Below are 127,952 nucleotides of genomic sequence, written 5' to 3' on the forward strand. Positions count from 1 at the left end.
TTGTGGTTACTACAGTATATATAGATGCAGACTGTCCCACATAGCGGGATGCAGGTATATATTATGGAGGAGACCATAGGAATCCTACTGAATGGCTGACTTTCACCCTTTATCACTAACACATCACACAGCTATATGTCCCCGTATCATCCTACATGGACATATTTACTGACTAGTAGCTTCTGTTTTACCCATTACTGCTTCTTCTTCTCTCCTGCTGTTGATGAATAGATAACGGGGACTCTCAGGACACAAGGGCAGGGTCACAATCTGCACAAGACCAGGAACTGCTGACATGCTGAGCATTAAAGGCCACCATTTATCTGTGCCCAAAACGCTTTCCAGACTTGTCACCTGCAGGAGAAAGGAGAGTTCTCAGCCAATCAGACAACAAGGCACATAACACAAGATATGTGATGATCAGGAGATAATTATACATTGCATACAAAGATCAGTACAGAATGACAAACCCTCCATCGGGGTCACAGTATGTACATGATGTCAGTATTTCCATTATATCACACCAGTCATATACACAGACTACACAGTGTGACAAAGTATTTTCCTCAGTTATTATAGAAGGTGCATTACCTGCCCAATGCAGATGCCAATGGTGAAGGCCAATGGATGGATGGTGGAGAAGGCCCCTCGGAGGTTAGTGGGTGACAGCTCCTGAATGTATAGAGGTGTCAGGGTCATTGTTAGGCCACAGAAGAGGCCCATTAAGAAGCGACCCAGAATGAGCATCTCAATGGAGTTTGCTGCTTTGCAGGATCCCATCAGCAGCGCAGACGTCAGCGAGAATGCGTTGGTGACCACAATGGACGTCCGTCTAAATTCAGCCATAAAAGAAAGAATATAAGGAGAAATGAGAAGAGGCCGCTGCACCAGAAACAGGCCCCAGGACAAGGTATTACCTCACATTTACATATATACTACACAATTTACATATGTACTATATATAGAGCACTCATTGTGCATCAGACAGCATTGTATAAGGTCACACAGACAGCACTGAGTAACGTCACACAGACAGCACTGAGTAACATCACACAGGCAGCACTGAGTAACGTCACACAGATAGCACTGAGTAACATCACACAGACAGCACTGAGTAATATCCTATTAACATAAAATATTAATGACTTAAAAGAGAGTAGAACTTACCTCCCATATTTATTTGCCATCCGAGAAGCAAAGTGAGCTGATATAAAGGCCCCAAAGTATAAAATGCTGACCGTCACGGACCACAGTATAGTCAGGGTTTGTGGTAAAATATGCTTCCCATAACGTGTCCAGCATGAGCCAATAAAGAATTGCTCAAATAGCTGGGGAGAAAGATTCTATTATTCTGAGGAACTAAACAGCAATACATGCACTTATTCCTTTTATTACAGCTTGGTATCAATTCTATGTGGATCTCAACTACCTAGTAACAGATACCACCCAATGTGCCCTGCAGACAGTTGGAACACGTCTGTCTATGGCAAAGGTTCTCCTGTGTGAGATTAGAGGCTAGAGGCCCAGAAAGGCTCTAATAGTAACCCAGGAGCTGGCATCCCCTACTCATCTACACTAGTATCTTAGGGCCTGATTCAGACCCACTCGCGAGCGGCTGTCCGCTCGCAAGTGGGTCGATGTTATGCACTGAGCATGCGCACGATGGAGGGAGCTCCGTCGTGCGCATGCGCCAGACGCGACGAGCGAAGGAAAGTCCTTCGCTCGTTGTGTCCGATCAAAGGGGGCGTGCTGTCAATGTTGATTGACAGCATGCCCCCTTTTGTGGGCGTGCCGGGGGCGTGCCTCCCTGACGGGGGCGTTCCCACGGGAACGCCTCCCGTCAGAAGCCGGCCCACTGACATCACTAGTGATCTCAGTGGGAGTGATTTTGGCTCTGATAGAGCCAAAATCACTCCGGAGCTTGCGGTTGAAAACCTCAACCGCAGGCTCCGGCTCGCAATTTCGATGGTCACGATGGTCTCGACCATCGCGCCCATCACAAAGCACGCTCGTATAGCCTGTGGGTGGTGACCCACAGCTATACGAGCGTCCAGGAGGACGCTCCATGAAAATGGAGCCCGGCCCTCATTCAGAGCGTGCGCTCTGCTCAGAGCGTACGGCTCTGAATGAGGGCCTTAGTAATTAGTATTTCATATCAAAAAGTTTTGTAATGTACTAACCATTCACGTCTGATACCCAGGGTCGTAGACGGGTATAATCCACCCTGTGCAGCGAAACCATTAATAGTTTTTCCCACCGATGGTTATCCCTGCTTTATTACTCATGGGCAATGGGCTAATTAGAGGTGGGGCTGAGGATTTCCGAGTTGTGTGAGGGGGCAAAGCTACAGCAGGTTCTGGGTCTTGGCGCAAAGCAGAAAGAAAAACACCCATTGAGGGCTCTGAGCATCAATGGTGAAGAACCATTGGTTCTCCGTCATCGATGGCAAAACCATCCACCATCGGTGGCTAACCATCGATGTTGGTTAACCCTCAATGATTGATGGCTATCTCTATCCTAAGGACGTATGAAACAGCTCTGCCGCAGTCTACAGGCTGCAGGGTGCTATTCCAGGCCACATGCAGGTGCCATGAGTCAGCGATGTTGCTTCCCCAAGACTGGAGGCACTGCTCACACACCCCTAATTATGGCCTTGCTGATACCTACCCACAATCTTAACCCACATATAATAATAATAATTTGTACACATGAACCCCATATGATTTTCTACGTATTATTTCTTCCATATCCTGACTCCAATTACATTTATCATAATTCCTGCTGAAAATGATTAACACAAGAAAAACAGAAAGAGCCAGTGATTGTGCTGTTTTCTCACCGAATGTGGGGAGTTGAGGTTTCCTGAGTGGTATCCAACCTGCAACGATCCCAATACTGCACAGACCACGGAACTGACCAGCATCCACGTGACTCTATGCTAAGGAGGAAAAGGACAATCGTCACAGCAGCCATGACAGGAGATATAACACAGGGAAAAAATCTGGTGCAACTATTCCACATTCATTTGCATTTTGCAGCAATAATGCAATAAAATAAGATGCGTTTCCTGATGCCACCATTAGGGAAAGCTACACTGGGAAATTTCATAAAATAATATAAAGTTGGATTATGAAGATGAGATGAACTAGGCGCAACCATTAATCTGACTCTATATATATTGTGACTCATACAGAGAAAGCACCTAAGGAAGGAAAACTCAAATACAGTTATTACACTGATATTGGTGGAAATCTGCATGATGCCTCCCTCCCTACATGGGCCCCGGGAGAGAGGGGGACTGGGTACTAATTACCAGTGTGCTGTCTCTTTATTTTCCCGATGGGGAGTGTGACCACACCTCCTGAATTTGGCCACTCCCCCTTCTGTACCCAGGCCCTGTGGCTGTCTCAGTGGCCCTGCCCCTACATTCATATATATGGGCACTGGCTAGTATTACTGTTACACATCCTATTGGCTCTCCCTAAGTCCTACTTCTGTCTGGTTGCTGAGAGTGAGAGGTGACTAACACATTGCAGAACACAGGTACCTGTAAGCCTGGAGATTTCTCCTCCATATCTCCGGGTAATTAGTGTCTCCTCCGCTCTTCTCCCTGTTACACAATGGAAATTTGTAGTCACATAAAGTCATTAGTTGTTACACTTAGAGCAAAGCTGCTTTACTGACACTTCCTACAGTGATCATATGTCTGGCTAGCATGAGAGAAAAGCTATGAGGGACATCACAGTAGGAGACACAATGAATAGGAAATCTACCTGTGTAAAAAGAAGAATGGAAGGCGGACTGTGCTGTCCTTAGTGATATTTGGAATTATAGATACAAGTTCTTATCAGCATAACAACATGGGTGACATTGATCAATAAATATTGTGTCAGACAGGTTCTTCTCTAATATAGAAGGATCCCAGCTGTATATGTCCCCTGTAATATGCATACATGCCATTACCAATAAATAAATCTTATATAGATAGATGGATAGGACGCTGGATCAGTCAAATGCAGAATACAAATGTCAGTCAGGGAGAGATGGGAAATTAGGTTACTGACCGACCGGATCCATTTAGCAACAAGTTTATCTTCTACAAAAGGCTGAAAAAGCTCCATCAGTCCTCATTACATATTGTAATAAATAAAATGATCTTTATCACAAGAGACATTGTGATTTGGGAGCAAAGCAAAAAAAATAAATAAAAAACAAGTAATTTTGTATCTGGAACAAATCATTTTGCAATACAAGGGGAGCAAATACACTTATTATTATTGCATGCAGGATGAATACAGTACTCGCTGCTTTTGCATGTAGCCCACAAATGCTGGACAGCTTTATTTTTTCCCTACAATTTAGATTTGAGCTTGGTGGCCAGTCTGGGAGATTTGCCCTCTCGTGCGGGCGGCCGGGAGCACCACCTGATTTTCGGAGCCTCCCGGCCATTCCAGTAAAAGTAGTCAAATATGGTATAATAATGTAACAACATATAGACAGCAATTTACTATAATAAGTTTATACATTATAAATTCCAATCACAGAACTTCAGTGTCCTAACTATGTGATAAACAGCCAATCTTCTGAGAGTTACTGGCTGAAGCCAATGGCATCACTATGCAAATAAGGACCATATGGATTGCAGCGTTCTCTATTAGTGTAAGTATGGCCACTGCCACTGCTGACTCTGGGGAACAGATAGGAAATAATATTACACTCATTTATTCCTTTTCACACACTTGCACAGATAAATCTGCATATAATATATTGTAAGGAGATCAGTCTGCTACACAGAATGGAGGTGACTAATATTCATGCGTTACTGGTATAAAGGTCTCAGGGAACATTTGCCGATGAACAGCTGCATCTAAGCGCCTTCACGTGCAATTCTGTCTCTAAGGAGAGTGGCGCACTGCAATCGCCATCATGATGTCACTGAATATTGCATGCTCTAGGCCTTGTATACTGCTCTTCAATATTCACTTACTAATCCTAGTGAATAATACACGGTTAGGATCACTTACAACATGCAGAGAAATGGGATTATATTGCGCTGTTAGTCATTACTGAGAATGAGAACTAGGAGAATTTCCAGGGACAAAATGTTCTTTGACAATCCTTTAAATGTTGGGACTATCCCTGGAAATTAGGAACAGTTAGAAACAATACAGACACCAAGTGCAATGCTCGGTCACAATCTGAAAGATACTGGCATTGCCCCTATTCCATGCAACAAGTGCACCTAATGACACCACTGATGATCTTTAAATAACCAGATTCTTCCAAGTTTACCACATACAGACAGATATATATAAGAGCTGGTGATAGATGAAATAATGACGGATTGGTTATAGCAGGAAATATAACATGACAATTTCTCAGGCTCTAACCAAGACCCGTCCTCCCCTCCCCCCCTCAGCTACCACTCACCTTACTGAGCGCAGCAGCGATGCTGGATGTTGAGCTGATGCTGCCTGGATCAGTTTCTCGCACTGGAGGATATAAAAGGTCACCTTTACCTTCTATATAATAATAGAGGACAAAGCTAAATGCCAATAATAACGAATCTGGTGAGAGACAAATTAATGCCTCTAAACAGTCTGAGCAACTAGATCACCAGTGACTCTGGGTAATGTCAGACAATGCCTATGTTACAGCCAGAGCCACTGTGATGTCATGCACATGACATCACAGGCCCTCACCTAAGCAGGGCTCCTGCATCCTGTATAGAGAAGAGAAATATACAGAGCTTATAGGACTGGCTTGGTTTGGGTTTATATCTCTATACGATTTATATAATACATGTAGGAATAATTATATTCTGCAGAGAACCTCATCTCCTATACCCGTGCTTATTGCTGGGGGGACGCCCATCACAGCAATTGTTACATTTAAAAGAAGTATGTTTCATAGATTTCCAGCTAGAAAATAGGGACAAATGAGGCCACATATCCGTTATTATGTAGCAATAATATTTTAATCAAGTAAGTTTATTGATTTTCCACATTTCACAATAAAAAAAAAAAGTAAAATAAAACCACATAAACAAGAAACAACAAAAGAAACAATAGCATATAAGGGAGCACATGTGCATATAAACATCACAGAATGGCATATGAGCAGTACATACATAAATCAGACACTGAAATCAGACAGAAAGAAATGACAGCATCAAACAATATCACTAAAAGTATATATAATATAATGTAGCAATAATTTTTAAGTAATATATTAAGGGGATACATTGATGAGTAATTAGATTAATAAGCCAATATTATGTATTAATTGTATTACGTTGCCAATATGAAATGATTGCTATTAGAGCCAGTAAGAATGTAGTTATGATGGGGGAGACAATTAATACTTTATGGGCCTGGTTCTGAGTCACACGTAATTCGGTCGCCATTACAGGCTCGTCCAATGATCTGACATCTATGAGAACATGTGACTGTATGCTGAGTCAGCGCTGCGGTATCTATCATAGTGACTTATCACACTGTCCATCCAGCATGGAATACCCCTCACCTAGCAGTCCTTGTGTGCACTGTGAGGAAGCCTGTTAGAGATTGTCTAGCTTGAATGTGATTAGCCCGGGACACGTGTGAATAGAATGAGTAAGTGCACTGCTGGGGCCCTTTTATATATCATTTGTAGTGAGAACAATCTACTCAATATTGGCCTTATCTGACCAAATCTGCCGACCACATGATAGGATACACCGCTCACTCAGATGCAATTCAGAGTACACTGTGCTGTGCTAGTGGGACTACAGGTACCAGATGAACCTGCAGGACCAGAAATCAGCCTCTGCTCACTCTCTGTAGTCAGCAAGGTGGACTCTTCTCCAATTGCCTGGGTGTTTTTCTATCGACTGTCTGCTTAGAGTCCCAAGACAGACCCCAGAGCAGTCTCGCACTGACATCCCCATCATTTATATGTGTGAAGTAGGAGGAGCTAAGCTAATATTATGTAATTAATCGCCACTCAGAGCTTTTAAATATTAATAACAGATAGGGACCTAATGGTGCATACACACGGTCAGATCTGTCAGAAGAACGATGAACTGTGAACGATAAACGACGAATCATTTGAACAATTTTACCAACGATTTCATGAACTACGAACTATGAACGATTTTTTACTGTATTAAAATGAATGAAAATCGACCAAATCTGACTGCAAACACATCAGATGTCAGATGTCGTTATCTGACAAACGGGAACGTGCATCGTTCATCGTTGCAGGGACACATGTCAGATTTTCTTTCAGATAAGAACGATTAAATTATTTTTCAAATCGTTATTGTAAAAATCTGAAGGAAAATCTGACCGTGTGTATGCACCATAACTTCTGTGGCATCATCAGTCCATGCAGCGGCTTTGGGGCCTGCAGTGAGCGGGGAGCCCGAGGATATGTGTCATTTCACCCTGTTAGGTCTGTCCATCGCAGAGAGTGCCCAAACTAGCAGATCAGGGGCCTTTAACTCACTGTCAGGCCCCAGAAGAGCCAGAGTAAGACCCCAAAAGGCACTTAGGGATTAATAATGGGGCAGATGGAGTTCCAAATCCCCCATTGAAACTAGGCCCACAGGAGACTGACAGGATTAACAGTAAAAAAAAATTTTTCCTGTCACAGGCTGCCAGCAGCCGTCCTCCCAGGCCCCACCTCCTCCGACCCCTGCTCCGCACTCTCACCTGTCAGTGAGATCAGTCACAGTGAGACAGAAAGGCAGTGTGGTGGCCACGCCCCTTCCCCGGGTCCTGAGCCTGTCAGTCACAAGCTCCGCCCCCAGACTACAGGAGGAGATGCTGCTGGATGGAGCCTGGTCAGTTATTTCTACATAATGGCTTCATGGTGAGGAGAATCGATTAATGATTTGTGTGTGTGTGTGTGTGTGTGTATGTATGAGTGTGTATGCATACCTATGTGTATTCATGGGCGTTGGGATGGCCATCAGTGGGGTGTCCATCAGTAATAACCATTGATGGTTTGCACCCCCTCGATGGTCACCACTGCCGGGGCATGTTGGGCCAAGGGCCAATCAAAAATGGGGCGGAGCTTAGTGACTGCCAGGGATAGGGCTAAGCTTAATCCTATGCTGAGAAATAGAAAACCATCGTCTCACATTCACCAATAGTTCTCTGCCATCGATGGCAAAACTAGTCGACATCGGTCAGGATCCATCGATGTTTCAAAAACATCGATGTTCATCCCTACATGGGAGTAACTACCATAGCTGCAAGGGGTGCATATGCTATGGGGCCCAGAGCTTAAGGGGGGCCTATCTTCCTTATCAAAGTTACATGTGTTATATACATTTTTCACCATTTGGTGATACAGTACATAGGGGTCCTCACAAACTTTTGCTCTGGGGCCTTCAAATGCCTAATTACACCCCTGTGTGTATGTATACGTATGAGTGAGTATGTATACGTATGTGTACGTGTATACTTGTGTGTGTTTGTGTATGTGTGTGTGTTTCCAGCGCCAGGTCTGCTAACCATGCATATGCAAGCAGAGAGTGCTGAGGAGGGATCATAGGACCCCTCTCCTGGATACTTTTGTGCAGTGTACCCTACAGTATAGGCTACAATGTCTGATACTATATGTAGCTGGCTTTAGTTACCAGGGCCAAGCAACGGGATGCTTCACATACTGGGGGTTTGGTAAATTTGACAATTAAGCAGTCCCCATTGAAAACTATTGGGGCTGCTTTTTCAATAAAAAATGGGTTCCCCCATAGATACAGTCAGGGGATCCTTAATATTTGAGGGTACACCTCCAAACATTCTTCAATAAATAGGCCCCTGAGTGAGCTCAGTGCCAATGATTAGGTCATGTCAAGTTTGTGTAAATCTGTCCTGGTACCCATATTTATAAATGGGGGTGGAGCTTAGTGACTGCCAGGGATTGCACATTACAGCGACAGTCTGCTGTCTGGTTCCATTGCTAACACTTCACACAATGTATATTATGTGGGGAGACAAAGGCAATATGATCAGAGCTGCCTCAGAGGATTTCATCAACGCCGTCTTACAGAGCTATGAAGTGTCACATAAGGGAGACGTGTTCTTCATCACTATTTTGTTTGCTGTAAGTTAACAATTGTGGAAGCTCATACGGAAGGGTTTCATGGCATATAAGGGGAATGCGGCATTTGTATGTGTGTGTGTGTGTATATATATATATATATTTATATATATATATAGGGGTGTGCGGCTGCACAGAGCACAGCATTCTGTAAGATGCACCACCGCGCACCCAGAGCGCCTGCATCTGGCTATCAGGGTGTCTGCAGCAGTTCCTCCTGGAGTGTCCTTAGCATGCTCCAGATGGTCACAATGCTGCCTTCCAGGGCCGGATTAAGGATTGTGGGGGCCCCGGGGCAACTAAATTGTGGGGGCCCCATAGAGAAAAAAAAGTAAAATGCAGGATTTAGAGTGAGGGAGATTATATATATATATATATATATATATATATACACACAGTATATATATTATATAGATAGATAAATAAATTGAGATATATAAATATATATATTAGTAGACGAAGATAGAGATATAGATACAGTAAAGAGAGAGTGGGGGGAGGGGGAGAAAGGGACAAGGAGGGAGAGAGAGAGAGAGGTGGGGTGGGAGTGTGACAGTGAGGGATGGGGAGGGAGACAAAGAGGGAAATAGAGGAAGGGAGAGAGAGGGAGGAGGGGACAGAGGGGGAGAGAGAGATGGAGGAAGGGAGCTCGCACACTAACCTCTTTCAGCTGCAGCAGGCAACCCAGCAACCGTTCTGATGGGGCAGGCATTTCACTGCATTAAGCCCCGCCCCCTACCCGTGCACCCGCGAATCGCTGCATTGTCAACAAGGGGGCGGGACTTCCTTACAGCCACTGACGGGTGAAACAGTGGCAGTGAGGCTGTGATGCTGCCGGGACCGGAAGCTGGCCAGGGTGAGTGGCCAGTTTCCAATCATTATTGTCGTCAGTGTGGGGGCCCCAAAGGTGTGGGGGTCCCTGGACGATCGCTCCGCTCGCCCCTCCTATAATCTGGCCCTGCTGCCTTCACAGCAATGCCCGGAGCGCATTGCTACGGCACTGTATATATATATATATATATACACACACACACCACACCCCCGGTGCAGACCACACCTCCACAGCACTGGTCATGCCTCCCTACATCATTAGTAACACCCACTGAGGCAGCACCTCAATTACACTATAAAATTGTTTTAGGGGCCTATTCATCATTGAAGGCCGTATGGCATCCGATGATGAAGTTTAGAACTCGCTGCGAGGGATACTTTAGTATCCAACTCGCAGCAGGGGAAGCCTGACACCGGAGAAATTCATCATTGTTCCGGTGAGGGGACAATTGCTCCGAAAAAAGTTGTCCCTGTGGAAAGTATTGCAGCTACTTCTTTACCTACCTGCTCCCTGTCGTCCCAGCAACGCATGCGTTACCTAGGATTATGCATGCACATAGCCACAGGGGAGCTAGTGAGGAGGTGGCGGAGGGATCCACTCGGATCCATCTTCGCATCCCCGGAACTCCTTCCCATAGGAAGGAGCGAGGATCCGAGAACAAGTGCCGTCTGAAGATGGCGCTTGTTCTCGGCAGCAAACCCTGAAAACTTTCAGTTTTCAGAGTTTGCTGAATACCGGGGGGGGGTCCGATAGGACCCCTAATGATGAATGGCCCGGCAACTTAAAAATGCGGAAACTACTGTTTCCGCATCGTTACCGGGCCATTTATTGTTTGGTGAATAGGCCCCCTAGTCTCTCTCTGAGGGCGTGATGTACTAAGCTCAAACATGTGGTAAAACCCCCATAAATGCAGTTTTCATATATCAGCTTCCTTACCTGTTAATTTTTGTTTGCTTACTAGTAATGATTTGTATTATATTGTAAATACACTTTTGCATCACAGTATGTAGCAGGTCTGCTACAATCAGGAAGAGTACCGTACAAAATCCTGCCTTTAGATGTATTACAATTAGAGATCAAAAATGTATATTGTCCTTATTGCAGACGACATGATGCTCTTTATTTCGGATCCTCTACATTCCATTCCTGCTATTTTAGGCACAATCTCTCTGTTTAGCTCTTTTGCGGGACATCGCATTAACATAGACAAATCTGAACTGCTACCTATTAATGTGTCCTCCTTTCTATCCTCCCATCCTTATATAGCTTCTCTATTTACTGTCACACCTCATAAGCTCAAATATTTAGGCATTTACATACCAGAGCAGTTATCGTCACTTTATAGTGTTACCTTTACTGAATAAACTACAATCTCAACTTTTAACTTGGAAAGACCATAAGCTTTCCCTTCTTGGCCGAATCACAGTGATCAAGAGTATAATATTTGCGAAGTTAGTGTATCTTTTGCAAAAATGACCTATTACATTGACGAAAGCTGACACTCTCCATTATACGCAAATCTTTTTTCAAATCTATCTGGCATTATCAGAAACCTAGGATGAATCGCTCTCGAGCTTATCTACCAAAAACTAAGGAAGGGCTTAGTGTAGTGCCCCTCATGGTGCTGCATATGTGAAATCTGCCTTGTTTCGTTACGTGGCTGACTGGTTACTACGTACTGACCATTACACTAATCCTGCCTTAGAGGAGGCCTTATTTTACCCATACGCTCCGCAGCCTTGTTACATACTCCAAAAGCAAAACTTACTTTGATCTTCCATTCTAATATTTTATTTTTGGGATACCTATAAGGCATGGTAGAGCCTTATAGGTATCCCAAAAGAAATATCCTCTTTCAACCCCTTATGTACCTTTATGGAGCAACCTGACCTTTCCTCCCTCTCTTAGTAATCCTTCTTACAGACTCTGGGGTCAAAAGGGTATCATGTCCATAAAAGACGTGTTTGACCCGGGTAACACTATTCTTTCATTTACACAGTTACAAGGCAAATATGGACTCCCTGGCTCTCAATTCTTTATGTTTTTGCAGGCACGTAACTATGCACAATCAATAGACAACCCTCTGTGTATCTCAGGCACTCTGGATGTTTTATCTCAAATACTCTTTATGCTGTTTGACTAAACTTAGAATACACCACCTTTATTCTCATTTAATTGATTTGACCTCACAAGCGTGGTCCAGCATTTCTCAGGCATGGCACACAGAAATACCCGAATTACCTGATTTTAAGTTGATTCTTACAAATTTGGTTTTGTATTACCTAACCTTAAATCAGCACGGCTGCAGGAGATACATCTTAAGGTGCGTATCCACTAATAGACACAGAAATGAGAGCATGATTACGACATTGTAATCGTGCTGTAGTTTCTCTGTGATGTGCCTACACTGAACATTCAGTCGTTCAGTTTAGGTAACATCCATCATCACCATACATGCTGAACCTGACGTGATCGTCAGGTTGACCAGCAGGTACGGGTGATGATAGATGTCAAAAACGCAGGTCGTTTTTTACTTTAAAATGCCAGATTTGCGGGCGATTAACAAGCGATTGAACTATAACGACGTCGCTATCGTTCAATTGGCCTGTTTAATCGCTTAGTGGATACGCACCTTTAGAGTACTGAATCGCACTTATATATGCAAATAGGAAACACTTTGTACCATCTGCCACTGGAAATTGTAGTAAATGTAACCATTCAAATGCCTCTCTCTACTATAACCTATGGTATTGTGGAAAGGTCAGTAGGTTTTAGAATAAACTCTTATATTACCTAATTCCTCACTAAAACTTAAATTATCTAAGGATGCTGCTGCTTTCCTCTTTGCTGACTTCTCATCGTGGGAGACAGAATCCTCTTTAGATCCGTGGAAGCCCTCCTTGAGGGTTATGGTAACAGTAGCCAAGCAATTAATCCTCAAACATTGGATTTTACGGCCTTCACCCACATTGAATGAATGGAAAATTTCTGTGCCAGAAGTGCTTTATTGTGAAAGATGCATGACTATATTTAACATTGAAAAGGGAGTCTTGGCTTTTTCCAAAAAGTGGAAAGCTTATATAGAGTGTCTACCGACCCAAACCCAGATTAATATTTGGAGGGTCTTTGAACACACAGAGTGGTTCCTTTTAAGACAGGTCACTTAAGATGGTCCCTCATCTCATTCATTATGTTTTATCTGACCTGTTTTAATTATTATTTTTATTTGGATATGCTTTCTCTTTTAGGTGTAGTCTGATGTATTTTATTTTCATACTTTTCAGGCTACCAGTGCTACTCCTCATCTTAGTAGGTTCCCATCACGACATGGGTATTATGTTATGCTATGTTATGATATAATATGATATGTGATGTTTAATATATACTGTATCTTTATACATATTGCGTACTATTATTATTATTATAATTTATTTATATGGCGCCACAAGTGTTCCGCAGCGCCTTACAAAGTACATAGACAAAAAAGTAACCATTGACTTACTATACAATACAGGACATGGATAAACACTGCTATATTAGTGACATTAATGCCCGCATAAGCAGCCAAGTGTTAGTTGCCCTAGTGGGGAGTAAGAGATAAATTAAATTACAGTAGGGAGAAGCACAAGAGGGTAGAGGGCCCTGTTTGAAAGAGCTTACATTCTTTAAGGGAGGGGAAGACAAACAGGAGTTACACAGAATGGGGTGAGCGGGGAGAAAGGAAGATGTAGCAGCAAGTTAGGATGAGAGCTGGAAGGCTTTAATGAAGTAGTGGGTCTTAAGAGCTCGTTTGAAAGATGGTAGAGAGGTGCAGAGTCTATTATTGTTTCGATATTCCAATTTATCTATCTGCACTTATTGTGTGTGTATTTCAATGTTTTCAATTTATACCTGTTCTGTGGGATTTATTGCATCTATCTTCTAGATGTTGTCAAGGGATTTTCTTCAACTTCCCACACCTTAGAAATGTATAGTTACAGTCAGGGCTGTAGCTAGGGTAGTGCGGCCGGTGCCATGGCTAAGGGCACCACAGGTCAAGGGGCGCTGTTTGGGCCTGTCAAATTTCTGTTTATTATCATTCCTGCTTGTAGTTTCCTCTTATTTCATCCCCAGCATCTCCTGGCCTCTCCTATCTCTTCCCTGGCCCTTCCCCATGAAGCCAAGGCCCTTTTTTGGGTGCATTATGTCCCTTTTAAAAATGAGGGGGGTGCCAATGCTGTTTCCGGCACAGGGTACCAAAAAGTCTAGTTATGGCTCTGGTTACAGTTGTACAGATTTTAACTCTGATGTGACTTATTTTATATAATAGTGAGTCAGTGTTTCCTCATACACAGCTGCAGTGAAGCAGCTTTTAGGACTGCACAGTCTGCAGCCCCTCGAAGCACATTATGGCCAGCACAGTGTGGGCTTCCTGCTGGAAGCTATTGCTGCTAACTAGGGATGGACATCAGAAGACGATGGTTAGCAGCCATCAATGTGTCCTTTTTGATGGAAGTACCTTTTAATAATGAATAACGGGAATTTGATGGTTGCCAGTCAGCAGATGCAGCTTTCTGTCCTGCGGTGGTAGGACAGATGCCGTGCACATACACAATTTAGGGTGAGCCGATGGGCAGCCCAGCATCTCTGAGAGTGCTGGCCACGCCCCCACTGTGATGTGTACGGGGGTGCAGTGAGTTGCTGGATTTGATGTCGGAAGCCCTGCAACCATTCGATGCCAGACTTCCAATGTCCATCCCTACTGCTAATCACACTCTGGACTGTCAGCCCACAGGGGGAGGAGTTTTCTCCTTCTGAGACTCAGCCCTGTGTGAGATGATGAGCAGGAAAAGTTTCCAATCGGAAGCCACCCTAGAGACATCTGTCTGCTGCTCCCTGCCTGATCATACTAATGGGGGGGCAGAGCCAAGTGTTGGGGACGGGGCCAAGTGCTGAGTGTCGGAATGGAGCTCACTGGGGCTGGCTGTGGCAGCACATTGGTGGATTTCTATTGGGGGGGGCTGCAGTCCCACAGCCCCTAGATAAAATCTGCCACTGCACAAATGTCAATGTGTCAATAAACTATGGGCCGCACACCCTCCTCTAGGGGCAGTAACTTGGTGGAGGCGTATCAATTATGAACTTGGTTGTATGCAGTGGCATATTATGGGCGGAGAAGGCCCTTGTGCAGTCTCCGCCCACCCACCCCCCTCGCCGGCAGCGAAGAAGTCTCTGAGCACTAGGAGCACAGTGCCTATTGCGCATGCGCAGGTCCGCAGGGAAATAGCATAGTGGCCATTTTCCCAATGATTTCCCTACTACGCATGTACAAAACATATAACAACAAATAGCCGCCGCACCATTGTTTCGGTGATTTGTGAAGCGTTGCTGCTGCTAACAGGGTACTCCTGAGAGGTGAGTATTGAAGAAATGGATGCAGCTTGTGCAGTGTGGGCCATCCTGGACTCAGGGGCCCATGTGCACTGCACACCATGCAGCCATTATAGATACGTCCGTGGTTGTATGGTTTGTTGCTATGAAGAAACATCAAGATTAGCCCTCCTGATAATCAAAGTGGATGGTCCAGACTTGCCCCTGTCCCCTCCTCAGGGGTGCCAAGAGGGGGGGAGCAGGTACTAATTACCCGGGCTACATGGAGGGGCCCGGCGCTGCCCCCCCACTGGCTATCCGCAGGACTGAGGGGGCTCACAGCACCCCCCTCCTGGCGCAATTTTTTTTTTACCCTAAGGGGCGTGACCATGCCTCCTGCTATTAGGCCACGCCCCTTCACCCGGTCCCACCGTGGCTCTTGGCGCACCTGTCCCTCCTTTATAAAGGAGCCCTGTTATTTGCATGTTCTCTCTAATGGTTGTCCAAGGTCCTTAGCTGGTGTCTGGCCACACCCTCCATGGTTGCTGACGACACCCCTTAAGCTTGAGCCCATACGACTGCATTCTCTGGTGGGCCCTTAATGCCCCAGTCTAACACTGTAGGATGCAGCCACTAGTAACGTGCTTTCACTGTTTATAGCATTGTTCACTGAAGCAACAGAGGCAGCCAGAGGGGTAGACAGTGACACTAGCAACCAATAGTGCATGCTACTGACATGAGCCTACTGACTTATAAAGTATATCTATTGCACCAAGGTGGACTGCAAGTAATATTATTAAGACATGCAGTGAAGTTCGGTATACTATGGGCATGCGTACTGTAGGTGCTGTATGGTATACTGGAGCTGGTTTAATGGAGTGCTGGTTTAATGGGAGCAGCACTGTATACCGGAAGTATGCATGCAGAGCTGTAACTAGAGCAGAGTGATATGTGCCCTCACCCTGAGTGCAAAACCAAATGGTGCCAGTGTGAGATTGCCTTGCCAAGTAGGTATCCTGTCAAAGAGTACCCTGGCTGCTATGTTGCTTCACTTATACCCCTGCAAACCCGTGCTGAGACCCCTTTCAGACAGGCGGCATAACCAGTCTTATTGCCGGGTCCATGACGTCACCGCTATCACGTGCCGAGCCGGTGCTTGAAGATGAGACCTTCTCCAAGTGCCGGCTCTTCTTATACTGTGAACGAGTCCTGGGTTGCATCGACCCGGGTTACTCCTTTACACTGCTTTTAACCCTGCTCGTTACCCGAGTTGCTCAATCAACCTGGCCCTTTCACACTGAGCAATAACCTAGACACACTTCACTCAGTGCAGGTTATTAGTATTTCCTCTCTGCCGTGCCCTTTTCCTGGTGCCTTCTCCCTGCACTCTTGTTTTTTTGACTACCAGGCCCAAATGTGCCAACCCTGCCTTGGCATAGCCATAATTTAGTGTCTCGCTGGCTGTAAATCAGTGATATACTGTACTTTAATTTAGTACATTACATAATTATTGCATACATAACAGTGGAACAGGAACTTCAATTCCTCAGCGAAGAGAACAGGCCACATTGTTGGCACAGTCTTGCACTAGTACAGATGTGTCACCCAGTCTATTATTCATCTTTCCTGTCATTAATGCTGTTGAAAACTCCAGTAATTTGCTTTTAATAACTATAGTGTCGAGCTTGGTCTACAATATGTGTTTACAACATAATGTAATGCAGAGGTACCGTAGGCAGCTGGTATCCCTGCAGGCCCTGGGAAAATCCTAGGCTAGACTGGTCTCACCTGGACAGAGGTTGCCTACCTTTGGCAGAACAACAATGGAGCTGCAAATCCTGGGTCATGACTGTATAGAATGACGGTACTTACATAACTTTCTCCATAGGATCACAATGGAAGCATTCTAGAGATGTGACATAAGAGAAACTCAGCAGCTGCCTGAGGCTGTAGAACATGAGGAAGAGACAGTAAGTACTGATATAGCAGATGTATACATGCTATTACATTGCTGTATGTGCATATTATGTAGCACTGTTACATTGTACAGTTATGTTCAAATGCTAATGCAGTGACTGAGTTATTAGGACATCATATGCTATTACACCGGCTGTGTCAGGTGTGTATATTATTTATGTTATACGAGCGGAAGTCCAGATGTTCAAAGCGGGTACAGCATTACTGAAATAGTCTCACCGCAGTAAATTGCAGATAAATGTGCTTCTACCAGGCATTAGAAAGGAGAGTGAATACATATGTGCGTGACATGCGGTCACGCCATCAAAACTTGCATCAGCCCTATGGCAGGTACCAGGGGCGTATTAAGAGAGGAGGGGTCCCATGAGCAGTCTCCGTCAGGGGCCCCTCCTCTCTCTCTGGAGGCCGGCAGCACACAGGACCTCATTCAGAGTCAGTCGTAAGCGGCCGCTCTGTCGTGCGCATCCGATGTTTCCAAACCACGCATGCGTACGGTTAGTTGTGCGCATGTGCGTACGAGACCTTATGATCCAAAATGCTGTAGATCGTACGACTTACGAGCAGGAAGTGACTTCCGAGAGTTGATTGACATGAAAGGCCATTTGTGGGTGTTGACTGGGGTGGTGGTCTGAAAACGCAGGCGTTCCTCACCGTTTTCAGGGCGTTTTAGGGGCGTACATAAATTACCTGCTACGACCGACATAGAAGGCTGGAAGTAGTAAAACGTCACTCTGCGAGCAGGTTAGAGACCTGGCTGATCATACAGCTTGAGGTTGGGTATGTGCTCTCTCAAGCCCCAGAGTACAATCGATACTATCAAATGTTACTGATGTTAGGAGTGATGTTTCTATTTTGAGCCACACAATGCAAGCAGCTAATAATCGTTTGTTATAGCTAATAACACTGCTAATTGGCTTGTAATTGATTCAGCTGCGTTTGCATTAGCGAATAATAAGAATAAATACATTTCATGGGGATGGCTTATTCTATGCGTTTTTTTGTTAATTTTTGGTGTAATTTGCACACAACAGAAGCGGCCGCAACCATCAGAAGAAAATTAACATACAGCGACTGACAACGACTGACAACGATTGACTCGATCGCTAGCTGCTATCACTCGCTAGCTAGAGGAGGTGCATTGTTCATGTATGGGCGTCACTTTGGTTGCGACCGACCAGCCGTGCGATCGCTTCCTTTTTCAGTTTTGCTGTCGTTAGGTGTACGACCGAGCGCCCGCTTACGACCGACTCTAAATGAGGTCCACAGAGTGCAGCCTCACAGCAGTAGATTCTGGGCACTAGTCTCAGGTATTAGTGATGGCGTATGCAATTGCGAACGGCATTGGATTCTTTGTTTGCGCGTGCGCAGTAGCAATACGTCCCTCAACTGTGTAATCATTGGCAATGCATCCCTCTGAATCAGGTACACAGTACGTACAAAATCAGGATGCATGTGCGGTGCCACTCAGATACATGTGCAGACAAAAATAATCTCTTCTGCATCCGACTCAGAATCAGCACCGCTAATATTGTTTCTGCTGTATTGTGCCTGGCGCTCTGACAGCTGAAGGGGATATCTACTTTATTGCTCCCTGTGACAGCAGAAAACAACCAATCAGACTGGCATTGATGTGATGTCAGAGGTTCAATGTTCACTTTTATACCCCTATTGTAATAACACCTCCTAATAGCTCATCTCCAATACATCACATACCTTATTTCCCAACACTTCCTCCACCACCCAAGCTCACTCCTGTTTCTCACTTCCAACACTGGGCCTGATTCAGAGCCGGACGCTCTGACCAGAGCGCTCGCTCTGAATCAGGGCCCTCCTACCTAAACTTGGAGCGGCCTCTTGGACGCTCGCATAGCTGTGGGTTACCACCCACAGCTTATGCGAGCGTCCATGATGATGGTCGCGATGGTCAAGACCATCGCGACCATCGGGCTTGCGACGAGACCCTGCGGTAGGATCTCTCTGCCGCAAGCCCTGGAGTGATTTTGGCTCTATCAGAGCCAAAATCACTCCCACTGACATCACATCGGTCTGGGCAGCCACGCCCCGGCACGCCCACCAAAGGGGGCGTGCTGTCACTCACCATCGACAGCACGCCCCCTTTGGTGCGAGACCCCGAGCGACGGCTGCCCCGTCGCTCGCTGGGTCTCGCGCAGGCGCGCGACGGAGCAGACTCTGTCATGCGCATGCGCATTCGGGTACCATCGACCCGCTTGCGAGCGTCCTGCGGATCTCACGGCTGCGTTCGAACGCACCAGCTAGCTGTGAAAATATGCTAATGCATGCAATCGCACGGTAACCGCAGCACTATACCAAGATGTCCATGACTGTATAAAGCCTGCCCACTTCCCATTACATGAATCCGCACGTCAGCAAAAACATCAGTAACATCGAGTAACATCGGAAGCATTAGCACAGTTGTGGTTGACCTGACCCTACCTCACAAACTGCTAAACTTCCTGTCGCCATCTAGTGTGTGTCAGCGTATACAATCGCAGAGGCTTAATTATGCACGCCCCTGTAACGGGGTTCAAACGAACAGGCACACCTGCGTTCCACTGACCACCACCTCCTTCCACCCCTAAATGGTCACTTCATGTCAATCACTCTGTGAAGACTCTACGTGCTCACTGTGATCGCTTCCCGATCGCAGAGGCCGGTTCGCCCACGCACATTGCGATGCATGCGTAGAATGCAAATATCGTCTGGCTGCATACGAACGCAGCCGTGCGATCCATGCTGAATCAGGCCCTCATTTTGGGCATCCCGTACTAAGGGCAAAAATGTGGCCAAAACTCCGAAAATGCTGTTTTCGGAATTGTGGCTGTATTTCTATATGTACCAAGATCGCTTGGATCTTGTGAGCCTATGGGCTTCTTTCTGCATTTTCCTCTGAGATGGATCCCATCACCCAGGACCCCCGGCGGCACGAGCATCAAACTGCGCATATGCAGAGGGACTACTGAGGCATAAACCCGGAACTCCCTCTATCACAAAGGACAGCTCTTATCAGGAGAGCTGTCCTTTGTGATTAGAATCGCAATTCTCTGTACATACCGGCGTAATTAATAATATATGTTCTATAGCCTCTTTTACTGTATCCTGTCCATCTCTCTCGCCCAAATACTTAATCCATCTACTTTCATTTAGTTAACGTACTACAGCAATTTCTCAGTTTGATCATATTTTGGTTGTCTCTTTTTGTATTTTCCAGTATTAACAAACTGGCATGTAACATATAATTTATGGTAAATATTATTAGCATTTAAAGTCAGCTGTGGGTAATAGAATTGGATCATACAGTAAGTGGTAAAACAGGAGCAGAATATGATTACACAGTGAATTGGCTCATCTAGGCAGGTGCAGCATGCAGCTCGTGTATTTCCTCTCCCAGGAAACACCCTCCACCTTTGTCATAGCTATATTACCCTGGCATCCCCGCCCTCTTCCCTGACTCACCTGCCACCCATCGCCTGTCAACTTTGCTCATCTGTCATGTCTTTTCTCACCTGTATTCTCCTTTCCCTGCGGGGAAAATGTCGCTAAACTGTGGTAATATGATAACCAGGTATGTCAGAAATGGCCAGGGTGGCTCCTCTGAGCATATCAGACATCTAGTTTATAACCTAGAACAAGCAGGAGTGATTTCCAACTTTGGGCCCGATTCAGCAGCGTACACAATTGCAACTACCGTACGCAGATCGTCCGATTATTCAGCAATGCGATCGCACTGCAATTACGCACGCACATAGGAACCCATCGCAGAGTGAGTGACAGGCCGTGAGTGTTTGGGGGTGGTGACAGTGGAGTGGTTGGAGGAGCGCAGGCGTGCCTGTGCGTTTGAACACCGTTGCATAAATTAGCCAATGCTATTGCCTACGCAGCCTGAGTACTGACTGTGTGCGACAAGACTTGCAGTACTGTGACTGGTCAAACCTGCTGTAATTATGTGTGCCGGGCCGGTGTGCTTCGATGGTGCCAATGTATACAGAGGACAGCGAAGTATTACGAATGGGAGAAAGCAATAGTGGGCGTCTCTATGCTGGCAGAGCTGTGGCAGGCATTAGTGTATTTACGCAGCTGCGATCTCAATAACGATCCATACTGAATCAGGCCCTTTCTGAAGTAGAAAAATAATGCTGAGTTGTTCTCCCTGGGCCCACCCACTACTTAACATCGGTCATGGTCAGATCTGTTTAGAACTTCTGTGAAATATTATTTGCAATACAATCGTATATCACAGCTGGCCTCTTGAGACCTAAATTCGACATGACATGTAAAGTTTGTGTAATTCAATACATTCAGAATGTTACATACATTGCTTGTCTTGAAAGGATTATTAGTAAAATTTGCCTCACAGCACATTCATTTATTTATTGCAAGTTATTTGCATAGCGCCCACATATTCTGCAGCATTTTTTCAGACAGTATTTAACCATTCACATCAGTCCCTGTGCCAGGGGAGCTTACAATCTATATTTCCTACTACATTTACGCAAATTCATACACACTAGGGTTAATTTTTTTGTCATATGCCAATTAACCTATTGGTATGTTTTTGGATTGTGGGAACGGGAATCGGAGTATCCAGACCAAGCCCACATAAACATGTAGAGAACATATAAACTCCACACAGATGGGCCCTGATTGGAATTGAACCCAAGACCTCAGTGTTGTGAGGCGGCCAGCTAGTCATTGCACCATTGTGCTGCCCAGTAACATGTTATTTAGCTTATTTCACTTCCCACACAGTCCATAAACTTTCTCTGTATAAATCTCACAACTACTTTGACTTAATTCATCATTTAAAACATTTAAGTTGTATATATTAAAAACTATTGACTTCATAGAGATTAATGTATACTTTTCTGCAGTCTGTATACCAGCTACTACAATTAAACCATCCACTGCCATTCCTGGGGTATATGGTGATGATGATATCACCTTTATGTCTGTATTTGCCATTTTATATAATCTAATAATCAAGCCCTGTACTTCATAGGAAGCACGCATAGTATGATAATGGAATAAATGTATCACATTGCAACAGCTACACACAAACTCTTGGTGAGGAGGTAATTCTTTACAGCCAGCTGTCCCTCCCATCCCCAGCTCCTCCCAAGCTGCAGGTTACTCAAACCAGATATACAGGTACAGGGAAGACAAGAGTATCTATTATTCTTCCAGCCATGGATCAGGAACCTTTACTGGACATTGAAACCCTTATAGATGAGTTTGAATATATCCCTGGCCATTTCCACTTGGAAATGAATCTGAACTTTGAGTCCTGCACCCCAGCACAATTTAGGAGGAGAGACATTAAGCTTAAGCAGGATGCCCTTCAGTCCCAGCTGGAGTTAGACTCTGATCTCCAGCACTCTGAGATCGGGAATTTACTGGGTGTCTTTTCCTTCTACCTGGACGAGGTGAGCAATGCCAGGGAGAGTTTTGAAAACATCACCAAGCAGGACCCCAATAATTTAAATGCCTGGGCTAACTTGGCCTATGTGTATGATAGGCTAAACATGGAGGAAGAGGCCTCGCAGTGCACGGATAAGATCTCTCATCTGATGGGCCTGGAGACTGAGGGTACGGACAGTAAGGAGCCAAGGCTGAGGGCGGCACGCTGCCTGGCAGGGCAGGGGTACGCTTACGCCTTTGATGTAGGGCTGCTGAATGAAGAGGACAACATGGAGAAACTGATTACTGGCACAAGTCTGTACGATAAGGCCCTGGGATACGGAAAACATAAGGTCAGTTTAAAAACAGGGTACATAGAATATTTGCACATGGTAACATGCTGTACACCTGTTATTACAGTATGCCTGTACACACATCTCTGAAGCAGTAGTGAGTGACTAGGGTGTGTCATGCAGTGACTAGTAGTTAGCACTACAGTGTGTGTCCTGGAGAACTGCAAATAATTGGGCAATTTAAAAAAATTTTTTTTACAATCTCCTTATTTCAATTGTACTAATTATATGGGCTGAACCAATAGGCACAAGCATGCAATTCACTAGGAACCAGTGATATCAGTAAGAGTGGATCCTGCATCAGTGACTAGTTCTTAGTGCAGTGAGGGTTTAAGATGAGACGGTGGAGTGGGCCAATTTAGAATTTTTAAGGACGACCCCTACTGTGCTGTGCGGAGGGGCACGCGACTATTTCCAGTCCACATGAGTACTTGGATTTTACACCAGCACTGAGCTGTCAGTCTTTAGGGCTCAACCAATACTTTTAACAGGGTCTGTTTAGCACGTTCTTTTTGCACTCTAGCGTAGAAGCACATTTCTAGATGCATTCAGAGCAGTGTGACACACTCCAGCAAGGTTACAGATAGGGTAGCAGTTGTATCTTTTTTTTTCTTTTTCATTTGGTGCCAATTTTACCTTTTTGCTCCTTCAACAAACAAGCTCAGGGTGAGGTCTTATACAAACTTCATGCTTTGAGAATTATATTTAGGGCATTGTTTACTAATGATTAAAGGTTTTCTCAGCATAGAGCATAGTAGCATGTTTCAGGCTCACAGTACAGGGAGTGAGCGTCCATGGTTTGAGCACTGACGCAGACTGCACCTATATTTCCAACAAGTCTAATGGGAGGAGCTGGGTAAAGTGATCCTAATAAATGGCTTCTTGGCGTTTTTGGCTAAAACCATGTGTAGAATCTGTTCTTATCAGGAGAGCCTAGTGTCTCGCTCCTGAGTGGGCAGTGCTGCCTTGGTCATTGCCAGAAGACTGGTTGCTTGTAGCTTGAGCGACCACTGTTCATGGTGACAGGGCCTAGAGGTGTTTCAAATCGAATGGTGGAGGTCCTGGAACCTGCCCTAGTAGCACAGAGTAGACACAAGAGCACTATGCGCTTGCAATCTCTACAACACTTTGTATTTCTTTGCTCTAGCCTTGAGTCTGGACAAGAAACCTTTTATACCGACAAGCCGTAAGGTTATGACCTAGAGGCTAAATTAATGTATCCTTGTATGGGGCCTTATAGCTTCGGAGGATGGGAAAAATGGTGCACTTCTCCTTTTGGAGATGGTCCAAAGACCCAAGACCACAGCACAGTCTGAGCGACTGATGCACGCATCTCAAGCTTCAAAAAAAAACAGGCATTCCTAACAAAGTATGGGGGCTAGTTTGGTGGTGGTGCAGTGCAGATGTTACTAACTTTAGATCGGGTGTGGTATAAGAGATAGACAGTAATTAGATAGACACCAGATGTTAGACAGTTAATAGTTAGACAGGGAAAAAAAGTTAGACACAAACAAAAGTCAGACACATTAAAGTTAGACATGTAAAAAGTTTGACAGGTACAAAAGGTCGACAGGGTCAAAAGTTCGACATGAAAATGGTCGACACAAAAATGGTTGACAATTATTATTTTTTGTTTTTTAGCCCTAATCTTCACCCTAACTCTAACCCTCCATCCTGGTGCCTAACCCTAACCGTCTGGGTAAGTGCTTAACCCTCCAGTAAGTGCCTAACCCTAATCCTAAAAAAACAACAAAAAAAATGTGTCGACCATTTTTGTGTTGATCGTTTCATGTCAATCTTTTGTACCTGTCGAACTTTTTATATGTTAACTTTAGAGTGTCTGACTTTTGTCTGTGTTGAATTTTTATCCTTGTCTAACTATTAACTGTCTAACATCTGGTGTTTATGTAGACATTGTCTAACTAATTACTGTCTGTCTATAGTCCGGAACCCCTTTAGATCTTATTTTGGGGAGCAAGATTACTGAAATTATACAAAGGTGTGGAGAGGGTACATTTTCTTTTGAGGACGATCCCTACAGAAAGGAGGGGAGCACAGTTATTTCCACGCCCTGCAAAGAACGGCTTCAAGGTTTTGGGTCTCATCCTATGCTTTTAATGCAATATAATTAAAACCTTAACACATAAAAAGGCCACATTTACTAAGGACATTCCTCATACATCCACACTCTCATCATTAAATTGAGACATAAATCAGTCTAGACCAGGCTTGAAAGGGATGGGCAAATATTATATAGGTAGGCGCCGCGGTTGTACTAACCCCATAGTGAGCGGTGATAAGACTTTTGACACATTCATGATTCTAATGATAAATAGACCCCTGTAATCTGATCCTCATTCATTTTATATGTATGTCAGCACAACCCAATAATATACAGCACGTCAGTAAAAACATGTATATGCCAGTACATTCTTTATGTTATCAATAAAATAGATTTACTAGGGTTGACAGTCCTGGTTGGTAGGTTTGGTGAAATGAGACTTAGCCAGCACAGAGTTCTGGTCAAAAGACTCACCCCCCTTCCTTCTTCTCTTGCCATTCTCTTTCCCTCATTGTGTAGGCCACCAGCAACTCACTGGGGACGAGGGGCAAGAGGTGAACAATACTTTCTCCTGTCCTTACTCCGCTCATGTTGTCAGATACTGCACCATAGTATCAGTGTCACCCTGTGCTCTTTCTGCTATCAATTATTACAGAGTGGCCAGTGACTGGCGCACCGGCAGAGATGAGGAGACTATACGATCCCGAAACAACTGGACACTCCCAAATTTCAGGAAAAGTAGACCACCCTCCCAGATCCCATACACTTTCTCAGTGAAATGCGTGGAGTGAGCTGAGATGATGCTGCATGATTCACTGCCCCACTGCCGAAATTCAGGCCATTATGCAGCAGCAGGGACAGGGCAGTGATGATGTAAATCGTGTCACCACAGCTCTTCCTTAGGAAAGAGTAAGGGTCTTCCTTAGGAAAGAGTAGGGGTCTTCCTTAGGAAGAGTAGGTAAGGGAGAGGAATGTCTGAAGTCAGGAGGTGAGGTAAAAACCCTGTATTTACAAAACCTAGTATGGAGATAGTAGAGGTGAGATTGGCACCTCTCCCCATGGGAGGAATATAATTGCCACAATATCTCTATTGTTCTGTCAAATTAATTTCTCAGTGTCTCTTCTTATTCTGTCATGTGCAATGGAGTGCACTATCTGTGAGTCACCTTCCTGTCATCCTTCAGCTCAATAGGAAAGGGCTGTGGTAATACCAGCAAATTCTAGTCTTATATGGGACTACTGTACATTGGTATAATACAATCCTATTGTATCTTACACAGTCACCTCAAGTAATGTATAACCTATATAACTCACGGAGTTCTAATGCAACATTCCAAGGACACTGGCAGCCATGACACAATATGGCTCTTCTGAGAATGTGTTTTTGCAATTTATCGGGAGGGGCAGATTTCTGTAGGAATAAGCAGTCATGGCATATTTACTTATATGATTATTACAGCCGTGGAATCAATGTGTGTGGTTCTTCAGCGCATTTTACATGAGCTAAAAAAAATTAAAAAATCAAACAAAATGTAGGAATATTGAACCATTGGTAGTCGGCCCTTTTATTTTCTGTTTCTCCTGATATTTATTTTAATTTGAAGAAAATATCTCATAAGGTGCAAACACACGTAAAGTTTTTCTATCCAACCATCCAACTAGTTGATTGGTTGGAATGAAAATCTGGTAAGGTATGAAAGTAAATGACAATCAGCAATTTGCTCCCAAACGCCGGAAAATGGACAAAAACTGTTGTTTGAACAAATAGTTTAGATCAAACATTTAACAAACTTGTCTGACGACCATTTTCATCTGTTTTCTGGCATTTAGAAGCAAATTGCTGATCATCAGTTACTCCCATACATTACCAGATTTTCATTCCATGCAATCATCTAGTTGGATGGTTAGACAGAAAATCTTTACGTGTGTATGCAGCTTTACATAAGTATATGTCAACAGTCTGTCACTGCTGGTATGTGCAGAGGTTAAATAAAGGAGTGTCCTTAGTCAAATAATACATGTAAGCCAGCTTGTGCGTTACACTGTATTATATAAGTCAGTATGGAACAACATGAGCAAAAGTATCTATTTTTTATTTTTGAAATTGATTTATTTGTTCTAATTTTGCAACAACAAAAAGTGATAAGGAAACGCAGTACAGGAAGGGGAGAAACAGTATTTATCATTCCATTGTTCACAGAGATTTAGGGGTCTATGTACTAAGTCTCGGAGAGAGATAAAGTGGACGGCGATAAAGTACTAGCCAATCAGCTCCTACCTGTGACTTTACAGGCTGCTTGATAGGAGCTGATTGGTTGGTACTTTATCTCCGTCCACTTTATCTCTCTCCAAGGCTTAGTACATAACCCTCAAGGTCACAGGAAGAGGAATGATAGTGCTACATAGGCTAATCTGCACAAAGGGGATGTAGTTGCAGGCAGCCACAGAAGCCTGATTTACTATGATAATGCGAGATTCCGACAGGCTAATCTGGGGGTTCATGTGTCTGCGAGCGGAAACCCGTGCCCCTCATTGACTTCATGCCATGTGCCCCAACCGTCATTAGTTTCAGCACTTGCACCAGCCACATACTAGGTGCAAGAGTTACACCAGATTCCTTTCCCACAATGGCATATTTATAATGGGTGCAGGGTGTGCAAGCATATATTGTTATACTAGATTGTACGCAGTCTCCATAGTGCTGCTGAGCAACAAAAATCACTGGGAAAATGGCGCCATTTTCCCGGTGACTTGCACATGTGCAGTAGAGATGTCTCCGGGAATAAGGTGTGACGCCATTTTCCCGGAAACCTGCCAGAGATGAGGAGGCCTGCACTGAGTCTGCACACGGGCCCTTTCCTCTCTTAAAATGCCCCTGCGTGCTCACGACACTCCCACAAGACAGAGCGGTTTTGTGCACTCGCATGGTTGCCACCCCAAAACCCCCATTTTAAACGAAGGACTGATCTGGCCAAGTTCCGCACACTCAGAATAGGACAAACATACGCAAAAATGCCTACATTCGCCTATGTGCATGTGCTGTATGCTACAAGTCACCATTTGCGTCCATGCACAAAGATCTTTCCAAACCCAGAATCAGCCCAGACATGTTTATTCACAGATGGCAAGAAATTACTTATATGTTATCCCACAGATAACTCCGGTGAGGTCTGTATAACTTCACCCAGGTGAAATAGGATTATGTATGGATTAGTCACAATGATATTCCTTTGATTCAAGTTTAGTTTAAAACTCATTGGAATTATGTACTTTATGACATGGTGTAAGGAGTAACAATGTGCTATATCCCATAGCAACCAATCAAGTATCAGTTTCTAGCAGTATAGTGTAGCCCAGAGTTTTCCAAACGCGGTCCTCAAGACACCACAACAGTTCAGGTTTTAGAGATATCCATGGTGGTTAAATCAAATTAACAGAGGTACCAATTTAAATCACCTGTTGTCAAGCATGGATATCCTTAAAACCTGGACTGTTAGGATGCCTTGAGGACCAAGTTTGGGATCCTCTGGTGCAGTGGTTCTCAAACTCGGTCCTCAGTACCCCACACAGGTTCACATTTTCCAGGTCACCCAGCAGGTGCACAGGTGTATTCATTACTCACTGACACATTTTAAAATAGCCACAGGTGGAGCTAATTATTTCCCTTGTGATTCTTTGAGGAGACCTGGAAAACATGCACTGTTTGAGGTCTTGAGGACCAAGTTTGGGAAGCTCTGGCGTAATCATTTAGCTGATATGATTGTTTGGCGTACATTACATCACTGCTCATTGCTCAAAATTAGTTAATAAGCCCCATGTGCACAACATAACAGACTACAATTAATGGAGATGATTTGTTTTCAGTACGTAAATTGAACATTTGTGTTTCCAATGTTTTGTATAGATCCCAGTGGAAGAGAAAAGAAGCTGGTTTTTCACCATGGCGTCTCTCTGTATGAGGTATGTCATTCCCAACGTTATGGCTCTAATGCAGACTGACTAGATACTCATATAGGGGTATTCCATATGAAACGTAAACCTCGTGGTCTATGCGGGTTGAAGTTTTCGCCACACATCGGAGCTTTTGCCGTCGAAAAAGTATCGGGCGCGCCCCCGATTATACCCGTATTCAATATGAAATCGTCGAAAATGGCACTCGGCGAATGTGAAATCAGCGAAAGCTTCGCTGATTTTAGGGGAATTGACCCTAACACCCCCAAAAAGATGCTCTGACATGTGGGTTCACTCTGGATACCCCCGATTACCCCTGTTGAAGGTTTTTGGGGTCTTTAAACAGGCTCAGTAGCTGCTATTTTGGAGATTTGGGAAGGTGGTGAAGAATAGCATTTAGAAGTTTTTTTTTTATGAAAATAAGTAGTCCCAGCAAATTTGGGGTACTTGAAAATGGGGGTGAGCATATTTAAAAGTTGTTAAAGTGATGTTTTAAAAAAGCGTGAAAAATCCACCTGCCGCAAACACCTGCAATGAAAAAAACACCTGGGGCATACTTGGGGACCCCCCAATTTATTTTTTTTGCCCCCAAAATTAAAGTGCTTTTTTTGGGGTCCTCTGAGGTATTTTTTTTTTACATTTTTGACACAGTTTACCTTTGGGGTACTGTGTGAAGGTTGCAGGGTGGTTTCCCAAATGTTGCACCCCAACACCCCAATTCTGCACTTTTTTTCGCCACCCATTCCTTGGTGATACTTTTCCGCAGGGTCGAATGCAATATACTTTTCGCACCGGCGAAAAGTTTTCAAATTGAATACGGTGTAAAAGTCAAACCGGCGAAAATTACGTAATCCAAGTGAAAACCTCGCAGAAACTGCGTTTTCGCTCCATATTGAATACCCCTAATAGTCTCCTAAGTTACTGGCATTTTACTATGATACTTACCTATTAGAGTAGGGGTGAGTAATAAGCGCCACCCCCCAGCTGTTGTAGAGAAGGAATGGAGGAATGTGTTAATAAAAGAGAAAAAATAGTTGATCTCTAATTTCATGTCCTTCCCTTTAAGTATTTGATTTGCAAACCTTGAACATTGACGTTTGGAAAAGTGGGACACATTAGGCCATGTCCCATCCCTGAGCCACACCTAGGACTATGACTATCACGAATGTTTGCATATGAACCTATGTTATTAGTTACTTACTAGGCCAGGCCTATAGCTGACACGTTGCAATTTACAATGCTAAACAATGATTTCAATACACACATATGAAGATGGAGAACTCTATTCATAATGTTAATTATCGCGGTTCGAACCGCGATAACTATCATACTAAATCACGCGAGCCCTGGAGCAATTCATCATTGCTCTGGCATGGAGATGGCTGAACCGAAAATCCGCTGTCTCTGCGAGCGGCTTCACTGCTCCTTTTTACTGCTCCTTTCGGAGCAGAGAGACAAGTGCGCATGTGTGACTTACAGGTCATGCATGCACACAAGAGCCCCGACGTCTGGTGGAAGGAGCCGGACATGGGCAGAGGGTTCCGAATGGTGGGTTGTGAGCCCTGATCTAGAGCAAACGCCACCTGACTTTGGTGAATACTCCCGCAGTCAAGCTCCGAAAATATTGTATTTTCAGAGCTTGATAAATTCTGTCCCCATACTCGTGTATGGGTACAGCGGGCCATACCGGGAGAGGAAGGTAAGCAGGAGATATCTGTGATACTAGTGTATTGGGACAGCGGCCATACCTTGAGAGAAAGGTAGGCAGGAGATATCTGTGATACTAGTGTATGGGGACAGCGGGGAATACCGGGAGAGGAAGGTAAGCAGGAGATATCTGTGATACTAGTGTATTGGGACAGCGGGCCATACCGGGAGAGGAAGGTAAGCAGGAGATATCTGTGATACTAGTGTATGGGGACAGCGGGGAATACCGGGAGAGGAAGGTAAGCAGGAGATATCTGTGATACTAGTGTATGGGGACAGCGGGCCATACCGGGAGAGAAAGGTAAGCAGGAGATATCTGTGATACTAGTGTATGGGGACAGCGGGTCATTCCGCCAGAGGAAGGTAAGTAGGAGATATCTGTGATACTAGTGTATGGGGACAGTGGGCCATTCCGCCAGAGGAAGGTAAGTAGGAGATATCTGTGATACTAGTGTATGGGGACAGCGGGCCATACCGGGAGAGGAAGGTAAGCAGGAGATATCTGTGATATCTCCTGCTTTACCTTCTTGATAAATGGCGAGAACATTTAATTTCTACTATTGCTGGTGATGATGAAAGACCCCTATATGAGTAAAACTGGATATTTTTATTCACCGACCATTTCTGATTGCACAAAATAGTGATTGCTTACAAAAATTTGATAATTTAGCCATTACATTTTAAAGTTAAGGTGCCCATGCACGGTGCGATATAGCAGACAAACCGACAGATTGGTACGATATCGCTGCTATATCATACAGTGTATGGGCATGATATCCGCCAGTACGCGGTCACGTGGGGTCGCACATCGCACCTCCAGATTTTACTGCATGTTCACTTGATCTGGGGATGCGATGTACGATTCCGTGCAGCGCTATGCCGGTGGGGGGTGCCGGCATATAGGGCAGTCGGCCACCCGATCGCTCCATGCGAGGACCGATTTATCAGCTGTCTGATCGCAGGTCGCGGCACAAGATACATATCGCACCGTGTATGGGCACCTTAACTTGCTTTTTTCCTTTGCTCCCAACTCAGTCAGCCCCTGGGCGTTCATAGCCTGGCACTAGCCAACTCAGAGACTATTCAGTAGACAATTTGGTGTCACCCCTTGGCAGGTGACACCCGGGTACTGCCCGCACCCCCCTTATGGCGCCACTACCACCGGTGACAGACATGTAAATGCCCGCCTAGTTGCAACGTCAGGCACGACACATCAGGCCGATGATTGGTAAGTGTGCATGCTCTTACCAATCATCATATAGGCCGCTGTCATATAGGACGACAACGTCGTCCTAATATGTACCCAGCTTTAGGAGCCGATTAGTTGGTACTTTATTACTCTCCAAGGCTTAGTGACGTATATAACACGGATTATTAGAATCATAGAGCAATATAAAATGTGCTCCATTTCATTTCAGGTTAGATGAAATATTAATGAAAAAACAAGGTGTTGAGAAGAACCGGCTGTTATTTTTTAACAAAACATTGATGCTGCTACGTGAAACTGTGAAATCCTCCACCAGTCATTACAGAGGTAGTGTACGCTTTGTCTGTATTACAATACACTGTGTGTCTGTTATTACAGTGTCTCGTTTCAGTTTACATGTCCCTTGTTATTTTGCATTATGTTCTCTGAGGTTGTTATTTTTTTTCTTTGACGGCAACGTGCTTGTTATCATCTTGTTTTTGTTTATTTTGGTAAATAGCTTATACAGGAGTTGGGTAACATGTAGCTTTCCAGCTTTTGTGGCTTTTAGCGGAAGAGACTTGCAGTCCCACATCAGCTGGAAAGCCGGAGATACACAATGTTTTTGTTATCTGTATCTATGACAGTTAGAGGAAATATATTCATGATGATAACATTTTGCAGCAAATTTCAATAGTGTGACATCTTAAAGGACAGCTAATCCTTGTACAGTGCATCCGGAAAGTATTCACAGCGCTTCACTTTTACCACATTTTGTTATGTTACAGTCTTATGCCAAAATGGAATACATTTTTGTCCTCAAAATTCTACACACAATACCCCATAATGACAATGTGTAAAAAGTTTGAGATTTTTGCAAATTTAATTAAAAAAAAAAAACCTAAGAAATCACATGTACATAAGTATTCACAGCCTTTGCTCAATACTGATGCACCTTTAGCAGCAATTACAGCCTCATGTCTTTTTGAATATGATGCCACAAGCTTGGCACACCTATCTTTGGGCAGTTTCGCCCATTCCTCTTTGCAGCACCTCTCAAACTCCATCAGGTTGGATGGGAACCTTCGAAAGAGGACAAGTTGAGATGTTGCCCATAGCAACCAGATTCTAGCTATCATTTTACAGAATGTACTAGATAAATGGAATCTGGTTGGTTACTATGGGAAACACTACCACTTGTCCTCTTCAGAAGGTTTGAGAAATCTTCCCATTAGTCTGACCACTGACACCACAAGGGATCTGATGCCTGAATGTTAGTGTAGAGAGGGCAGCGGTGGGCGGGTGTTATTTTTATAGATGTGCCATTAAATTACACTGGCCCCAACTTTACAAAGATCCTCCTGCATCTCCCAGAGAGGAGCCCTGAAAATTTAGCACAACTGATCAGCAGGAAGTGTTTGGTTAAAAAAGATATTTTAATAAATATATAAGTTAATTTATATTTTCCAACAAAGACAATGAATCAGTGCGTTAAATATAGAAATTACAAAGTACAACATTTTATATGGCACCATCCTATTATTAGGATTTATATTAAGAACAAGCTGAAGAACCCAGCGTTGCCCAGGTTTAAATCTTCAAGTTTTATTATGTGATGTCATCCAAATCCATTCAGTGGAAATCCCAGAACAGGCTCCCCAGGTCAAAGTTCTGGCCAGCATGCCCGGGTCAAAGTTCTGCTCAGCGTACACCAACTGGAGGTCCGACCGGGACTTCAACCCTCCAGTATATCTTCTGGGATCCAATGTTACCACTCTGTAATGTTTTCGTCCAATTTATGTCATGTTGTCCAAATCCATCCAGTGGAAGGGCCAGAACAAGCTCCCTGGGTCAAAGTTCTGCCTGACGCACTCCAGCGTGAGTCCAACTGGGACCCCAACCACTCCATTAGGCATCCCAGGCCAATTGACACCCCTCTGTGAAATTTTCATCTAAATCCATCCAGTGGAAGTTCCAAAACAGTCTCCCCAGGTCAAAGTTCTGGACATCGTCCCCGGGTCAAAGTTCTGCCCAGCGTACATCAACGGGAGGTTCCGACCGGGACCTCAACCCCCATAGTATGTCTTCTGGGATCCAATATTACCTCTCTGTGAAGTTTTCGTACAAATCCATTCAGTGGAAGGCTCAGAACAGGCTGCCCAGCGTACACCAACGGGAGGTCCAACTGGGACCCTAGCCCCCTTAAAACCAGGCCAGGATACGACTGGACCACCTCACATTGGTTTCATTCCAATCGGTACAGGGGTGCCCAAATGCATAACCAGACAAACAGACCACCCAATGAATCCTATATATAAAATTTATCATATTTTGGAACACATATGTATTATTTCTGACTCCTAAAGGTTAATTTCCCAAAATGCAAATCCGCTGTACAAATTCTCTATATCGAACTAATGCATTTACTTTCCATATGGTAATACAGGTGATGGTGTCATCTATAGGGCTGCAAAGTTCACAGGAGCTGGTTCAGATCGCTGGTGTTGCACTTGTAGAGAAGGCTTTAGTCACATGAGTGTTACTAAAGCAACATGAAAATTTTACTTTTTTCAGGATAAGAAAACGGGATAAAGGGATAGGGGCCTAGTAAATATTGCTCCATATTCCTCTAAAACACCCCTTTTCAGGGCATACAGACAAATATAAATTTCCCCCAGATGTATTATGGAAGGATTGCAGCAGATATACAGCATTTTGCGGTCCCTCCATTTACGACAGCAGCTGCAACTCCCATAGGATGCTGTCAGATTTACCAAGTTTGGACCATGAAACATTTGCCATCTGATGGTGTTGTACTGCTGTAGCTTATAGGCTACACTTTGCTTAAATTACCCCTCCCCGGCAATAGTCACCATGCATGCGTGGTCTGTAGGCCGCACATTCGCAGGAGTCCTGAGAGGGGAGTGAAGAGACAGCTGATGCGGTCACTTCACTCCGAGGACATTGCAGGGACGGGCTCCTTTCAGAGAGGGGGGGGAGCGTGTACCAATTTCCCGGGCCCAGGCTTGTAGGCGGGGCCCGGCAGCAGTTTACTCTCCTCTGCCTGTGGGGGAGAGCAATCAAACTGATCACGCCCCCCCCCTCCTCTAGATTTGCACTGGGCTGAGGTGCTCACAGCGCCCCCTCTCCTCTGCGTGTGTTTCCCAGATTTCCAGGAGGGTGGTTAGTGTTATTTCTCCTCTAGGGCGGGGAGATAGGTCTCACCCTACACTGAGACACAGAAAGTCTCCGCTCTAATGGTGGCTCCAGAGGTGCGGCTGCAGCACAGTCCAAATTTCAAATAGGGGAGCCACACTGACTGCGATTTCAAACTCTGCCAAACATAGATGGCTGGGACTCACTGGCAGTTGGTGTGACTCCCCTATATGAATTTTGGACTGTGCTGCAGCCCCACCTCTGGAGCTGCCACTGCTCCCCTCACTCTCACGGTTGATTTTAGACATAATTAAAGCTAAATAGGCAGCATTTAGGGAGAAAAGTGTAAACATTTAAGGGTGTTATTAAATCGGAATTTGGAACAGTTTTTCACTCTTTACAAAGTGACTATTTCCAGGTAAATCCACAACATGTAAAGCTAGGTGCAGACTGATTATCTAAGGGGCATGTCACACAACCAGGAAGTCAGCCAGGCTTGAAATGTGTTAGGCGGTTAAGTAGGCAGAAGTGTAGCTTTGCATGTTTTGTGGTTTGCAAATGATCCACCGAGATGAGAGAATAAGTCCTTGCTCTTCAGAAAAGAGAATCAGTGTTTACTTAGAAAGGAATTACATGTCATAAATGACAGGTGCAGGTAAATTAAAGGTATGAACACACCGGCAGCACAGAACTCTGTCTTCATGATGTGAACCTGCTTTATAACTTGCTAACCCTTACAGCAGGGATGGGGAACATCAGGCCCGGGGGCCGTATAAGGCCCACGGAGTCATTTGGTCTGGCCTTCTGAGCTTTTCTCTGCTAGCCTCATCTGGCTAGCAGGTTAACTAGAACGGCACCCTGCAGCCAGAATCTATGCAGCAGTACTGCCAGGAGCGTCCTTAGGACGCTTCAGATGGTCACACCGCTGCCCTTACAGCTCCCCGGAGCAGCCTCAGGATGCTCCGGGCATTGCTGTAATCACAGGCATTTGTGACCACGCCCCCGTTTGACATCACACGGAGGGGACGTGGCCGGCACCGGTCCTGCAAATAATGTTCTATATATCAAAATGGCCCTTGGCAGAAAAAAGGTTCCCCACCCCTGCCTTACAGGGACAGTTTTGCCTGTTAATACATTATTATTCCCTTTACTCCCTCAACTAGTTCTTAAGTAGACCCCCATATTTTCTGGACATCGCTGTTGGGATAATTGTACAGTTGCTGAAAACTGTCTGTAAAGATGATTGCATTCATCCGTATGGTGTACGTCATTAATATATCTATGCTATTGATTGCATAGAGCGTATTGTAATGGTGGTCCGCACACTGGGGCTGATTCAGCAGAGGACGCAGATGGTGATACTCACGCAAAGTCATGATTATCGGGAATCTGCACATGTGTAGAACTGGTCCTGCAAGATCGCACGCAGGCCCCCCTATGCCTCTGCCAGATTGACAGGCAGTGCGGGAGTGGTACCATTTAATGACTAGTCCCCTAAAACCCTTACAAAATTCACAAACCTAAAACCTTTCTATGTCCTTCTTTGTAAGGACATTCTGCTGACAATAGTATCATACAATATAAAAGAGGTATTCAAAAATAAAATTGTAGTTCATAATCTATCAGGTGGGGCATAAACAGGTGTATATAGAGATTTTACTTTTTTACATCCTTTGGGCTACCAGATTAAATGGAGGAGTGTGTGTGTGTATGAGGACGTTGCCCCACACTATGGGGTATATTTACTAAAGGTCGATTTTATTAGATTTTGATCTGGGACTTAATCACACATTTACTAATGCTAAGTGTGTGATTTAGCCCCAGAAACATTGATGTTGACCGATTTTAAATAAAACAAAATCGATTTAAAATCGAAATTTAGTAAATATACCCCTGCAAGAGAAAAGAGTGCTCTATTAATGTATTGTTACGTTGGTTGTTACTCACACACAATTGTACATATCTTTTAGCTTTGTCTTGGTGCTACATTGGGATGATGCTGGAAAAACAAAATACATTTTCTACAACACCGATGGGAATCCACGACTACGGATTTTCAGGAACAGACCCTCTGGACTGCTTTGGCAAGGTTTGGGCAATGCTGTTAAATTTTATTTTTGTAATGTTATGTATAATCATTATTAGATCATATGTGGCATGGAATGTACATGCATACTGTATATATAGCCCCTTCAGTAGCATTCTATACAAAGCAGAGATAGCAGCAGTGTAGTCCTTAGAAAGGAAGGTTGCTACTACTACCACAGCCATATCATAGGAATAATGATGAGGTAAATACAATACTGACTGACTGTTTCTAACAACCAGCTACACAAACTCTTATTCTACATGTTAAAGAGCACAATGTTCCAGTAAGTGTGCACTACTGTAATAGGCATGTGACAAATTACACAAGAAACCGGTTATACAAGTTTAGATGTCAGTGATGACTGTAATGGAATTACAGTAAGTAGGAAACAAACAACAGCAACAAAAAAAACCTTTTTAAGCATAAATGTTGCCTACATGTACTGATGGTGGCCATTTTGTGGGTTGAAAAGTGATGTCACTGACTGGTTTCCCCTGAACAGATGTGCTTTTACAAATACTTAATTCAGAACAACAAAATGTCTGACACCGCTGCGAGGGTTACACTTTAGCGATTATTGACGTCTGTCTAATTTTGTCTAAAGATATCTTCCCACGTAGTGTTATTTGACAAAACTGGCTTGAAAGTATACATACTGCCTCCCAGCCAATAGTAAAATGCAGTAATATAACCTGTCAGGCAAGTTAGTATATTAGAGAAGGAAAATGGATAACAATATATTTACTGCTCTCCCAGTTGTTAAAATAAAGTGTGTGTGTGTTGTGTGTCTCCAACAATTAATTAGGTCCCAGAACGGCCCCCCTCCTCCCACAATTATAATTATGCCCCATAACTGTCCCTCTTCCTCCATTAATTATGTCAGATAGTTGCCCCCATTCTCAAACAATTATGTCCCATAACTGTCCCCCTCTGCAGTGCCCCCAGTAGTGGTCCCCATTATGTAGTGCCCCTTTAATATACACAGACAGCAACAAAATAACAATACTTACCTGAATCCCTGCGCCTACTCCTGTGCCCGCCCTCATCTGCTCTTCTGTCCTCCCGGTCCGCTCAGCACCATGGGAGAGACATCATGACGTCTCTCTCTTCACCCACTTCGGGAGCCGGAAGGTGAGCTTATGAGTGAGCTCCAGCCTGGCTCCGGCCGTGGGTGCAGCAGCCAATGAGAACCTGTCTGACTCTCATTGGCTGCTAAAACAAACACACCGCTGCCGGGTAGTATGAGTGTACTACCCGGCGGCGGTGCGTTTGTTTTACTGTGTAGTGCAGAACGCACTCACTGCGGTCCGCACTACACTGACTGGACCGCGCCACTGGTGAGGGGGTGACATTAGGGTGTGCCTGTGAATGCCATCGGCAGGCCACAGGGAACAGCTCCACGGGTTGAAGACCCCTGGTATAAACCTTTTGAAGGAATTCCTGGGAGGGGAGGTACTGGCTAAGCTTTGTTTTTGAATATTAAATACCACAACACCCCAATTTCAGAGTAAACATAAATCTTGTGCACTCTCCAGAAGGCTGTGTAAATGATGTGCGTCTCTTCCTTTGTTACAAACAGGCTATAGAAATAGGAAAAGGTGACCCTCTCATACTGAACCGTTTGGCAAAGATCTTTCAATTCTTGGGGAAGCAAGAAATGGCCATTGGAATCTGTAACATGGCGCTCGATGTTCTTCAAGATCCCAGACTGAACTGGCAGGCTTACTGCACACGCTCCCAGGTAAAAGCAGATGACTGTATCTGAATTAAATGAGGTCCGTATTGCAATTTACAGTACATAATATACAGTTATTAGACTTTGGAACTCAGGTGTTTTATAACATTGCAGTTTTCCAACCATAAAACAGTTTCATCATCACCATAGTTTATATGTAAGTCGCCAAACTCTGCCGTGCCGGACAGTCAGACAATCACATCACATAAAGCTGTACATAAAGAGAGAACAAGTACAGACAGAGGCCGAGTAAGTGCATAACGGTGGGTTTCGTTCTGATCGGAATGAAATCGTAAACACATGTGACCAATATGAGTGAGTACAAATGAACACACTTTATTTACAAGTAACAAACAAACAACATACAAAGTATACTGTATACTCAACTTTTGTCTATGTATTCAGATGACACCGGTAAATTATCATCTTCAGCACAAGATGTACTTCATCTTATCTTCTCTCTGGGGAGCCCATTGTTTCACAACGCCCAGGTTATCAATATACATTGCAGGCACCTCTTCTGCAGACTTAAAGATCCGTGCATGAGCTAAAGGGTCCTTTGTGTACCTCTGGTTTATATACCTTAGTATGGGGTGTTGGCTTGCCGGATATTAAGCCCATATTAATTACATACAGTGCTAGGTATCAAGCACTCATTGGTCCAGCATAGCATTGACCAAACTTATCTCTCTTGCACATGCTCTGTAAGCACTAAGATATATACTACCAGACAAAGACTTACAGTAATGATGTATCTTAGTATGTATGGAGATGAACTCTTTCAAAGCTCCTTTGTGTGTAGAGTCTGGACATCACTGCGAATTACCCATAATGCTTAGCATCTCTACACATCTTACAATGGAATGTAGCTAACTGATAAGAACATAGAAGCTATGAATGGCTCATTATATTTCTACTAAAAGCAGTGACAGGTACGAGCTAGGCCTCAATATTTATGGCTTCTTTGACCCCAAAAGGTCATTTGACCATTCTATGGAAAAACAACAACTGTAATAAGACAATCTAATTTCAAACCTCAAGAGGCCAACAGGAGGAAAAGGAATATGAGTGGACACAGGAATACAGAAGATAAAACATACAGAGCGAGTAGTATCAGGTGGGGGCATCCCAGGCCCATAACTAGGAGCGTGCGAGCGGTGCCATTGCACAGGGCCCTGGGGGAGGACTGTTGCTGCTCCACGGCACTAGCATGTGGCTTGAGGCTGCCTCGAACGGTGCCTTGAAGCCATTAGCAGTGTAACAGAGCTGCATGGGTCAAAGGGATGCCCAGACAGGCACACTGCAACCCCTGAGGCCTGCCCGGAGTGCCCTTAGGACATTTCAGGCAGTCTCTACTTCCTAGATCTAGTGTCATAGGATTTAGGGGGGAGGGGAGGGGATAGTCACAGGGCGGCATAGAGACCTGTTCCAGCCCTGGGGCATCCATGCCTACATTTATGGAGAGCCTATGGTCAAGTGCAGGGAGTGGGGGCAACAAAGCGATTCACAGCATTATGGCCGGGATAAATAGCCAAATATGGGAGTGGGTTAGGGTTAGGCTGCAGTGGGGGAGGGGTGTCTTTATCCTAACCCTGCCGGGATGCCAGCGTCGGGATTCTAACTGCCATCATCCCGTACCCCACCTGTCTATTTTATATGGGAAGAATTCAGCTATAATAATGCTTCTGTGTGATAGATAACCTAGGTTCTTATCAGGGGCGTTTCTATAATGGGTGCAGGGTGTGCGTACACCGCACACAACCTGCACCCATATATTTAATACTTAACACTGCGCCACCGGAATCCCACGTCGACACCAGTATCAGCGCTGTGAAAATCGCATGGAAAATGGGCGACGCAGACATTTTCTCTGTGTTTTGCATAGGCGCAGAAGGGAAAACACCAGGAAAATTGCTGCAGCACCATTTTCCCGGTGACCTACGCATGTGCTGTAGTCTCTGGGCATACTCTAGTGCCCAGAGTTTACCGGTACGGCGCTGCACTCAGTGCGCGGTCGGCCGCCGGAGAGAGGAGGGGGCCCTGGACAGAGACTGGTTGGCAAACTGTACCATATTAAAACTCCTGTGTGCCACTGTCCTTAGAATAAGCAAAAAACAAAAACAAAAAGGGCAAAAATAGTGACGTGTTTTGTTTTCTTATTATTTGATTGGACTCATTCTCATTATGAACCTCTGTCTAACTAGGCTTTCCTTTACATATGTTTCTCAATTACAAGGAGAAATCATTTAGCCAAAAGTCAACTTTCTAATCAACAAAAAAATATGTGCCAAAAAATTGTATCCATTTGTCTACATTAATTGGGAACATAAACTGGAAAAGAAGTGATTGCATTAGTATTCACCCCCTTCCTGCAACCATACTATATTGTCATCCGAAGTAACCAACTTTCTGCACAAGTCACATAAATAGTTTATTGGGGTCCACCTGTGGCAGGTAAGATGTCACATGATTACAGTAACCATCTATGTAAGCTCCCCCAGGTAGTTAGTGCATTTCCAAGCAAGGGCTTTAATAATTCCGCACAGTAACTTACAGATGTAAAATAAGTGTGAATACTGGAAACGGGCCATTTAGGTACATGGTGATTTAGGTCATGAAAGAGCTTCCCATCAGCTTGCTGAATGATCCTACTAATAGCTGCCACATTAGATTACACTTTTTTAGCATATTATTCCTCAGTGGAAGGCGAAACCAGGCACATGTAGGTCGTTACAGCTATGAGAGCGCATGAACTGGCTATAATACTGTTAGCTGAAGGCCATATGGCACCATATGACATAACGAATGTCGTGTTTGGGCATTTTTATGTTTTAGCAAAATAATCTAATATGTATTTCAGTATGTTCTCATTATTTTTGTTCAGATATTCATCGGGATGTACATACGAGACCTGGAACGGGCAAAGATGGGGTTAGGGGGTCTGCCGGACAGAGATCACCTTGCCAAAGCTAAAGCCAACCTGGACAATGTCATTGATGTGCACCCCTGTCTGAGAACGTTCCTAGACATGGGGCAAGTAAGTATAACTATTTCTACAAATAACATGCATGCACACATATTACATTGCACTCAGGACCTGATTCATTACGGATCGCAACGGCGTACGCAGATCGGCCGATGGTGCATACTGAGTTGGTAATGCGATCACCTACGCAGATACAAAGCCATCACAGACCGAGGGATGGGACGTCAGCATTTGGGGGTGGTGACGGGGGAGTGGTTGGAGAAACGCAGGCGTGCCTGTCCGTGTGAACGCCGTTGCAGGGGCGTGCATAAATTAGCCACTGTGACGGCGTACGCAGCTTGTGTAGTCACTGCGTGCAACGAGGTTAGGGCTGATGTAATTCTTCGTGACGGGTCGATGTTCCCGATGTATACGCAGGACTGCAAGGTATTGCGGATGCGGTAATGGCCATCCCTGTGCTGTCGCAGTTTGATGGTATACTTTTGAATGTATTTTAAAAGCTAAATAAAATAAATGATACACAATTTTTTTTCTTAAAATGTTAACATCTGCAGAATGTTGACATCTGAAATGCCAACAGGATTAGGCTGTGGGATGGGAGGATCAGGGTTATGTTGTGGAATTGGAGGGTTAGTTAGTGTTAAGCCGTGTACACACTAGACCAGGGGTGGGGAACTTTTTTTTCTGCCGAGGGCCATTTTGATATATATATAACATTTATTTGCGGGCCTGGTGCAGACCACGCTCCCTCCATGTGACATCACATGGGAACGGGACCATAATTGCCGGTGCTGTAAGGGCAACGGTGTAACCCTCTGAAGCGTCCTAAAGATGTTCCAGGCGGCACTGCTGCATACATTCTGGCTGCAGTGTGCCATTCTGGGCACCCTGCTAGCGGGATGAGGCTAGCAGAAAAAAGCTACAAGGGCCAGACCAAATGATTATACGGCCACAGGGTCTGAGGTTCCCCATCCCTGCACTAGACGATATGCATATCGGGCGCATCGTCTAGTTTGTACTGGCCTTTAGGCTGCGGGAGGGTTAGGGTTAGCCACTAGGGGGTAGGATTAGGTTAAGGGGTTAGCGTTACCGCCAGAACCACCGTATGATCAGCCGGAACTCAACATCAGCTGACTGCCGGACCCGCCGAACAAGGGAAGTCACCCGTGAACTACCAGGAGCGTTTTGTCGACATTCTAAACAGGTCAACAGTTAATCAGTGTCAACAATATGAATGTCGAGAAAACATACACAACCCAAAGTGCCCTGTAATTATCCTCATAGTAACGCTGATATTTATTTCCATAAACCTGGCAGACGATATCCTATACTGAAATGCCTAAAAGACTGTGGTGTAAATTTACTAAGCTGCGGCTTTTCTTGCCGGTAGTTCTGGCCGTGGGATTTAATAATTTCTGCCCTTTTAAATCCCATGGCCAGAACGGACAAGTATCGGCTTTGCAAAGCTATTGCTTAATAAATATACCACCCCCAACATTTCTGAAACAAAAATGTACAATTTATTGACAAATAATAACTGATTAAACTTGACACGTCTTTTGGCCATTTTTGTAAGGTGCATGATCTTTTTAACAGAACTTGGCTTATTTAGAAGTAACCCTACAGTATTTTAAGCTTGACTCAAGTTTCTTTATCAAGAAATCAATAAATAAATGTATTAATTGATATAGCCCTAATCTACTGTGCTTATTTATTATATTCCTTTTTGTTTATTGTGACTTGTTAATTCATATTTCATATTGCACAGTAACTTTGGCAGAGTCCTTTTATTACACTGTGTTGATATAAGCAATGCTCTTTTATGACTATTGTATTATCACAAGACTAGAAGACTAATGCTGGCCATACACCTACACGATGAGTGCCCATGCGACTCAAAGTGTCGGAGCTCCCTGCCGTACGTTTTCGTGGTAATTTCACACACGATCCTTCGTACGATCACGCATCACTATATGACGGATCGTGATGCAATTGATCGTGTGCCGCACATAAAAACATGCGATAGATCGCACCTAAATTTAAATAGAGGACTGTGCAACACTAGGGGGCTGCTGGGATTGACTGGGGGGAATAAATAGCAGCAGCCATTTTAAGGTCTCTGCAGAAAATTGTCAAATGACGCTGCTCGCACGTTCTGACACACGATGCAGCGCATGCTGAAATAAACTGCACGATCAGCATACTAACACGACGCATAAGATGGACAGCACATATGATCACACAATACGTTTTGACTGCTGCGGGAGCGCGCATTGCATCATATCCTACCTAAAAACCAACACTATTTCCACGTATCATCGCACGGTGCATCGAAAATCGGGCCGAAATCGCGTAGGTGTATGGCCAGCATCAATCTTGTGGTAATGTTCTGCCTTTATTAACAATGTGACTTTTCTTTATTTGAGGTTTACTATTACATGGGCGTGGATTCTGTCCAGGAGTTACTACTAACGGACGAAGATGCCCTGAATAATGCCTTAGTGTGCATTGCTAAAGCCATGGAGATTGACCCTGGTGATACCCTCCCTGAACTGCAACTACTGAAGGGTAAATGTCTGAGGGCTAAAGGCGAGGAACTGAACGCTATTGAGTGCTTGAAACGGGCTGTTCAGCTAGACAACAAAGGCTCACTGGGCACAGAGACCTTCAGGTGCATCATGGAAGTGCTCCTCAGCCTACACAACCAGAACAAAATGGATAACGAGACGCTCATTAAGGAAGTGGAATTCTGGGTAAAGGATGCTCTTCAAAAATTTGATTCAGAGAATGTGAGCCTGGGGCTGCAGATCGTGTGCAGAAACAACACCGTTGACATTGTCAACCTTTCCAAAGCGATGATTACAGCTGGTAAAATGGACTTGGTGAAGCTTTTGTTTCAGTCTATGAACGTAAATGGCAGGAGACTGAAACTGAGCAGCCGGTCATCTTCCATCTAAGCCAAAATATTATATGAGACTCCTGAATTATCTCTGGTGTAGAGATCAGAGGTGATCAACTGGATAGCAATCACCCACTAGGGAGAACACTATTTTATATCCCATGTTATTGTATGAACATACTAACCATGTAAACCAAAAGCAAGGCATTTTGTGGATCTCTGTGCTGGGAGGTTTAGATGTGTAACAGGTGGCGGCCCGTGGCTTGCCTAAATCTACTGTATACGGTTTTCTAAACAACGTTAATATCTAACTTTTTTTTTGCATAATTTTTTTTTTTTTCATAGAAAATAAACAAATGAAAGCCTGAGGAGGGGTACAACAGTGTGATTTAATTAAATAAAGTGATATTTCACTCAGTGATTATCAATTTGATGGCATTGTACATGTTAGGACATGCTAGTGGCCATATCCTATTCCCAAAAAAATGGCAATAGGTAGGTTCTCACTGGTGGCGGGGGCTGCAAAAATATATAGAAAATTCTAAAGGGTCAAAACTGGCCATAGGGTCACCGGTTAGATGTCCTTGCTCTAGAGAACTCTCCAGCACGTACCTTATCATTGTACCTTTGTTTCTTACAGTGAGTATTGCAGATGTTATACATATTTTTCTTTTTGTGTGTTTTGTGCCAAAATCAAAAGGTAAATGTAGCCATTTTGTTCCAGTTTGCCAACAGTTAATGTGCCATCGCCTGCAACATATTAACTTTGTGCCTCTTCTAAGTGGGTAGATAAAGTGGATTTTGTGTCAGTCCTCAAGAAAATGGCTGATTCCAATGTATGTAAGTGACAGATACTACTTAAGTATCAGTTTGATAAATGAATCATAATTATTTTTCTGCTGCTCTGAAATGCGTAAGTTATAGGACGTTCACCTAAGTTAATTCTCACATTGAGGAATCCTATAGAGATTGGCGGTGTGGGGTCCAGTTGCACGTTGTGGCCGTGCCTAAAACTCAAAGGAGCCTGAGGGAGTAGAAATGGTGCTCTGGCATTGATTGCTCCTGCCTTGCTGCTCCACACTGTTGTGTTTTGTGTTGGTTCATTTCTCCCTACATTTAAGTTTAATCATTTTATGTATGTAAGAGAATAAAGTGCTTAATTCAAGTGTCAAAAGCATGTGTATCATTTATAAATGTGTTTTTCTGTGGCTCTCTGTGCAATGGTTTCAATGGTTGTTAACAAATACTCACAGAAAAAAGTATCTTACTGTCACCACCAGACGAGTACGAAATATAAATACCATTTCCTCTGTGTGGATTTTACAAATTGAACCTTCCACTCAAAACATTCAATGAGACTGGCATATCCGCCATATTGGCTCTTCACAGCTGTGCGATTCCGTCCTTGCAAATACAGCAGGTGTATAACACCTACTGCATTTGCGATCCCAGCACTGCGACCAAGGTCGCAGGCTGGAATAACCATCGATGGCGCCGGCCAGATGCGTAAGCCTCAGCTTACACTGGCTGGCCGGCTTGCGAGGCCAGGAAACTGCGTCTGTGGATGCAGCCCCTGGCCTTGACACTGCCAGACACACCACTGTTTCCAGGAACGCTGGCGGTCCCCGCCCCTTAAATGCCTCTGCCTGTCAATCAGACAAAGGCATAGCAGGGGCGGCGTGCCATCCCGCAGGACCCATTCTGCACATTTGTAGAACGGGTCCTGTGCACGAGCAGATTACTTGTGTGCAAAGCTGAATCAGCCCCTTGAACCAATCATATTAAAAGTACAAGGGGAGCACAGGCAATTTTTGTGGTTGGCATGAAGAGATAATATTGTCTGCTTTTAATATAGCACACAAATGATGCTTTAGTTTTACATTGCAATTCTGAGATGAGCACAAACCTTTTATCTGGATTTTGTCCTAACACTAAATGTGGCCCCTGAATGTAAGGTGCACATCTGAATATTTGGAAAATTGCTTATTTCATAAAATGACCAGTTTCTTACATAATGGTTCTGGTCATTTGCTATTCTAAAATGTTTCCCAAACTATTTTTTATTATCTGAAAGAATAAAAAAACATTTGACTCAGTATTCTGAAAACATTTGAATTGAAATAACAAGAAAAATAAGTTTGCTGTGGAAATGGTATTGCTCAATGAGTTAAGGGCATAAAAAAAAGCTGTTTATTCAATTTAACAATTGTCCCACGGAGTATACTTTGTACAATTGTTGTATATGATGCAAACACAATGATCTAGATCACCTGAATTCCTTGTGTAAAGTTTAGGACTCCTTCCCTGGAGAGGAACTGGACGGTGCCAGTTCTGTGACAGTGCACTTCAAACTGGGGGGGGTTCTCTGAGGCCTTTTTGCCGGCCACAACAACATATGGGTAACCCATCATGTGGGCTTCTTTGACCCTTTTTCCGATAGTTAAATGGTCCCGGTCATCTAAAATAGCCTCGTCTCTCATATGAGGAACTGCACATATAGCGTCATAAAGTTCTTCTGCGGCTGATAATGCCGCCATCTCCTTGCTTCCCTTTTTGGGGGGAATGAGACAAATCTGGTATGGGGCTATAAGACTTGGCCAGTGAATATCGTCTTCGGTAGAGAGTACTTCTATAGATGCTGCCAGCAGTCTTGTAATGCCAATGCCATAGCACCCCATTTCCGCTACCGATGGCTTGTTCTGAGAATCGTAACAGACGGCATTAAACACATGAGAATACTTAGTACCCAGGTAGAACGTATGCGCTATCTCAATGCCCTTGCTCTCCACCAGCTCGCCTTTACACATGGGGCAGTCCTTCTTGTCTGGCTCCAAGACCTCCACATTACCTGCAAACTCACAGCTCCCACACACAAACAACCTGTCCTCGCCTATATTTGCAGGGAGGTGAAACTCGTGTGACATTTTGCCCCCAATATTTCCCGTATCTGCCTGCACTTTGACATACTTCAGACCCAGGTCGCCGAAAAGTTTACAGTAGGCCTCACACACATTACTGTACGTTTGATAGGCTGCCTCCTCTGTTATGTCAAATGTATACATGTCTTTCATGTAAAACTCTCTGCCACGCAGGAGGCCAAAGCAGGGCCTCTTCTCGTCTCTGAACTTCCGTGTGGTCTGGTAGAGCAGCAGAGGAAGCCGCTTGTAACTGATTCCTCCTTCTGTGGCAATCAGGTGGGAAACAGACTCTTCATGGGTGGGCCCCAAGCAGTACTCCTGATCATGCCTGTCCTTCAAACACAGCAGTTCTTTTCCAACTAGATCCCAACGTCCACTCTGTCTCCACAGTTCCGCTGAGCAAAGAGTAGTCATATTGATCTTCTGTCCTCCGATCTCCTGCATTGCCTTATCTACTAGTCGAATGAGTTTCTCCATTGACCTCACAGTGTAGGGAAGGTAGTGGAAACAGCCTGGACTAGAGGGCCGGATTAAGCCTGCTTTAAACATGAGTCTTTGGCTTTTGCTGGAGGGTTCATTTGTTTTGTGTGGAAGTTCAGAGGAATTTTCCTTCCACAGGCTCCCTGGTTGGTAAACCCTGGAGAGCAGCTGGCGTCTTCCTCTGTCCGAGCCATGGTGATGTGTTCTGCTGGCCACTAGGTGGCTTAGTGGTATTCTCAGCAGTCTCACCATCACAAGCCCTCACTGTTAAGACAAGTACAAGATATGGATGAGTGAATGGTTTTAGCTCTCAAGACTATTAAAATGTTTACGTATCTTAAAGAAGATACTCTGATTACAGACAAACAGCAACAGAATAAAATGAAGCATATGAAATTTGATGATAGGAGCAATTAAATAATAATCATCCTAAAATGTATTATTTGAATTACTGAAGATACTCACCCCCTCCAACACCTTTAATCGTAACTTTCATTTGGATCATAGACAGAAGAAATTTGGAAGCACTGCATTAAATTAGACACTTTGCAACCCTGTGGAACTAGGGACATTTTAGCGTTACATGAATGTACATATTTGGGTGGAGTTTTCTTTAGCAACTTTTATGAAAAATTATAGAATGAAACTAATCTTTCCAATATAGAGAATACAAATAAAAACAGATCATGTAGAAATTGCAGAAGAATAGGTCTAAACAAAAACAAATCAGTAACACTAAAAATATCACACTGGACCCTGCAGAATACATCATACTTGACTCCTATTGTTATCCTGCAGAGTACACCATACCTAACTCCTATTGTTACCCTGCAGAATGCACCATGCCTAACTCCTATTGTTACCCTGCAGAATGCACCATGCCTAACTTCTATTGTTACCCTGCAGAATGCACCATGCCTAACTCCTATTGTTACCCTGCAGAGTACACCATGCCTAACTCCTATTGTTACCCTGCAGAATGCACCATGCCTAACTCCTATTGTTACCCTGCAGAATGCACCATGCCTGACTCCTATTGTTACCCTGCAGAATGCACCATGCCTAAATCCTATTGTTACCCTGCAGAATACACCATGCCTAATTCCTATTGTTACCCTGCAGAATAGACCATACCTAACTCCTATTGTTACCCTGCAGAATGCACCATGCCTGGCTCCTATTGTTATCGTGCAGAATAGACCATGCCTAACTACTATTGTTATCCTGCAGAATAGACCAAGCCTAACTCCTATTGTTATCCTGCAGAATACACCATACAAGGCTCCAAATGTTACCCTGCAGAATACAACATACCTGGCTCCTAATATTACCCTGCAGTATATACCATGCCTAAATCCTATTGTTACCCTGCAGAATACACCATACCTAACTCCTATTGTTACCCTGCAGAATAGACCATGCCTAACTCCTATTGTTACCCTGCAGAGTACACCATGCCTAACTCCTATTGTTACCCTGCAGAATGCACCATGCCTAACTCCTATTGTTACCCTGCAGAGTACACCATGCCTAACTCCTATTGTTACCCTGCAGAATGCACCATGCCTAACTCCTATTGTTACCCTGCAGAATGCACCATGCCTGACTCCTATTGTTACCCTGCAGAATGCACCATGCCTAAATCCTATTGTTACCCTGCAGAATACACCATGCCTAATTCCTATTGTTACCCTGCAGAATAGACCATACCTAACTCCTATTGTTACCCTGCAGAATGCACCATGCCTGGCTCCTATTGTTATCGTGCAGAATAGACCATGCCTAACTACTATTGTTATCCTGCAGAATAGACCAAGCCTAACTCCTATTGTTATCCTACAGAATACACCATACAAGGCTCCTAATGTTACCCTGCAGAATACAACATACCTGGCTCCTAATGTTACCCTGCAGTATATACCATGCCTAAATCCTATTGTTACCCTGCAGAATACACCATACCTAACTCCTATTGTTACCCTGCAGAATAGACCATGCCTAACTCCTATTGTTACCCTGCAGAGTACACCATGCCTAACTCCTATTGTTACCCTGCAGAATGCACCATGCCTAACTCCTATTGTTACCCTGCAGAATGCACCATGCCTAACTCCTATTGTTACCCTGCAGAATGCACCATGCCTGACTCCTATTGTTACCCTGCAGAATGCACCATGCCTAAATCCTATTGTTACCCTGCAGAATACACCATGCCTAATTCCTATTGTTACCCTGCAGAATAGACCATACCTAACTCCTATTGTTACCCTGCAGAATGCACCATGCCTGGCTCCTATTGTTATCGTGCAGAATAGACCATGCCTAACTACTATTGTTATCCTGCAGAATACACCATACCTAACTCCTATTGTTACCCTGCAGAATAGACCATGCCTAACTCCTATTGTTACCCTGCAGAGTACACCATGCCTAACTCCTATTGTTACCCTGCAGAATGCACCATGCCTAACTCCTATTGTTACCCTGCAGAGTACACCATGCCTAACTCCTATTGTTACCCTGCAGAATGCACCATGCCTAACTCCTATTGTTACCCTGCAGAATGCACCATGCCTGACTCCTATTGTTACCCTGCAGAATGCACCATGCCTAAATCCTATTGTTACCCTGCAGAATACACCATGCCTAATTCCTATTGTTACCCTGCAGAATAGACCATACCTAACTCCTATTGTTACCCTGCAGAATGCACCATGCCTGGCTCCTATTGTTATCGTGCAGAATAGACCATGCCTAACTACTATTGTTATCCTGCAGAATAGACCATACCTAACTCCTATTGCTACCCTGCAGAATACACCATACAAGGCTCCTAATGTTACCCTGCAGTATATACCATGCCTAAATCCCATTGTTACCCTGCAGAATACACCATGCCTAATTCCTATTGTTACCCTGCAGAATAGACCATACCTAACTCCTATTGTTACCCTGCAGAATGCACCATGCCTGGCTCCTATTGTTATCGTGCAGAATAGACCATGCCTAACTACTATTGTTATCCTGCAGAATACACCATACAAGGCTCCAAATGTTACCCTGCAGAATACAACATACCTGGCTCCTAATGTTACCCTGCAGTATATACCATGCCTAAATCCTATTGTTACCCTGCAGAATAGACCATGCCTAACTCCTATTGTTACCCTGCAGAGTACACCATGCCTAACTCCTATTGTTACCCTGCAGAATGCACCATGCCTAACTCCTATTGTTACCCTGCAGAGTACACCATGCCTAACTCCTATTGTTACCCTGCAGAATGCACCATGCCTAACTCCTATTGTTACCCTGCAGAATGCACCATGCCTGACTCCTATTGTTACCCTGCAGAATGCACCATGCCTAAATCCTATTGTTACCCTGCAGAATACACCATGCCTAATTCCTATTGTTACCCTGCAGAATAGACCATACCTAACTCCTATTGTTACCCTGCAGAATACACCATGCCTAACTCCTATTGTTATCCTGCAGAATAGACCATGCCTAACTACTATTGTTATCCTGCAGAATGCACCATATCTGGCTCCTATTGCTACCCTGCAGAATACACCATACAAGGCTCCAAATGTTACCCTGCAGAATACAACATACCTGGCTCCTAATGTTACCCTGCAGTATATACCATGCCTAAATCCTATTGTTACCCTGCAGAATACACCATACCTAACTCCTATTGTTACCCTGCAGAATAGACCATGCCTAACTCCTATTGTTACCCTGCAGAATGCACCATGCCTGGCTCCTATTGTTACCCTGCAGAGTAAATCATGTCTAAGTCCTATTGTTACCCTGCAGAGTACACCATACCTGGCTCCTATTGTTACCCTGCAGAATGCACCATGCCTAACTCCTATTCTTACCCTCCAGAATGCACCATACCTGACTCCTATTGTTACCCTACAGAGTACACCATACCTGGCTCCTATTGTTGGCAATACCCCATGCCTAACTCCTATTGTTAGCCTACAGAATACTCCATGCCTAACTCCTATTGTTATCCTGCAGAATAGACCATGCCTAACTCCTATTGTTATCCTGCAGAATAGACCATGCCTAACTACTATTGTTAGCCTACAGAATACACCATGCCTAACTCCTATTGTTATCCTGCAGAATAGACCATGCCTAACTACTATTGTTTCCCTGCAGTATGCACCATACCTGGCTCCCATTGTTACCCTGCAGAATGCACCATATCTGGCTCCTATTGGTACCCTGCAGAATGCACCATATCTGGCTCCTATTGCTACCCTGCAGAATACACCATACCTGGCTCCTAATGTTACCCTGCAGAATGCACCATACCTAACTCCTATTGTTACCCTGCAGAGTACACCATGCCTAACTCCTCTTGTTACCCTGCAGAATGCACCATACCTAACTCCTATTGTTACCCTGTAGAATGCACCAAACTCCTACTGTTACGCTGCAGAATGCACCATGCCTGACTCCTATTGTTACCCTGCAGAATGCACCATACTCCTATTGTTACCCTGCAGAATGCACCATACTCCTATTGTTACCCTGCAGAGTACACCATGCCTAACTCCTATTGTTACCCTGCAGAATGCACCAAGCCTGACTCCTATTGTTACCCTGCAGAATGCACCATGCCTAACTTTTATTGTTACCCTGCAGAATGCACCATGCCTGACTCCTATTGTTACCCTGCAGAATGCACCATGCCTAAATCCTATTGTTACCCTGCAGAATACACCATGCCTAACTCCTATTGTTACCCTGCAGAATACACCATGCCTAACTCCTATTGTTATCCTGCAGAATAGACCATGCCTAACTCCCATTGTTATCCTGCAGAATAGACCATGCCTAACTACTATTGTTAGCCTGCAGAATACACCATGCCTAACTCCTATTGTTATCCTGCAGAATAGACCATGCCTAACTACTATTGTTATCCTGCAGAATGCACCATACCTAACTCCTATTGTTACCCTGCAGAGTACACCATGCCTAACTCCTCTTGTTACCCTGCAGAATGCACCAAACTCCTACTGTTACGCTGCAGAATGCACCATGCCTAACTCCTATTGTTACCCTGCAGAATGCACCAAGCCTGACTCCTATTGTTACCCTGCAGAATGCACCATGCCTAACTTTTATTGTTACCCTGCAGAATGCACCATGCCTGACTCCTATTGTTACCCTGCAGAATGCACCATGCCTAAATCCTATTGTTACCCTGCAGAATAGACCATGCCTAACTCCTATTGTTACCCTGCAGAATACACCATGCCTAACTCCTATTGTTATCCTGCAGAATAGACCATGCCTAACTACTATTGTTAGCCTGCAGAATACACCATGCCTAACTCCTATTGTTATCCTGCAGAATAGACCATGCCTAACTCCTATTGTTATCCTGCAGAATGCACCATATCTGGCTCCCATTGTTACCCTGCAGAATGCACCATATCTGGCTCCTATTGCTACCCTGCAGAATGCACCATATCTGGCTCCTATTGCTACCCTGCAGAATACACCATACAAGGCTCCAAATGTTACCCTGCAGAATGCACCATGCCTAACTTTTATTGTTACCCTGCAGAATGCACCATGCCTAACTACTATTGTTATCCTGCAGAATAGACCATGCCTAACTACTATTGTTATCCTGCAGAAAGCACCATATCTGGCTCCCATTGTTACCCTGCAGAATGCACCATATCTGGCTCCCATTGTTACCCTGCAGAATGCACCATATCTGGCTCCCATTGTTACCCTGCAGAATGCACCATATCTGGCTCCTATTGCTACCCTGCAGTATACACCATGCCTGACTCCTCTTGTTACCCTGCAGAATGCACCATACTCCTATTGTTACCCTGCAGAGTAAACCATGCCTAACTCCTATTGTTACCCTGCAGAATAGACCATGCCTAACTCCTATTGTTATCCTGCAGAATAGACCATGCCTAACTACTATTGTTATCCTGCAGAATAGACCATGCCTAACTACTATTGTTATCCTGCAGAAAGCACCATATCTGGCTCCCATTGTTACCCTGCAGAATGCACCATATCTGGCTCCCATTGTTACCCTGCAGAATGCACCATATCTGGCTCCCATTGTTACCCTGCAGAATGCACCATATCTGGCTCCTATTGCTACCCTGCAGTATACACCATGCCTGACTCCTCTTGTTACCCTGCAGAATGCACCATACTCCTATTGTTACCCTGCAGAGTAAACCATGCCTAACTCCTATTGTTACCCTGCAGAATGCACCATGCCTAACTCCTATTGTTACCCTGCAGAATGCACCATGCCTAACTTCTATTGTTACCCTGCAGAATGCACCATGCCTGGCTCCTATTGTTACCCTGCAGAGTACATCATGCCTAAGTCCTATTGTTACCCTGCAGAGTAGACCATACCTGGCTCCTATTGTTATCCTGCAGAATACACCATGTCTAACTACTATTGTTAGCCTACAGAATACACCATATCTGGCTCCCATTGTTACCCTGCAGAATGCACCATATCTGGCTCCTATTGTTACCCTGCAGAATGCACCATACAAGGCTCCAAATGTTACCCTGCGGTATACACCATGCCTGACTCCTATTGTTACCCTGCAGAATGCACCAAGCCTGACTCCTCTTGTTACCCTGCAGAATGCACCATACTCCTATTGTTACCCTGCAGAGTACACCATGCCTAATTCCTATTGTTACCCTGTAGAATGCACCATACTCCTACTGCTACGCTGCTGAATGCACCATGCCTGACTCCTATTGTTACCCTGCAGAATGCACCATACTCCTATTGTTACCCTGCAGAATGCACCATACTCCTATTGTTACCCTGCAGAGTACACTATGCCTAACTCCTATTGTTACCCTGTAGAATGCACCATACTCCTACTGTTACGCTGCAGAATGCACCATGCCTGACTCATATTGTTACCCTGCAAAATGCACCATACTCCTATTGTTACCCTGCAGAATGCACCATACTCCTAATGTTACCCTGCAGAGTACACCATGCCTAACTCCTATTGTTACCCTGCAGAATGCACCATGCCTAACTTCAATTGTTACCCTGCAGAATGCACCATGCCTAACTTCTATTGTTACCCTGCAGAATGCACCAAGCCTGACTCCTATTGTTACCCTGCAGAATGCACAATGCCTAACTTCTATTGTTACCCTGCAGAATGCACCATGCCTGGCTCCTATTGTTACCCTGCAGAATGCACCATATCTGGCTCCTAATACTACCCTGCAGAATACACCATACCTGGCTCCTAATGTTACCATGCAGAATGCACCATACCTAACTCCTATTGTTACCCTGTAGAATGCACCATACTCCTACTGTTACGCTGCAGAATGCACCATGCCCGACTCCCATTGTTACCCTGCAGAATGCACCATACTCCTATTGTTACCCTGCAGAATGCACCATACTCCTATTGTTACCCTGCAGAGTACACCATGCCTAACTCCTATTGTTACCCTGCAGAATGTACCATACTCCTACTGTTAAGCTGGAGAATGCACCATGCCTGACTCCTATTGTTACCCTGCAGAATGCACCATACTCCTATTGTTACCCTGCAGAATGCACCATACTCCTATTGTTACCCTGCAGAGTACACTATGCCTAACTCCTATTGTTACCCTGTAGAATGCACCATACTCCTACTGTTACGCTGCAGAATGCACCATGCCTGACTCATATTGTTACCCTGCAAAATGCACCATACTCCTATAGTTACCCTGCAGAGTACACCATGCCTAACTCCTATTGTTACCCTGCAGAATGCACAATGACTGACTCCTATTGTTACCCTGCAGAATGCACAATGACTGACTCCTATTGTTACCCTGCAGAATGCACCATGCCTAACTTCTATTGTTACCCTGCAGAATGCACCAAGTCTGACTCCTATTGTTACCCTGCAGAATGCACCATGCCTAACTTCTATTGTTACCCTGCAGAATGCACCATGCCTGACTCCTATTGTTACCCTGCAGAATGCACCATGCCTAACTCCTATTGTTACCCTGCAGAATAGACCATGCCTAACTCCTATTGTTACCCTGCAGAATGCACCATGCCTGACTCCTATTGTTACCCTGCAGAGTACATCATACCTAAATCCTATTGTTAGCCTACAGAACACACCATGCCTAACTCCTATTGTTATCCTGCAGAATAGACCATGCCTAACTACTATTGTTATCCTGCAGAATAGACCATGCCTAACTCCTATTGTTAGCCTACAGTATACAACATGCCTAACTACTATTGTTACCCTGCAGAATGCACCATATCTGGCTCCTATTGTTACCCTGCAGAATACACCATACAAGGCTCCAAATGTTACCCTGCAGTATACACCATGCCTGACTCCTATTGTTACCCTGCAGAGTACACCATGCCTAACTCCTATTGTTACCGTGCAGAATGCACCAAGTCTGACTCCTATTGTTACCCTGCAGAATGCACCATGCCTAACTTCTATTGTTACCCAACAGAATGCACCATGCCTAACTTCTATTGTTACCCTGCAGAATGCACCAAGTCTGACTCCTATTGTTACCCTGCAGAATGCACCATGCCTAACTTCTATTGTTACCCTGCAGAATGCACCATGCCTGACTCCTATTGTTACCCTGCAGAGTACACCATGCCTAAATCCTATTGTTACCCTGCAGAATGCACCATGCCTAACTCCTATTGTTACCCTGCAGAATAAACCATGCCTGACTCCTATTGTTACCCTGCAGAATGCACCATAATCCTATTGTTACCCTGCAGAGTACACCATGCCTAACTCCTATTCTTACCCTGCAGAATGCACCATGCCTAACTCCTATTGTTACCCTGCAGAATGCACCATACCTGACTCCTATTGTTACTCTGCAGAATGCACCATACCTGGCTCCTATTGTTACTCTGCAGAATGCACCATACCTGGCTCCTATTGTTATCCTGCAGAATAGACCATGCCTAACTCCTATTGTTACCCTGCAGAATAGACCATGCCTAACTCCTATTGTTACCCTGCAGAGTACACCATGCCTAACTACTATTGTTACCCTGCAGAATGCACCATGCCTAACTCCTATTGTTATCCTGCAGAATACACCATGCCTAACTACTATTGTTACCCTGCAGAATGCACCATGCCTAACTACTATTGTTACCCTGCAGTATGCACCATACCTGGCTCCTAATATTACACTGCAGAGTACACCATGCCTAACTCCCATTGTTACCCTGCAGAATGCACCATATCTGGCTCCTATTGCTACCCTGCAGAATACACCATACCTGGCTCCTAACGTTACCCTGCAGAATACAACATACCTAGCTTCTAATGTTACCCTGCAGTATACACCATGCCTGGCTCCTATTGTTACCCTGCACAATACACCATATCCAGCCCTTAATCTTACCCTGCAAAATGCACCATGCCTGGTTCCTATAGTTACTCTGCAGTATACAGCATATGTCTGGCTTCCTAATGTGACTCCGTATAAGCCGGGTCCATATTAATAGTATACCATGACTGGATCCCTGCAGAATACACCATAACTGGCTCCTATTAATGTCCTGCAGAATACACTAGAACTGATTCAAATTGATCACTACATAATACACCATAACTGGTTGTGAATTGGTAAAAGTAGCACTTTTTTTCTGCAATTTTACAGCCAGATTTAAATCTACAATTTTTCTAATGGTAAAACAAGCCTGGTTTTGTGTATTAAATAAAAATAAAATCACTTTTACCAATTTGCAACATATTACATGTGGCACTATAACTGCCGGTGCGCCAGATGCAATTAGCTGGCGGCCCAGCACCAAATCTACCACCTGCTGATGGCACACAGGGGGAGGCGATAGGCTGCTGGATGGACACGGGGAGGGGAGTTACTGGGGGGGGGCAAAATGTGTGGAATAATGTGTTATATGGGGCACTACTACATATGTAAATGGCTTTACTGTGTGATATAATGTGTAAGGGGCATTACTGTGTGGCATAATGTGTAAGGGTAGTGTTCCTGCTAGGCTGTTTTAGCAGATTTTTTATGGGCAAAATGCACCCTGCCCTTTTAGTGGCACCCTGCTAAAACAGCCTGCTCTTAGCCTTCGCCATCTGCGGGCTGCAGTGTCCTGTGGGTGGGAAAAGTTGCGGTGGCAGATTACCGTCCGGTGTTCACAACATCTATTCACTGTGAGGAGAGAGCTTGGGGGAAGCCCAGCACATTTGTAAGAAGCCCAACACCTCCGCAAAAGCGCCGGCCAGCAACCCCAGCACCCTATCCGCTTTCTAGTGGGAAAACTATAACGGGCACTACTACTGTGTGGCATAATGTGTGTAAGGGGGATGTAGTTATTTTCCCAGCTGTCGGGATGCCGGCACTTAGAATGCCGATGGCACACAGGGAGAGGTGAGAGGCTGCTGGAGGGGCACGGGTAGGTGAGTTGCTGGGGGGGCATAATGTATAAGGGGCACTACTATTGTGTGGAAAAATGTGTTAAATGGGGCACTACTACTATGTGGCATAATCTGTAAAGGGCTAATTGTGTGGTAAATGTAAGGGGCATTACTGTGTGGCATAATGTGTATAAGGGGAATGTAGTTATTTTCCAAGCTGTCGGGATGCTGGCGCTCAGAATGCCAGCACCGGAATCCCGACATCAGTCAGAATCTCGGCACCAGGATCCAGACGGTAGGTAAAGGGGTTAGGGTGAGTTTTAGGGTGAGGCACAGGCACTAGAGGCAGAGGTTAGGTTTAGGATACTTACCAACAGGTGTCGGTGTCCTAACCCTGTCGAAATGCAGGCGTCAGGTTTCTGTCCGCTACCACCGGCATCCCCTACCCAACCCTACTGTGTGGCATAAGCTGAATGGGCTGTTTGTGGGATAAAATGAACAGGCTGTGGAGGGGGATGGGGATTTTAAGATCCTGCTATGTGGCCTACTAAGTTCTAGTTATGCCCTTGCATGCAAACACAGAGGGCTGACTAATATATATGGTCATTTTAAAAAGGACTAACTATGGATTTTATATGAACTTGCATGAGTCATAATGTTTTCTCAAAGGATACTTTTGCATCCATGAAACCATTGTAATTTAAGGGTGTCTCCATTTTTAGGGATTGTCTGACAATGTGTGGCCCTGACAAAGTTTAAACCCAGAGGCAAAAACCTAATCCTGGTCAAACTACACCACCCTGCCAAATTTGGTGGAGCTAGGTCCAAAACTCTGTCCGTTCATAAAAGACAGATGCTTTCTTGCTAATTACATAGATATTTCCTGTCACTATATCATAGGACAGATGTTGGAAATTGCACACAGGAAAAAACGGGTAATGTGCTGTTAAAAGAAAAAACAACTTGACATTTTATAATTATATTACTGAAATTACACTTTTCTGTGCATTCCCAGAGGCTTTGTCAGACTTTCAGATACAAATAAATTTGCATAAATCCTAATTTTCTGCCCACAGCTATAAATACCACAAAGCACTAAACTCATAATAATGAATATAGGATGAATATAGCACTTAATTCATAATGATGAATATAAGATAAATGCTGCTAGATTCCCAGAGAAGGAAAAGCAATCTAGAAGGAAAGGGCTGGGGAGAAAAGAATGACACAGGATTCCAGGGTAGGGAGCCAGGTTTCATTATGACCCATGTCTCCCTGTGAATGGTTTCCTCACTTCATTTCCAGCTGCAATGAATGGATAATACAATTATTGCAAGCTGCTAGGAAAGGTGAATGCATTTCTAATTACTGCAAGTGGAAATGACAGCAGAATGTTATGTCATTATCCCACTTGTGAATGGCCCATGTTGGCTTGTGATTGTCATCCATGTGCTCAGCTGAGAATGATGACAATGTGAGTAGTAATATATCTCATTACACTTACTTATAGTACATTTGGGAACCAGTAAGCACGTCTACCCGCTGTACCCTCTCCCAGCCCGGTTAAGCTTACCACAGACTCGGTTATATATTTCAATCACAAAAACTGCAAGGGTAAGAGGACCCGGAAGTGCTGCCGGAAGTACTCTGGGGGAAGAAAGATAGCGATGCACACTAGGACATGTGCGACAATAAGCTCTACCTGAAACGACATTCCTGGGGGGAAGCCAGGGGATCTAGCTGTAACCAAGCTGCTGACTGTGACTGTGGGGCTGCTGGGGGCACAGCGGGGCAGCAACATCAAAATACCTGAGCTGCCATAAGAAGGGAGGCATTGGAGGTAGGAGGCTATTACAGCCTGCACATCAGTGTACACAACAGGTTTGCAGTGGCTCCCCAGCTGTCCAAATCTGACAGGACATGGCATGCTGATACTTGTAGTTCCACAGCAATTGGAGTGCCACAGTTGTGTAGCTACTTCTTGCTTAGATAAGATTAGTATACTTGACCTGAACTGCATTTGTATCAGATTAATATACTTGACCTGACCTGCATTTGTATCGGATTAATAGACCACATACTTTGACTCTTCTTTTTATTTGTACACATCTCCCATCTACCAAAGCAGTTTCCCTTTCACATTAACCTCCTGTAAGTTTCAGACAGTCCCTATTCTTCCGCTTATAGAGACAGATGTGTGTTTTACTGCTGCTCTCTCTGGTCCCATGAAATAAGCAATTCTGGACACTTTTAAGTAAAAACAAATTTATTTTGTATAGTTGGATCATTTACATCTGTGTCTAAGCAGTTCTGTTAAACCTGGTCCCTGTCATTTGCACAGTATCTCATCTTTGTACAGTCCTAAGATCCTAATCGTGATGCTGTAGATCATTCACTTTTTTACTAATATGTGTGCACATCTGGACATTTGTGCTGCCTACAGACGGCACAGACATACTAACACATTTTATGTGTGTGTGTGTATATATATATATATATACACACACAAAGATGAATTACTAATAAGATCCCATTGTCCTCATTTGGCTCCAGTGTTCTGCATTAACGCTATTCACATACACTCCGATTACGTTATTGGTTGCAGTGTTATTTTGTGTGCTGGTTTTAATTCACATACTCTTCAGAACCAGACTACAAGTGTGTTTCTTATTATTCTGTTCTATTAAACAGCAAAATATGGTACTGTCACCCAGACACATTTGCTCAATGCCCCTTACAAGAAATAGGGCCATTGGATACATTTAAAATTAAGGGCCTGATTCAGAGCCGCTCGTAAGCGGCCGCTCGTTCGCTCCGAGTGATGTTTTGTTCGCTCGTTCAGACCTAGAGGCGTGAACAGACCGCAAAGAGCGAACAGTTCATTTGAATTGCCACCCCTATTTTCAGGATGAGCGAGCGCTAATTGCGTCCGGCTCTGAATCAGGCCCTAAGTCCCATTCCATGAATAAGGTTGAATAATGAATCTAGAGCTTTCTTTTGTCGTAAATTAGTTAAAGCTTAAGCTGCATACACAACTTAACGATTTTATTAACCAACGTTCAGATTTTCCCTTGAAAGAGTGAACGAAAATCGTTTACAAAAATTGTTGGTTGCTAAATTAATGAACGATTTTGGCAACGATTTTCATGAACGATTTTTTAATCATGCATACAGTGAATGCACATCGTTCATAGGTTCATTCTGTACAACACGAACGATTTTCTGAATGAAATATGTTGGACAGTCAGAATGGACGATGAACTACAAACAGGAGCGCGCTTGAACGATTATCGTTCAGCGTTCACCCCCAAAAATTAACAATTTTTTAAACGATTTAACGATATCAACGTCGTTATAGTTAAATCGTTCAAAAAATCGTTACGTGTGTACGCTCCTTTGAACTCGATTCTAGTAAAAAAAAAAGATCGTAATTGTTGCAAAACAAAAAATTACAATGTACTTGTGACGGAACAGGACTCAGACCACCTACAAAATCCAAGTCCCCTCTATCTTCGCTCAAGCCATACTTTATAGTTAGATATAATGTTGTGGTCTCCTAGTACAGCTAATAGCTCAGCGGGTGTCAGTGCTTTGTAAGCCAGTTCTCACTGTAGTATTGTACAGGACCGGGAAGGTTGGTTGCTGTCATGGATCCCAAGGCCCCAGAGGATGATGAGGTCATGGACCAGTTTATGGATAAATTCCAAACCCAGAAGTACAAAGGAGCATTTAGTGAGGACAAATGGGAGGAGGTAAGACTGAGTCACTTTTGTCATTTGTGCATTGAATGATATCAATATAATTGTCCGTGTATCGTGCAATTTACATTATTTGTCAACATGCTACTTTTTATATACGGTAATAATGTATAGAGCAATTCTGACAAAATGCTATTCAGAAGATAATACAAAGGAACATAGACATCTGCACACAATAATATTATGGATAACCCTCCAATGATTTGATAGGTGAGGGGTGCTGCCAAGAGACAAATACACGTATATATTCAAAAAGCCCCAAGAAGGGGGAAAGAAAAAGTTGTCTACAGTATGGCGCACAGAAATGTATATAGAAAATAAAAATCAATCTTTATTGGATATACATTAAAATGCCCCAACATGGGACATAGCCAACGAAATAGAGGTTAAAAATAGAAAAAATAATAATATAAAGAATGTGAAGATAACTGAAATACGTGAAAAATTAAAATTAAATAAATCCCTTGCTGTGTGACTGTATTATTATTCCTGAGTCATTATATGGGTGAAACTCAGAGTCAAGATGTCACATATACATGCAGGTGTTGATTGTAAATAATTTTAATTGGACATTAGGTAAGTGAAAAAAATCTTTATGTCTTTGTCCTGATGTACAGGCAAATTGAGAAATCTCAATTATTATATTATGGAAGATTTTATTATTCACTTACTATCTCAACATAATATTTTATCCAATTAATGCATATTATTTAACATGTGTGCTTATTGCCACTATATAGTTATTCACTGTGAATCGCTCCACTGTTGATGTAATTATATATTGTGTCTATTAATTGGTTATAGACCTCATGAGAGCAATATTAATTGGAATAAGTAGAGATTTAATGAAATTAATTCACAATATTTTTGCAGAATAGTGACATCAAATTAACCACAATGTGGGTGAAATCCCACTGTAAGCTAAGCTCATCTCAAACATAGGTATATTCATAAGGTCTCTTACGCATTGTGAGTACCCTTCAGATCTATTACTAATATATGGTGAGCTAGCATAGAAATCATACTGTGATTGTATCGTACTGTGATTGAATAAATTGCTGATATGGTAGCTGTGCTACAAATGTTTCTTCACATGGATACAATCTTGACAGGTGTGGGTTTCAATTGACAACAGAGTTTCTACATAACCGCGTGACTCATATTAACGTAGGATAACATGGTGTAAACTAATTATATCATCATACATTGGTATTATAACTTCTTTAGTTCACAACACATGTGGTACACACAGCGGGCGTGCCAAAGCGCGTTTCGCTGTGAGTCAGCTTTGTCAAGGCAAGCCGATTGCTATTACTGCCTCACACTATATTCCTAATCACAAACCAATCAAAATCTGTTATCCGGTCACGTGATTGTCCCGACCAATCAAAGACCCTTTAGTATTATTGTTAGCAGTCCTGTCTCTCATCCAATTAAACAGTTCGTTTCAAACACTCCTCATAGTGGGTGTGTAATTATCTACCAATAGGATTACAGATATATCGTGTTAATGATAAATGTTTATTATTAAGTATTATAGCCACAAATGGGCGATATGAATATAAGAAGAAGGGGGAACATCATAAATAGTTATACTAACTGGTAAGTATAGATGTATTTCTCCAAACGTTAGTACATAGAAAGCATCATAATTAAGAAGATGGTAATCCCGATATATACTATTAACAAAAGTTAAAAATAAGATGCAGTGCAATCACTCCTCATGGTGGGTGTGTATTACTCTACCAATAGGGTTACAGATATATCGTATTGATGGTAAATGTTTGTTATTAGATGTTATGGTTACAGGTAGGCAATATGAATATAAAAGGAAAGGGGAACATCATAAGTAATTATACTAATTGGTAAGTATAGGTGTATTTGTCCAGACGTTAGTACATAGACAGCATCATAATTGAAAAGATAGTAATCCCGACATATAATATTAACAAAAGTTAAAAGTAAGATTCAGTGCAAACCCAGAATATAATAATACATCAATAGAATCAATATATTGATGAAATGTAATTGAACAAAAAAGAGAATAGGAAATAAGAAATGTATCAATAAATATGGTGAATATCATGTACCTGTGAAAAAGGAGGGGGGGGGGGGGTTTGTGAATATGGTCATATATATGAAGATATAAAAATATAATATCTTAAGACTCAAAGCTTTAGCGAATCCAACAAGGTTAACCCATCTGTCAACCGTAAAGAAAAGAAAAAAAAAAGGGGAGTGGTTAATGAAAATAAATATAAGGTAGAATAAATAAAGTGATATGGTGAATAGTGCATGCATGCGAAGATCAAGTATATATAAAGAGTGATATGTGTATACATATATGTATGTGTACATATATAAATATACGTGTGAAATCTCCCGGTTATATTATATATTCATAAGTGAGAATTATGAGGAACTAAGTGAAGTGAATAATAATTGGTTGAAGTGTGAAGAAAAAGGGGGGGAAAAAAAATAAAAATAAGAAAAATTGCAGTGGGGGAACGGGGACATAAACAAAATCTAATCCCTCCCTGAGATATCTTTAAACTCAGAGCCGGACAGACCAGGTAACGTGACCCGTCCTCCAACTACAGGAAAAAAATATAAATAATGAAATAAAAAATAAAAATGTATCAGAATAAGTGAAAGAGGGGGTCGGTGATAGTCCCCCCACACAACCCGAGATATATTTAAACTCGGATTGGGGAAGGAGGGCAGCAGCACCCTCAACAGAAAAAAAGAGAGAAAGGGGGACAAAGAGATAAATATATATATTAGTAAATATATATTACTTATATTACACATAAAAATAAAATAATATAATGATGGTGATGTCAGGACAAGTAACTGCCAACCATCACCTACAACCCTCGGGAACCTTTAAAAGAAAATGGTATTAAGGAAAAATTGGCAGCGAAGGAGCAGAAATATAGACAGAGGCCCTCATTCAGAGCCGTACGCTCTGAGCAGAGCGCACGCTCTGAATGAGGGCCGGGCTCCATTTTCATGGAGCGTCCTCCTGGACGCTCGTATAGCTGTGGGTCACCACCCACAGGCTATACGAGCGTGCATTGTGATGGTCGCGACGGTGCGAGCCGGAGCCTGTGGTTGAGGTTTTCAACCGCAAGCTCCGGAGTGATTTTGGCTCTATCAGAGCCAAAATCACTCCCACTGACATCACTAGTGATGTCAGTGGGCCGGCTTTTGACGGGAGGCGTTCCCGTCAAACAATCAACATTGACAGCACGCCCCCTTTGATCGGACACAACGAGCGAAGGACTTTCCTTCGCTCGTCGCGTCTGGCGCATGCGCACGACGGAGCTCCCTCTGTCGTGCGCATGCTCAGTCCATAACATCGACCCACTTGCGAGCGGACAGCCGCTCGCGAGTGGGTCTGAATCAGACCCGAGATATGTTTAAACTCGGGGTGGGGAGGGAGAGCAGCGACACCCCCAATAAAGAAGAGGGGGAAGAAAGAAGGGGAAAAGAGGGGGGGGGGAAAGAAAAAATAAATAGATAAGAATATATTATATATTAAGTTATATTAATTCATTATATTATGAATGAAGATAAAATGATAATGAGACTGCCAGGAAAAGTAACTATCAACCGTCACACTCCAGCACCCTAGGACCCTTTATTGGGGGTGACGCTGCTCTCCCTCCCCACCCCGAGTTTAAACATATCTTGGGTTTGGGAGGGTTGTCACCGACCCCCTCCCCCATTTATTTAATTGTTATTGTTTTATCCAACTTACAATTTATTATTTATTTTTCTTATATGGCTGAGGGACGGGTTACCTTACCCGGTCCCTCTGGCTTTGAGTTCATACTATCTTAGGGAAGGAGTAGATTCTGTCTATATTTCTGCTCCTTCGCTGCCAATTTTTCCTTAATACCATTTTCTTTTAAAGGTTCCCGAGGGTTGTAGGTGATGGTTGGCAGTTACTTGTCCTGACATCACCATCATTATATTATTTAATTTTTATGTGTAATATAAGTAATATATATTTACTAATATATATATTTATCTCTTTGTCCCCCTTTCTCTCTTTTTTTCTGTTGAGGGTGCTGCTGCCCTCCTTCCCCAATCCGAGTTTAAATATATCTCGGGTTGTGTGGGGGGGACTATCACCGACCCCCTCTTTCACTTATTCTGATACATTTTTATTTTTTATTTCATTATTTATATTTTTTTCCTGTAGTTGGAGGACGGGTCACGTTACCTGGTCTGTCCGGCTCTGAGTTTAAAGATATCTCAGGGAGGGATTAGATTTTGTTTATGTCCCCGTTCCCCCACTGCAATTTTTCTTATTTTTATTTTTTTTCCCCCATTTATCTTTTTCCCCCCCTTTTTCTTCACACTTCAACCAATTATTATTCACTTCACTTAGTTCCTCATAATTCTCACTTATGAATATATAATATAACCGGGAGATTTCACACGTATATTTATATATGTACACATACATATATGTATACACATATCACTCTTTATATATACTTGATCTTCGCATGCATGCACTATTCACCATATCACTTTATTTATTCTACCTTATATTTATTTTCATTAACCACTCCCCTTTTTTTTTTCTTTTCTTTACGGTTGACAGATGGGTTAACCTTGTTGGATTCGCTAAAGCTTTGAGTCTTAAGATATTATATTTTTATATCTTCATATATATGACCATATTCACAAACCCCCCCCCCCCTCCTTTTTCACAGGTACATGATATTCACCATATTTATTGATACATTTCTTATTTCCTATTCTCTTTTTTGTTCAATTACATTTCATCAATATATTGATTCTATTGATGTATTATTATATTCTGGGTTTGCACTGTATCTTACTTTTAACTTTTGTTAATATTATATGTCGGGATTACTATCTTTTCAATTATGATGCTGTCTATGTACTAACGTTTGGACAAATACACCTATACTTACCAATTAGTATAATTACTTATGATGTTCCCCTTTCCTTTAATATTCATATTGCCTACCTGTAACCATAACATCTAATAACAAACATTTACCATCAATACGATATATCTGTAACCCTATTGGTAGAGTAATACACACCCACCATGAGGAGTGATTGCACTGCATCTTATTTTTAACTTTTGTTAATAGTATATATCGGGATTACCATCTTCTTAATTATGATGCTTTCTATGTACTAACGTTTGGAGAAATACATCTATACTTACCAGTTAGTATAACTATTTATGATGTTCCCCCTTCTTCTTATATTCATATCGCCCATTTGTGGCTATAATACTTAATAATAAACATTTATCATTAACACGATATATCTGTAATCCTATTGGTAGATAATTACACACCCACTATGAGGAGTGTTTGAAACGAACTGTTTAATTGGATGAGAGACAGGACTGCTAACAATAATACTAAAGGGTCTTTGATTGGTCGGGACAATCACGTGACCGGATAACAGATTTTGATTGGTTTGTGATTAGGAATATAGTGTGAGGCAGTAATAGCAATCGGCTTGCCTTGACAAAGCTGACTCACAGCGAAACGCGCTTTGGCACGCCCGCTGTGTGTACCACATGTGTTGTGAACTAAAGAAGTTATAATACCAATGTATGATGATATAATTAGTTTACACCATGTTATCCTACGTTAATATGAGTCACGCGGTTATGTAGAAACTCTGTTGTCAATTGAAACCCACACCTGTCAAGATTGTATCCATGTGAAGAAACATTTGTAGCACAGCTACCATATCAGCAATTTATTCAATCACAGTACGATACAATCACAGTATGATTTCTATGCTAGCTCACCATATATTAGTAATAGATCTGAAGGGTACTCACAATGCGTAAGAGACCTTATGAATATACCTATGTTTGAGATGAGCTTAGCTTACAGTGGGATTTCACCCACATTGTGGTTAATTTGATGTCACTATTCTGCAAGAATATTGTGAATTAATTTCATTAAATCTCTACTTATTCCAATTAATATTGCTCTCATGAGGTCTATAACCAATTAATAGACACAATATATAATTACATCAACAGTGGAGCGATTCACAGTGAATAACTATATAGTGGCAATAAGCACACATGTTAAATAATATGCATTAATTGGATAAAATATTATGTTGAGATAGTAAGTGAATAATAAAATCTTCCATAATATAATAATTGAGATTTCTCAATTTGCCTGTACATCAGGACAAAGACACAAAGATTTTTTTCACTTACCTAATGTCCAATTAAAATTATTTACAATCAACACCTGCATGTATATGTGACATCTTGACTCTGAGTTTCACCCATATAATGACTCAGGAATAATAATACAGTCACACAGCAAGGGATTTATTTAATTTTTATTTTTCACGTATTTCAGTTATCTTCACATTCTTTATATTATTATTTTTTCTATTTTTAACCTCTATTTCGCTGGCTATGTCCCATGTTGGGGCATTTTAATGTATATCCAATAAAGATTGATTTTTATTTTCTATATACATTTCTGTGCGCCATACTGTAGACAACTTTTTCTTTCCCCCTTCTTGGGTTTTTTTAAAAAAATGCTATTCAGAAAAGAAGGAAAGTGGGAAAAAGTAAAGTGTGATGGAAAATGTTCTCCCACTTCCATTAGACACCGCAGATCTTACAGAAGGTTTACAATGAACAAGAGGGCTGATATAGGACATAAAGCTCAGAAGACAAAGCATATCATGCCAGTGAGGCTTGCTGACATCACCAGGCATAACCCTAGTGTGAGTCCAAAAACTTGCAACCTGTACAGATCATTTCTACTTCAGGGTCCATAGGGTATCCACAGGATACCTTGGGGTATAGGCTATGGCGGCAGACATCCAGGCACCACAGAGTTAAATTTTCAGCCTCCCAGGATGCACTGGGGTCCCTCTCCTATACCCCGCCCCCGAGCCTCAGGCCACTCCGTTTTCCTAGGTGCCTGGCCGGACCAGTCGCACCGTACAGAGGGGGTCTTTTTAAGGCCCCTGAATATTTCTTCACAGCTGTGGCTGCACAACTAGAGTGCTCCAGCATAGGACAGTCAGTATTGACGTCCATGCTGTCACTCCTACACTCCGCCGGTACCAGAACGCCGGTACCGATCCGGGGATGCTGGTAGGTAGCTGGGGTCACAGCTAGCGGTGATCCCTGGCTACCTGGACTGTGGCCGGATGCACGGGGAACAAGGTAAGTGGCGGGGTCCCGCGGTGGGCACCCGCCGGTAACACAGTCCTGTTTGGTCCCCAGGCAGGGGGCTCCCTGGGGACCAGCTGCGCGTGGGGCCAGGTACTGATCCTGCGCCTTCCACTAGACCACCAGGGACAGCGGGCCGCAACATGTGCGGTACAGCGCGGCGTCCCAGGGGTTAATAGCACGCCAGGGGAGAACGCCTTCCCTGTCTCACAGCCGGCGTCTCCCCCGCTGCACAGTGCCATTCCACAGCGGTCTGAGCGGGCTGTGTCAGCGCTCCTCCCCCGGGCCCTGCCTTCTCTCTGCTCCTCGGTGGCCATTTTCTCACTACATGTGCTGGGGATGGCAAATGCTGCTGGAAGCTGATACAGATGCCATTGCGGTCCGGGTCCCCCGCATACCTCTCCTTCAATTAAGGTCAGTGTATGCAGCACTGTTTCCTACCAGGCTCTGGTCTGTGTAGTTGATCGCAGTGCTTGTAATGCAGGATGTTATCTGTGCATTGTTTGTGACTTAAATGCTAGCGCTGTTTGCCTGTACTTTCATTTCTGACTGTCAGCCTTTTCCTATCCCTGTTCTTCTGCTACAGCCCTTGCGGTGCGGTGTCACAGGGTGTTTATTACCTCACAGTAAACGTGGTTTTTCTGTGTGGGAGGTCACATACGCTCCGTTCACACTCCTCATGTCGGAAAGTGAATGAGGATATCCTCTTCCAGCTATAATGTACTGATATCATGTGCAGTTAGCGGAGGGATATGTAGACGCTGAGGGTTTAGGAGGGCATGTTGTATTATATATCACGCCCCATTTCTGTCACTGTGCCTGCACAAAAAAGGGGACCGCCCTCGGCTGGCTAAGATGCTTACAGCCTTTGTGGGCAACGCCCCCTGCGTTTCCCCATAGGGGTTATCGCAGCCTGTGGTGGTCTCATCACATGCAGGGGTTCCTGGACAGTTGATGGTACCCTAGTGTATCCTGTTTTTCGCCCCCCCAGGTCTCGCAGGAGCCTGTGTGGGTGAATTTATGGTCCAAATGGTATAGCACCTGATGGACGTTTTACAGGGGGAGTCACCATTTCGGCCTTCTAAACGGCCTTTCGGGTCTCAGACGGGTAAAGACATAACGTCTGATGACGGTGACATTATTGACTTTTTCAGACACGAGCCCCTTAGTGCAAAGGAGGCGTAGTCTGGGTCTAAAGTCTATATACCTGGCCTTCTACGGGCAGTCCGTGCGGCTTTGGTTATTACATATCCCCCGTGGCTAAATCCAAATATGCCTTCTTTAAGGATAAGGGTGTTGCCACTGTAATTCCTCTATCTGGTCAGGTGGATCATTTAGAGGAGGCGTGGAAAATCCGGGTAAGCGGTTCCAGCCTCAAAAACGGTTGACCTTTTGCATACCCCTTTTGCGGATAATTGCATTTCCAAATGGGAGTTACCTTTACGGGTAGATTCTCATGTTACACGCCTAGTGAGGAGTGCTACGTTGCCCGTGCCCTCCAGGTCCTCTTTGAAGGAGGTTCCAGATTGCAAGGTGCAAATATATCTAAAATCCAATATTCCCTTGCTGGAGGGGCTTCCAGGCCGGCTATGGCCGTGTGCTGGGGGGCCAGAGCCATGGAACACTGAGTAGGTAACTGGATCTCTGCACACTGACTCTCCAGCACAGCAGGTGGATAGTGGCAAATTCTCAGAGACTTTGCCACGCTCATAATGAGACGGTCTTACATATAGCCTACTCCTTTCCAGAATCTCCTCGGCAGCAGTAGCGGCTTGCCGCTCCCTGTGGTTGCGCTCTTGGAAAGCGGACGCAGATTCCATTTGGAATGCTTTGCCTTTTACGGGACAAGTCCTGTTCGGCCCTCGTCTGGACGCAATTGTGGCCCTGCAGGCAGCAGCTACGTCTGCGTGTCTGCCATCGGCTACAGTCCCATCAGGGTCTGGGACTTTGTCTTTCGGCCCTGTGAGGCCAGGGTAAGTCTAAAATACAGCTTTCCAAGACAGTCAGTAGCCAGGAAATCTGCTCAGCCATAAGAACAAGCTTGGAGTACAAGACATCCTACTCCCAAGTTGGACTATAAGCCTTCAGCCTCACGGGACGGGCCTCCTCTCGGGAGCCCCCAGAGTTGGAGGCCGGCTTCTCCAGTTCGCCCAGTGCTGGTGTCTGACCACCACGGACACTGGGGTAAGAGAAGTATTTTATTGAAGGTATGTCCTCTCCTCCCGGTAAAAGCCTCCCAGACGGTTTTTCGTTACAGGTCTTCTGTCAATTCAGGACAAGGCCCTGTAATTTTTGAGGGTGTTACACTCTATGCTCCAGGCAGGAGTTATAGTACCTATTCCGTTGCCCCAAAGGGGAACGAGGTATTACTCCATCCTCTTTCTGGTACAGACACTCAATGGGTCTTACCAGGACATTCTCAACCTCGAATCCTTCAACAAATTCTTAAGGGTTCCTCGGTTCGGGAGGGGGACCCTGCATTCCATCATTCAATGGAGCCTGGGAATTTTGTGGTGTCGTTGGATATCTTCAGGGTGACTACCTGAATATCCCTCTTTTCTTAGCACACCAGTGTTTTCCTCAGGTTTGCAGTGGTCGATAAGCATTTCCAGTTTCTGGCATTGCCCCTTGGTCTGGCCTCCGCGCCTCACGGTTTACCAGGGTCATGGTAGTTATGGCAGCCCACCTGCGGATGCAGGGGGTCCGCTTGTTACCCTATCCGAGTGACCTCCTGTTGTTACCACGGTCTCCAGAGATACTTCAGTGCTATATGCAACGGACAATATCTGTGTTGCTACGTTAGGGCTGACTGATAAACTGGAAATGGTCCTCTCTGATTCTTCACAGAGTATGCTCCATATCCCAACATCTGAGGATCTTTGTGATTGAGGAAAAGATCTCTGCATTACAGGCAAAGGTACGCAGTTGCCTGCAGAGTCGCCGAGTGTCTATTCACTTGGCAATGTGGTTCCTGGGTTCCAGGATGTCGCTGTTCGACATGGTGGAGAGTACCCAGCTTCACTCTAAAGAACTTGATCCTCTCCGGATGGGATGGATTGCCCCATAGGATAAAGTCAATAGGCTTTCCCCGGAGGTTTGTCTCTCTCTGGCCTGGTGGCTGCAGAAAGCTCACCTAAACAAGGGGCACCCCCTTTGGGATTGCGGACAGGGTCCTTCTGACGACGGACGCCAGTATCCGTGGCTGGGAAGCAGTGACAGGTCCACACTTGTTCCAGGGTAGGTGGACACCAGTAGTTTTTGCGCTTCCCATAAATATCTGAGAACTCTGAGCAGTATTCAGGGTTCTCCAGCATGCAGGACAGGTCCTCCACGGAAATACCGTGCAGGTACAGTCTGACAACGCCATCATGATGGCTTATGTAAACCACCTAGGAGGTTCCCGAAGTCAGGCGACACTAAGTGGTGTCCCGAATTCTGGCTTGGGTGGAAGGCTATATCCCTGCCGTCATCGGCAGTGTTCATTCAGGAATCCTCAGATGGAAAGCAGGCTTTCTCAGCCGTCAAGACGTGCATTCAGGGAAATGTCCTCTTTATCAGGAGGTGTTCAATCTTCTGGTGAACAAGTGGAGCCTTTTAGAGATGAGACTCTTCTGATAGACGTAGGTAGGTCCAGTGGACCTTCCAAGTTGTGTACCTCGTCCCTCCGTTATCCCTTCTTCCTCCAGTAATAGCAAGAAGGAGGCACGGAGCGTGCTGATAGCTCCAGCGTAGGCCAGATGGCACTATTACTCAGATCTTCGGAGCCTCTCAGTTAACACTCCGAAGCTGTTGCCTCTACGCCCGGACCTGTTGTCTCAGGATCCTGGCTGATACCCAGACCTGGGTTGTCTGTCCTTGACGGTGTGGCGGTGGAGACTGCCCTCTTAAGGTCTAGGAGTTTTTCCAGCTCTATAGTTAACAGGGGCTCTGTCCATGCTAAGAGCTCGGAAGTTTTTATCTGCAAGAATTTACCATTAGGTATGGTATACTTTCTTTCAGGTGTCGTCCTAGAGGCTAGGCTCCTCGGGTATTCCGGATATCCAGAGGTTGGCTTTCCTACAGGTGGGCTTAGATAACGGTCTTCGCCTTGCTTACCTGAAGGTGCAGGTTTCTGCCCTGTTAGTATGGTTTCAGTGTAGGATTGCTACTCTTTCTGATGTCCGCACCTTTGTGCAGGGTGTACGTTATATTCAGCATCCCTTTGTTCCACCTGTGGCTCCTTGGGATTTGGCTGTGGTCCTTAGGGCTCTCTGAGGACCGCCATTTGATCCACTGGGCTCAGTGGATTTCAAATGGCTTACGGCTAGGACTGTATTCCTTCTGGCTCTTAATTTGGCCAGTAGGATCTCAGAATGGGAGGCTCTGTCATGTAGACCTCCCTTTTTCTCATCTTTCCTAGGAACAGGGCAGTGCTTGCCTTTACTTCCCCAGTCCTGTCTGCTGGTGAGGCCTATTTGGCTGTGGTACGGGCGCTAAGAATTTAAGTTGACCGTACCAGTCCATTTAGGAAATCAGACTCTCGGTTTTGTCCTTTCTTGTTTCCATAAAAAGGGTTGGCCTGCCACTACGCTAACTTTGGCAGGATGGATTCACAGGTCTTCCTGTTCCATCTTCTATTAAAGCTCTTCCACTAGGTCTGTGGGTCCTTCGTGGGCAGTTCGACGTGGCGCCTCAGCGGTGATTGGCAGCCACGTGGTCATCTGTCCATATTTTTGTAAGGTATTATGCTTTTGATACCTTCGCCTCTCAGGATGCTTCCTTTCGGCGGCGGATTCTCCTTACAGCACAGGAGCGTCCCCACCCTTAAAGGATACTGCTTTGGGACATCCCCAAGGTATCATGTGGATACCCTATGGACCCTGAAGTAGAAAATATGAGATATGGTAAGAACTTACCCTTGTTATCTCTATTTCTACGAAGTCCATAGGGTTCCACAGGACTCCCGCCCTGTCGCACCTGTACTGCAGATGGGCTTTGATCTGGTCACCGGTTTCTCCGTCTCCTTCTGGTGAGAATGTGATTCTTGTGTGTTCCAGACTGTCTTCTCTCTCTTTTTTGCTCCTGCTCCGGCCTATGGCTTGTTACGAAACTGAGTGGCCTGAGGCTCGGGGGCGGGGTATAGGAGAGGGACCCCAGTGCATCCTGGGAGGCTGAAAATTTAACTCTGTGGTGCCTGGATGTCTGCCGCCATCGCCTATACCCCAAGGTATCCTGTGGAACCCTATGGACTTCGTAGAAATAGAGATAACAAGTGTAAGTTCTTACCATATCTCATATTTTCTATCACCTAGGACGCCTGGGAAGCCAACTGCTTGCACCTCCCTGCCTGTTCCAGATCAATGAGCAATATCTAGCAGGCGATTCAGGTGTGTCTGTGCAAGTTATAGCTGGCAATGGGGTTATGTCTCTGCAGTATGTGACCTGCATTGGGGGTTGGGTAGTTGTTTGCATTCAGGTGCCATCCTTCATTAACAGCAGTACATCAGACAACCTCCCGGCTGTTCATAAGCAGAGATGAAGTATTGAAGTAACTTTCTAGCAGTAATGTTGGGGTATACAGAGAAGTACGGCTATAGTACACACTGTACCTGAATGCATGTATATGTCCTTGTATGTGTTTTATAATATACATTTTCCCCATACATTACAGGAGTTTGAAAAGATTCCAATGTTTATGAAGAAAACACCTGATGAAATTGACCCAGAGAGAGCGCCAGAGTTAGCCTGCATTCAGTCTATGCTGTTTGATAGCGATCGCTCCCCTAAAGGTATTATAACTGCTTTATATATAACAGTGGTGGCATTATGGTGCACACGCATGCAATTGATATGAATCGTTACCATAATGTCCGTGTGCCGATCCCCCTCTACTCTGCAATCAATCCTGCTCCATGTCTGAGGGTGAAGTCAGCACTACTCCATGTTTAGAGCAGAGCTGCTATTTATGTAATAACCAGTGGTCGAAGTGGGAATTTTTAAGTGGGGGTATGTAAAATTTAAGGCTGTACCTATGTACGCACCGAAGGTGCTTGCACGCCAGAAAAGGGGATGTGGCCACTCAAAAGAGGTGAGATCTTAAGACACACCCCCATGTCATCAATGTAGTGTACCACACTGAAGTACCCCTTATACACATTATGCCACACAATTTATAGTGCCCTTATAACACATTATGCCATGCAGTAGTAGTGCCTCTTATACATTATGCCACACAGTAATTCCCATTACACATTGTCACACACAGTAATGCATCTTACACATTATGCCCTTTACAAATTATGCCATGCAGTATTAGTGCCCCTTACACATCATGCCACAGTAAAGCTCCCCTGCAGCCTCTTACCGCCCCCTGTGTCCCTCCAACATCCTATAACCTACTCCTGATAAGCAACCAGCAGTAGCCTCTTACCTCCCTCTCAGCAGCAGCAGGGTGTCTATATGGTGCTGGGCCGGTAGGCATCCATGAGAGACAGTACAAAGTGCTGCCGTCATTTCCAATTGTAGCTTGTGGATCAGGAGCCAATCAGGAGCCACCGCTGCGTTCCTGAGGTCAGAGGCTGGTGCTGGTTGGCCATGATTTTCCTGGCTGAACCAGAAATGTGGACATTTATTAAAGCTAGCACACTAGTAAATTGGATGCTGTAACCTACTGCAAGCCATCAGATATTTTCTTTATAAACTGTATAAGGAAATTTACATAATTTTTCAGGTAGCATTTTGATTTTTACCAATTTTTTTTTTGTTACTTGCGAACCTGCTTTCATAAAAATCCTGCAAAGTGCCCCAGTGATGTCACTAGTTGTTAGGGCCCTATTCATTATGATAAAATTGTATGTAGTGAAAGCGTGGAGCAGGAGTCAGAGCATACATAGAAATATACATAACCGTAAGAAGTATTGTAATGTTAGGGCATAGGCAAAGAAATAAACACATTTATACGTTTTTAATATAGTAGCGTTCCCGCTAGGCTGTTTTAGCAGGGCGCGGCGCCCTGCCCTCCTTCTGGAGGGCAAAAAGCACCCTGCCCTCCAGAAGGAGGGCAAAAAGCGCCCTGCCCTCACAGCCTGCGTGTGCCGTCTTCCCGCGGGTGGAGAAATGTGCGGTGACCCGGTCACCGCCGGAAAATAGACGCTGGGCGCATGCGCCCGGCATCTATTCTCACTGTCTGCAGCGCTTGGCGGCTGCCCGGCGTGTCTGTAAGTGCTGGGCACGCCCCCAAGTATGATGAAAAGGGGACGCGTCTTATAGACACGCCCCTTTTTCGGACGCACAAAGATGCCCTCTCTAGCTCCGGCGCCCTGCCTGCCGCCGGAGCTAGAGTGAACACTAAATATAGTATATAAAAAGAAGACCAGCAGTGAGCGGATGCCACATCACTGGTGAGTACTTAGATCAGAGCTTGCCACAGAGCACTGATTAGCACTTACCAGTATCTTTCAGTATCAGGCCGCATGAAGGCCCCTTTTTGACAGCCGGGTCCGGAATGAGGAGGAACGTGCTACCAAAAGATTGCAAGAACAAAGCAAACTGGTTTCCGTGGAAAGACAGCGCATAGCGCCACCATCATTTTTAATCTCGGTCTGTCCATGAGCTAATTAGCTTGCGGACAGGCAGCCAATCAAGAGCCGTCGCTGCAGCCGCTCCTGATTGGCTGCTGGTCCACGAGCTCATATTACCTCGCGGAGAGTCCCAGATTAGAAATTATGGCGGCGCTCTCCTTCCACGGAAACCAGTTTGTTCTTGCAATCTTTTGCAAGAACAAACATCTTCACGGCGGGCAATGGGAGGCACAGCAGGGCTCAGTATATCATACCGTTGTATACCGGCACACTTCGAGCAATAGTAATAACCACATATTACATATGGCAAACAGAACACTACAGCTCTATGTATGATTTTGTTATTTATTTTTATAAACGGCCACTTAGTAAGAGAAAAAACAAGTGTAAAGTGTTTCTAAATGTTAGACCTGCTCTATTATTATGGGTTTTATGCATTAGCTATGCTTTTTATTATATGTTTACCGCACATTAACACTTTGAATAATTGCCGTGCCGAGTCCTACAAATCCAATTCTGATTTGGGTTTTTCTAAAACGCGTTATTTGTGTGTTATGCATTAGTTAGCTTTTTGTTATAATGACTATTTCATTAAACATAGCTTCTCTTTGGCTTGCCCACTCAGTTTATCACACATGCAATAATAAAGACAAGAGGTGTTATATACAGGGACATTACATGTGTGGGGCTCAGTGAGTCACTTGGGGTGTATTTGTTTGCAGCACTTAGGTCACTTCTAAATACAGCCCTCTTACAGCAAGACTACATTACACGTAAGAGCGAGGACGACACCATGTTATTTAATAGTAAAGAAAAACAAAACCAACACGAACAATTTGACATGCTATATATAAAGCTCAATGTTCCACACAAAGCACACCTACGCTCTGTGTATAATTAAGCAACTGGTTACTATTAGAATGTGAATAATTACATTATTACAACACTAGAGGGAGCTAAACATTTAGCACTCTGGTATGTCCGTCCCTTGTGGTATCTTCGTACTAATGCGTTGGTTGAAGTGGATGCTGACTGAACAATTATTTAGTCCATCAAGTCACTAGGAGCCAGTGACTTCCCTGAGATAGAGTAAGGGGGTGTCACTGTTTTCTAGTGGATGGTTAGGCTCTTGCATATATTGATTCAGCCCATTAAAGTGGCTGTCAGACACCTTTGGCACATGGCATTTAGTTTAGTAGGGCACCCATTATGCTCCTAGCATTATATATTTGGTTTGCAGCCTTGCCGGAAGCCACTTAGCAAACCCAATGGGAGGCACGGAATTGGAATGCCCTATGTTTCCAGTACTCCTTTTATTACTGGGCATGCCTATAGCATGTGGAGGCACTAGTCCTGTACTGGGGAGAATTTGAAGCATCTGTCAGATGGACCAGCCATGATTCAATAAGAATGCCGAATACACTATACAATATTTTCTAAACCTAATGCACATATAATTGTACTGTAACATACTGTATACAGCAACCAATCAGAGGCATACTTTAATTTACTAAACTCTACTAGTTCAAATCTGATTGGTTACTGTGTGTTACATCAACTCATTATTCATATGTGTCTGTTTTATAGTTCTCATAGCTGTACCTCTTTGCCTTAAAATTACTTTGAGGAATAAAAACCCAGCGCCAATAAAGTGGAGGAATCAGACAATAATTCAGCAGTCCGATAAGGTTATGTCAACCTTATTGGAGTAAATATAGCAAAAGAAGAACTGTGCTCTAAAGTCTATGCTGGGACATCAGTAATCAACACATCAATATTGTAAAAAACAATTTAATAATATAAGGCTAGATAGCCATACTCATATAAATGGATAATAGGACATAAACATAGGTACATACAATAGAGTTGATCAGACTCTCAAAAAATCAAAAGCAATGTAAACATTAAACGCAATTAAATAAAAAATTAACAATCTAGAATGGACTAGTATTGAGTAGAAGCACTAAAAAAGGGAGTGCTAATGACCCTGGAGATCCTTGATAAAACTATAGAGTAAAAATCTCATATAGATGCAATGTGAACAAGTGATAGTATAACCGACTCTCTGTAAAGTGTCTCGTATATAAAACTCAGTACAAGGGGCAAATCAGAAGGGAAACTGACATCCCCTCTCCTAAATGTACCTTGTCAGTAACTTAAAGCTGCATGGAAATTGGCAGCTTATGTGGAACTCGCTTGCAGTCAGTCAGCCCCCTCCGGAGCGTGCAACTGTGTCCCTGCAAGCTGATCAGTAGCCGGAAAACTGTGTGGCTAGAGCCGTAGGTGACGGGAGTTACTTGCATGTAATGAGCCAGGTAATAGTCAACAGCGATGTATGATGCCGACTGTCAGCCTTCTCCGGAATAAGCAGAGACACCTCAAGCAGGCTGGTCAGTGGCCGGGGCACTGCAAGGTGGAGACTGTAAACGATGTATACCATGCGCCAGGTGATAGCCGTCTCAATGCGGTAGCGGCACAAACAATAAATGGAAAGGTGAACGTCCCTCCGGCTCTGAGTTCAGCCAGGTGATAGCCGTCTTGGTGTAATAGCGGCACAAGCAGTAAATAGGAGGTGAGCGTCCCTCCGGCTCAGAGTTTTTTACAATATTGATGTGTTGATTAGTGATGTCCCAGCATAGACTTTAGAGCGCAGTTCTTCTTTTGCTTAAAATAACTTTGAGTACTTTCACAAATTTAGATTGTTCATATGAAAATAGCTCATTACTAGGTGACCAATAATTAATGTTTTGTTGCTTGGGAGCGACCTGTTATTCCCTGTTTGCTCATTGCCTTTGGTCCTCCGACAGAGCAAGCCACGTCCTATAAAGAAGAGGGAAATGAGTACTTTAAAGAGAAGAATTACAAGAAAGCCATCGTTGCTTATACAGAGGGCATCAAGAAGAACTGCGAGGACCCGGAGCTGAACGCGGTGCTGTACACCAACAGAGCTGCAGCACAGTTTTATTTAGGTAGGTGCACATTACAGCATATCCCACAAAAACATATTATATCCTCATATTCTGATGTCACTAAATATAGCTCCGTTCTACCTGTGCAGCTTCCGCCTTTCTCCGTGCGCACTATGGGAGAGACGTCATGACGTTTCTCCCATAGTTCCGAGGAGCAGCCAGGCGGACAGGACGGCGGTGGATGCAGGAGCGAGGAATAAGGTAAGTGTTTTTGTACAAGTGGCACTACAGGGGCGTTATATGGGGGCACTACTACAGGGGCATTATATGGGGGCACTACTACAGGGGCATTATATAGTGGAACTACTACGGGGGCATAACTACGGGGGCACTACTACAGGGGCATAACTACAGGGGCACTACTACAGGGGCCTAACTATGGGGGCACTACTACAGGGGAATAACTATGGGGGCACTACTACAGGGCAATAACTACGGGGGCACTACTACAGGGCAATAACTACGGGGGCACTACTACAGGGGAATAACTACGGGGGCACTACTACAGGGGCATAACTATGGGGGCACTACTACAGGGACATAACTATGGGGGTACTACTACAGGGGCATTATATGGGGGCACTACTATATGATTTCTTTCCTTTCAAATCAGGGGGGTAACGTCAGCGTATCTAAATATATTTTGGGGTAAAAGGTAAAAAAGTTCCCTGACCCCTGGTATAGTGTGTACCCAGGTTTAGAGTCCATATAGAGAGGGTACATGGCTGCTAGGCTTCGTGTACAGCAGCGATGTCATTTCTTTAGTAATAAAGGATCTCTGCTGCTGTGGTGGATGCTGATTGTGTGCTTTGCATAGATGCTCAGGGTTAAATTTATCAAAGGTCGATTTACATTAACATCGACAGACTTTCCGACCGTAAAATCTGCATATTTAACATTCGATGAAGCTGAAATCCTAAGGATGATAAATATGTGGATTTTGCGGTTGGAAAGCCAACCGATGTATCATTGGAAACTTCTGGACACTGCTCCTTGCAGGGAATTCTATCTAGCAGTATTCTCCCGTCGCAGCCTGGAGGTGTAACCAAGAATGTGACGTCTCCCAGAATAGAATGGGATTATCATAGTGATCTATATTACTGTCAGTAAATATAATAGGACAACCATCAACCATTACCTGCAATTTGGCTGGGTACAAGAGGGAAAATCTAATATTCCTGACAAGTAGGAGTTTACACACTTCTGAGAAAGCTCTTCTTTTTGGTTATACACTTCTGACCCTCCGGCTTGGCACAAATGCTTGAAGTATTTTTTCATTTTTTTTTCCTACAATCTAAAACTTTTTCATTGGTTGGTCAAGCTATGAGCCCTCTCAATCTGTGGTGGAGAGTTATCGTCATAAACCGCTAATGTATTGGTTAAGCTGAGCTTCTGTGAGTGACTGGAATCCCTATAAAATGAAAGTTACTACGGGCCCTATACATCATCACTTATTTTTCACAAAAGCATGTGAAAATTAACATTTTCACATACTTTTGTGAAAAGTAAGTGTCGGGGCTATTCATCAAGTTCTGAAAAAGCATTTTTTTTTTCGGAACTTGATGGTGTTGCTGATCGTTACTTTCAGATGACGTTCAGCCCCGATCGCCTCCACAGGCTGCTGTTTACATGACAGGCTGTGAAGATTTACGAGGCAGCCACAGCCAGGGCCGCAGAGAGCCCGTCCGGACCCAGGTAAAGGAGGGGGCGTGGCCTAATTGCAAGAGCCGTGGCCACGCCCTCTTGATAAAAAAATAATAATAACTGCAGATATGTGGCCCGGCTCACCGAAAGAAGACAGGTGAGCCGGGCTAAGGAGAAGGAAGGTGGCAGGACACCCGCAGCGAGTTCCCATGTGATAATAATGTTTTGGTGAATAGGCCCCTACGTCTGTTATGTTTTTCCAAATCATCTAATTTTTACATGCTAGATGCCCGCTCACCGGAAGTTCCTCTCTGTATAATTCTTGAACTTTGGGATAAGCTAGTGCCAAGGAGGGTGATCTATAGCATGGGAAGTCAGATTCTGATTGGTCTGTATTTAAAACGGGAACTCACATCCTTACCAATTCAAATCTGTTCCCAAATCAATTTAAAATTGAGGTTACTACAGGTGGATGAGACAACAATATTGACCCTTTACACCAAGTAAGTAAATAAAAATTCCAAAAGAAAACAAATGTAAAACTCACATTTTGTTCTCACAGGTAACTATCGTTCATCTCTAAATGACGTAATTGCAGCAAGAAAGCACAAACCAGACCACTTAAAGGCGGTGATTCGAGGTAATCTTATACTTTGGTAGCAATTGATTAGACTGTGATCAAATATATTGCCACAATGAAAGTTACAAAAGGTTCATCGGTGGTCAGTATGGTGATTCCAGGTAATTATGTAAATTTGGGGATGTTCTATAAAAGCGGAGGAATAGAAATCCTGCCTTCTGCTCTATACTCTTTCCTAACCATCCAATCTGGGGGACACTGCTATACTGTGGGTTAGAGGGGATGACACAATGAGCAGGCACTATGGGCCATATTCAATTAGAGGCGAAAAAGGCTTTTTTGCAAAAATTTAGCCTAAAATCTTTTTGCCTAATTCAATTCCGGGACGATTTAGCCTAAGCGGATACTCAACACATTGAATTAGCCAAAAGAGATTCTCCAATCAATAGCAGGCAAAAAGAAGTGCAAAATATTTATTTTGGTGGGGGGGGAGGAAATGACTCGGAACCCTGGGGACAGCCACCCAAAAGACAAATCTGCAACAACAAAAAATCAAAAACAAAAACCTAAGAACACCCCAAAAAAGACATGTCATTTTTGGGGTGAAAATGTAAAAGGTGGGGGTACAAGCATAAAAACTAGCGAAATAAGCTTCTTGGGGGGCTACAAGGATGGGTCAGGTGTTTTTGGGATTGCAGGTGCATGCAGCAGGTGGATTTTTTACGTTTTTAAAAAGTTCACTTTAAAGACATAAAAACATGCTAGCACCCATTTTCAAGTAACCCAAATTTGACTGGTTTACTTATTTTCACCAAAAAATACAGCTTAATGCCATTCTTCACCACTTTTACAAAGATGCTAATAGCAAGCAATTTACACAACTTAAGTAAGCAAAATAGTTATATTAGGGCTATTAGTACACATCTACAGTATATTGATTTCCTATGTTAGTGTATCTCTTTCTGGGGTACAGACTGACTTCCCCAATTTTTTCAGTACCTTTCGCCTGTTCTGCATTCGCCTATTTCGTTTTTCGCCTGTTTTGCAATTGAATTAGGAGAAAAGCGGGGACGCGCGTGGAATGATTTTGCCTCTGAAACAGGCGAATGAGGCGAAAAGACGGATAGGCGAAAATTTTCTGACTTTTCGCCTCTAATTCATACCCTTCTATAGTTAACAAACTAGAACTACGCTCCAACACCTCCCATCCACCCCTCTCTAAGGTCTTCCATCTCGCCAGAGCTTAGACCTTAGCAGGGATGGCCCTCTGTGGACTAACCATCGATGGTCACCATTGATTGTGACATCAGTGATCTCTGTCGATGGTACATAACTCTGGTGAACCATCAATGGTTTTCACTTCTCAATGGCCACTGCTGCTTGGAGCCTCTGATCATCAGTTTCTCTTGGAGACAGCCAGCGTCCATATGTGTTCCAGCAAGCTGGTGTTCGTGCCATTAGGGCTCACTCTGAAGTAGTGCAGGTTATTGAGCGGCAAGACATGGAGCCTCGGTCGGATGGTGGTGCAGAGCCGTCACCTGGTCCTCGGTACACACTTTTGCCTTTATGCCTTAAATTACATTCATGGCACCTGAGCCGCCAATTGGTGTACAGTGTTTTTTTTTTTTTTTGTTTGTTTTTTTTACAGTTTTAGCCAGGTTGTACATGCCATACTCTAAAGGCGGGTATCCACTACTAGATATACAAACGAGAGCACGATTACGACATTGCAATTGTACTTTCGTTTGTATATCTAGTGATGTGCCTAGACTGAACGTTCACTCGTTCAGTCTAGGCAGATCAAGACACGGACCTCTCTGCCGCTATTGCTGCCGCTGGACCTCTCTGCAATACACGGGAAGGGAAACAAACAGTCACAGCCTGATGACGCTGGTCACTCACATGTTTTGAGTGTCCAGCGTCATCAGGCTGTGACTCTTTTTTTCCTTTCCCGTGTATTGCCGAGAGGTCCGGTGGCAGCAAGAGAACAGTAGGTGCTCTCTATTGCTCCCCGTACATGCTGAACCTGTCGGGATCGTCAGGTTGACCAGCATGTACGGGCGATGATAGATGGCAAAAACGACCAACGGGCACGCGCATTTACATGCCCGATTTGTGGGCGATTGCACGATAACGACCTCGTTATCGTGCAATCGCCTGTCAAAATCGCCTAGTGGATACCCCCCTTTAGGCCTGCTTTGGGACATTCCACAGTCTAGCAGTGTCCCCCACTTTGGACTTTTATATTCAGTGTAAAATCCATTCCTCGTAATCCATCGTGTTCCCTCCCTGTTGCTTATTCTGTATTAGATAGGCTTTTCTTCTCCTTACTTCTCCAAACGACTTTATTAGAAATAAAACTGAGGTCTGAGCTCTGGAGAGGTGGGAGGGCATAGAGGGAGTGGAACATAGTTAACTATTTAGTACCTGTTCCTTGTGTCATCACCTCTAAACCACAGTCTAGTTGTGTCCCCCAGATGGATTACGAGGAAAAGATTTTATGAGGAGTCCAAAAATCCTCTTTTTATGGTAATGTGTAAAAGTAAATTGTCCATCTTGTTGAACACATATTACATACTTTTTTTTTTCTTTTTCTCTTCCATTGTATCAGTGCTGCACATAAGTTTTTTAATGTATCTGGGCTCACTTGGATAATGACACTATTTTAAAGTGAACGAATATACTTTGCCCACTCCACCGCTGACTGCGTTGTGTGTCCATTACAGGCTGTGGTATCTACCTCCTTTAAAAATTGAATGACATCCTGCATGAGTGTCTGTTATAAATCAGCACAGAGAGAGAATAAAAATGTACAGAATTATAGCTCTGTAACGAAGTGAAAGTAACAGAAAAAAAGTGATGATAAACCACTGTGGAGATCACCTTTTTTTTTTTTTGCAAGTAAAGTTTTTATTCAGATTTTTAGTGTACAAACAAAATATTTATATATATATACATTTTTTTTTTTATTCATAAGAAAGTCTAGAAACAAATCTTGGCACATTGAGATCAGAAAAATATTGGTCAGGAAAACTGAGAAGTATACATAGTATAACCTTGCATATTTTAAACATGCCAGGATATGCAAAAAGAAGAAATATTCACCCAATATAAGAAAAGGAAAATAAAAGAATAGAAAAAGAGAGAGGAAGCAATGGAGGAGGGGGAAGGGAAAGGGATGTCCACCAGAGACCCAATGACCAAAAAACAGATGTCAGATAACTGAGGGAGTATGGTCATTGAATTATAAGGCCCCTATCAGGGATTTGTAGCGAGGAGACTCGCAAAATCAGACCAGGAAAACCAATATCATCCATTGAACGATACAGTTCAATCCTTAGGAACCAATCTACAAGAGTTGGGGGGGAGGTAGGAGGTAGCACTGGGATTACAGCTTTGGCAGCACTATTAAGATAAAAGCATGGTAAGCAAGTTCAAGAGCCAAAATTCAAGCCCATTTGGAACATCCAGGCCTTAGGGAAAACCTTTAAAACATATAAACTCTTCGAGATCATCTTTTTAGATATATATATCTCTATATCCTTCACATGTAGCAAGTGGCATCCTCTCTGAATAGTGAAGATTGCCTTTGTCCTGTTACAGGGGCTCTATGCTACATGGAAGTAAAAAGATACTCAGAAGCTTTGAATTGGTGCGATGAAGGTTTACGGATCAGTCCAAGTGAGAAGAAACTGTTGGAAACCAGGACAAAAGCGGATAAGCTCCATGTAAGAAAGTGAGATGGTTAATCTAATAGATGGGTTGTCATCGTTGTTTTAGGTTTATCCTGTACATGGAAAAGCATTTGTATATTTCATACAACAGTTTGAGCTGACATTATGCAGATAAAACACCACTCATTACTATAACATCTCTAACTGATGACCTACTGCCACTCCACACGCATTTGTCTCCAGTACTTCTCTAGAGCTGCACTGCTCTGCATGTTCCTTTAGGCTCCTCAGGTTTCTCTTTTCAGTAAAACTAGTTTTTCTACTGCAGGGTCCATAGGGTACCCACAGGATACCTTGGGGTATAGGCGATGGCAGCAGACATCCGGGCACCACAGAATTAAGTTTTCAGCCTCCCAGGATGCACTGGGGTCCCTCTCCTATACCCTGCCACTGAGCCTCAGGCACTCAGTTTTCGTCGGTACCCGGCTCGGAGTCGGAGCACCTTTACAGAGGGGGCTATTTGATGGCCCCTGAAGTTTTATTTCAAGGCAGCTGTGGCTGCACACCTAGAGTGTACAGCATGGACAGTCAGTGCTGACGTCCATGCCGTCGCTCCTACACCCCGCTGGTACCAGAACGCCGGTACTGATCCAGGGATCCTGGTAGGTAACTGGGGTCACAGCTAGCGGTTACCTGGACTGTGGGCAGATTTACGGGGGACACAGGTAAACGGCGGGGTCCCGCGCACAGTTCTGAGTCTCCAGGCAGGGGGCTCCCTGGGGACTGGCCGCAGCGTGGAGCCAGGTACTGCACCTGCGCTACCACTACCCCCCGGGACAGCGGGCCGCGGCGGTGCGGAAACGCTCTGATGTCCCGGGCATTATATATGTAGGCCAGGGGAGCGCGCCTTCCCTGCATAGCAGCCGGGGCCTCCCCCGCTGCACACTGCCTCTCCACAGCGGTCTGAGCCAGTGCAGCCACTCCTCCCCCGGATTCCGTCTCCTCCTCTGCTCCTCAGCGGCCATACGTTTTACAAGGTGTGGCAAACGTTGCTTTAGCTGAATGCTGGCTGGCATCGTGGTCCGGGTCCCCCCGCAAACCTCTCCTCCGCAGATAGCAGGTCAGAGTATGCAGCGCTGTTTCCTATCAGACTCTATGTCTGTGTAGTTGAGCTCAGCGCTGATAGGGCAGGGTTGATTTCTGCTTTGAATGTGACTTCATGCTAGCGCTGCTGCCTGTACTTTATTTCTGACTGTCAGCCATTTTACCTATCCCTGTTCTTCTCTGCTAAAGCCCTTGCGGTGCGGTGTCGCAGGGTGTTTTATTTACCTCACTACTACTGTTGTCTGTGAGTTGTGTCACATACAGTTTTAAGTGTCACTCATCATATCTGACAGTGAACATAATTTTCCCCTGCATCCAAAATGTACCGTATGTCATGTACAGTTGGTGGAGGGTGATGGGCACTCTGAGGGGTTATGTAAGGCGTGTTTTCTCCTCTCACGTCCTATGACTGTCTCTGCACCTGTGCAGGAACCCCCCTGGGCTTGTTTCGCTAAGGCGCTTACAACCCTGGTGGGTCAGCTAACGTCACCCCCTGCTTTGCCCCAGATGGGATTTTCACAGCAGTCAATGGTGTCGTCTCCCATACAGGGATTACCTAGACAGTTAGCATAAGCGACCGCTGCAATCTCAGACTGATCACTATGATCAGGATGATGTGTCATCTGATGACGGAGAGATGCTTGACCTTTCTGACTAGGAGCCTTTCCGTACTAAGGAGACGGAGTCTAAGGTCTATATACCGGGTCTTATACGTGCGGTCCGCACGGCCTTGGTAATTGAAGATGACGAACCCCCCGTGGCCAAATCAAAATCTGTTTTTTTTTTTCAAGGATATCAAAGGTGACGCTACGGTATTTCCCCTATCTGGTCAGCTAGTGGACTATCTAGAGGAAGCGTGGAAAACTCCGGGTAAAAGTTACCAGCCTCAAAGGCGTTTGGGCAGTGGCTTATTCCTTTGCGGAAAATTATTTCTCCAACAAGTGGATTCTCATGTCACACGTCTAGTGAAGAGTGCTACATTGCTTATGCCCTCCATGTCCTCCTTAAAAGATCCTACGGATCGCAAAGTTGACATATGTCTCAAATCCATGTATTCCCTTGCAGGAGGGGTGTCCAGACTGGCTATGGCCGTGTGCTGGGTGGCTAGAGCCATGGAGTGTTGAGCTGATACTTTGGAGGCATCTCTGGACCCGGATTAATCACCTGACCAGGCGGAGTTGGTGGGTAATCTCAGGGACTCAGCCACCTACATTAATGAAGCGGCCTTGGATATAGGCCTTCTTTCTTCTAGGATCTCCTCGGCAGCAGTGGCAGCTCGTCGCACCCTGTGGTTGCGTTCTTGGAAGGCGGATGCTGATTCTAAGAAGGGTTTGGAGGGTTTACCCTTTAATGGAGAAGTCCTTTTTGGCCCTTATCTGGACAAAATTGTGGCTACTCTGGCAGCTGCTAAGTCTGCATGCCTGCCATCGGCTACAGTCCCATCAGGGTCGGGCTATTCGTCCTTTCGGCCCTATAGAGTAAGTCCAGGGTACAGTCCTTTCCAAGGCTGACTGCTGCCAAGAAACCTACGAAGCCAAAGAAGCAGGCTTGGAGTCCTGCTCCCAAGTCCGACGACAAGCCTTCGGCCTGACGGGACGGGCCTCTCTTTGGGGGACCCCAAAGTGGGAGGCCGACTTCTTCAATTCGCCAACAGCTGGTGCCTGACCACTTCAGACACGTGGGTAAGAGAAGTAGTTTCTCAGGGGTACGCCCTGTCCTTCCGGTGGAGGCCATCACCACAGGTCCTAGTCCAATCAGGACAAGGCCCTGGAGTTCAAGAAGGTATTGCGCCCTATGCTCCAGGTTGGGGTCATAGTACTGGTTCCTTTGTCTCAGAGGGGATTGGGGTATTACTCCAATCTTTTTCTGGTACAGAAACCCAATGGGACCTACCGGCCAATACTCAACCACAAATCCCTCAACAAATTTTTGAGGGTTCCTCGATTCAGGATGGAGACCCTGCGTACCATCATCCTAGCGATGGAGCCTGGGTATTTCATGGTGTCGCTGGATATTCAGGATGCTTAACTGCATATACCTATTGTTTCAGCGCACCAGCGTTTCCTCAGGTTTGCAGTGGTAGACGACCATTTCCAATTTCATGCACTGCCTTTTGGTCTGGCCACAGCGCCTCGAGTGTTCACCAAAATTATGGCAGTTATGGCAGCTCATCTGCAGATGCAGGGGGTTCGCTTGTTGCCCTATCTGGATGACCTCCTGCTGTTGGCGGAGTCTCCAGAGACACTTCAGTGCCATCTGCAACTGACAGTCTCTGTATTGCAGACTCACGGCTGGCTGATAAATTGGAAGAAGTCCTCCCTGGTACCATCACAGTGGATGCTCCATCTAGGAGCTCTATTGGACTCCCAACATCAGAGGATCTTTGTGACAGACGAAAAGATCTCTGCATTACAATCGAAAGTTCGCATTTGCCTGCGGAGTCGCCGACTGTCTATTCACTCGGCGATGAGGTTACTGGGTTCCATGGTGTCGATGTTCGACATGGTGGAGTTTGCCCAGTTCCACTCCAGACCTCTGCAGAAGTTGATCCTCTCCAGATGGAATGGGTTGCCCCAGCGAATAAAGACACAGACAATAGTGCTTTCCCTGGAGGTACGTCTGTCTCTGGCCTGGCGGCTGCAGACTACTCATCTGAACAGGGGGCGCCCCTTTTGGATTGCGGACTGGGTCCTTCTGACGATGAATGCCAGTCTACGAGGCTGGGGAGCGGTGACGGGTCCTCACTTCTTCCAGGGAAATTGGACACCAGCAGAAGCTGCCCTCCCAATAAACATATTGGAGCTTCGAGCAGTGTTCAAGGCCCTCCAGCAGGCAAGACAGGTCCTGCACGGAAGATCCGTGCAGGTACAGTCGGACAACGCCACCACGGTGGCTTATATAAATCGCCAAGGAGGGACCCACAGTCAGGCGGCTCTGACAGAGGTGTCCCGCATTTTAGCCTGGGCGGAAAGGCATCTCACTGCAATATCAGCAGTGTTCATACCAGGAGTCCTCAACTGGGAAGCAGACTTTCTCAGCCGTCAAGACGTGCATCCAGGTGAGTGGTCTCTTCACCAGGAGGTGTTTCAGCTACTGGTGAACAAGTGGGGCCTACCAGAGATAGATTTCATGGCCTCCCGATACAACAACAAACTGCCGGTGTTCGGGTCAAGAACAAGAGACGCAAAAGCTTATCTGGTGGACGCTCTGTCGGTCAGTTGGACCTTCCAGTATGCGTACCTCTTCCCTCCATTCTCCGTTCTTCCTCGAGTGATACGCAAATTCAAGCAAGAAGGCGGCACGCTGCTACTGATAGCTCCAGCGTGGCCCAGACGGCACTGGTACTCAGACCTTCGGTGTCTCTAAGTGGACACTCCGGTGCTGTTGCCTCAATGTTCGGACTTGTTATCTCGGGGTCCTTGTCATCATCCGGACCTGGATCGGCTGTCTTTGACGGAGTGGCTATTGAGACTGCCCTCTTGAGGTCCAGCGGTTTTTCCAGCTCGGTGGTCAACACCATGCTACTAGCTAGGAAGCCTTCATCTGCCAGCATCTACCATCAAGTATGGCATGCTTTCTGTCAGTGGTGTCGCCCTAGAGGTTATGCTCCTCGGGTGTTCCGGTTATCCACGGTGCTGGCTTTCCTACAGGTGGGCTTAGATCAGGGTCTTCGCCTTGCCTCTCTGAAGGTGCAGGTGTCTGCCCTGTCAGTGTGGTTCCATCATAGGATTGCTATACTTCCTGATATCCGTACCTTTATGCAGGGTGTGCTAAGCATTCAGCCTCCTTGTTCGGCCTGTGGCGCCTTGGGATCTGGCTGTGGTCCTAAGTACTCTTCAAGGACCGCCATTTGAACCACTGGGCTAAGTGGAAGAAATGACTGACGATTAAGACTTTATTCCTTCTGGCCATTGCTTCAGCTAGAATGGTCTTAGAATTGGGGGCTCTCTCATGTCAGCCTCCATTTCTCATTTTTCATAGGACCAGTGCTGTGCTTCGCACTTGTCCTGGTTTTCTCCCGAAGGTGGTATCTAGTTTCCATATCAACAAGGAAATTATTGTACTGGCCTTCAATTTACTGGACCTTTCGGCTGGTGAGGCCACCTTGGATGTGGTGCGGGCTTTAAAACTTTATGTCGACCGCACTGCTTCTTTTAGAAGTCGGACTCTTTGTCCTTTTTAAGGCTTCCGGAAGAAGGGTTTGCCTGCCACTAAGCAAACGTTGACAGGATGGATTCGCTTGGCTATTTCTGAAGCTTATGTTCATGAAGGCCTTCCTGTTCCATCTTCTGTTAGGGCTCATTCCACTAGGTCTGTGGATCCTTCATGGGCAGCTCGACGTGGCGCCTCAGCGGTTCAGCTTTGCAAGGCAGCCACGTGGTCATCTGTCCATACGTTCGTACGGTATTATGCATTTGATACCTACGAATGTGATTTCTTGTGTGTTCCAGACTTTCTTTTCTCTCTTTTCTCCTCCTCCGACCTATGGCTTGTGACGTAACTGAGTGCCTGAGGCTCGGGGGCGGAGTATAGGAGAGGGATCCCAGTGCATCTTGGGAGGCTGAAAACTTAACTCTGTGGTGCCCGGTTGTCTGCCGCCATCGCCTATACCCCAAGGTATCCTGTGGAACCCTATGGACTTCGTAGAAATAGAGATAACAAGGGTAAGTTCTTACCATATCTCTTATTAGCATGCCTTTTCTTATCTCCCTCGCTAGTTCTTTTTCCATCCCCTAAAGACATAGCACTTTGTGTCTTTTAAAGTACTTGTCCTTTTAAAATACATATTACTAAATGTACTGCATTGGGGACACAGGAACAGTGGGTATTAGATTGCTACTTGTAGGTCAGACACTAAGGACCAGTTGACGTCTCCTCCTGAAGTCATAAACTCCTGACATGCCGCTAGCTATCCTGTCAGCTGTATTGTCCTTAGGGGATGGACCTAAGGTTGTTCTACTTCTGATTTGTTTATTAACTAGCACTTTCTTTGCCCCCATTTATTATGCACCCTTCTTTTCCTTGCTTTGGGTTTCCTACAGGGCTATGTATGGCTCCAGGAGACTCCTCTATTATGCAGTTGAGTGCTGCTTCTGTCTCAGTCTGTAGGACCACACTCTGGGCCTGATTCAGAGCCGGACGCTCTTTCAGAGCGCTCGCTCTGAATCAGTGCCAGCCTATTGTTTTTTTAGAGCAGCCTTCTGGCCGCTCGCATAGCTGTGGGTGACCACTCATAGCTAGTGTGAGCGACCAGGATGATGGTCGCGATGGTCAAGACCATCGGACTTGCGACGAGACCCTTGTGGTAGGGTCTCGTTGCCGCAAGTCCCAGTGGACTTCTTGCTCTTACAGAGCAAGAAGTCCACCCACTGACATCACTAGTGATGTCAGTGGGGCCGGCCCCAGACGGTAGGCGTTCCCATGGGAACGCCTCCGTCTGGGCAGCCACGCCCCCGGCCCACCCACCAAAGGGGGCGTGCTGTCACTCAACATCGACAGCACGCCCCCTTTGGTACGAGACCCGGAGTGACTGTTTGCCCATCGCTATCCGGGTCTCGTGCATGCGCACGACGGAGCCGCCTCCATCGTGCGCATGCGCACTGGGCCAACATCGACTCGCTTGCGAGCGCTCAGCGCTCGCGAGCGGGTCTGAATCAGGCCCTCTGTTCTTACAGTTCCTAGCTCCTCAGCTGTATCTGGTGTCAAACGCAATTTTTCGGGATGTGGCCATGTCCTTAGCTCTGAAGCTAGTCAGGGCCGCTACTCCACAGATGAATTGTGCCTTCCTATACACATCCTACAGCAGAGGGGGATATTGTAATTCAGTATTATAGTGCTGGAGGGGTCACTTTTCCAAACTGTGCTAAGGTTTGGCATAATATGATAATATGGAATAATGTAAGCTGGGTTTTAAGTTAGTTTAGAACAAGGGAGTGGGGGACTTCTGGTGGGCGGAACATCGTGATGGCCGCATTTTAATGTCTCTCTGTCTCAGCTCCACACAATCCCCTTACATCGGGACAGGAGTGAATTATTCCTTCCTGCCTCATATTGTACCAGCTGCACGGGGGTGAGAGCTTCCTGGTGATCCCACTTGTGAGCTGAACGGATCACCCTTTCCACCGGAGTCTGGCCTTGCTATTTGGGCCTAGACAGATTATAGCCAGGTTCTTAGATCCCCGTGATAAAGAAAATATTTTACGAGCTTATCGTAAGGTTTCATCCCTAAAAATCCGTGACTTCACGGTACTCATTTTTCAGGACTTCTCAACCACTGTCTCTCTCAAACGAAGAGAATTCAGTGCGATCTGCAAATTTCTCTGAGAAGAAAATTAAATTTTTCTTGCAGTACCCAGCTAAATTGAGAGTTATACTTTATGTCAAATCCATCACCTTTGACACCCCACACCTTTGACACCCCACAAGCAGCAAGGTCTCAGTGTAATTTGTCACCACGCCCATCGGATGGGCAAATTAATGTTTCGAAAGTTTCGCCTGCTGGGTTTAACCGTTCCCCTCCTAACGGCTGAACTAAAATATCCCTATTTGAGGTGATATCCTACACTTGCTAAGTTGCATTGAGTCTAAGACTCATAGGTTCACAATTCAATACACACAAATTGTTTTGAGCAAAATGTCTGACCCATACCACACAGGGTCTTATATGTACTTAGTATTTTTGTTTTTCTTTATTGTATTTTCTTTATCTTTCCCTTCTTTCTCTATCCCCCTTCCTTTTTTGAGCGGTGGTTCCGGGGTCCGGGGGGGTCCATACCTTCGCACAATGCCAGTCACTTTTCAAAATACTGTAATAATCAGGAGCCAATTCGTCCAGCTTACTGGGACAGGACGATGGCTTTAATTCCCAATTCATTATTTACTGCTAAACATACGAGGCGAGGTGTTGGTTGATAACCAACCCTATATAATTATTTACTTGACTTATAACTAATACTATTGCTAATTTACGTTTCCTGTCTTGGAACGTGGCGGGCGTAAATTCAGCCATAAAACGGAAAAAAGTGCTATCACACATCAAATCATTTAACCCCGATGTTGTATTGCTGCAGGAGACTCACTGGGTGGAGGGGCCATATGCTAACCTATCTTGTCCTTGGATTGGTGAATGTATTGCTGCTCCTTACACTCGAAAACAAAGAGGTGTGGCAATTCTACTTAACAAACGATTAGAATACAATATTGTTAAATCTGTCATTGACCCAGAGGGGCGCTTTATTATACTTAGTATACAAATCTTTGGCAAATTGTTCACCTTATTTAACATTTATGCCCCTAACACACCTAACTTTGACTTCTTCAAAATCTCCAATTTACTGATGAAAATGGACACCCCTAATCTAATAATTGGGGGGGACTTTAATCTCGTAATTGACACATCTATTGATAAATCACCAGCCATGCCTTCGCGGCTGACTGGGAGGAGGGATGGAATTCGTCTATTAATCTCACATCATAATTTGTTAGATCCATGGAGACTATTAAATTATAACAGCAAAGAATTTACTTTCTTTTCACATGTACATAACGTGTTTACTAGGATCGATCACATTCTCGCAGTGGACTCACTACTTCCGAGAATAAAAAAGGCGTACATCGGGAATATTCTCATTTCTGATCACGCACCCATCTATCTAGACGTCTCACTGAGATCCCCACATGACACAAATAAACATTGGCGCTTCCCATCTTACCTGTATTCAAAAGATGATTTTAAAAAATATCTTAAAAAACAATGGGATTGCTATAGTTCCACAAATGATCTACACCAAAATGATCCTGTCCTGTTTTGGTCTGCGGCTAAGGCCGTCATGCGTGGACATATAATCACCTACGTATCACATAGAAATAAAGAACGTAGAGAAAACATTCAAAAACTCAACCAAAATCTTAGCGAGGCATACCACAATTATCTAACTGACCCGTCGGACACCAACAAAAACACTTATATAAAACACAAAAATCTCATGGAAACTTTCCTTTCTAATGAAGCACAGTTAAGTGTCGTATGCTAAGAATAGATATTTTAGGTAGGGTGGAAAGGCGGGGAAATTACTGTCGTACATGGTTCGCCAACAATCCAAAAGAAAATATATTTCCAAATTAAAAACCTCGGGAGGCATTATTACCTCACCATCGGACATAGCAAATAGCTTCCATTCATACTTTTCAGAATTATATTTAGCTAATCCTGACTCCCCTCAATTAGCATCTACTCTATTCTCAGAGGCACATCTACCTCAACTAACTAAGTCACAACGGGAGATAATGGAATCAGATGTGACGGTTGAAGAGGTTCGGCGTACAATTCATACACTCAAACTCAATAAGGCTCCGGGGCCAGATGGCTTTAGTGGCGAGTATTATAAGCTCTAGTCTGAGGATTTGACTCCAGCTCTTACATCCCTATTCCAACTTATTATAAAGGGTGGGGCCACCTACCCAGACTTTAACGAAGCCCACACTATACTATTGCCAAAACCCAACAAAGATGAGGAGCTGGTGGGGTCCTATCGTCCCATTACACTCCTAAATCAAGACTTTAAGTTATTAGCAAAAATAACTGCTACCCGACTACAAACACTGATGCCTTCCCTTTTAACCCATCACCAACTAGGCTTTACTAATTCAAGACACTCTGTTCTAGGTATTAGATCTGCTATTTCTGCTATTGTTGCATCTAAGAATTGTGCAGATTCACAAAATGTCTTGTTAAGCCTTGACGCAGAAAAGGTATTTGACAATCCCACAACTAAACTAATTGTTAACAACTTGTTAGGCGCCCCGGTTCCCCTTGCTAGAGGAACAAGGCAGGGATGCCCTTTATCCCCTCTCCTTTTCAACTTAGCCTTAGACCCCCTGCTACGCATTTTGCAGAATCTCAAAAATGTTAAAGGTATCCCCATAGGCGTTAAATCTCTGAAGATTCTGGCCTTCGCTGAAGATTTGCTCCTTTTTTTTTTCTAACCCTCAAGATAGTATGAGAGAAGTCATATCTAAGATATCTCAATTTGGCCTAATCTCTGGCTTCTCTATTAACATCCAAAAATCAATAACTATGGCCTTATTCCCAGTTCAATGTCCACGGTGGGCAGCTAATTTAAATCTCCAATGGGCGAATACTTCTATTCCCTATTTAGGTATTCAATTGCCAAAAAATATTTCCTTACTATATTCACTTAATATCACAAAGGTAATTTCCAAAGTCCCTGAGGAACTGAACTGTTGGCAAAATCTTCAGCTTTCTTTCTTGGGCCGAGCACAACTCATAAAAATGATATCCTTCCCAAAATTATTATATATTTTACAAGTTTTACCAATAGTATTAACCAATAAAGATGAACAAAATTTGAACACCACTTTTCGTCGCTTTATATGGAACGGCAATAAACCTAGGATCAGCCTTAAAATCCTACAAAAAACAAAAAAAGAGGGAGGTGTTAATTTCCCACATATGGCTTTTTATAATCAGGTGACTATATGTCGTTATATTTGGGATTGGATACATTCTAATAATAATTATACTAATTCTGAATTAGAACAACAGTTCATACCTGACACTCACCTAGTGGCTTTTCTTCATATGGCAAAAAAGGATATCCCTCTTACAGTGTTAGAAAAGCCACTGCTAATGTCCACTAGAACAGTGTGGTTCAGGATAAGGAAGGCTTGGAATTTGAACCCCTCCTGTTCATTGTTTTTGCCATTTAATAGAAACCCAGCTTTTCAAAAAGGCAGCTCTGACTATCCTTTCTGCTCCTGGTCCAGAAAGGGACTCTCTTCACTTAGATGCATTATGGATATTCCATCTCGGAAACCGTTATCTTTCCAAAATGCGATTGATAAATTCAGGTTTATCGAAAATCATGTTTTTGCCTATTTTCAATTGCAACACTATGCAAACACGACCTTACATAATTTATCGGAAAATGACTGGACCAATAAATTGGATCCGTCATTTCTAAGACCAAACCAAACATCTAAATTGATCTCCCATTTTTACTCACTGGTCCGCTCACTTTGCTTCTCCAAACCACATCGCACGGGCATATCGTCATGGCAGGAACAATTTCCGCATCTTCACATTTCAGATATTATAACCACTCTTTCCTATTCACTGAAAACCTCACCAGCAAATACATATAGGGAAATGATATACAAAATATTTTACAGAGGATATGTCTCTCCCTCTCGGGCGAATGTGGTGGGGTTGTCGGACTCCCCAGCTTGCCCCAAATGTGGCCAATGTCCAGCTACAATCTTCCATTGCCTCTGCAGCTGCTCCCCAATCCAGCTGTTTTGGTCACATCACTCAATTTATAAATCTTCATTTTTCCCAATCGTTTGTTCTAACCCCAGAATGGGCAGTTTTGGGCTATTTGGGGTCTGGCCACCATACACCTCTAGAAAATAGGAAAATCCTCACTATAGTATCCAATGTGGCCCGTAAGAGTATCCTGCAGCAATGGATATCCCCTATCCCACCATCCCTTAAATTGTTTGAGGAGAAGCTTTTTTTTTTATTTTCAAAATGGACTGGACAGAGGCCTCGCTTCAGAAGGAACTCCGAGTCAAACGTTTTTTCATTGTATGGGAGAAATATATAGCTTCTCAACCTAACGACATTAAAAATATGATATACAAATGTTTCAAAACAACACAGTGGCTGCAGGCACATACTAATTACGCTGACACCCTGCCTTAAGTTATAAAACATGCACCGTGTTAATTTGTCTGTGAGGCGTGGCTGGTGCGGGGGGTGTGGTTTCCCCCGCGCTCTGGTTCGGCCGCTCACCCCCCCTTCCCTCCTTTCCTCTTTTTTATTCAATTTTTTTTTTTTTATTTATATTTCTCCCTCATTTTTCTAATATGATTTTACTCTAAAATACTACTTTATTTTCAAAAAGTATAAAAAATTTGAGACTTTTCTATTCTTATGGAACATGTTCTTGAATTTCATGCAGTGATCTATACTGATTGTATTTTTTTATACATAATTAGACAAATTCGTAATGAAGCTGACATTTCTTTCTATATCTTCATTATATGGCAATTCAATTAAGTAATGTCTGTTCAAATAAAACTCAACAAATGTTTTATGTATTTGTATTTTAATATGCCATTTTTGTATCACTATGAAAACTATGTATACTACAGTAACTATATGTTATCTGATTACATGTTTGTATCTAAATCTTTGTCTCACTAAAAAAGATATTGTTAGAACAAGGGAGTGGAGGTGACGCAATGTTTTCATGTAACAAAACTATAATAGGAAGATTGCGGCGTGCTAATGTCCAATATAAAAAATGCACTTCCCATGTCATAGGCTGAACATTGCTGTGCGTGCAAAATGCCTGTCATCAGCAGCTTCTAGCCTCAATAAGGGGGAGATGTACTAAGCCTTGGAGGGAGAGAGTACCAACCAATCAGCTCCTAACTAATTTTTCAAACAGCCCGTAACATGACAGGAGCTGATTGGTTGGTACTTTATCTCTCCTCTTCTTTTCTCTCTAAGACCATGGAAGTGTTTGAGTTATCTTATTATGCGGAGCACGAGAAATAAAATGTACGTTCTGCTTACAGAGAGCTGCAGAGCGCGACGCCAGGAAGATGAGACAGGCTGAAAAGAAGAAGCAGACAGAAAAGGAATCTCTCCTCCGTGCAATAAAGGCGAGTATCTTAGATGTTGTTTGGTGAATAAAGACGTGATGGAACACCGGGGTTAGAAAATGTCATTCTTAACTGTAAAGTTCTAGAGATTAACCCTTTAGCTGCTAGTGGCTTTGGGGTCTGGTCTTAAGGATATCCTGCGGGTCTCCTGAAATGTTTAGTCCACCCGCTGCAGTTTTACTTGTTGGCGGAAGGCGCTTTGCATGTCTGAAAGAAATAAAGGTCATCTTGGCAGAAGAGAGCGTGGAGGAAGTTTCCAGGCACCTGCGGGAGAAGCCATGGTGCATTTACACCACTAGCCATGAAAAAATGACATCATAATACTGACAAAGTGAGAGATTGGAAGCTGGATCTATGTCACTCTAAATCAGATTGCTAGAGATTGGGGGACATATGGATCTATGTCACTCTAAATCAGATTGCTAGAGATTGGGGGACATATGGATCTATGTCACTCTAAATCAGATTGCTAGAGATTGGGGGACATATGGATCTATGTCACGCTAAATCAGATTGCTAGAGATTGGGGGACATATGGATCTATGTCACGCTAAATCAGATTGCTAGAGATTGGGGGACATATGGATCTATGTCACGCTAAATCAGATTGCTAGAGATTGGGGGACATATTGCCTTATTTCCTGTCAGCCATTACAAGAAAGGATTTCAGATCATCTGCTAATTTCAAGCCTGTAATCATTTGCACAAGCACATCTCTATGTCTCATTTCCCCCTCCCCACCCCCAAAAGCCAAAGTATTCCCAATACCAGCTTGCACCCCTCTCTCACCTCTCCTGGAAGTCAGCTATTTCACAGGTTCTCAAACTCTGTCCTCAGAACCCCAAACAGTGCATGTTTTCCAGGTCTCCTCACAGAATCAAAAGTGAAATATTTAGCTCCACCTGTGTCTTTTAAAATGCGTAATGAATACATCTGTGCTCCTGCTAGGGGACCTGGAAAGCATGAACTGTGTGAGGTCCTGGGGACCGAGTTTGAGAACCACTGAGCTATTTTATTCTGTTGGTCGGTATTATTTATCTTAGGAACGAGGGATAAAATTGCTTGCCGAGCGGAACGAGGAAGAAGAGGAGACATCTGTTGTGTTACAGGATGGCCTCTCCTGCTCAGAGAACGTAACTGGAGCACAAGTGAATTTGGATGAGAGTGGCCGCCTTAATTGGCCAGTGTTGTTCTTGTATCCAGAGCACAGTCAGACAGACTTCATCTCTTCGTTTCAAGAGGACTCTAGGTAGGAACCATGCTTCACATCCTTAGTGGTAGCTATTGTGTGTATTATCTGACACCTATCTCAAATTCCAATGCCTGGTAGGTGTTAGGATCCCTTGATAAAGGGTACTACCATGTCATATGAGGTTCAGTCACGCCAGTTTCCATCCCATGCTGTTCAGTGTCACAAGCTGGAGGATCGTATACCCTCTCATTCTATTAATCCAGATCGATCAAGGTTCTTCTATGTAGCTAATAAAGTGTTCTGACTGGTAGGATAATACCACTCCATACTGAGCATCCAATCCTGAGTATAGTGTTCATTCTAGCACCCTGCACCTGTCACAACCTGTGCAGTTCCTTACACTGGATGTTACATTATATGATCAAATTTGGTAAGAGTAGAAGGCTATTTTTTATTATTTTTTTTTATAATGTTTTTTATTCAATAGATGAAAAATATACAGCAAAGGCACTTAATAACAGAGAAAAGTAATTTAAAACATTTGCCAAATGATGACAAAAAGTGACCTAAATTAACATCTCGCATAAGAAGTAGTTGCATAAACTGCTTTCATCTAAATTGTAGAACAATAAAAATAGAGAGAAAAGGGAAAAAGTAAAATGATAAAAGAAAGAGAAGTGGTAAACCACGTGAAAGAGGAGAAGAAAAGAGAAGAAGGTTGTTACCCAACTTGATTCCTATATAACTCTACCTCCATCTGAAGAACCCAATGTATGCACAAGGATGGACATAATAGAACTAACGTATAGAAATTTCATGACCCAGCTTTATAGGAATGCTGGGGGAGTCTCAAAGTTTGAAGTCCAAGGGTCCCATATTTTAATAAAGCTTTTGGAAGAATTAAGTAAAATGCTTGTCATGTATTCCATATTGTAGGGACCTTCATTGTTTTCCAAGCTGGTAACTGCTGAAATAACATGTCTAACAAGTTTGTGTTGGTGATGCGTGGCATCTGGGATACAGAGAGGCAATAGGAAATATTTAGGATTAAAAGGAATATTTTATACCTACCAAAGTGTGAGGGAGAGATTTAATTTAATTCCAAAAAGAAACAAGTTTTGGACAGGTCCACCAAGTGTGCAAGAAAGTACCAATATCAGTGCCACATCTCCAATACAAATTCGTAGAATATGGGAACATATTTTGCAGCCGTGATGGAACACAATACCGTCTGTAAAAGAGTTTATAAGCATTTTCTTTTATACGTACACATATGGAGCTAGGCGCTACGTTAGAAGAGTTGTCAGCCCAATCCTCAGTATCCAGGGTTTCTTCTATTACCGCCTCCCAAGCCAATTCATGTGGGTCTTTTAAGTCAGTGCGAGATTGTGATAGCTCTGAGTATAATGCTGAGATAAGACCCTTAGTACTAGTGCCACGAAGGGACAGTGGTTCGCAAACGGTTAGTGGTCTACTAGTGAGCCGATGTTTCATAGTGGAGTGAAGATGTCTTAGCTATAGGTATTGGTAAAAGTGTTTATGTGCTATATTGAAATTGTCTTGAATGTCTACAAATGTGGAAAATATCAGGTCATAAGTAATGTCATTCAAGACCCTAATCCCCGCCCCTCCAGCTTGCCAATGCCTAAAAGAAGCGGGACGACAGCCTGGTCAAAAGTCAGGGTTGTCAAACAAGAGAACTATGGCGCTCGGGTGCGGAGCAATATGAAGTCGTCGATTAGCAAGATCCCATATTTCTAAAGAGAGTGATAAGACCGGGTGGGCTGATACGAGTTTAGGTCTAGACAACTGAGGAAGCCATAGTAAAGTAGAAGGCAAGTCTGCTCAGATAGCATATGCTTCAATCGTAACCCATTCTCTTTCCGATTTCGGTTGGCTCCACATGACACACTGAGCGAGCCTGGCTGCAATGTAATAAAGTTTGACGTTTGGGAGACCTAAGCCACCTCCTAGATGTGTGATCTTGTAAATGTCACGTCCAACCCTAGTTCGCTTCTTGGACTATATGAATTGGGAAGTGATATGATGTAGATATTTATAAACCTATGAAGGGACCGTCACCGGCAATGTTTGAAATAAATACATTAATCGCGGCAATAGGTTCATCTCAACGGCATTGATCCGACCAATCCACAAATATAGCAGCCACTCCAGTTGTCGACATCCGTTTTAGATTGCTCTAAAAGCTCGGGATAGTTAGCTTGGAATAATTGATGATAATTTCTAGCAAGATTAACGCCTAAATATCGAATTTGTCGTCTGTGCCGTTGGGATGAATAACTATGTTCCAATGTATGTTTTGGGTCTCCTGGAATGTAAAGGTCCAGAACTTCTGTTTTTTCGTGTATTGACTTTATAACCCTAGTGGCTGCCATATTCTTCAATCTCTTTAAATAGATGAGAGAGTTAAGAATTCGGATCAGACATAGGGCCTGACTCACTACGGATCGCAATATTGCGCACGCATGCAACTCAACTGCAATAGCAAGAAAATCCATTACGATCAGAATGCAAACGCAGCACTGCATAAGGACGCCCACTTTACCATACACACATCCGTAATGCTTAACAGAATAGCGAAATCATCGGTACAATCGAGTACCATCGGACCCATACACACACTTGCACAAGCCCTGACCTCACTCAGATATTGCTAACATCCACGCACGCTATGAGACCTCAGGCTGCGTATGGCTACACAATGGATAATTTGTGTACGCTCCTGCAACGGCACTGATATGCACTGGCACGCCTGCGTTCGAATGATCACTCCCTCCCCGTCACCTCCCACAAACGGCACTTCCTGTCAATCACTCTGCGATGGGTCTGCATAGCCTCTGTGATCACAGTCCCAATCGCAGTGGCCGGTTCGCGCACTTCGATGCGTACACATGCGCAGAGCACAACATTCGGCCGATTGCGTGCGTATTAGCAACTGCGATCCTTGCTGAATCAGGCCCATAGTCTAGAAAACATTGTCTGCGTATAACACAAAATTATGTTCTACATCATTTACCTTAATACCTTTTTAATATTGGGATTAGACCGGATTTTAGGAAAGCTGTTTTAGTCTTTGAAAACCATCACTTGACTCTGGTCTAGTTTACAAAACTCAAACTGCTGGTCCACAAGATGACTAATTCTGTATTTCAGTATTTGGGTGTTGCTTGGGTAGTCATGGCATAGTCTGCTTCCTCATAGTGTCTGTGCATTTGTAGGTTTACTGATCACCTGAATGAAATGTTTGCTCAGGATTTGCCTCCTTGGGATGCAGAGAGAAAATACCTCGCACACAATCTGGAGGTAAGTAAAACAGAAAGGAGAAGCCAATACAAAGCCTCATAATAGGTGGGTTTTGGCAAGAAGCAAAACCAAAAGCAAAAAACCCCACCTCTTTTTAGGGGGCACTCTTATATATGATTTAAAACATTTCCACACAAGAAGGAAGCAGAGGTAGCTGGACTGCCAGGCTCAGATTATTCTTTTATACACATTTAGTATGACTGAGAGGTTTTGTTTTCATTTGAGCTCATGAACTGTCACTACTAGTGTTTGCTTCTTTATGTAGAAAAAGGCAGCCAAAACCAGAAAACCTGGCATGCGACTAAATCCTAAATTTTACAGAACTTTATCAACTTTTTATGCTATTTTTGCTATATCAATGCAAGTCTTTTTCTGCTCTAAGTAATTATCTGCCGCTGTGTCATCTTAATGGTATAAAACTGCTGATGAGAATTTTTGCTGTTGACCTATCTTTAATGGTAAAAAAAAAACCTGTTGAATCCTGAAAACCTGTTCAGGATATTGTAAAATCCTGGCTACATGAAATCAAACCAACTTTGGTGACAATATGTTTTTTATTGTATATGCAGCTGCTGTACATATCTTGCGAAAATAGGATTTCTTAGACTATCTAAACTGATATTACATATTTCTGACTTACCAACAGGTCAGCAATTAACCACGCACGGTTTCTTTTGTGTTGTTCCTTATTACTTTTTTCTATTATTTTCTATCATTTTTACCTGTGGCAACATATGCTGTATTATAAATTGATTGTTTGATATATGTACCAAAGAACAATCCTATAGAGAAACTTGGTCACCTGGGATAACATACTATGTATTAACAATTTATATACGCCTAAAAATTATTCTGGCATAGCACTTGCATTCAAAGCATTGGTGCTACCATAGAAATATTCTCGCCCATATACTGAATTATAAGGGAGAATTAAGCTCTACATGCTTTGTTAAAATTACTGTATATGTTGTTTTTTTTGTTTTGTTTTTTGTATAATAAGGATAATACTGATAGGGCTTCTCAGTGTATCTATTCTTCACCATAGAGATAACAATATGATATTTTTTAAGGCATGTCTAATAAAAACAATGTTTTAAATTCTAAATAAGAGTGCCCCCTAAAAAGAGGTTTTTTTTTGCTTCTTGACAAAACCCACCCATTAAGTTGAGTTACAAGCCCTGGGGTGCACCACCAACATTCTGTATATTTTTGGATATTATTCTAAAATTCCCATTATTGTTGGTATACTATGTTGTAATACTGCTAATTATGACATGTTAGATCTTGTGCAGGATCACTCGTTCCTCTTTTTTTTACAGCACAAAGCCTCACCAGTTACACTTGTACTCAGCCTTTGTATAACTTTATCTTGGTTTGTGCATGCCCTCCTATAACTTTTATCTTTTTATGTCATGTGCTGTGTTTTTCAGACAAGCATTTATATAATAGGCAGAGTTATATTATTTGTATTGTTTTGTGTTCTAGCACAGCACTATTTTGTTTTGTGTAATATACATAGTGTTCATTCTAGCTGCTTGATCGGGCAGGGTGCCCCGATAAGAGGGTCACGGCAAGCCCTTCTTCCCATCAGCACTCGCGGAGATGCTAGGCTGCCCCCAAGCTCTCCCCAGACTGTGAATAGATGCCATGCGCATACGACATCTATTCAATCTCTGCTCACTGCTAACCCCCAAACTCCCCCTCCCAACTGCACACTGCGGCCCACTTGGGACAGCGGGGACAGGGAGAGGCACAGCTGGAGATGGTGTGACGTGGCCCCGCCTGTATCAGGCTGTGATTAGCAGGGCTCCTCCATAGGGTCAGAGCACATTTCAGCGTTGGTGAGTACAGTTTGCTCAGTCTATAACTGTAACATCTATTAAACACATGCTGTGGGCCTGATTCTGAGTTGGGAGCAAAGTAAAAAAAAAAAGAACCAGTAACTGTGGCTGCCCAGTATTTGTGGGCTACTTGCAAAAGCAGCCAATATTTACCTTGCATGCAAAAAAATAAATGTATTTACACCCCTTGCATCGCAGCTTGGTTTGTTCCAGACACAAAGTTAAGCTGGGTACACACTGGAGCGATGTCGGGCCGAATTGCCGTTATGTAAAGACAAATTGCCTACATCACTCAGTGTATTCACTCAATATGAGCACTCCTGCGGTCTCATGCAACATTGTAAAATTTGTTGTTCTGCACATAAAACCCGACGACATCGCTAGCGATAAGGCGCACATCGCCTAGTGTGTACGGCCAACCAGACGTCCTGACAATATGTCGTTCCAATTTGGCCTCTGAAGACATCGCCTCTTGCCACTCCACTCCCAGCCAGTGAACGTAGAGATGGTTGTTCTAGAGTGTACAGCAACAATGATAAATCGTATATATGACCAAACGATACGATATATTCAGTCGTTTTCAAGATTGCAGTATGTGTACGCTCAATATGGCTTGTTCTGGGCTCAAGGGAAATCGTCGGGAAAGTCTGAACGAATCCCGGTCGTCTCATTGTGAACGCAGTTTAACTCGATCTTTTCGCTTTACTCTCACCTCATAATCGGCCCCTATACCGGCTAATGCTATTTATCCAAGTTATGTTGGAAAAGCTACATGAAAACATTCTAGAGATCCTAATAATCATCCCTTTTATGTGTATATTTTTAAAATCCTGTTCTATAACCTCACTTAATACTATAGACCGATGTCTCCCTAAATGCTTCTGTGTGTCACTCTGCAGGTGTATTTTGAGCATGAGGAATCTCAGTCCTTTCACCAGGTGAATCCAGACAACACCCTACTCCAGACATTACAGAACAGCAGGTGAGACTTCTATCCTCGAATTCTTTGTCCCTGGATCTAGGGAGCAGATTATAGGGCTTAGGGCCTGCTTCAGAGCCAGACGCTCTGACCAGAGCGCTTGCTCTGAATCAGGGCCCTCCTACCTAGATTTGGAGCGGCCTCTTTGACGCTCGCATAGCTGTGGGTTACCACCCACAGCTTATGCGAGCGTCCATGATGATGGTCGCGATGGTCAAGACCATCGGGCTTGCGACGAGACCCTGCGGTAGGGTCTCGCTGGCGCAAGCCCTGGAGTGATTTTGGCTCTATTAGAGCCAAAATCACTCCCACTGACATCACTAGTGATGTCAGTGGGGCCGGACCCAGACAGTAGGCGTTCCCATGGGAACGCCTCCGTCTGGCAGCCACGCCCCCGGCACGCCCACCAAAAGGGGCGTGCTGTCACTCACCATCGACAGCACGCCCCCTTTGGTGCGAGACCCCGAGCGACGGCTACCCCGTCGCTCGCCGGGTCTCGCGCATGTGCACGACGGAGCTCCCTCTGTCGTGCGCATGCGGGTACCATCGACCCGCTTGCGAGCGTCTTGCGCTCGCGAGCGGGTCTGAATGAGACCCTGAGTCTGAGTTGGGCTCCGGTAGATACTTGCACATGCATCTTAGAAGGTAACGGCAGACTGTGAGCCGCACCATGCGTATGCACAGGCAGAAATGGGTGGCGATCACTCAGAACTGCTCCATCTCGTGGGAGTGTCATGGGCAAGAGGACTGACTTACCTGCTGGTTTGTAGCCTGCCGACGCAGGTGGGGTGTGTAGGGACCTGCGCTCATTGGTGCCAAGTCATGAATGTTTTAGCTGCTCTAGGCTGGAGGCGTCCCGTTTCCTGAATAGAGGTATTATAATTTATGAAGGGTGACTAAAGCAAGTGCACTTTTGGTGGTGGGGTGTGTCATTTTCTGTGAATCAATGTATTTTAGTGTGTGAATGGTATTCTGTGTGGTCTATGAGGTGTTTGTGTTGACCACTGAAGGTTCCAAATGAAAAATGGGATCGAGAAAATGGAGGGTTTATTATATAATATTTTATCGATCTTGTAGAGTGACAATGCTTCCTCTATAAAATAGTGATACGTTAGTCTGGTGATATGTTAGCGGGAGGTGGGATGCCTCCTTCTGACGGATATCTTGCACCCAGCATGTGGTTGGGTATGAGTGCCAACACTAATGATAACAGCTGCGGACGGAAAAACAGTGGGTGGCCCAGCCATCCACATGAAGATAGATGGATAATTGGCGTAGACAGGCGAGTACTCGCATCAGCGTGAGGTAGTAAGCAGGCTGCTACGGCTACAGCAGGTGTGTTCGCGCCCTGTGTGCTTTACAGTACACAAAATTGCTTCCCTGTAATGCTAGCTTACTTTAAGCTGGACAAAATAATGTAATAATCAAGATATTAATACATTGCCAGAAATAAAGGTTAGAGGCAGCAGTCATTTCTTTATGCACATTATTTGCCTGGCACTTGTGAGTTTGGATAATGTCAAATATCTGATATAAAAGTAACAAATAATATTTTCAAATCTTTCAGGAGATAATAAAAATGAATATTAAACAGAAATTCTTTTCTCAGTCTCCCTGCCACAGCAAAGACATAGCAGGTTGTAGATTCTTATAGCGTTATTTGTAAATGCATTCTTAAATAAAAACCCTTTATAATCTATGTTTAGTAATCATTTTTAAGCTGGCATTATTACGTTGCTGCGGTTGAGACTGAAATGTATTAGTGAGTTATATTTGTTTGTGTATCCACAGATTTCATGTGAAAGCTGGAACACCTTCTTTTTTAATCCTGGTGAAGCAGAGTCCATTCAGCGTGAAGTATTTTTCAGACAAAAACGTTTTTAGGATATGCTAATGACTGATGTATGAACTACGAACTGTGGCCGATATTACATTAAACAGTTGCACATTACATTAAAAAGAGATATATTTGTGACTATATAGGCATCCAGTGTCCACTCCTATCCTTGCTATGTTTTAATAGATATACTGATTTTTACAACTTACTTTTTTTTGTTATAGAGCTGCATTTAATTCATTTTGTATGACAAAAACATATTTTTTTTATATAAATGCATTGCTGAAAGACACAGACTGAAACTAGAAAAATAAATCCTAAAGGTGCATACACACGTAACGATTTTTTGAACGATTTAACTAGAATGACGCCGTTATCATTCAATCGTTGAAAAAATCGTTCAGTTTCTGAGTTATAACGATGATCGATTATCGTTCATGTGCGTTCCCGTTTGTATTTTGTACTTTGTAGTTCATTCTGACTGACCAGCTGAACGATTTTCATTAAGGGAAGTTACAAAAATCGTTTGTAATTCAAAAAATTGTTCATTACACTTTCAAAAATCTGACAGAAAATCGTTCAGAAAATCGTTGGTAACAATCGTTACGTGTGTATGGACCTTATGAAGTATTTAATTCCAGTAAATAAATGGACCCGGTATTTGTCAGGTAACTTCAGCTTCCCCGCCCCCTCCAGACCCATTATACTTATACCGTCCCATTACCAGCCAAAACAAAATGTATTGATCACTAAATTAGACTTACCAGCTGTGATCCAGTTCCGAGGGCTGTACAGGTCCAACACTTCATTACCTCCCGCTGCTATTTACTAACTGCTACAAACAACAGATACTGGGCCTGATTCAGAGCCGCTCGTAAGCGGCCGCTCGTTCGCTCCGAGCGATGTTCGTACATCTGCGCATGCGCATGGGTCGTAATGCGCATACGCTAACCAGTCATTGCGGTCGGAAATCGTGCGCTCGCAAAACAGCGAGGGCCTGCTAATTTGAGTGACAGAATGAGGCGTTTGTGGGTGGTAACGGGAAGGTGCTTGAAAACGGGGAGTGGAGATCCGAACGCAGGCGTGCCAAACGGTCAAAACGGGCGTTTAATGGGAGTGCATAATTAACAAAGCAGCGTCATCTACCACGTCAGTTGGTTGTCTTTTAGCCTGAACTGCTCGCAGTGATTGCGGGAAGTAAAACCTACCACAAGCACTGCGAGCAGTTCAGACGCCTTTCGATGTACTCGATTAATCTAATAAGTAGCGGAGATGACGTATGATGCGAACGGCCAGGGGACGTCTTTACAAAATAGCGAGCGCATGTTTCGTTCGCTCGCTCAGACATAGAGGCGTCAACAGACCGCAAAGAGCGAGCGCTCAATTTAAATAGCCGGACACTTTTTCTGAACGAACGTTCGCAAATAGCGTCCGGCTCTGAATCAGGCCCCCTGTCGTCATACATTTGTCCCAACTCACAAGTTCCTATTGTTATGAAAGATGGTTATCCCCATTATTACGATAAAATCATAAGGTTGTATCAAATATCTCCCAGTGCAGTTAGTATAGCTATCTAATCTATATATTACTATATAATTCATCTCTCTGTAAATTCTGCCATTTGTATGGTGAAATTGTATGTATGGAAATTAGCTTCTATATACAGTAGATAGGGTTCACTTATGGCTTTAGCAAGAATTATAAACTGTCACACACATGGATAAGTGTCCAAGTCACTACCCTAACAATAGGTAGTCATCCTGGCTCTCTGGTCATTGGCAATATGACCTGTGGTCAGAATCTGCACCTTGTTTATCATAGTGTGGTAGAGCAGCGGTTCTCAAACTCGGTTCACGTTTTGCAGGTCACCCAGCAAGTGCACAGGTCTAATCATTACTCAATGACACATTTTAAAAGGTCCACAGGTGGAGCTAATTATTACACTTGATTCAGTGTGGAGACATGGAAAACCTGCACCGTTTGGGGTCCTGAGGACCGAGTTTGAGAAACTGTGTGGTAGAGGATGTGTCAGGGACAAACCACATAATTAGCAGGTCAGCTATACCACACAGAAGCAAAAACAGCCGCTCGTGACCATAGTTCCTAACAAATGGCACCAGAGCTCAATGGCAGACACAAATAGCGTGACCATAAAAGTATATTGTGCAAACTTCATAAAGTCACAATTGGGCTTTTTTCAAATTTTAGAGACTCTGGTAGTAAGAACTAAATTATATGAGAGCATACAATAATGGAAACACAGCATAGGGAAAAAAACAGAAATGACTACCTGGTACAGTATAAAGCTATTGTATGGTCATTTTATTTCCCTGTGTGATTGTTTATTTACATATATTTTTGTGTACTATTGTTTACCATAACCAATTATTGTTCTTTTGTACTTTTTGGTTGTTTTCCAGCGTTGTGTTTCCATTACTTTGTGTTTACCTATATAGGGCCACATTTCAGTCACTATATGTAAGTTCTATATGTACAATCTATATGCGCATTCTATTTGTACATTGTATATCTCTATTCTATAAAAACATTCTATATGTACAATCTGTTCATACATTATAAATGGTAAATTTCCTAAGTGGCGCCTTTAAAAGCTGCCACATCTTTGGTGGTTTTGGTTACTGGATTTAAAGGGGCAATAACATTAATTACAAAACATAATATGCCTCTTTTAAATACAGCAGTCTAAAACGCAGCGGCTTTAAAAAGGTTTGCTTAGTAAATTCACACCTTTATGTACATTCTACAGTATACTTGAATTGTATATTCGATCTATACATACATTTTCAAGTGTACATTCTATATGTATATTTCATATGTAAGCTCCGTCAGGGGCCAATCCAGGGGTGGCAAACAGAGCCATTACCCCCACACACACATACTTTTCTCCTGCCCTCTATATAGCAGCGCAGTGGCACATCAGGCAGGCAGAGAATGGACTGGATAAATCCCCAGTGGGCCCTTCTCCTTTGGAGCTCCACCCACTATCATTAGTGGTCCAGGCAGGTTTGGTTTGGTCTGGTCCCTATTGGACTGATGGGCTGGACTGGATGGGCCACCAGTTTCAATCTAAAGATATATTCACCTCTAAGTATACACAATGCTGCAGCTCTTGTGCTTGGAATGCTGAGTAGTTTCCTGATCAGTGTCTGCTGCAATCCGATTGGCTGAGTGACACATCACGCACAGTCACTCACCCAATCAAACCACACGCCCCCCACATACACTCACTCCCAGCAAAGGAGAAGGTAGAGGAAAACCTATAGGAGGTGTCAATAGTACGAATGTATTGTGAGTTTGTAAAATATGCAAATTCAGTTTCCCTAAACCAGTGTTTCTCAAGCTCAGTCCTCAGGACCCCAAACAGTTCACGTTTCCAGGTCACCCAGCAGGTGCACAGGTGTATTTATTACTCACTGACCCATTTTAAAAGATCCACAGGTGGGGCTAATTATTTCACTGGTGATTCTGTGAGGAGACCTGGAAAACATGCACTGTTCGGGGTCCTGAGGACCGAGTTTGAGAACCTCTGCCCTAAACGTTATCCTGTAATAAGTTAGACATGTTACATACCTCTGTATATGTGTAACCAACATAGTAAATACCACTCTGCTTCTGTTCATTACGTGGGTTCCATTGTTCCAAAAAAATCACAGCCCTCAGCATTCAGCAACTGTTACACTGGCCCAGCAGGCACTGCTTCCTCGCTGTGATGAATCCTCCCATGAGGCTGCTGCTGATCTTCTCCACGAGTAAGAAAAGCATGTGATGAGCTCCACCAATCAGAGCTGAGTAGTACATGCCTTTGTGACCCTACATGTAGCTTCTGGGCCCCATTAACCATTGAGGCATCGGCAGTCTGGTAAAGCTGCAGCACCGAATGACGGAGGCAGGGGGGCGCTGGGCCTCCTAGGCAATCTGTCCCTGCCCTGCATTGACTGGTGCCTCTCTCAAATGTGAGGGGTGTGGCACCCCTTGACACCACCCCCCCCCCTCCCAAATGTTCCGGCACCTATGGAAACGGTAATTAATACATGTCGCCCTTAAAGTGGAGATAGTGGATGGTTTTGCGGTTAGATGCCGAAAATATTGCATTGCACAGAAACTGGTCTTTCTAGGTTATGGGCCTGATTCTTAGACTGATCTGTAACTCAGGCGCAAACGGCAACTTCTTGCATACAGCAGACAGATGAATTTACGCATCTTTGGATATCTCTGTCCTATTCTGCGTTGCACAGAACTCTTGGATCTATCATTCCATAAAGTTGGGAGTTTCGGAGTGGCAGCAATGCAAGCGCATGGAATCGCCCTGTGTGGTAGTGTCGTGGATGTTTATCAAAAGCTCTGTGCCATTCTGAGTCCTGCATATGGGGAAGGGAAGCCTGTGTCTGATGGATCTATTGCACCTATAATGTAGCTGATGTGAGTGCAGATACTATTGATGACAGATGCGGTGTCTGGCATAGAGTCAATGGACGGCGTGGCTTCCCGCTAGCAGGCGTACGAATCCCCGCATAAGCTAGTAAATCAGGCTTCCGCAGCTGCCTGTGATTACAGCCACTTTGTGTGGGGCTCAGACTCAGCCCCATCTGTGCAAATAACCATAACATGAAATGATTCCCTAGTTGTCCAATATGAATTGGCTCCAATTACATAAGATGAGGCCCTTTTGAAATGGACTTTCCATCTACATGTTACATTATCTGAGCATTTGCATAAACAGATTCTACCTTTCCTGTTCATTATAAAACACTATAATTTCTGAAATATTAAATGATTACATGTCTATATGAAAAATAATGTCATTATTACTTAATGTACGTGCAATACTTACCCCTTCTTTCTATAAATAAATTGTCCATGCTTTTTGCACTGAAGACAATGAAGATCTTTAAATCGAAGATCTTTGAAATGACCGGCACAGGGCCACTTGTATTTATAGAGTCGGTGTTTATTTTTTAGATAATATTTGCACCATACATACATATAACTTATGTGCTCAATGTACTGTTTGTGGTTTATGACTGTCACTGATATGCTATCTGTGCATTATGATGGATGCTGTGTGTGTGGTACGGTGGTCACTAGAATGCTGTCTGTGCAGTACATCGGTAACTGGCATAATGTCTGTGCAGTGCGGTGGACACTGGGATACTGTCTATTCTATATGGTGGACACTGGAATGCTCTCTGCAGTGCATAAGTCACTGCGATGCTGTCTGTCTGGTACTACAGACACTTGCATGCTCTCTGTGTGGTACGGCTGTCACTGGGATGCTGGCCGTACTGCATAGCGATCACTGAGTTACCTAATTTTGGTCATTGGGATGCTGACTCTGCTGGATGGCAGCCTCTGCAATGATGCCTGTATTGTATGGTTGTCACTGCGATGCTATCTGTATTTTATAGTGGTCACTCTGTGTGCTGTATAGCACTGTGAATATCAGTATGTCACACGTGGCGGTTGTGTGAATGGCCCAGGAAGTGCCTTTTGCACCAATTTTCTTTTATCGCTATTGTTACAATATACTTTTAAGGGTCTATGTACTAAGCCTTGGAGAAAGATAAAGTGGTGGAGACACTTTTGCATAATTGCAAGGACGGAATTGCAAAGCTGCAATTCCGTCCACTACTGAATCACCCCCCAAAGGAAGGGCAACGGATATACAGGTTGAGTCTCCCATATCCAAAATGCTTGGGAACAGGGGTATTTTGGATAACAGAATATTCCGTATTTTGGAATAATTGTATATCATAATGAAATATCTTGGCAATGGGACCCAAATATACACACAGAATGCATTTATGTGTTATATGCACCTTATACACACAGCCTGCATGTCATCTTTTCAATAATTTTGTGGCTCAAGCAAAGTTTGTGTACAGAAATGAAAATTAATTTTATGTTTCATATACACCTTATGCACACAGCCTGAAAGTAATTTTATACAATATTTTTAATAATTTGTGCCTTAGACAAATTTTGTGTACATTGAACCATCAAAAATCAAAGGATTCATTATCTCATTCATGCCAAAATAATTCCGTATTTCGGAATATTTGGATATGGGAGACTCAACTTGTAATGGCTTTCCCCTCTGTATATGCGCACATGTGTATAAGACAGGAGATGCACTAATTATATGGGGTATTTACTCTGTACTGATGTTTCGGGTTGGAAATGGTTACTAGGTTACAGTAACTCCAGTTCCTCTTTATGTAGTTATCTGTAGTATATAAGGGCACTAAAAATATGCATCGAACAATATGATTCACTAACGGTGGGGTTCCCCTTTAACTTCTGGATGATGTGGCCAAATGTATCTTTACAGTCTTTCTAGCCTCCCTGGATACTATTGCAGCATCCATGACAAACAGAAGGATCAAGGGTTCCATACATGGATAGTGGGCACCCAGCAGACACAATCTTATGCTGGCCCCCACTTACAGGTCCAGATGTATGGTCAGGTCTGCAGGCGATTAATGATAAAATGACAGCACATACCATACAGTGTAGTTTGATAATGGACCAATAGTTGTTTAGCTTGATGGGCTTTTTTTGTTTGTTTGTTTTTTAGTTATGTTCAAGTTACATTTTCTTTTTAATCAAAACAGACCCTGTTAGGCCAATTACTATATGCTAATGAGAGAACCCCTCTGTAGACAGCCCCCATACAGCATAGGAAGGCTATGACTTTCACAGCCTCCTTTGTTTATTCTCTATGGCAGTGTCTTGTGACAGCCCCCTTGAGCACAGTAGTATGTCGTTTTGTATGCTGTATATTTACCACCTAGCCCCTGTTATTGAGTAACCAAGCTTTGCTATGCTTGTTTACACTGTCATTGTCCGATGGGTTGTGATAGTAACTGTTAGAGAACTACTCAGCTGCAAGTTTGCCTAACGCAATAACTGTAGTACATGACTGTCAAGTAATGTCCAAGTGATTATTATCTTTTATGTATATGTCACACAATAGTTCTGTAGTGCCATACAGGGGGATAGAACATACAGCAAGATACTATAAATCTCTCTATATGCAATATAGAGGACAGTAACTAGGGGTGTGCGACGGCTGCACGTCCCATGCTTATGGCTAGCAGGGGGCCTGGAACGGTTCCTGTAGCTAGGATCACTGCTGCGGCACCGCCAGAGCATCCTTTAGGCACTCCTGGCAGACACCCTTCGGTCTGTGCAGCTGATCAGTCAGTGATGCACTTACCGGTGCTGCCGGCCACGGTTATAACACAAGTTTATCGGCTTTACAGTATGAGTGTTTACAATGTACATACAAGTTTGTAAAAAGTTGATAGAAAAACCACTTGGAACTTCCATCTGCAAGTTAAAAAAATTACTTTTCATTAATACAGCACCAGTATACATGTCCCACTTTTCTACTTTTATAGAAAATGACGTCTTCATTGACTATATTTCTTCTTCAGGGTCCATAGGGCTCCACAGGGAGACATTGGGGTGTATGTGGGACCTGGAGGACCGGACACCAACAGCAAAGCTTTTCAATCCCAGGATGCTCCGGTCCTTCCCCCTATGCCCCGCCCACAGCCTGAGGGCACTTCAGTTTCGTTGGTGTCCGGCAGGAGTTGGACCACCATTATAACAGAGGGCTGCATTAAGCAGCCCAAGCTTTTATTTTATGATTAATTTACTTTTTATTTTTTATCAAACGGGTGAACAGCACCAGACTGTCCTCCAGACGTCTGTGCTGACGCCCCATCACCCCTCCGGCGCCGTGACACCAAGCGGGGCTCCGAGGAGGACTAGCTAACAGGCTCCCTGGACCCCAGACTGCAGCCTGGAATCCAGGGGACAGGTAAGGGGGAACCCCATTCGCAGGGACCCACGTCTTAGTGCAGTCTTGCCTCCGGTCTCAGGAGACAGACCAGAGGCACTGATGTAGACACTGGCTCGCCCACTACTCCACTAGACCACCTGGGCATAACGATACTGGTGCAGAGGCATATTATAAAGGCCAGGGGACCCAGTGGTAAACGTCAGCCAGGGGATAAGGCACTATCCCTGCAACCCCTCCCCCAGCTCAGGGGGCCTTTCTACTGCGGTCTTGGTGTTCCCTGAGCTGCTCCTCCCTCCCCTCCACCCCCTCAGAACTGAGCAGCAGCCAGTTTAGGCAAGCAGGTCTCCGGGAAACATTGGGTCCAGTCTCTCTGTATATCTCTCCCACAGGCCAGGTTATACAGCGCTATATCCTACCAGCCACTGTGGCTTGTGTAGTTGATTTTATTGCCCATTGCAGACATGTAGGGCCAAATGTAATAGGATGAGAGTTTAGAAAATGCGAGAGTTTAGCATTAAAACTCTCACACTAATACATTGATTGAGTTGCAGTTTCAAAACAGGAAACACCTAGATGAAAGTTTAAATCTTGAGTATTTTTTGAGTATGAAAAACATGCCAGTTTGCATGTTCTGTGACTTTATTACATTGGCTTTATTACAATCTAATAAAAAATGTCTATTTGCACTACTTGCAGTGAAGGGGTGCGAATTGACTGCCAAATAAGATTTGCAAGAAATGCATGAGACCATCCTGGACCCCCCAAATGGATAATTTTGTTAGTGGGACCGTATAGGAGGCTGTTTGTGACCATTAGGAAGTTACTGTAGGTTTTGAAATTGTGTCAAATAGCTAATTTGTGCTTTTTAAAAAAAAAATTATTTAAGATAATTATAAAAAGAAAAGCTTTTTTCGTTTAATCTCAAACGAATTAAAAGAAAAAATGAAAAAAAAAGGGTAGGAAAAAGGGTGATTTTTGGGGTACTTTGAGGGCACTTTGAAAAAAAAAAAGGGTGATTTTTGGGGTACTTTGAGGGCACTTTGAAAAAAAAAAAAAAAAAGATAACAACAATTATTTTTCAACTAAACAATTATTGTAATTAAATTTGGGGCAGAGCTGGCCCTAGCCAATTTGGTGCCCTAGGCAAAATTTGGGCTGGTGCCCCCTAGCAGATAATCCCACAACAAATCTTGGTGTTTATACGCGGACACCAAACATAACACGTATTGACTTAGCCATATGAACAATATGGTATTTCACTGCGCAAATATACCAGAGCACCCAAAGAAATCAAAAGCTATTATCAAACCTTAGAACAATATACATGCAAAAGAAAAATAAATTCTGTGCTTCTAATTTTAGGATATTCAGGAAAAGTGTTATTCCACACAGATGGAAAGTTCCAAGTTTATAAAATATTATTTCCTCCTATTCAGGGTACTCAGATGGCATTAGCCGTTGTAATCTATGGGCTACAATTTGCTAAATTTACTGGGAGAGGGTTCCTCACCACGTATGCACGGTAGCGTGCCAGGGGTCCCGATATAGTAGTGAGGTGACCGATAATGTGATCACTTCACTACTGACACATTGCAGGGATGGGCTCCTTTAGGAGCCCATGTCCCCACATGTGTATTCTTTATACATTTGCATGGTAAATAATTTCTTATTACTGCGAATAACAGCGATAAGAAATTTCAATTATATCGGGTCTAAAATGTGATATTTGATAAATTTGTCCCTAAATATTACCAAAGTGTATTATTTTTTAAAGTATTTTGAAAAAAATATATATATTGTCAATATTAAAACAATACAAATCAATATTTCTTAGCATATGTTTAAAAAAAATGTACATAATAATATATATATATATATATATATATACACATAGTGTTCCTGCTAGGATTAGGGGAGAGCAGGGCGCACAGGACTGGGGCACAAGCGCATGCGCCTGTGAACCCACACTCGCCCGATAAGGGGGCACGGCTGGCCGGTGAAGGTGGCGCTGCCCCGCCGACGTCACTGTTGGGGGCATGCCCAGACCGTGGTGTCACTAATGGGGGCGTGCCCAGCACCTACGGAGGTGCCGGGCTTCCCCAAAGCTCTTCCTTTATGTGAATAGATGCTGTGTGCATACGCACGGCATCTATCACGCTCGCGGAAGAACGGCTGCGGCCGGGCTGTTTTAGCAGGGCACCGCTAAAAGGGACAGGGCGCATTTTGCCTTTTAAAAATCGGGCAGGGCGCGTCGCCCTACTAAAACAGCCTAGCGTGAACACCTGATACATAAACATTCATAAATATACTTATATATATATTATATATCAGGTGTCTCGGCACCCAGCGCCATCCCGTGCTCCTCCCGCCCCTTCCCTCACTGCGTCCTCCCACTGTGCTTACATTATTCGCAGCAACCGACGGGGTGGAGAGTGGGGCTTTCCTACTACCGTACCCTGGCGCCCCTGTGCGATCGCACAGCCCGGAACATAACTGGAGCCGGCCCTGTTATATATACACTCAATCCATGCAGTCGGCACTCCCATTCACATATGTTCATGACCGAGGTGCTAGTCATAAATAAGATAATCCAATTGAATTGAATTGAGGTAGCGGCACTCAGCGGATTTGAAAAACAACACAAAGCAGGTCCTTTCTACATCAATGTTTCGGGTTTATCACAACCCGTCATCAGTGTATCCTGATGACGGGTTGTGTAATAAACCCAAAACGCTGATGTAGAAAGGACCTGCTTTGTATTATATATTAACATACATATATATAACAGCCCCAAGGTAAGATCACTCTCCCTCAGCAGGCAGAGCAGCACCAGATATTACACTCACTGACCTGTGAGGGTGCATGTTGCTGTCCTGCATCCATGGACATTCCAATGCTCGTGCTCGAGGGGCTTAGGTGGGTGCAGTTGGAACTTCATTAACTCTGGAGTAGGCAGAGCTACTGCTGTCCACGGGTGGGTGGGGCTTCGCACGGCAGGGGGCTTGAGTGCTTCACCCTCCCATTGTAATTCAGGCCCTGGTAGCAGCGTTCCCTGTCCTCCCCATTCACGGCCCGATAAGCTCCGCCTCCTCAAAGAAAGGGGCATGGTCACAATGCAGTGGGACCCATCGGGGAAAGGAGCAGAACACAACATAAAGTGCCCAGTGCTATGTGGCTGAGCTGGAGAGAGTGTCACTGCACAGGGGGCCGTGCTCTGCCACCAGCCTTCAAGATATGCCCAGCGGTGGTTTGAGGCGCCTGCACAGCATGGCTCAGCTGTCAACAGTCACCTGATTGGCTGACTGCTGTGCTGCCCGGTCGGAGCTGAGCTCCGTTCACGGCAGCGGGGGGAGGCAGAGATGCAGAGCCGTGGATGCCCCTAGGCATTCCAGTCGCCCTAGGCATTTGCATAGTCAGGCACGCCTGCGTTCGGATCTCCACTCCCCCCGTTCACAAGCACCTTCCCCTGTTACCACCCACAAACGCCTCATCCTGTCACTCAAACTAACGACCTCGCCGAGTTCAAGGAGAGAGAAATTTCGGATCATAACAGCTAGTTTGCGCACGCGCTTTGCGAAACTTACGCATGTGCAGTTTAGCGAACATCGCTGGGTACGACCGACTCTGAATGAGGTCCAGTGTCCCGATATTTTAACCTTAAAATAAAGATTTTCCTTTCCATCTTACACCCTCAGGGAGGTGTGAGTGGAAAGTTGCGAATTCAGTCTGACTGATTCAGTGCGAGTTGCTAAATGGATTGCAAAATAAATTCACTATGCAATTTCGAAGTGAAAATAGCAACTCGCACCTCGCACCTAATAGGAATGACCCCTTGGCCTACTAAACTTACTATGATATCTTCCCAATTCACACAGTTATCTGATTCTGAGATATCATCTAGGAAGGCAGAAGACGCAGATCTCTCTCACTCTGACTCTGTCTCAGGAGGATAGGAGCCACCCTCTAAACTAAATATACCTAATCTTGTCATGCAATAGTTCTGTAGTGCCATTCAGCGGGATAGAACATACAGCAAGATACTATAAATCTCTCTATATGCAATATAGAGGGCAGTAAGGAAAAAACATGCACTTTTTAAGCGACAAAGGGTTGTTTTACCATAGTTCCCTCACTCTGACCAGCTATCTGATCACATGAGTGAAGCTTGGATTATGCCCGGTAAAAGGTTTCAAATTCCAAAACGGTTCAGTTCCTTTTACCCGCTTTCAGCTACTGATTGTACTAAATGGGAAGTTTCCCCCAATGGTGGATTCTCATGTAACACGTCTGGTTAAAAATGCCACCTTGCCCATTCATACTGCAACCTCCTTGAAGGAGACCACAGATAGATGTATAGAGGCTTGTCTTAAATCTAAATACTCTCTTACAGGAGCTATTACTCGTCGTCCTAGGGCTACGGCCTGTGTGCCAAAAGCCATTGAGAGTTGGGCAGAGGCCCTAGAAGAGACTTTTCCCCCGATGTAACAGCTGTCCTACATATCTCACATTAGAGATGCAGCCTCCTACTTAGGTGAAGCAGCTATGGATACGGCTCTCCTGGCCTCCAGGATATCTGCCACTTCGGTAGTGGCCCGCCGTATTCTTTGGCTACGTTCCTGGAGACCAGTTTCTGAATCAAAACAGGCTCTGGAGTCTCTGCCTTATACAGGAGACATCCTATTTGGTCCAGAGTTGGATACAATTGTGACTACTTTGGCAACTAACAAGACAGCGTTCCTGCCCTCTGCATATAATACAAAGTCGCGAATGTTATCCTTTTGGTCCTTTCACCCTCAAGGCAAAGCCAAGGGTCAGTCCTTTCCAAGGCAACACACATCAGCCAAGGCCTCCAAGACTAGGGCCAAACAAGTCCGGGCTACTAGACGTCCACCTGCCAAGTTTGAGGACAAGCCTGCAGCATGATGGGACAGGCCTCTCTATGTGGGCTCCCAGGGTGGAAGGCCAACTTCTTCAATTCGTCCAAATTTGGCATCAAACCACATCAGATGCCTGGGTAAGAAAAGTGGTCTCCCACGGATATGCCCTCTCCTTCCTGATGGATCCCCTCAGACTGCTCCCGTACTAAGACGCTCTCTTGCTGTTGGCAAGCGAATCTTCACAGTCATCTGCAGGTAACCATTGACTTTCTACAAATGCATGGTTGTCTGATCAATTGGAAAAGTCTTCCCTGACACCCTCTCAAAAGATGGTACATTTGGGAGCCCTCCTGGACTCTTGAGTTCAGAGAATCTAATGGCGGACAAGATTTCAGCACTACAGCACAGACTACGCAGACTGCTTCACAATCGCAGTGTTGATTCACTCTGCAGTGCAGGCCTTGGGATCAATGGTGTCTACCTTCGACATGGTAGAGTTCACCCAGTTTCACTCCAGGCCCCTCCAACATTCTCTCTAGGTAGAACGGGCTACCCCATCTGCTCAAATCCCAGATGATGGACCTCCCCTCTGTCCCTAGCCTGGTGGCTACAGACTTCCCATTTGAACCAGAGTCGTCCCTTTTGGATCCCGGACTGGGCTCTCCTCACCACGGATGCCAGCTTCCGATGGTAGGGCGCACTCCTTCCAGATCAGATGGTCCCCAGTTGAGGCAGTGTTGCCAATCAACATCCCGAAACTTTGAGCCATCTACAGAGCTCTCACTCTAGCACAGAATATTCTGAAAAACAGGCCAGTACAAGTACAGTCCAACATCGCCACGGCTTTGGCCTACCTCAATCACCAAGGGGGCGCTCAAAGTCAATCAGCAATGACAGAAGTGTCCCGCATTCTCACCTGGGCTGAACGCAATCTCTCAGTCATCTCCACAGTGTTCATCCCAGGGATTCTCAATTGGGAGGCAGATTTTCTCATACATCACAATGTGCATGCAGGAGAATGGTCTCTACATTCAGAAGTCTTTCAGCTTCTAGTGGACAATTGGAGTCTTCCAGAGGTTGATCTCATGGCCTCCAGGCACAATGATAAACTTCCACTTTATGGAGCCAGAACAAAAGGACCCAGACGCGGACTTTATAGACGCATTGTCGGTGAAATGGAACTCCCATTTAGCATATCTCTTCCCTCCAATATCCCTGCTTCCTCTAGTGCTTTGAAAGTTCAGACAGGAGGGAAGCACAGTCATGTTAATAGCTCTGGCCTGGCCCAGACGTCACTGGTATGCCGATCTTCAAAGGCTCTCCATAGACTTTCATCTTCAGCTTCCTCTACGAGTAGACCTGTTGTCTCAGGGTCCATGTCTACATTCGGTCCTAGCCTGTCTGTCTTTAAAGGCTTGTCTCTTGAGACATCCATCCTAATGGCTAAGGGTTTTACCAACTCTGTGGTCCAGACCATGCTAAAAGCACGTAAACCAGCCTCAGCCAGGATTTATCACAGAATATGGCATACATATTTTCAGTGGTGTGCTCCAAGAAACTATGACCCTCGGGTCTTTAAGGTTTCTAGAATTCTTGCCTTTCTTCAAGCTGGATTGAATCTAGGCCTCCACCTAACATCTCTGAAAGTGCAGGTATCTGCTTTGTTGAACTGGTTTCAGCACAGAATTTCTCCTTTACTGGATGTTCACACCTTCATGCAGGGTGTTCTACGAATACAACCTCAATTTGTCCCTGGCTCCATGGGATTTGTCAGTGGTGCTCCAAGCACTTCAGGAACCTCCATTCGAACCCCTGGATTCCGTGGATGTCAAATGGCTCACTGTGAAGATTCTGTTTCTTCTTGCTATAGCATCTGCCCGTAGGGCATTGGATTTAGGAGCGCTTTCATGTCGCTCCCCCTTTTTGATATTTTATCAGGACAGGGCTGTTCTTCGAACACACCCAGGCTTCCTTCCCAAGGTGGTTTCTCGCTCCCACCTGAATGAGGAAATTGTGGTTCCGACTTTTAATTCACCAGACCTCTCGGTAGGTGAGGCCTTTTTGGATGCGGTCTGTGCTCTAAAGATCTACGTGGACTGTACTGCTTCTATCCGGAAATCGGACTCCCTCTTTGTCCAATATGGATTCCACAAGAAGGGATGGCCAGCTACAAACAGACTCTGGCCAGATGGATTCGCAAAACTATCTCACAGGCTTACATGCAGACGTGCCTTCCTGTGCCGACTACAGTGTCTGCTCAATCTACTCGCTCTGTGGGTCTCATGGCCAGCCCGACGTGGTGCCTCAGCTGAACAGCTATGCAAGGCGGCCACCTGGTCTTCTGTCCACACCTTTCTTAGGTTTTATGTCTTTGATACATTTGCCTCTCAGGATGCTTCCTTCGGGCGTAGGGTTCTCCTCTCATCTCAGGAGCGTTCCCGCCCTTGAACATCTGCTTTTGGATATCCCCAATGTCTCCCTGTGGAGCCCTATGGACCCTGAAGAAGAAAAGGAGAGTTATGGTAAAACTTACCTTGGTTAACTCTCTTTGTTCGAAGTCCATAGGGTCCACAAGACACCCGCCCTCACGCTCCTAGCTTCTATGAGTTTTCTTCCCCTGGTCACTTGTTTCCTTCCCTGTGTGAGTGTGTGATTCCTCAGTGTACCAGTCTTCCTTCTCCCCTATCCTGCTCCTGCCATTGGGCTTGTTAACAAAACTGAAGTGCCCTCAGGCTGTGGGCGGGGTATAGGGGGAAGGACTGGAGTATCCTGGGATTGAAAAGCTTTGCTGTTGGTGTCCGGTCCTCCAGGTCCCACCTTACACCCCAATGTCTTCCTGTGGACCCTATGAACTTCGAAGAAAGAGAGTTAACCAAGGTAAGTTTTACCATAACTCTCCTTTTTACTATTTAAACAACTATAGTATTAATCAATAAGAGGGGTCGACCACAGGTAATATTCTGACATTTTCACATTACTTTAAAGACTTTTTCATAGTTTTTACCTAGTCTGGAGGTGAAAGCTAAAAGCCACGAGTTCTCCCATTGAAATCCACATTTATTTGACTTGAATATCCAATTGAATAGCAAAAAGTTACGCCCATGGTTTCTACCTGACGAAAAAAGTTCGGCATTTTTATTCACGGCTAATTGAATCTGCCCTTAGTTCTTAAGGTGCATACACACACAACGATTTTGTTACCAACGATTTTATGAACGATTTTCTGTCAGATTATCTTTCAGATTATCTGTCAGATTTTTTAAAGTGTAATGAACGATTTTTTTTAACTACAAACGATTTTTGCATATTCCCTTAATGAAAATCGTTGAGTTGCCAAGTCTGACTAAACTACAAACTTGAACGCGCATGAACGATTATCGTTCATCGTTTGACTCAGAAAGTGAACGATTTTTTCAAATGATTATCGTTAAACGATATCGTTTAACGATAATCGTTAAAAAATCGTGTGTGTATGCAGCTTTAGAAATGTCAAGTAACTGATGCAGATGTTCTACATGGTTTTGTCCCAATATCCAAGAAATTTGGGGACATTGGGATAAGGATTAGTCATCACCTAAAACATCATCTATTCTACCATGATTGCGCAATCTGGAACATGCACATGAGAGAAATTAATCCTAAATTGACTACAGGAAAGAAAAATCTTTTATGAATGGTGGCAACAGAGTAAAAAAAAGTGATTTTGTTTCTGAATTTTTGTCAGATATTCTTAATTACTAATTATGAAATCTCCAGCAGGGCTACCAAGACATTGGTTGGCCCCTGGTACTGGAGTGTGTGGCATGCACACTGCCATCGTGCAGGGGAGGGAGGTGCGTGTGGTTACACCTCTCCTGCACTCCCATGCCCCCATCCCTCTCGGATCCAATGATACATTATGCAAAAGTGTAAATTCTCATCAGAGACCCACCTATTAATGTTTTAGAATTGCCCTGTTCAAAAAAATACAGGGTGGGCCATAAGTGTGGAAACACCCTTATAAAAAGGAAATGAGTAAGGAAATATTAATCCAGTGTCTGCACATATGATATGAGAGTGGAGGAAAACTTTTTAAGGTATGTCACCAGTATGGCAGTATCTTGAAGTTGGCCATCTTGGATACAACTCTAATTTTTTGGATGCTGGGGCACTCCCATTCCAATACCTCCTAAAGATGCTCTATGGAGTTGAGATCTGGTGCCTGTGGAGGCTATTGGAGAACATTGAGCTAATTGTCATGGTAATGCAACCAACTTGAGATGACATGCTTTGTGACGTGGCATGTTGGAAGTTGGGTAGACTGCGCTCATAAAGGGATGCACAGATGACACGAGCATGCGTTTGTCCTCAATCTCAGCTGCTCAGTGACACCATCTGCTATCTTGGTGTCACCCCCTTCGATGGTGTCACCCTGTACGCCCCACACCCCCTAGAGACTCCACTGCTCATACATTTACATGGTACATGTTGCATTAAGTACTGAACTGGTTGTTACACTTTGATGTGCAAGGTCTCTTTTACACCGGGATCCCACAGAGCCTTAGGGGCATATTTATTATTTGTGGTCTGCCCCTGAAAATAATGATCTGTTACCATCGCAATTTGCGGCAATAAGGAATCTATATTAACTAGGATGTACCATTGTGAGTCGCTGGGACAGAATTGCCTGACCTGGAGATCCCTGAGAAGTAATGTGATCGCATGACTTCCTCTTTTACCCCCTCAGCTGTGTTACTGACATGCGCTGAGGGGCAACTTTCATAGCAAAATAATAAATACATGTGTCACATTATAAGTGTATGAATAAGTCCTGATCTCTGCCAGCTGTGAGCTGACTCCCCAAAAAACAAAAACAAATGTTGCTATGAAAATGACTATACGCCATGAGGTAAAGCACGGGGCATCACTATAAATGTGCCCTTGCCACTGTTTAAACTAATTGTAACTATGTTTTTGCACTACAGCAAAACGTGTTGCACTTGTGGCTACTCAGTATCTTGCATGGAACACCCTTGTTCCAATAAGCTCCTGCCATCACCTGGTGAAAACTGTTGTCCCACCTCCCATCCTGCTACAACAAGCCTGTGTACATTGGCAGGAATCTCGGTGCTCAGCACAATACAGGGGATTTTGTACTTTGCATTGCCCATTTTACATGTTGTAAATGAGGCACCGTTGAGGGAAGTTGTGGAGGCAATATGGGTACAAAGTACACATTTGTAAAGCTGGAGAAGGGGGAAACAATAGTTTGTGCCCTTGAAGCAATCCCCAGATTATGACAGAGATGCAGATGTAATGTGTTCCAGATTCTGGGTACAGTGTCCCATGATGTCAGCAGCCCTCGGGAAATGGCTGAGCCACATGGGTACAGGGAAAACCCCCAGTGGGCCCAACTGCCTAAAGGCCCATTCCCTCCTCTAGGGTTCAGGTTCTAGACTGTGCACTTGAATTATACATTATACATGCAGTATGTTAAATTATACTGCACAGGACTATGGTGTATATTCAACAATGCATTGCTGTTATTAATGTATTATAGTATGCACTAACAGTATTTACTAAATATATTTTTAAAGGGGCCCAGGTCATGCACTCTGTAATGGTTAGCTAAGACTCTGTGGAAGCTGGCCACACCCCTTCTGGATGCTGACCACACCCCTAAATAAGGGCCCCAACACTGCATTCCCCCGGTGGGCCCTTCTTGCTCCAGTCCGACACTGATTCCAGTAGATTATCATTAGTCCTTGGTGGCTTTGAACTCATTGGATTTGGGTATACAGCCTGTCCAGTGTAAAAAGCCCAATAATTAAATAAAAATACTAAACTAGGCTAGAACACCAGTATGCAGTATAGACATGCACATCATAACCAGTTTCTGTACCCAGAGTGTTAGAGAGCAGTTTCCTAGTTTACCTGCCTTTGCTATAGTATCATCCAGCAACACAGCAGTTAATAATATGGCCCACCCAAAGCAAAGAGAAAAACAGTGGTTAAGATTTCAACTGGCTGGTCATCAACCTTTCACCTGGCGTCCCTGTGCTTCCTGACCCTGGCTGGGGGAGTGGGACATTCAGTACCTGCACTGCTGGGACACACTGGGTATTCTACCGTCTACAGCACAAAGAGTATCGTTAAGGAATCGAAGAACCAAAACCAGGTGAGCCCAGTTTTACAAAATGATGTATTTTCTGTCAAGGACATATATACATGAACCCTAAGCATCCTGAATAATAGTAAGTGTGAATGGACATTTTATTTTAGCATGATAAGAACTGGTGTGCACTGCATACACCCTGGGAAATCATCTGTTTCATTTGACCAGAATTTGGCAGATTCATAAATAAGTTTGTAATCCTGTACATAAAAATATTGACCAGCTGAGCAATTTATGTCAGTGGTGCTAATGGGGCTTTACGCAGAGTGAAGGATTTTTTTCCGAATGCGACGGAACTAAAATGTTGCAGAATTCTTGTGTATAAAATGCAATTATCAGCCGGAGCTGGCTAATGATTACAATAGCAGCAACAATACATACATTTTATATGTGTTATTTTTTATTTTATGTTCCTATGTATTACTTTGGGCTTCGTGGGTGATCTGAACAGGAATGCCTGCAGTGTTTTGACATACTGTAATTTTTTTATTATTTTTTTACACCGTTTGCAATGTATGTTTCCCAAATAAATATTCTGTTACTATTACTGTCTTAAATATTATAATGGCATTGAGGGCAGAATTTATTATACAGGACAGCCCAATATAACATCACAAATATTGTCCGAACACTACATTATTTTGGTATCCTGTATGAGATTAATTTAGCATGACAGGTGGATGCATAAAACTCCTGGGGGTATATTTACTAAAGTGCAGGGTTTTTAAGTGGGGATGTTGCCCTTAGCAACCAATCATATTCTACTTATCATTCATCTAGCACAGGAGTGGCCAACCAGTCAAAGGTGTATGGCCAAAAAATATCCAATAACATGCGCTCGCAAAAATGGGGCATGGCCTAGCTGTCACAAGGCCACGCCCCATTTTTGTGCGCAGACCTTTGGTATGACATTCGCAGGAGCATAACCTTGTGTCACATCCCCGTTTTTATTCACACTGGGGGAGTCCAGCACTTTGAAAATACACAATTTACATAATCTTCCCAATATAATAATATATACGGTAAGTGAAAGAAAAATCAGAGCAATATAAAAAACATTGAAAAAGCCACATTCACATAAAATACACA

The 127,952-nt window shown here is 44.0% G+C and overlaps 4 protein-coding genes across 8 annotated transcripts in view; 2 read left to right on the top strand and 2 right to left on the bottom strand.

The window, feature by feature from the left end:
* The window catches only part of LOC148453632 (solute carrier family 2, facilitated glucose transporter member 1-like), a 14,402-nt gene extending 6,232 nt beyond the window's left edge, over nucleotides 1-8,170 (bottom strand). Inside the window, exons 1-5 of the mRNA XM_088461914.1 lie at nucleotides 8,126-8,170; nucleotides 5,431-5,522; nucleotides 3,548-3,610; nucleotides 592-832; nucleotides 192-354 (exon numbers count right to left, since the gene is read on the bottom strand). Coding sequence (XP_088318040.1) covers nucleotides 192-354; nucleotides 592-832; nucleotides 3,548-3,610; nucleotides 5,431-5,522; nucleotides 8,126-8,170 — 604 coding nt within the window. The remainder of the gene's footprint in view (nucleotides 1-191; nucleotides 355-591; nucleotides 833-3,547; nucleotides 3,611-5,430; nucleotides 5,523-8,125) is intronic.
* A 14,168-nt stretch (nucleotides 8,171-22,338) lies between these two features.
* Nucleotides 22,339-45,974, top strand: TTC22 (tetratricopeptide repeat domain 22). Its single transcript, XM_088461893.1, has 7 exons — nucleotides 22,339-23,016; nucleotides 28,983-29,038; nucleotides 32,155-32,270; nucleotides 37,049-37,167; nucleotides 38,747-38,908; nucleotides 41,787-41,939; nucleotides 44,315-45,974. Exons 1-7 carry the CDS (start codon nucleotides 22,453-22,455, stop codon nucleotides 44,843-44,845), a joined length of 1,701 nt encoding a protein of 566 aa, XP_088318019.1. The 5' UTR covers nucleotides 22,339-22,452; the 3' UTR covers nucleotides 44,846-45,974.
* A 964-nt stretch (nucleotides 45,975-46,938) lies between these two features.
* On the bottom strand, nucleotides 46,939-60,292 carry PARS2 (prolyl-tRNA synthetase 2, mitochondrial). Of its 3 annotated transcripts, none has more exons than XM_088461868.1 (2): nucleotides 60,204-60,292; nucleotides 46,939-48,449 (listed from the first exon to the last, which is right to left on the bottom strand). In XM_088461868.1, exon 2 carries the CDS (start codon nucleotides 48,435-48,437, stop codon nucleotides 47,049-47,051), a length of 1,389 nt encoding a protein of 462 aa, XP_088317994.1. In that variant the 5' UTR covers nucleotides 48,438-48,449; nucleotides 60,204-60,292; the 3' UTR covers nucleotides 46,939-47,048. The 3 variants fall into 3 exon arrangements, with proteins under 3 accessions (XP_088317994.1, XP_088317995.1, XP_088317996.1); XM_088461869.1 differs by having other exon boundaries at nucleotides 60,135-60,223; XM_088461870.1 differs by lacking the exon at nucleotides 60,204-60,292 and adding an exon at nucleotides 59,002-59,020.
* On the top strand, nucleotides 60,263-108,212 carry TTC4 (tetratricopeptide repeat domain 4). 3 transcript variants are annotated; one of them, XM_088461871.1, is made up of 11 exons: nucleotides 60,263-60,470; nucleotides 62,255-62,382; nucleotides 75,261-75,378; nucleotides 79,977-80,138; nucleotides 82,345-82,422; nucleotides 85,966-86,090; nucleotides 98,745-98,831; nucleotides 99,875-100,080; nucleotides 103,263-103,347; nucleotides 106,088-106,170; nucleotides 107,959-108,212. In XM_088461871.1, the coding sequence occupies exons 2-11, from the start codon at nucleotides 62,278-62,280 to the stop codon at nucleotides 108,059-108,061; spliced, it is 1,152 nt and encodes a 383-aa protein (XP_088317997.1). In that variant the 5' UTR covers nucleotides 60,263-60,470; nucleotides 62,255-62,277; the 3' UTR covers nucleotides 108,062-108,212. The 3 variants fall into 3 exon arrangements, with proteins under 3 accessions (XP_088317997.1, XP_088317998.1, XP_088317999.1); XM_088461872.1 differs by lacking the exon at nucleotides 60,263-60,470 and adding an exon at nucleotides 74,902-74,976 and having other exon boundaries at nucleotides 62,294-62,382; XM_088461873.1 differs by lacking the exons at nucleotides 60,263-60,470; nucleotides 62,255-62,382 and adding exons at nucleotides 69,142-69,156; nucleotides 74,902-74,976.
* Nucleotides 108,213-127,952: the final 19,740 nt, after the last annotated feature.

Source organism: Taudactylus pleione, unplaced genomic scaffold, assembly GCF_031769625.1.
Source record: "Taudactylus pleione unplaced genomic scaffold, aTauple2 ptg001123l, whole genome shotgun sequence".
In the NCBI taxonomy this organism is placed as follows: Eukaryota; Metazoa; Chordata; class Amphibia; order Anura; family Myobatrachidae; genus Taudactylus; species Taudactylus pleione.

Bases quoted from the DNA above. Each gene is read 5' to 3' on its own strand.
- TTC22 (XM_088461893.1), top strand. From the start codon at position 22,453: ATGGATCAGGAACCTTTACTGGACATTGAAACCCTTATAGATGAGTTT. The intron at 23,017-28,982 runs GTCAGTTTAAAA...TGTTTTGTATAG, and splicing joins TGGGATACGGAAAACATAAG to ATCCCAGTGGAAGAGAAAAG. The intron at 38,909-41,786 runs GTAAAAGCAGAT...ATTTTTGTTCAG, and splicing joins CTTACTGCACACGCTCCCAG to ATATTCATCGGGATGTACAT.
- PARS2 (XM_088461868.1), bottom strand. From the start codon at position 48,437: ATGGTGAGACTGCTGAGAATACCACTAAGCCACCTAGTGGCCAGCAGA.
- TTC4 (XM_088461871.1), top strand. From the start codon at position 62,278: ATGGATCCCAAGGCCCCAGAGGATGATGAGGTCATGGACCAGTTTATG. The intron at 86,091-98,744 runs GTAAGAAAGTGA...TTCTGCTTACAG, and splicing joins CAAAAGCGGATAAGCTCCAT to AGAGCTGCAGAGCGCGACGC. The intron at 98,832-99,874 runs GCGAGTATCTTA...TATTTATCTTAG, and splicing joins CTCTCCTCCGTGCAATAAAG to GAACGAGGGATAAAATTGCT.